General features: G+C 40.3%; 1 protein-coding gene across 1 annotated transcript; it reads right to left on the bottom strand.

Annotated features, from left to right (window-relative positions):
- Positions 1–20,893: 20,893 nt before the first annotated feature.
- GALNTL5 (polypeptide N-acetylgalactosaminyltransferase like 5) lies at positions 20,894–100,591 on the bottom strand. The gene is made up of 10 exons (XM_023548054.2): positions 100,292–100,591; positions 98,447–98,449; positions 98,225–98,265; positions 83,666–83,781; positions 59,301–59,467; positions 57,671–57,793; positions 53,204–53,453; positions 42,580–42,697; positions 34,939–35,088; positions 20,894–21,049 (listed from the first exon to the last, which is right to left on the bottom strand). Exons 1-10 carry the CDS (start codon positions 100,503–100,505, stop codon positions 20,894–20,896), a joined length of 1,338 nt encoding a protein of 445 aa, XP_023403822.1. The 5' UTR covers positions 100,506–100,591.
- Between the last annotated feature and the right edge of the window lie 16,442 nt (positions 100,592–117,033).

The raw sequence follows: 117,033 nt of genomic DNA, 5'->3' as shown, positions 1-117,033 counted from the left end.
TTATAAAGAAAGAGTGCTAAGAAGGTTTATTTAACATGATATAAATTACATGGAACATGTTAAATCAAGAGAAGTGCCTGATTCTCTTTGGGTTAAAATGTATATGTTAGTATTTCCTCTTCTGTTTTTGCCTAATATTAGGCAGCAAATGATTGCTAACTTGGTTGGAACTTTATTTTTTGAATCTAGCATCATTAAAGGCCAGTAGTTTGATTGGAGAATTCACATCATTTACCTACGAAGTTATTTTTGTTACTCTTCAGGTATTTAGAGATAATCTTGGTATGTTCTTGGTATATCCTGACCGTATGGTATTGTGTCTTGGGATTATTATATGTTATATCTGAGGTTCTTTAAAAATATTGTTAATGGTTATTATTGGAAATATTTTTACCTAAAGTTTTTTTGACTGATTTTATTTGGCCTTTGCTATGTGCTTGTGATTAATTTCTATCAGGCCTTTCACTATGAAGAGTTATGTTTATAAATTGGTCACGGCCATATTAAGTTTTGTCATCTGCAGATAAGTGTTTACTTTGCTGACTTCCTGAAAACATTTGACCAGAATGTCTCAACAAAAAGAATGGACTATACTGGACTTATGAAAGAGCCTGTGACTAGACTCAGTCAAGATTTCCAGAACTCTTATGCAGATGCTGGTGGGTTCACAGACTGAGGTCCATCCAGAGTCATTTGGAACAGAAATTGACTACATAAGGCTGAGTAAACAAAACGATACTATGGGTTTTATGTAAGAATATTGCTGATGTTTCAAAAGGTCTTTCTTTCTGGAAATAAGAAATGCTTCAAAGTTCTACTCTCTAGATATAAGAAACCATATTCTTCTTTTCTCCTAAATTATCTAACTAGTGGGTTTAGATATTGTAACTCTTGAATTAGACATTCCTGTTGACAAACGTAAAGTTATAAATATCATAACCAGAAAAGTGTCTGAAATTTGAGCTATGATTTTGCATATTGGAATAGCATTAGATTTCCTATTAGTTCTCTCAAGGACTAGTTTGTGCCTCAGGAGATAAATGTTGCTGTGTTTATATTAATACACAATCTTAGGCTTGGCAGAATGTAGTTGTTGCTGAAGCACGTGAAGGGCAGTTACTGATGCTGTTTATGGAGGAACAGACACCTCATGATGTTTGTTTCCTTGGTTCAAAGACCTTAAGGCCATGGCGTCATTGGTTGTTTCAGACAAATGGCCTAACATTAATGTTTCTATTCTACCTCCTGATTTACTATATGGTGCCTGAGATCTTAAAACCAGATACTGTTGATCAAAGATTCTGTAACAAGGTCATGAACCAAAGGAGGGAACCAGGACAGAGTTGTATGTAATTCTCTTAGAATCCAGATTTCTGGCTTTCATAGAGGTTGGAGCAACCCACACAGGCTATCGCCTTTGACTGTCCTTTTGAACCTTGAGCTATGAAGAAAAACTGGTTCCTGAAGCCACTTTGAGGCAAACTGTTGTCCAGATAAACTAACAAGACCATTTTGCTCTGGGAGTTATGCTTTTTTAAAGAATTCAATCTGTTTTGAGAAACTGACTCCAAAGATCAGTAAATAGAGATATATTTAGGGTAAATTAGTAATAGGTTTAATCAGTCTTCAGATGTTGTATGAAATACCTGTCTAATGTTTACAGAAAATTATATATCTTAAAGGAACCATGCCCTTAGAGGAGATGGCCTCATGGCTCAGACTCCATTTTGTCTTAGGTTCCACTTTGGCTTCTGAGTAAGTGACCCGTGACTGTTAGTAGGTAAACCAAGGAGGGGCAGCTTGCCTTCAGGGGGAACACTTAGTATATTTTAGACGGATTAACTGGAGACCTCCAACAGGAGAAATCCATCCTGTATTATCTGGCTAATCGTGTATTCTTTAATGGAAACCTGTTTGTCGCATGTAAATTTTTCTACGCCTTCTGTTTCCTCTAGATAAACTTTGTGCACTTTATGGATATATGTTTTTGTGTGGTAGATCCAACTATACTAGTTTAGACGATTCCCTCCAACTGATAGTGAATTTATGTGGGCAATCTCTCGTTTAGATTCGTAGCGAATGTGTGAACAATGCACTTTGGGAACTTTAGGATTATCTTTAGATATTCATAGTAAATACTAGAAAGGTAAGGTTAAATTTGTTACCCATCGTAAAACGAGAGTCAGGAGAAAGCCCATTAGTCCAACACTCAGGGTGTGATTGGTAACTTTAATTCCTATTTATGGTATGGTTGAATTAGGGAAATCTTTGAGAAATTTATCAATCGCTGTGGGAGTAGAGGCACAACCCAGGTTCGTGTGCCATTTTCAGTCAAAGAAAAGTTAGGGAGTGTGTCAAAAGACCCCGAGAGGTTTAAGAATGAGTTCATGAAATGCAGCTTAAATTTTAATTTGACCTGGGGAGATGTAACGGTCATTTTAACTCACTGTGGTAGTACAGATGAGAAGACTAGGATCCTGCCTAAGGCTAGAGAACAGGCAGATGATGCTAACCGCCCACAACCAACACATGTTATTTTCAGACCAGGAGGGAAAACAACTCCTGATGCGGAGCAGAATTGGAGTTACAATGGGGATGGTAAAGAAAGAGCCAGACATTTAGTCGTATGTGTCATAGGCAGGATTCAGAAGTGTGTAGCTGGGCCTGTTAATTATAATGGGGTGAAAAAAATTACCCAGACAGCAGAGGAGAACCCAGCAGTCTTTCTCACCAGGCTGACCAAGGCTTTTAGGAAATATACTAACACTGACCCTGAGAGCCCGGAAGGAAAGACTTTGCTAACTGTACATTTATTACCCAGTCTGGAGCAGATGCTAGAAGAAAGCTGCAAAAAATAGAGGCAGGACCCCAGACTCTACTCTCACGATTGGTTGAGGAAGCCTTTAAGGTCTTTGGCAACAGGGACCTGGCAGCGGAGGATAAAATGAAGAAAAAGGCCCGATTGTTGGCAGTAGCACTTCAGGGCCCACCTCGAGATAACCCTGCAGGATCCTGAAGACCACGACCTCCATGAGAATTTCCTCATTGGCCAGTGAGTATGGACCCTGACCAATGTGAGTATTGCAAAAAGAGAGGCCATTGGAAGGCAGAGTGTCCTGAGCATCCTAAAATAGGGTGCCCAGTTGACTTCGCCCGGAGGCCAGTCCAGGCAGCCCCACAGCACCTGAAATCCCTCTCAGAGGGGGAGGAAGAGTGGCCTTATTGATGAGGCCCAGAAGTCTGCTCAGTTCCTGGCCAGAAGACCATCACTATTTCCACAGCAGAGCCTTGGGTTACTCTCGATGTGCGAGGTAAGGAGACTGAATTTTTGCTTGACACAAAAACTGCTTTCTCTGTTTTAACCCAGAATTCGGGCCCACTCTCCAGTCGTAACTGTACAGTTGTTGGGGCTGACGGAAAGCCTAAGGTAAGGAATTTTACTTTTCCCCTTTCCTGTGAAGTGGGCCTGAGAATGTAAAGAAAAAACAGTACGAAATTAAAAAACGAAAGAGGGGGAGGCCAGATATTTGGTGGGCAGTGCAAGAAACACTCCCCTCTGTTACTTGGTTTCTACCCTTTTTAGGCCCTCCTCCTAGATACCCCAGAGTTAAACTTATAAGTGTGCCAAACTTTGAACTCTGCCGCCCTTTTATGCAGTTGTCAGCCAAACTGGTGTTATTGAGGCAAGAGCTTTACCACCAGGAACATCAGCCCAAAAAGCTGAGCTAACTGCCCTGGTGCGTGCCCTGAGGAAGAGGAAGGGGTTTTTCTTATGATGAGACAGGATGGATGAAGAATGATGGGGGAGTATTATATGTGCCCGAATATTTATTATGGAAAATAGTAAAAGCCTTTCATGATGCCATACACTATGGCAGGGATGCCCTCCTAGGACTATTGTCTAAACGTATAAAAGGAAAGGGACTACACAAAGTAGTTAAAAAAATTACCAATAGTTGTGAGATCTGTCTGAGGAACAACCCACAAAGCCACCCTATACCCCCACCTCTGGTTAGACCTGTCCAACATTGGGGTATGTACCCAGGGGAGGGTTGGCAAATAAATTTCACTGTTATGCCATCCAAGCAAAGACTAAAATACCTGTTAGTGTTTATAGATACCTTTATTAGATGAACAGAAGCCTTTCCCACTAGAAGTGGGAAAATTCCTGTTAAAAGAAATAATTCCTGGATTTGGACTACCATGGTCTTTACAATCTGACGATGGCCCAGCATTCATAGCAGGAATAACCCAGCCTACTCTAAAAAAGGACATTGGCAAAGCTGTGCCAAGAAACTCAAGAAACTTGAATTAAATTATTACCCATAGCCCTCATGAGAATTAGGACTGCCACTAGGGGAGATTTAATGCTCAGTCCCTGTAAAATGCTGTATGGAAGGCCTTAAGAGAATATGGTAACGATGTGCCCACCCCCCCCTCCCCAGACTGGTTCATTTGAGCCTGGAACCAAGCCCGCACTTTTCTTGATCTTGCCTTGCACCCTGTGTTATGTCCACTCCTACTCAGGGCACCAGCGGAGCCTTGCACCAGAAAACGCGGGTACCAGTGGCACTTCTAACCATGGGGGTAGCCACTGTAGTTTCTGGAGCCTTGACCGGAGGAATAGTCCAACATGGTCCTCAATAACTATTGAGTCCTGGACCATATTCTGGCTGAAGAAGGAGGGATATGCACAGTAGTAAATACCCTTTGGTGCTTCTATATTAATATCTCAAGGGAAGTAGAACTTCGAGCTCAGGAATTGCTGGCTCAAGCAAATTGGTATCGAGATAACCAAGCTAAGTTAGCTTTAACTATATGGGAACAAGTAAAACAACACCTCCCATCAACAGCTTGGTTTCTCCCCTTCCTGGGGCTCTTAGTAGCAATCCTTTCACTAACATGACATGGTAGAGACCAGGATGGGATCTTCAGACCCAGGAGAGGCCTCTGGCAAGTTTTCATTCTGCGATATCTCTTAAATCTACCCCCTGAGAAATGTCACAGCTACAAGTGCCTGAGAGTAATCCTAGAGATGAGAGGGGGAAGGCCTCTGACTGTACCAGTTGCCAATGGGCAGAGAATAGAAGTAGGAAAAGACATTCATGGAGAAAGGCAGATCTTATGTGTGCAGGCAACATGTTTGCTGAGCTTTTGATAAAGTTTGTATCTGCCAGATTACAGTAATTTCAGGCCAAGCTCCTGGTCATGCCCCAAGAAGTGGGCCCGATAGTGCACACTAGCTTAGATCAGGCAGCGAGGGACTTCTACTGAGTTAGGCAGGAATAACACTGCAGTCGAGCATGAAGAAGTTACGGAAGCAGAGACCTCCATCTACATACCCATAAAGATTTATGGGTTTGAGGTCTCTCAAGGGGGAGTAAGACAGGGAACAGAGAGACCCCAAATCTGCAAACAAAGTAACAGGAAATGGGCCAGGGCACAGAGACAAAGCCATTCTCTAGAACAATGGGGCAGGATATCAGAAAATAGCCCACAAACTTCTTTAAAGTTGACTTTCAGAAGCAGCTGGATAAAACCAGCCCCAGGGACATACACAGAACATCCACCTGTGACCGTTGTGTGACCTTCCACCAGGGGCAGTGAGGGGCTGTAGCCACAGCTGGGGAATTGAACTTGGGGAGTGAGAGACTGCACAGGTGCGACACCCCATGGTAAGTCCTGCTGCAATTCCCAGAGGCCTCCGGGACAGGAGCCATCTTAAAGCCATCTTAGAAAGCTGCTCTGTGTGCACCTTAGTTAACCTATCCCCACCCAAAATGGGCTACTTGCCGGAAAACCCTGCCTATGCCTATGAATAAACCAACTTTTCCTGCCCCAACACTTCTAAAAACCCGGGCAAGTCCTTTGTTTCTGTGAAACAAGGGTAAGCATAGCTTAGGCCGTCCTTTTCCCCACTTGCAAGCCTCTTCAATAAAACTTTGCTCATATGGAAAACTCTTCGTGCCTTACCTGTTCATTCTTGACCAGTGAGAGGCAAGAACCTTATTTGATTCTGGTAACAGTTTGAGTCCTCCAAGAGGCACCTCAGAAGAAAGGCCTGGCGATGTATTTCCAAAAAACCTCAGTTGTTGGAAACCCTATGGAACACAGTTCCACTCTGACACACGTGGCAAGTGGTACTGATATAAACAAATAAGGAACGCTGAAACGAATTTACAAATAGTTGCAAAATGAGTAAACGGTTGTGTTCCACAGGACACAACTAATTTGCATTTTATGAACAAAATCATCTGCACTATTAATTAGTTTTGTACAAGTTAAAAAGGAGTCCTGGTGGCACAATGTTAACGCTCAGCTGCTGACCGAAATGTTGGTGGTTCAGAGCCACCAAGCCACTCCTTGGGAGAAAAGACCTGTTGATCTGCTCCCGTAAAGATTTCCACCTGGGAAGCCCTGTGGGGCGGTTCTACTGTGTCCTACAGGGTTGCTATGAATTTGAATACACTCAGTAGCACACAACAACAGAATTGTGAAACAGCTCAAAGACAATGATACAGAGCTAAACAAGAAGGACACCCTAGAGAGGGCACTCAGCAATTTTTTTTTGATCATTTCAGAGTATTCTAAAAATTTCCCTGACATAATCAATAAACTGTATTTTACACGTAATTGGTTTTGCTTTAATGTTGTGATTATTTTTGACATACCTCTTTTTGCAAAACTGACCTCACTGGTTGTTCTGTGTGAAGGGAGACAAAAGATTCAGGTCACATCACAGATACTTTCCTCTGTCTTCTCTGAATAAATCCTGCATTTCCACACAGGCTGCTTGTTCCCTCCCCACGCCCACGTTTCCAATACAGATTGAGGTTATTGTTAGCTTGTCATTTCTGTTACACACACACACACACACACACACACACACACACACACACACACACTTTATTTTTTAGAACAGTTTTAGGTTAACAGAAAGTACAGAGCATTCCCAAATTGCAGTTTCCCGTAGTAACATCTTGCACTGCTATGGTACCTTTGTAACAATTGACAAACCAATATCGAAACATTATTCTTTTTGTGTTGTTCAGTCATATGGGTTTGACATGTAAAATGGCACGTATCCACCATTACAGTATCATGCAGAATGGTTCCACTGCCCTTAAGGTGCCTGAGGCTCTATCTGTTCATCACTTCCCCTCCCCCTAAACTTCTAAGAACCACTGTCTTTTCACTGTCTTTGTAGTTGTGCTTTTCCCGAATGTTATAGAGGTGGAATCGTACAATATATGAAAATTTTTCTGGCTGGCTCTTTTAGCAAAATGTATTTAAGGTTCTTTTTCATACCTTGAGGAGTCCTAGTGGCGCGGTAGTTAAAGTCCTTGACTGCTAACCAAAACATTGATGGTTTGAACACACCAGTTGCTCCAAGGGAGAAAGATGTGGCAGTCTGCTTCAGTAAAGATTACAGCCTTGGTGACCTTATGTCCTATAGGGTCGCTATGAGTTGAAATCAACTCGATGGCAATGGGGTTTGGTTTTGGCTTTCATACCTTGATAACTTTTTAAAAGATTTTTATTACTGAATAATACTTCATTGTATGGGTGTACTACAATTTGTTTATCCATTTACCTATTGAAAGACATCTTGGCTACTTCCAAATTTGGGCTATAATAAATAAATGTAGAATATAATAAATAAATATTCACATGCCAGTTTTTGTTTTCAACTCTTCCGGGTAAATATATAGGAGCGTGATTGCTGAGTTGTATGGTAAACCTGTGTTTAGCTTCGTAAGAAACCACCAGACTGTCTTCCAAAGTGGCTGTACAATTTTGTATTTCCACCAGTAATTGAATGAGAGTTCTGTTGCTCCACGTCCTCGCCAACACTTGCTGTTTTTGGTGTTCCAGATTGTCACCAGTTTGATAAGTATGTAGATGTGTCTCATTGCTGTTCTAATTTTGCAATTCCCTAAATGACACATGATGTAAAGCATTTTTTAGTATGTTCATTTGTCGTTTGTATATCTTCCTTGGTAAGGTGTCTGTTTATATCTTTTGCCCATTTTTTACATATATGTGATTGTGTGTGTTTCATTCTTTTTGTGGTAAAAATGTACACAACAAAACACATCAGTTCAGCAATTTCTACATGTATAATTCAGTGACATTAATTAGATTTTCCAAGTTGTGCAATCATTTTCACTATCCTTTTCCAAATTATTCTACCGCCATTAACATAAACTCAGTGCTCCCTAAGCAAAGCTCCTCCTTTCCCCTCCATCCCACCCCTAGTAACCACTAATACTTTTTGGTTTCTACATATTTGCTCAGAGACCTGGTGGCACAGTGGTTAAGAGCTCAGCTGCTAACGAAAATGTCAGCAGTTTGAATCCACCAGCCGCTTCTTGGAAACTCTGTGGGCAATCCTACTCTGTCCTGTAGAGTTGCTATGAGTCAGAATTGACTCGACAGCAACGGGTTTCGTTTTTTTTTTTTTTTAATGTATTTACTTATTTCTTTTAATCGACATTTATAGTATTTGTCCTTTTGCGATTGACTAATTTTGCTCAATGTAATATTTTCAAGGTTCATTCATGTTGTGGCATGTATGAGGATTTCATTTCTCTTTATAGCCAAGTAATTGCATGTATATACCACATTTTGTTTATCCATTCATCTGTTGACGGACGTTTTGGTTGTTTCGACCTTTTGGCTATTGTGAATACGGATATAATGAACACTGGAGTACACGTGTCTGTTTGTGTCACCGCGTACGGATATAATGAACACTGGAGTACATGTGTCTGTTTGTGTCACCGCTTTCAGATCTTTTGGGTGTATAACTAAGAGCAGAATATCTGGGTCACATGGTAGCCACATGGTAGTTCTGTTTTTTTTTTTTTTTTTTCGAGGAACTGCCAGTTTTCCACACAAGGGTTCCTGTTTCTCTACAACCTCAACAATACCTATTGTTTTGTTTTTCTAGCATTGCCATTCTAATGAGGGTGAGAGATGGTATCTAACTGTGGCTTTGATTTGCATCTCCCTGAGGAGCCCTGGGAGCCTCGGTGGCCTAGTGGTTAAGAGCTCAGCTGCTAACCAAGAGGTTGGCAGTTCAAATCTACCACCTGCTCCTTGGAAACCCTATGGGCAGTTCTACTCTGTCCTATAGGGTCGCTATGAGTTGGAACTGACTCAATGGCACCTAACAACAACAACAAGGGGCCCTGGGAAGCACTGGTAGTGCAGTGGGTAAGAGTTCGGCTGCTAACCAAAAGGTCAGCAGTTCAAATCCACCAGCTTCTTCTTGGAAACCCTATGGGACAGTTCTACTATGTCCTATAGGGTTGCAATGAGTCAGAATTGACTAGAGGGCAACGGGTTTTTAAGGAGCCCTGGTGGCACAGCGGTTAAGTGCTTGGCTGCTAACTCAAAGGCTGGTGGCCCATATCCATCACCCTCTCCGTGGAAGAAAGACGTGATAGCCTGCTTCTGTAAAGATTACAGCCTTGGGAACCCTATGGGGCAGTTCTACTCTGTCCTATAGGGTCGCTATCAGTTGGAATCGACTGAATGGCAACGGGCTTAGATGACTAAGATACCTCCCTTAATCAATGTGGTTTTTCTGTCAATGTAATCTGAAACTCAGTACTCCATAAGCAATAACTTCCTCCCACCCCTGGTAATCACTAATAAACTTAGGTCCCTTATACGTTTGCCCGTTCTTGTCTTTTTATGTAAGAAAGGTCATGCAATATTTCTCCTTTTGTGATTGACTTATTTCACAGCATAATGTCTTCAAGCTCCACCCATGTTGTAGCATGTATCAAGACTCCATTTATTTTATTGGCTAAGTAGTATTCCGTTGTATATACACACCACATTTTCTTTACCCATTCATCTTTTGATGGGTGGGCATTTAGGTTTGTTTCTGCCTTTTGGCTATCTTGAATAGTGCTGCAACGAACATTGGTATTCGTTGCCTTAATTTTCATTTCTTTAATGGCTAGGGTGGTAGAACATTTTTTTGTGTGCTTATTTGTCATCCGTAGTTAAGAGCTACGGCTGCTAACCAAGAGGTTGGCAGTTCGAATCCACCAGGTGCTCCTTGGGAACTCTATGGGGCAGTTCTACTCTGTCCTGTAGGGTCGCTATGAGTCGGAATTGACTGGATGGCCATGGGTTTGATTTTTTGGTTTTGGTTGCAGTGAAATGCCTTCTCACATCTTTTCCTCATTTTCTAATTATTTATTTATACTGTTGAGTCTTGAGAGTTCTTTATGTGTTCTAGATACATGTTTTTTGTCAGATATATAGCTTGCAAAGATTTTCTTTCAGTCTGTAGCTTGTCTTTTTATCCTCTTAACAGGGTCTTTCAGATAGCAAAACCTTTTTATTTTGATGAAGTCTTCAAAAAGCCTTAGGTCCTGAAATTTTCTCGTATGTTATCTTCTAAGAGTTTTCTAGTTTTATGTTTTACATTTAAACCTATGATCCATTTTGAGTTAATTTTTGTGAAAGGGGTGAGGTTTAGGTCAAAGTTCTTTTTTTTTTTTTTTTTTGCTTATAGATATCCAATTGCTCTAGAATTATTTGTTGAAAAAACTATCCTTCCTCCACTGAATTGATTTTACACCATTGGTAAAAATCAGTTGGCTACACTTGTGTGGAGTTATTTCTGGGTTTTCTATTTTATTCCACAGGTATATGTTCTATCCCTTTGCCAATACCACAGTCTTCATTGCTGTAGCTATATAACAAGTCTTGACTTATCCCACGTTTTCTTCTTTTTAAAAAAAAAATTGTTTTAGCTCTTCTAGTCCCTTTACCTTTCATATACAGTTAAAAATTATCCTGTCCATATCAACAAAAAATCTTGCTGGGATTTTGATAGGAATTGTGTTAGTTCTGCATATCAATTTGGGAGAAATGAATGTTTACTGCATTGTCTTCCAATCAATAAACATGCTATGTCTGTTTATTTAGATCATCGATTTCTTTTTTCAGCATCTTTAGTTTTTACTATACAAGTCCCATACATGGCTTGTTAGGTATGTTGTTATCTGCCATCAAGTTGATTTTCAACTCATAGCAACCGCATGTGACAGAAGAGAACTGCGCTTTCTAGGCAGTAATCTTTATGGAAGAAGATTGCCAGGTCCTTCTCCCACAGAGCCAATGGATGGGTTTGAATGACCAGTCTTTCGATTAGCAGCCAAATGCTTCAGCACTGTGCCACCAGGGCTCCTTGTTAGGTATATATCAAGGTATTTCTTTCTCTCTCTCTCTCTTTTTTTTTTTTGATTGATATAAATTGTATTATTGTTATGGGTTGAATTGTGTCCCCCCAAAATTGTGTGTCAACTTGGCTAGCCTATGATTCCCAGTATTGTGTGGTTGTCCACCATTTTGTGAACTCATCTGACTATTTGACGTGTTGTAAATCCTGTCTCCATGGTGTTAATGAGGCAGGATTAGAGGCAGTTATGTTAATGAGGCAGGACTCAGTCTACAAGATTACATTGTATCTTGAGTTAATCTCTTATGAGATACAAAAAGAGAGAATCGAGCAGAGAGGAGAGGGACCTCATACCACTAAGAAAGAAGAGCCAGGAGCTGAGTGGTTCCTGAGCTGAGAAGCTCCTAGACCAGAGGAAGACTGATGACAAGGTCTTTCCCCCAGAGCTGGCAGAAAGAGAAAGCTTTCCTGTGGAGCTGGCACCCTGAATTTGAACTTCTAGCTTCCTAAAGCGTGAGAGAATAAATTTCTCTTTGTTAAAGCCATCTACTTGTAGTATTTTTGTTAGAGCAGCAGTAGATAAATAAGACAATCATACTGTAAATTTCTGGTTCCATGTGTTCATTTCTACTACATAGAAGTACAATTAATTTTTGTATGTTGATCTTGTATCCTGTGACCTTGCTGAATTAATTTATTACTTCTAGTTTTGTTTTGTAGTTATCTTGGGATATACTACATAGACAATCAAGTCATTTGCAAATAGGTAAAGTTTTATTTCTTCTTATCTTATCTGTATGTCTTTAATTCTCTTGCCTTATTGTCCTGTGTAAAACTTCCAGTCCTATGTTGAATAGCAGTGGTGAGAGTGGATATATTTTCTTATTTCTAGTCTTAGCAGGAAAGCATTCAGTCTTTCAATAACAAAAACAAAACCCAGTCTTTCAATATTAAGTATAATTTTAGCTCTAAGAGGACTTTGTAGGTGTCTTTTATCAAGTTGAGGAAGCTCTCCCTCTTTACTATTTTTATGATGTATGTATATACATACGTGTGTATACACACACACACACACACACACCCATTCCTCACTTATCAACATGGTTAGATTCCAAAGATTAGGTCATTAGGTGAAAATTGGCATATGCAAAATTGGCGTTAAAATGCAGAGCCCACCACGGTGCGGCACCCTGCGCTCCAGCAGGTCATTAAGCCCTGGTGTAAAGTGGCGTTCTGCTCAGGAGAGACCTGCAACTGGGCTGAGCTACAGGCCTCCAGCCAGCTGTCCCAGGACCCCACCTTAACATCCTACATCATCCTGCACACCTTCAGCCAACCGCCCAAACTGCAGAATGCAAATTCATGTCTTGTGACCAGGACTGGCAAACATTTCTAGAGGGCCGTGGACACTGGCAAGGGCAGCACCACCCCCAGCTAGAAGAAGGCAGCCCTGAATGCAGGCGGGGCCCTTGCCTTCATCAGTCTGGGCCTGGCTGTGCACAAGGTGTCTTCACCATCAACTGCCAGCGCAAGTACTTCCTGGATATGATCCTGCTGTGCTTGATCCCCCAGTCGGCCACGTGGAAATAGTGGAGAGCTGCCACCCTCCTCCCTCTCCCTGCACAGCAGCCTCTGCCAAGAAGGGTCGTGCTGACCTGTTCTCCGCCTAGTAGATGCCACTTCTGAGTGTGGACCTTGGACAAGCAACCCGAGACACTGTAGAGCCTGCTCAGAGTCTCAGCATTCATTACTGCCAGGTGTACATTGTTAATGCACAAAATAGTTGGACAGTAGATTTTTTTCCGTTGTTGTAAATGTGAGATGTCGAATAATAAGATAGTTGGTAAGTGAAGAGTACCAAAATCTGTTGCTGTCGAATGGATTCTGACTCACAGCGACCCTATAGGCAGAGTAAAACTGCCTCGTAGGGTTTCCAATGAGTGGCTGGTGGATTTGAACTGCTGACCTTTTGGTTAGCAGACAAGCTCTTAACCACTGTGCCGCCAGGGCTCTAGTACGGAGCAGGTGTGTGTGTGTGTGTGTGTGTGTGTGTATAAATGTGTGTTGGATTTGTCAAATGCTTTTTCTGCATCAATTGATATGATCGTGTGATTTTTCTTCTTTAGCCTGCTAATATGGTGAGCATTGATTGAACCAGCCTTTCATCCCCGGACTAAGCTCCATTTGGTCATGTGTAAACTTCAGTTTTTTTTTTTTTTAAACTTCATTTTATATTTTGATGAATTCTATTACCTAATATTTTTAAAAGAATTTTTGCATCTGTATTCACGAGGGATGTTGCTCTATAATTTTTTGTTTTTGTACTCTTTTTCTAAAATTTATGTGGAAAGGCAAAGGAACTGGAACATCTGAAACAATTCTGAAAAAGGGTTGTGAGATATAAAATAGCTTAAAGATAATGAAAAGCAGAGATAACCTGGAAGGACCCTCGGCAGTTTTTTTTTTTTTTTTTTGGCCTTATAGTATTTACTAGTTTTCCTGGCGCAGTCTATTTTTACATGTGATTCCAAAACGCATTGCCATCAAGTCGATTCCAACCCATAGCAACCTTATAGGACAGGGTAGAACCACCCCGTAGGGTTTCCAAGGCTGTAACCTTCACAGAAGCAGATTGTCACATCTTCGACCATAGAGCAGCTGGTGGGTTTGAACTGCTGACCTTTTGGTTCGCAACTGAGTGTTTAACCACTGAACCACTGGGGCTTTTTTATATGTGATTAATTAAACTTTTTAATTTAATTTTTATTGTTGTTAAAAATGTATACAGCAAAACACACTAATTCAAGAATTGCTACATGTACAATTCAGTGACATTGATTTCATTCTTCAAATTGTACAGCCATTCTCAGCCTCCCTTTCTTTTTCCTCCCCCATCTGCATAAACTCATTGCTCCCTAAGCTTTCTATCTAACCATCTAAGTTACTGTTGTCAATTTGATCCCAGGTAACTAGTTCTTTAAAAGAGCACAATGCTCAAGGCAGACGTTCTTTACTAATTAAGCTAAATTGTTGAATGGTTTAAAGAAGACCTAAGGAGATATTTTTGGTTGAATACTTCATATTTAAGGATTGTACGTGATTGATTTCTTTTTAATAGAAATAATCCCAGTCTATAATTTTTATAAATAAAACGCTGTGATAAGGCCTATCGTCTCACTCCCCAAAGACATCTACTTTGAGTTCTTTTAGCTGTTTCTTCTGATATTTATCTCCATATTTCTAAATATCACACTTGTATTTTGTCTTGAATTTCTATTTTAGAACATCTCTTGACTTCCTTCTAAAGAAGAGTATTTTAGCTCTCTCTTCTCACTCACCCCCTCCCCTACACACACACATCCACACCACACACTCACATGCATACCAAAAAAAAAAAAAAAAAAACCCATTGCCATCAATTCAATTCCGACTCATAACAACCCTATAGGACAGAATAGAACTGCCCCATAGGGTTTCCAAGGAATGCCTGGTAGATTTGAACTGCTGACTTTTTGGTTAGCAGCCATAGCTCTTAACCACTATACCACCAGGGTTTCCCACACACACATACACATACCCTATTCCCTTTCCTTCTGATATTATTATAACACAATTTTTTGGTTAAATCAGTAGTGTGTATATGATTACAGACATATTGTTTTCAAATGAACTGTATAGTATACTTTATTCATAGCCCTCTGTGTTACTTTTTTTTTTTAGTTAGCAAGTGCCTCATTTTGGGGGTTTATTTTACATACCTATAACTAATTTATCCCCAAACTCTTTGATGTAACTCTAGAATCCCACTCCATACAAGCAAATACATCCTGGTCATCTATTAATTATACCCTGAAGATGTCCTCCCTCTGAACTTTCTGTCTGGAAGCCCCAGTCAATAAAAGACTTTTAAGAATAGCATTATATTAGAATATCATTTTGTGGGGGAGGGGGGTGGGATAGAAATACAAGCTCAAAGGAGTGATATAAAATTCCTTATTATTAAATAAGAGCTTTTTTGTCTTAGCTTTGAGTTCCTCCAAAAGCAGATCCTGAGACAAGGATTGGCTATCATGCAGAGACTGAGACAGGGAAGGGAGGAAGCCAATAAAGAGTGTTGATGAATGAGCCTTTGAGGTGCAATCCTGCTGGGGACCCCTGGAATACTGTCTCTGGCAGCAGTGAGGAAGCTGGGGTGCTTAGCAACTCTCCCTCACTAGATGAGGAAGGTGCCTGGGGCATTAGCTCCCTGGTACTTCCAGCCTACACTCTGATTCCTGGCAGAACACACTCGTGACCATAGAACACCCTCTGACAGAGGGAGACACACACAGGAAGCTTTTAACACACCAGAAAACATCAGGAGGTCATGTCCAGGATGGGTGGAGGGGAATCTGCTATGAGCTTGTCTGTGTAATTTTAAGGGGTGATACCAAAAAATAAACCAACCCCCTTGCTGTCCAACCGATTCTGACTCACAGCGACCTTATATGACAGGGTAGAACTGCCCCACAGGGTTTCCAAGGCTGTAAATCTTATGGAAATAGACTGTCACACCTTTCTCCCGCAAAGTGGCTGGTAGGTTTGAACCACCAACTTTTTGGTTAGCAGCTGAGTGCTTTAACCACTGTGCCACCAGGGCTCCTTTAAGGGGTGATAAACCAAACCAAACCTGTTGCTGTCTAGTGGATTCTGACTCATAGCGATCCCATAGGACATAGTAAAACTGCCCTGTAGGGTTTCCAAGGAGCAGCTGGTGGATTCGAACTGCCGACCTTTTGGTTAGCAGCCGAGCTCTTAACCGCTATCAAATCACTGCGGTATTTAGATTCTGTTATTTAGAGGAGCCCTGGTGGTACAGTGGTTATAGAGCTCAGCTGCTAATCAAAAGGTCAGTGGTTTGAATCCACCAACTGTTCCTTGAAAACCCTACAGGGTAGTCCTACTTCGTCCTGTAGGGTCACTATGAGTCAGACTTGACCACCACAGGGTTTTTTTTTTTTTTTTAACTTATATAGAGTGATGTAACTTTTAGAAAAAAATAGTAAGTACAATATACCAGAAATGACATCCTTCCAACTACCTGAATTTATAATGAAAAAAGTTAAATATGAACTTAAACATGTATAAAGGGACACAAAGTTTTTGTTTTGTTTTCTCAGGCAAAAGGCTTTGAAGACTAGCCCTTGCTACTCAAAATGTGGTCCACGTTAAGCAACAGCATCACGGCCTGGGAGCCTGTTAGAAATGCTGAATCTTAGGCCCCATCCCAGACCAACTTAATCAAAACCTGCATTTTCCCAAGATCCCCAGGTGATTGTATACAAATTAAAGTTTGAAAGCACTGCTCCAGGGTAGGATGTGTGCGTGAGTTTCCGGTGCTCCACATTCTTACCAACCCTTGGTAGTGTCAGATGTTTAAATACGTGCGAATCTGATGGATACGAAACATCTGTTTGTAGATGTTATTTTAAATGAGTTTATACTATTCCAGCAAATTAATGTATGATGCTTACTTACCCCTTATTCTAATATTGAGGATTTGGGTTGTTGTTGTTGTTAGGTGACATCAAGTCGGTTCCGACTCATAGTGACCCTATGCACAACAGAACGAAACACTGCCCGGTCCTGAGCCATCCTTACAATCGTTGTTATGCTTGAGCTCATTGTTGCAGCCACTGTGTCAGTCCACCTTGTCGAGGTTCTTCCTCTTTTCTGCTGACCCTGTACTCTGCCAAGCATGATGTCCTTCTCCAGGGACTGATCCCTCCTGACAACACGTCCAAAGTATGTAAGATATGGTCTCACCATCCTCACCTCTAAGGGGCATTCTGGTTGTACTTCTTCTAAGACAGATTTGTTCGTTCTTTTGGCACTCAATGGTATATTCAATATTCTCCACCAACACCACAATTCAAAGGTGTCAATTCTTCTTCGGTCTTCCCTATTCATTGTCCAGCTTTCACATGCATATGATGTGTTTGAAAATACCATGGCTTGGGTCAGATGCACCTTAGTCTTCAGGGTGACATCTTTGCTCTTCAGCACTTTGAAGAGGTTCTTTGCAGCAGATTTACCCAACGCAGTGCGTCTTTTGATTTCTTGACTGCTGCTTCCATGGCTGTTGATTGTGGATCCAAGTAAAATGAAATCCTTGACAACTTCAATCTTTTCTCAGTTTATCATGATGTTGCTCACTGGTCCAGTTGTGAGGATTTTTGTTTTCTTTCTGTTGAGGTGCAATGCAATCCATACTGAAGGCTGTGGTCTTTGATCTTCATTAGTAAGTGCTTCAAGTCCTCTTCACTTTCAGCAAGGATTTGGATAGTTTCAGTTTTTTTTTTAGTATTATAAAGAATGCGCTAAAATGTTCATTCCAGGGCATCATTGTGGTTAAACACAGGTCTTTGAGGCTGACCGATTAGGCTAATATATGAGATGTGTTATTGTTTGACCCTGGATACAGTTGCCAGATGAAATACAGAATGACCTACAATTTGAATTTCAGTAATCAATAAATTTTTTTTTTTTTTACTATAAATATGTCAGTGCAATATTTGGGATATACTTATAGTAAAATATTATTCATTGTTCAGATGAAATTCAGATTTAACTGAGTGTCCTGTATTTTTACGTGCTAAATCTGGCAACCCTAACCCTGGGCACATTCTAACCTTAGTTTTCTCATGGATGAAATGGGGATCATGATAGGACCTACGTCCTAAAGCTGCTGTGAGGATTCGTTGAGTTCACCCATGCAGAGAACTTACCATACATAGCAAGAGCTCAATGAGCGTTAGCTTTTGTAAATGATTACTTCATACTGGTGTGTCTTAGGACACATTCCTAGAAGTGTGCTTTGGTTACAGAACTCTGAGCTTAATTTAAGGGCTTGTTTGAACACTCGATTATACCCAGAACTGTGTTTTGTGAAAAGCCTTGAGCAGATACTTCTCAACTCAATCCAGAATACAAATTAAATTTTAAAAATTTCCATGTGAAAACAAAAAATTGCCACCCACGGGCAAGTATGAATTTCCTTTCAATCATATCAGATACTTGGATTTTGATTCTGATTTGTTTTCTCTTCCAGGGCCAACTGAATTAACAGTCAAGCAAACATTATCTAAGGGAATGGATAAACCATTTCTAAGATGTATCTATGTTATCTCGTATCTGAACTAAATTACATTCCAAAACTAGGGCTCAATATTAGGCCCATGGTTTTGAGGAACAGAGAACAATTCTGTCTTTTCCCCTTTTGGCAAATCTGACATTTGTAACTCCAACCTTTATGCTGACTGAAAAACAAACACCTCAAATTTCAAAACTAGAAAAAAGCTGTTACTTCAAGAACTCAAGAATAAACTATAAATACTCTATTTATACTGTTGTGATTCTTTTTGCCTTCAGCTGCAGAATTCCTGTTTTGTAATTTATATTAGTTTTAGTAGATTCATGGGTTTATTACAACCAATTTACAGAAAGTTACAAAACTTTCTGGAAGCAGGTAGGGCATAAATAATATATGGGCCAAGAATACGATCAGAATGTGACACTTGTTTTGTGTTGCCAGACTGACTTTTTAAAGGCTCAGTACAATTACCCATGTCTTCCTAGAAATATATTTTTATATAAAAAAATATATATATTCTGACTCATAGCAACCCTATAGGACAGAGCAGAACTGCCCCATAGAGTTTCCAAAGAGCACCTGACAGATTTGAACTGCCGCCCTCTTGATTAGCAGCCATAGCACTTAACCACTACACCACCAGGGTTTCCTCAGTATTCTGCTAAACAGAAAGGTATAAAGAGGTTCTACACTGGGTCTTTTTTATTTGCATTGTGTATATTATCTCAAAGGTCACAAGCTCTATGAAGGGAGAGATGTTTGCCTGTTCCATTCATGGTCCATTGCCAGCACTGAGAAGAGGACCTGGCTTGGAGTCAATGATGAAATGAGCAGAACAGATGAGTCAGGTCTCCTTCCCTGCTGTGAAAAGTAGCTTCTCTTTTCTCCAGCATAGACTGTGTTTAGTGATCATATCTGACGTTCCCCCATCCTTTTTTGCCCTGTTCAATGTGTTTGTTCCCTAACCTTGCCTTTCTCATTATTGTCTTCGCAAATTAAATATTTCACTGTCCTAGCCACCCTCATGAGGGTGAACTCGGCAGCGATCCTTCTAACCCCAAGAAAGTACTTTAGACACCTGGGGTTATGCACACAGGAGAGGTATGGCATCCTAGCTGCCTCTTCCCTGGCCCCTACTCTACAGTTATCAGTGTCATTTAAAGCATAGGCTAACCACAGGACACACAACCCAGGAAATGTCAGGAGCAGCTGCGGGCTAGAGCCCCAGGAGGGCCAGACACGAAAAAGGCCAAATCAGTAGCAAGGAAGAAAGGATGTTTTCAAGTGACAGCAGGGTCGACAGGAACAAACTGGGTGGTCTAAAAATAAAAACTATACCCTCCAGACTTACTGGAGCCTAATGACTGAAAGATTAAAAGACTGCCCCAAACTCTTAAGGAAATAACATACTCATAGATAATCAAAACCAAAAATTAAACCCACTGCTGTCATGTGAATTCGGACTCATAGTGACCCTGTAGGACAGATTAGAACTGCCCCATAGGGTTTCCAACACCATAAACAGAAGCAGACTACCACATCTTTCTCCTGCAGAGCAGTTGGTGGGTTTAAACTGGCAACTTTTTTGGTTAGCAGCTGAGTGTTTAACCCCTGCCTACTAGGGCTCTTCTGATCATAGGTAACCAAACCAAAAACCCATTGCCATCAAGTCAATTCTGTTTTATAGCGACCCTATGGGACAGAGTAGAGCTGCCCCATAGGGTTTCCAAAGGAGTGCCTGGTGGATTTGAACCGCCAACCTCTTGGTTAGCAGCCATAGCTCTTATTTCTATGCCACCAGTGTTTCCAATCATAGATAACAGACCTGTGTTATTGCCTAAAGTGACAGTTTCTCAGGTCATCCTTGTGATTGTTGATAAGAGACCAACTGCCCACATTATGACCACATGTTACTTGAACATCCTTTACCCTTGTTTTTACTGTACAAACCCTTGACTTTTTTCCTGTCAGTGGAGCACCATTCCACTGTGCCTTAATGTCTGAAGTTGACCGGCATCAGAAATTCAGGAGCCAACCAAGCAAGGCATCAATGCCAGGATCTACACCTTGGCCGGAAAGGAGCTTGGTACAACCTAGCCAAGGTCTGCGTGTGTTAACCAAGCTCTCTTTAGACGTTCTTACTAAGATGAGTAACCCATGTCAGAGTGGCCTAGATGGAGGAGAAATTGAGTTGGCAGAGGCTCCAAAAACAGAGCAGTCCCTGTACTCCACCAGAATCAAGGAAGTTTGGCAAATAATTGGAGACTATTATACACCTTAACCCAATCAATTTTATGGTAGAGTCTTAACCTGTGTGACAATTTACAATTCCACTGTTCAAGGTCTTGTCACCCCAGAAATGTAGTGGCAGTGAAAATCTACCATTATGGGGTGGGAAGGTGGAATTGGGAGACACTCCTTGCAGACCACGCTTGGCTGTATTTCTTCTTGCATTTCACGTGGTTTCATGATGTTCCAAACTTGTACTCTTACACCTCTGTGTTGAGGAGTAGGGATTTTTAACCCTTTGCTAATGAAAATGATTTGCTTTTACTTCATATGATATCCATAGATGCCTCCAGCTCTGGGAAGACAGTATCCAAATACCACTGGAATGACTTGCAGCCCAATCGTTTCCTTAATTCAACACGCTCACTAATGTTTCCATAGTTCATTGATTTCAGACCAGGTCCTTGTAAAAAAAACTGCTCCTAAATGGAAATGAAGAGTCATCTCATTACACCAAAAAAAAAAAAAAAACAACCAAAAAACTTTGGTGATCAAATCGTGATACCTAAACTAACAGTGTATATTTTAATCATCTGAATGTAAAAAGCCCTTCAATTTCCCATGTGGGGATTCAGAGCAGAGGCGCACTGCTGAACCTCGGATTCTGTCACACAGCACACACATTGTCTGCTGTAGTGGCCCCCTGATGACAGGGGAAGCCTGCTGGAATCTACAAAAAACTGGGTCCTGCTTCTCAGGAACCCAAGAGTGACAGCCACGTATCGTAGTGCCCCATTTCTCCTACCCTTTTGACAAAGACTCAAGGATGAACCCGGTCCCTATCAATACTTCCATCCTTACAGAGGGTGGAATGATGTGGTAGTTAAGGCAGAATGTGGACTCTGGAAGGAGATGCCTGGGTTCAAATTCTGGCTCTGCCTTTTATTAACTGTGTGACCTCGGGTGAGTTACTTGACCACCACTCATGAGATTGCTGCAAGGACAGAATACTTGAATATGTGCAAAGCCCTTGGGAGAGTAAGGGCTGGATCTAGTAAGTGTCACATGAGTGCTGGCCATTATTGTGACCACAGCTGGTTTGCTTTTTATGTTCTCCGATGTAAGAAATTTCTAAGGATGAATGTCTAATGGGTTTCATCTGCCCCATACTAAAAGAGGTGTCCTAAGAAGACTGAGCCTCCTTGAAAGCAGGACCTTGTATTTTCACCAGTGATTCCCAGTCCAGACATATAGTACAGTAATATGGTGAACGAAAGAGTGAGCTTGGCTGTCCAGATTCGTACATTAGGGGTATGCCATGTTGGGCTCTCACCAGGGATCCTTGAGCCCTGTAGGCTTTTGCCATCATATTCTGCCATCCCTAGTTCCCCATGGCGATTAGTGCAGAAGATGGGCCTGAAGGCAGGGGAGGAGGATTATTATCTTGGAGAGAGTAAAGGCAGCATCACCCTTTCTGAAGCCCTTGTCTTGTCATTCATTACATTTTCCAGTGTGGAGTGTCATACAACCGACTGATTTAATGCCTAACACAACATGCTTTTTAAGTTAACGGAGCTTTTTGGGACAACATCCTTTATAAAATTCAGTAAACACTGCAGTAACAGCTGTGTCCATTCAACTAAATCCATAGCCAGAGTTTACAGAGGAAAAAAAAAATTCAACAAAAATGTTAATAAGCTCAAGATCTCTCATAATTAAGAAAATGCAATTTTAAACAATGGGATATTTTTAGACCTATCAGATTAGAAGAAATATGAAGTGTAATTATATCCAGTGTTGGACACGTTGTGGGGGAACAGGCATATGCAACTGATGACAGAGTAGATAAATGCAAGATTCTTGAAGGACAGTTTGGATATTATCCATCATTATGTAAAATACACTAACTAGTGGCACAGCAAGTCTGCTTCTTGAAATTTATTCCAAAGATATATTTGCATAAATGCACAAAAAGATATGTGTAAAGGATGTTCATCTCAGAATTATTAAGAAATAACAAAAACCTGGAATGATCAGAATGACTATCAGCAGGGAACTATTCATCAATGGGATCAATTTTGGTAATTCCACACTGTCTTTGTCTGGGTTCTCCAGAGAAACAAAACCAGTGAAATTTATATATATAGACACACACACACATATATATAAAGGTAGAGAGAGATTTATATCAAGCTAATGGCTCACATGGTTGTCCATGTGTCAGACTGGAGGCTTTTCCTAACTCATGTAGCTGCAAGGGCTGATGAACCCAAGATCAGCAGGTCAGATGGAAGGCCTCTGGATCACAGGCTATGGAGGCCAACGAATCCCAAGATCGGCAGGTAAACTGCTAGCTCAAGTCCCAAGTACTGGAGGTGAGGAGCCAGATGCAGGATCCAGTGTGAGCAAAAGCCAGGGAGCTATGTCAGAAAGTCCACATATATTGGATGCAGGCCACACCCCCAAAGGAAACTCCCTTTTAACTGATTGGCTGCTCATAGCAGATCTCATCATGGAGGTGATTACATTATATCAGATGTCTTTGTGGTGATCACATCATTAGATAGCTGCCAAACTACATCGTAACTGCCAAACCACCGAGAATCATGGCCAAGCCAAGTTGACACAGAGCCTTAAGCATCACGGTTCACCTCTTGAAAACTTGGCACTTGTACACATGTCATGGAACCACACACAATCTCTAAATAAAGACAATTATAAAGTCATACTTGCACCTAACATGATACAACTAACACAGGTACACCTGAAAATGCACTAGCCCTGTTTACATCTTATAAATGAAGAAAACAAAAATATTTGACAAACACATACCAGGAAGAAATACTCATAATAATTACAGTCTTCATTTCTGCAACTGGTCACGTGGTCATAACTGGTGTTTAGAACTACCTTCTTCCACCACCCATTCAGTATTCCCTTTACCCTCAGCAAGCACCTCAGATGGTTGTGGTCCTTTACCTGGTTGCATGACCAAAACCTTCATTTCTGAAGTGTCTGGGCCATTAGTAGTGATGTTGGAATTGGGTTGCAGTGGTTTTACATTGACTTTAATCACAAGGCATGGTAATACTAAGAGATATCCTAAGGAATCTTCTGTATTCCAGACGTACTCCTCTTTACCTCCATTATATAACACCAATCCAGTTTCCACTTGGTAATCAGGATCAGGAAACCCTGGTGGTGTAGTGGTTAATTTTAAGCATTATGGCTGCTAACCAAAAGGTCAGCAATTCAAATCCACCAGGCACTCCTTGGAAACTCTATAGGGCAGTTCTACTCTGTCCTATAGGGTCGCTATGAGTTGGAGTCGACTTGATGGCAATGGGTTTTTACTTAGGATCAATCACACCAGCCAATATGGTAACTCCTTTCTTTGTTGATCCAGAAGCATGAGGAGCCCAAAGTGGCTAGATGGCATTCTTAACTTACAGTTCAATGGAATCCATGTTGTGTCTCCTGGTGGGAACATTCTTCCCTTTGGAACTAAGACCTCTAGACCTGCAGAGCATAGGGTTGTGGGGAGAGGAAGCAAAAGTTTTGCAAGTGGGTCAAAAGGGGTAATGGTAAGTGGTGTCACTCCCATTTGCAGCCCTTGATTCCTGGACATATGAATCCTAGCTAAGGGAGAAACAGTACCATATATTGGACACTGGTTCAGAGCATATACAGCGTTCTGGAGAACATGGCCCCAACCCTGCAAGGTATTGCCTCCTAGCTGGCACTGTAATTGTGTCTTTAGAAGGCCATTCCATCGTTCTGTTAAGCCAGCTGTTTCAGGATGATGGGGAACATGGTAAGACCAGTGAATTCCATGAGCATGGTCCTATTGCCACACTTCATTTGCTATGAAGTGAATCCCGTGATCCTAGGTGATGCTGAGTGGGATACATGACAGTGGATAAGGCATTCTGGTAGTTTTGGCAGAAGCATTGCATGCAGGAAAGGCAAATATGTGTCCAGAGTAAGTGTCTATTCCAGTAAGACTAAGCGGTTGCCCTTTTCATGATGGAAGCAGTCCAGTGTAATCAACCTGCCACCAAATTGCTGGCTGATCACCTCAAGGAATGGTGCCATATCCAGGATTCAGTGTTAGTCTCCACTGCTGGTAAATTGGGCACTCGGCAGTGGCGGTATCCAAGTTGGCCTTGGTGAGTGAAAATCACTCACAAAGCCCATGTATAACTTCCGTTCTTACCACCATGACCACTTTGTTCATGATCCCATTGGGCAATGATGGGAGTGGCTGAGGAAAAACGATGACTGGTTCCACAGAACGTCATCCCATCTACTTGATTGTTAAAATCCTCCCCTGCCGAAGTCACCCTTTGGTGCGCATTCACATGAAACACAAGTATCTTCACTTCTTTGGCCCATTCAGAGAGATCTGTCCACATACCTCTTCCCCATACTTCCTTGTCACAAATTTTCCAATCATGTTCTGTCCAATTCCCCGGCCATCCAGCCAAACTATTGGCCAGAGCCCATGAATTGCACATCTGGCCATTTCTCCTTCCAGGCAAAGTGAATAACCAGGTGCACTGCTCAAAGCTCTGCCCATTGGGAGGATTTCCCTTCATCACTGTCCTTTAGGAAGGTCTCAGAAACGGGATATAGTGCTGCCACTGTCCAATTTCTAGTGGTACCTGCATATCACACAGAATCAACTGTAAACCAGGCACCAGTTTTATCTTCCTCAGTCAACTGATCATTAGGAACAACCATGAGACCATAGGTGCAGACTGAGAGAGGGCAGATAATGTGACAGGAGTGGAGACCATGGGCATTTGGGTCGCTTCTTCATGCAAATTGCTTGTGCCTTTAGGTCCTGCTTGGGCCCAACTTTGTATATACCAGTGCCATTTGATAATGGGATACTGCTGTGCATGTCTGACTTTATGACTCTGTGGGTCAAACAACGCCCAGTTCATATGTGCAGCTCAGGCTGCATAGTGACTTTGTGGCCCATGGTGAAGTGTTCAGTCTCTAGTAAGGCCCAGTAACAAGCCAAAAGCTGTTTCTCAAAAGGAGAGTAGTTATCTGCAGAGGATGGCAGGGCTTTGCTCCAAAATCCCAAGGGTCTGCACTGTGGTTGACCAATAGGGGTCTGTCAAAGACTCCACACAGCATCTCTATCTGCCACTGACACTTCAAGCAACATTGGATCAGCCAGATTGTATGGCCTAAGTGGCAGAGTGGCTTGCACAGTAGCCTGAACCTGTTGCAGAGCCTTCTCTTGTTCTGGGCCACACTTAAAACTAGCAGATTTTTGAGTCACTTGATAAATAGGCCAGAGTAGCACAGGAAACCCTGGTGGTGTAGTGGTTAAGTGCTACAACTGCTAACCAAAAGGTTGGCAGTTCAAATCCACTAGGCACTCCTTGAAAACTCTATGGGGCAGGTCTACTTCGTCATATAGGGTCACCAAATGAGGGATATGTTCCCTCCAAAACCCAAACAGGCTCAGCAGGTGTTGTGCCTCCTTTTATGTGTTGGAGACTGAAGCAATAACTTATTCTTTTTGAAGGAATATCTTGACATGCCCCACACCACTGGTCCCCTAGAAATTTCACCAAGATGGAAGGTGCCTGAATTTTTATCAGATTAATTTCCCACCCTCTAGCACACAAATATTTTACCTTAAGTTCAAAGTCATTGACACTTCTTCCCTACTAAGTCCAATCAGCATAATGTCATCAATGTAGTGGATCAGTGTGATATCTTGTGGAAGGGAAAGGCAATCAAGCTTCTTGTGGACTTAATTATGACATAGGGCTGGAAAGTTGATATACCTCTGAGGTAAGATGCTGCAAGTGTATTTCTGGCCTTGCCAGCTGGAGGCAAACTACTTCTGACGGTCCTTTAAAACAGGTATGGAAAAAAGCCCTGGCCCGGATGGCTTTACTGCACAGTTCCACCAAACTTTCAGAGAAGAGTTAACATGACTACTACTAAAGGTATTTCAGAGCATAGAAAAGAATGGAATACTCCCAGACTCATTCTATGAAGCCAGCATATCCCTGATACCAAAACCAGGTACAGACACCACACAAAAAAGAAAATTACAGACCTATATCCCTCATGAGCACAGATGCAAAAATCCTCAACAAAATTCTAGCCAATAGAATTCAACAACATATCAAAATAATTCACCACGACCAAGTGGGATTCATATCAGGTATGCAGGAATGGTTCAAAATTAGAAAGACAATTAATGTAATTATATAAATAAAACAAAAGACAAGAACCACATGATCCTATCAACCGATGCAGAAAAGGCATTTGACAAAGTTCAAAACCCATTCATGATAAAAACTCTCAGCAAAATAGGAATAGAAGAAAAATTCCTCAACATAATAAAGGGCATTTATACAAAGCCAACAGCCAACATCATCCTAAATGGAGAGAGTCTGAAAGCATTCCCCTTGAGATCAGGAACCAGACAAGGATTCCCGTACCGCCATTCTTACTCAACATTGTGCTGGAGGTCCTAGTCAGAACTATTAGGCTAGATAAAGAAATAAAGGGCATCCAGATTGGTAAGGAAGAAGTAAATTATCTCTATTTGCAGATGACATGATCTTATACACAGAAAACCCTAAAGAATCCTCAAGAAAACCACTGAAACTAATAGCGCAGCAGAGTATTGGCATACAAGATAAACATACAAAAATCAGTTGTATTCTTCTACACCAACAAAAATAACACTGAAGAGGAAATCACCAAATCAATACCATTAACATAGCCCCCAAGAAGATAAAATACTTAGGAATAAATCTTAGCAGAGATGTAAAAGACCTATACAAAGAAAACTACAAAACACTTCTATAAGAAACCAAAAGAGACCTACATAAGTGGAAAACATACTTTGCTCATGGATAGGAAGACTTAACATGGTAAAAATGTCTATCCTACCAAAAGCGATCTATAGATACAATGCAAATTTCAATGACATTTTTCAATGAGATGGAGAAACAAATCATCAACTTCACGTGGAATGGGAAGGGACCCCCGATAAGTAAAGCATTACTGCCAAGGTAGTCAAAACAGGCCTGGTACTGGTACAACAGATACATAGACCAATGGAACAAAATTGAGAATCCAGACATAAATCCATCCACATATGAGCAGCTGATATTTGACAAAGGCGCAAAGCCAGTTAAGTGCAGAAAATACAGTTTCTTTAACAAATGGTGCTGGCATAACTGGATGTCCATTTGCAAAAAAATGAAACAAGACCCATACCTCACACCATGCACAAAAACTAACTCAAAATGGATCGAAGACCTAAATATAAGATCTGAAATGATAAAGATCATGGAAGAAAAAATAGGGACAATGCTAGGAGCCCTAATACATGGAATAAAGAGTATACAAAACATTACTAACAATGCAGAAGAGAAACTACATAACTGGGAGCTCCTAGAAGTCGAACACCTATGCTCATCCAAAGACTTTACCAAAAGAGTAAAAAGATTACCTACAGACTGGGAAAAAGTTTTTAGCTATGACATTTCCAATCAGCATCTGATCTCTAAAATCTACACAATACTGCAAAAACTCACCTACAAAAAGACAAATAACCCAATTAAAAAATGGGCAAAGGATATGAACAGGCACTTCACTAAAGAAGACATTCAGGTAGCTAACAGATACATGAGGAAATGCTCACGATCATTAACCATTTAAAAAAAAAAAAAAACCCCAAAATCAAACCCATTGCTGTCAAGTTGATTCCAACTCATAGCGACCCTATAGAACAGAGTAGAACTGCCCCATAGAGATTCCAAGGAGCGCCTGGTGGATTTGAACTGCCGACATTTTGGTTAGCAGCCGTAGCACTTAACCACTATGCCACCGGTGTTCCCAATTAGAGAAATGCAAATCAAAACTACAATGAGATTCCATTTCACTCTAAAACGGCTGGCATTAATCCGAAAAACACAATAAATGTTGGAGAGGTTGTGGAGAGACTGGAACACTTATACACTGCTGGTGGGAATGTAAGATGGTAAAACCACTTTGGAAATTGATTTGGCGCTTCCTTAAAAAACTAGAAATAGAACTACCATAGGATCCAGCAACCCCACTCCTTGGAATAGATCCTAGAGAAATAAGAGCCTTTACACAAACAGATATATGCACACCCATGTTCATTGGAGCACTGTTTACAATAGCAAAAAGATGGAAGCAACCAAGATGCCCATCAATGGATGAATAGATAAATAAATTATGATATATTCATACAATGAAATACTACCCATTGATGAAGAACAATAATGAATCCATGAAGGATTTCATAACATGGAGGAATCTGGAAGGCATTACGCTGAGTGAAATTAGTCAGTTGCAAAAGGACAAATATTGTATAAGACCACTATTATAAGAACTCAAGAAATAGTTTAAACAGAGAAGAAAATATTCTTTGATGGTCACAAGAGTGGGGAGGGAAGGAGGAAGGGAGAGGGGTTTTCACTAATTGGATAGTACGTAAGAACTATTTTAGGTGAAGGGAAAGACAACACACAATACAGGAGAGGTCAGCACAACTGGACTAAACCAGAAGAAAAGAAGTTTCCTGAATAAACTGAATGCTTTGAATGCCAGCACAGCAGAGGCGCGGGTTTGGGGACCATGGGTTCAGGGGACATCTAGGTCAATTGGAATAATAAAATCTATTAAGAAAACATCCTGTATCCCACTTTGGAGAGTGGCATTTGGGGACTTAAACACTAGCAAGCGGCCATCTAAGATGCATCAATGGGTCTCAACCCACCCGGAGCAAAGGAGAATGAAGAACACCAAAGATAAAGGGTAATTATGGGCCCAAGAGACAGAAAGGGCCGCATAAACCAGAGGCTACATCAGCCTGAGACCTGAAGAACTAGATGGTGCCAGGCTACAACCAATGACTGCCCTGACAGGGAACACAACAGAGAACCCCTGAGGGAGCAGGAGAGCAGTGGGATGCATACTCCAAATTCTCTTAAAAAGACCAGACTTAATGGTCTGACAGAGACTAGAAAGATCCCTGAGCTTATGGTCACCAGAGCGAGCTTCTGTTAGCCCAAGACAGGGACCATGCCCAAAGCCAACTCTTCAGACAGGGATTGGATGCAACTATTTAACGTTTTTTTTTTATGAGATAGAAAATGATACTGGTGAAGAGTGAGCTTCTTGGAAGAAATAGACACATGAGACTATGTGAGCATCTCCTGCCTGGAGGGGAGATGAGAGGGCAGATGGGGCCAGAAGCTGGCTTAATCCACACGAAAAGAGAGAGTGGAGGGAAGGAGTGTGCTGTCTCATTAGGGGGAGAGCTACTAGGAGTATATAAAAAAAAGATGTATATAAATTTTTGTATGAGAGACTGACTTGATTTGTAAACCTTCACTTTAAGCACAATAATAATAAAAAAAAAAGGTATGGCATTAACCAGATCAATAACTGCATACTGGGTACCAGGAGAAGTGTTAGTTTGCTCAAGCAATGAAACCACATCTTGAACAGCAGCTATAATTGGAATTGCCACCTGATTAAGTTTATGATAATCTGCTGTCATTCTCCAAGATCAATTTGTTTTATACACAGCCTAAATAGGTGAGTTGAATGGGGGATGTAGTGGGAACCACCATCCCTCTGTCCTTCAAGTCCTTGCTGGTGGCAATAATTTCTGCAATCCCTCCAGGAATGTGGTATTGCTTTTGGTTTACTACTTTCCTGGGTAGGGGCAGTTCTAATGGCTTCCGTTTGGCTTTTCCTACCATAACAGCTTTTACTCCACTTATCAAGAATCCAATGTGGGGGTTCTGCCAGTTGTTGAGTATATCTATTCCAATTATGCATTCTGGAATGGGGAAATTACTGCAGGATGGGTTCAGGGACAACTGGACCCACTGTGAGCTGAACCTGAGCTAAGACTCCATTAATAACCTGACCTCCACACTCCCAGCTCTGACTATTGGACCATAGTGACATTTTGGGTCTCCTGGAATTAGTGTCAGTTCAGAACCAGTATCCACCAATCCCCAAAAAGTCTGATTATTTCCTTTTCCCCAGTGAACAGTCACTCCCATAAAAGGTTTTAGATCTCTTTGGGGAAGGCTGGGAGAATGATTCATAGCATAAATTTTTGGGAGTGTAGGGGGTCTTTCCTCAAGGAGTCCTGGCCTCCTCTTTATTCAAGGCATTGTGGGTCTGTAAACTGGCTCAAGTCTGGGTATTGATTGAGGGGCTCTGACTCTCTTTTCTGGTGGTTCAAGTTAGACTGCTGTTCACTTGACCTAGAATTCTCCCACTTGTACAGACTAAGTAAATATTTTAGATGATTTCCCATCTATTTCACTCCTAGGGATACCATGACTGAGTAGCCAATGCCATAAGTTCATAGGAGCCAGACTATTCTGATTGTAGCCTTGACTTACCATATGGTAACAATGCCCAGCTTGTCTTTGTCAATTTTGTGGCACCACTTGTCCCCTACCACCATGGGAGTCCAATCAGCCCCATTGTGGCTAGGCATCTTAATTCAGTTTGAGAAGTTTCCACCGTCAAATCTGACTTACATAAAATAGCAATCACAGCAGTCCTGGAGGATGCTGGGGCTCCTTCACAAATTTGTTCCTCACCATTGTAGTAAATGGTGTGTCATCTGGGCACTCCTTGCTTGGGTCTAGCCTGATAAATCTACTCTAACATGCCAATTTCCATAAACCTTTGGATTCTGTCTTCTACAGTATACCAAGGCAGGTCTGGTACTTAATTTGATTTAGTGTAGGCCACCGCGTAATGCATGGCTCAGCAAACCAACCAAATAAACCATTAGCTCCTTCCCTAACCTCTTAAGCTGGAATATTGAATGGAGAATTTGTGCTCAACCGGCCCATGTTAATAAACTCGGACTGATCCAACTTTATGTACCTTGCACTATTATCCCACACCCTATTAGCCATTCTCACACATATGCCCCAGGTTTCTGTCTATACGTATTAGAAAAACAAGAGTTTTTTGGCATGTAGCGTACCGCCTCTTGGGTCATGCTTTGTACTTCACCTTTTGGGGGTTGCTGGGACTTAAGTCTAGTTATATGTCTAGAATAAAAAATGGGTGGTGAGGATGTGTTCTGAGAATATTCAGCAACTTCTTCCACGGCATGTGCTTCTGGCGATGCCACAGGTAATGACTCAGATGTCTCCCCAGGGGGTGACTCAAAGGCTTTTCAGACACAGCTGAGTTAATATCGTCAGATGGGGGTGGAGGGGCTAATGGTTTTACTGAGGAAAGTGGCTTAGCAGACGAAGATGGAGTAATCTCTTCGGAAGGGAGTGAGAGGGCTAGTTTTGTTGGCAGGAGTGATTCTACAAAATTTCAGGACTCAGTGTCCCCAGCTTCCTGATTATATGCCTATATGTCCCCAGCGAATGTTTCAGGATCTCATTTCTTTCCAATCAGTGTTCTCACTTTAACTTCAGACACCATTCGAGGTTGGGAATTCAATTGGTGGTGTAATTCAGCCACTCTTGTGATAAGACTTTGGGTTTGGTTTTTGGCAAAATCAGCTGCAACTACAAAAAATAAGACTTTCTTTCAAGGCATAAGTGGTAACTTTGGGGTCATTTATGCTGTGCTTGAGCTGTGACTCTGAAGCCCTGAGCTCGTCTCTTTCTTTCACCACTTTGTCTAGCCAAAGGAGGACCAACCAACTAGCTTCCTTATACTTCTCATTCTGACAAAATTGTGTAAAAGTATCAAATATGCGATTACCCAGAACCTCACCTCTCACCAATACTCAATCTATTGGTGGTGATATTTTGTGTATTTCTACTGCCACCTCACACCATGGATTAGCATTACCCTCTTTACTACTGGAAGCAGAGTCATCAACATCTTTAAGACTAGGCACACTTGAGAACCAATTTAGAAAGCTCATCCTTAGAATTTTGTTTCTGTAGAACCACTCTCAGTACCAAATGTCTTAGGCTGGGTTCTCTACAGAAACAAAACTGGCAAGTGTGTGTGCGTGTGTGTGTATATATCATGGAAATGGTTCACACGGTTGTAGAGACTGGAAAATCCCAAGTCTGTGTGTCAGGCTGGAGGCTTCTCCTGACTCATGTGGCTGCAGGGACTGAGAAACCCAAGATCATCAGGTCAGATGGTATACCTCTGGCTCACAGGCTGTAGAGTGTGGCAAATCCCAAGACTGGCAGGTAAGATGGCAGGCTGCTGGCTCACAGACTGCAGAGGCTGACGAGTCCAAAGATTAGTAGGTAAGAGGGCAGGCTGCTGGCTCTCAGGCTGCAGAGGCTGACAAATCCCAAGATCAGCATGTAAGCTGCTAGCTCAACTCCCAAGAACTGGAGGTGATGAGCCAGATGCAGGGTCCAGTGTGAGCAAAAACCAGGGAGCTATGCCAGAAAGTCCACATGTGTTGAATGCAGGCCACACCCCCAAGAAAACTCCCTTTCAAGTGATTGGCTGCTCATAGCAGATCTCATCATGAAGGTGATTACGTTATATCAGAACTCTATGGAGGTGATTACATCATTAATAGTTACATTTCAACTGCCAAACTACTGAGAATCATGGACTTGCCAAGTTGACACACAGCCTTAATCATCACACACACAAAGAAACTACTTAAAGAATGACACATTTTTAAAAATTCTGATTTGAAAGACATGCAAAATAGAATAAAAGAAAAAAATTACAGAAGAAAATATTGTATAATTCTAGTTATGTCAAAGAAAAGGAAATATTCTTGTGTGTGTGTGTTTTAACAAGAAACTAGACAGTGATTACTCTGAGAGGGAAAAAATGGGCTTAGAAAACTTACTTTTCACTCTATACTCTTCACTACTGTAAGACTTTTAAAAATGAACATATTTTACTTTTTTAAAAAGAAAGTTTTTTTTTTAAATCAGGAAATATAATAAACATACAAAAAGTGCATAAAATATAATCTTGCAACTTAATGAGCTGTTGAAAAATCAGCCCCAGTGTAACCCCAACTAGGTCAAGGACTAGAATATGACCAGCGTCCCAGAAACCTGCTGCCTTCCCCTTCCTGATCTCAACCCTCTCCCTTTCTTTTTAAACACTATCCTGGCTATGTATGTATTTCTTTTTCTTTCTAGTTTTGATATCTAATTGCAGATGAAATTCTTTAATCTCACCCATTTTTTAAAACTATGGAAATGGAATAATACAGTATATATTCTATTGTGTTTGGCTACTTTCACTCTCCAATACCTCTTTAAGATTTACCCATGTTGTTGTTGTATCTATATCTACAGTTGGTTAATTTCATTGCTGTACAGAATTCTTAAATGTGTCATCTTACTGTTAATGAGCACTTGGGTTGTATTCAGTTTTGGCTAGCACAAACAATACTGTTTATAAGCATTCTTGTTCGTGTGTTCTGGTGTACAAAAGTGTGCGTTTCTGTGGTGTTTGCACAGAGTGGAATTGCTGGATCCTGGGGGATTCAGATTTTTCACTTTACTGGATGCTGTCAATCTGTTTTTCAAAGTGTGTTTGTGATGATTAACACTCCCACCGGCAATGTAGGAGAGTTCCCTTTGCTTGCCAAGTGGTTGTGCAAGAAATATCTCACTGAGGTTTTAATTCACATTTCCAGGTTACTAAAGAAATGGAGTAGTATTACTTTTATAACTCAAAAACCTAAATTAAAAAGATATAAGAGCAAGACCAGGATGTACAGTATCACAGAGAGATCCTTACACATTTCTGCCCATTTATCTGAAAGACCTTGTTGGAGTTCCTGTCCTTATTTGTGTGTGCATGACTTTTGGATGGACTACTTTCAAATTAAAATGGAGCTGAGATGACATGTTCTTTATATGTGCACTCTTTTAAGTCCTGAAAAGGCTTAAACCTTGGGGGAAATGCACAAATGGGAAGGCATAGCTTTGATATAGAAATCTCTGACTTTTGGTAGAAAAGAGATAGTGAAGGAATAGACTCTAAAAAATTACACTTGGGGACAGGGGCGGGGAGAAGGCTGATGGCTTCTGAGGGGCGATTCCAAGAGGAAAAAATATATATACAGCACACTTGCTTCCCTGCAATCAACTTCTAGTGTGGTGGCCTTACTTCTGAGAAATTTGAGTTTCCCTGGTAATAAAAATAAAAACGGAGGTGCAAGTTTAGCAGCTTAGAATTCACTGAGCATAGGGTCTAAGGTTGGGTGGATGTGGGATTGAAGGGATGATGTTAATTTAAGGAAAACAAAGAACAAAAATAGGATCTGAGAAAGCAAATGAAGGTGTCTTCAGAACACTGACTGCGTGTATGCTCACTCATTTTACCAAACCAAGGACGTATTCCTCACCTTATATTCATCCAGCCAAACGTGCACCAGTCTTAGATTGTTGTATCTCAGGGATTGCATAAATCTAAAATTATTTTGGATGTGTTGCTTACTGATATGTCCTACTCGAGAGCAAGGGATTATAAAGAGCTGGCCTCCACACATCCAGATCTAGATATAAGAAAGACAAACAAAAAACATTTATGTCAGACACAACTGCTGAATTTTTATTTTTTACAAACAATATTAAAAAAAAATTAATATTAGCTAACATTTATTTAGTTTATTTCATTTAACCCTCACAGCAACCTATAATGTAGGTACTGTGATTATCCTCATTTTACAGATGAGAAGAGTACTGCATAGATTGGTTAAGAAACTTGCCCAATGTCACATGGCTGTCAAGTGCAGAGAGCAAGATTCAAACTCAGGAAATCTGGCTCCAGAATCATAGCTCTGAAAACGAGGTGATCCTGCCTCCCTCATAAATGACCAATTCTGGTGCTGATGTTTGCGAAGAGTGGCAAGACTTGTTCTTAAAATATCCTGAAAGTAACATTTTCTGTAGTAATTAAGTATTGCTGGATGTAAGCAAGTAACAATAGAAATGCTGATCATGGCTGAATTCAATTATTTATTTTTGGTTTTTGTACTTAAAATACCTTATAATACATATTTTTAACAACTTTTTTTTTTTTACTCCACAAATGTAAAACAGGGTGATTGAATAATTGGCAAATACTGGAAAGCACACGGAAGAAAATAAAAATCACTTCTAGTCCCAACATTCTGAGTTAGTTGATATTAATCCAGGTATATATGAACACACACACAACATTAGGATAAACTTGCTTTTTTATTTGATGTTATACGAAATTATTTTAAAAGTAGTATTTGTTGGGACATTTTGATAGTTCCCAATTTTTATTATTGGAAGTAATGCCACAAAGAATGTGCTTGTAATATAAATATTTTGTGCAGAATTTATACATCTTATGTTATCCTTCCCCCATGTGTCTGTCAATTTGTCATATTATGGGGGCTTGCGTGTTGCTGTGATGGTGGAAGCTATGCCACTGATACTACCGGGGTCACCCATTGCGGACAGGTTTCAGCTGAGTTTCCAGACTAAGACAGACTAGGAAGAAGGACCCAGCAGTCTACTTCTGAAAAGTATTAGCCAGTAAAAACCTTATGAATAGCAGCTGAACATTGTCTGATATAGTTCTGGAAGATGAACCCCTCAGGTTGGAAGGCACGCAAAAGATGATTGGGGAAGAGCTGCCTCCTCAAAGTAGAGTCAACCTTAATGTTGCGGATGGAGTCAAGTTTTGGAACCTTCATTTGCTGATGTGGCACGACTCAAAATGAGAGGAAACAGTTGTAAACATCCATTAATAATCAGAACCTGGAATGTATGAAGTATGAATCTAGGAAAATTGGAAGTTGTCAAAAATGAAATGGAATGCATAAAGATCAATATCCTAGGCAGTAGTGAGCTGAATGGACTGGTATTGGCCATTTTGAATCTGACAATCATATGGCCTACTATGCCAGGAATGACAACTTGAAAAAGAACGGTGTTGCATTCATTGTCAAAAAGAACGTTTCAAGATCTATCCTGAAGTACAAGGCTGTCAGTGATGGGATAACATCCATATGCCTACAAGGAAAACCAGTTAATATGACTATTATTCAAATTTATGCATCAAGCACTAAGGCCAAAGATGAAGAAATTGAAGATTTTTATCAACTTCTAAAGCCTGCAATTGATTGAATCAAGATGCATTGATAATTACTGGAGATTGGAATGTGAAAAGTTGGAAACAAAGAAGAATTGGTAGTTGGAAAATATGGCCTTGGTGATAGAAATGATGCCGGGGATCACATGATAAAATTTTGTAAGACCAACGACGTTTTCATTGCAAATATCTTTTTTCACCAACATAAATGGTGACTATACACGTTGACCTCATCAGATGGAACACACAGGCATCCAACTGACTGCATAGGTGGGAAGAGACGATGGAAAAGCTCAATATCATCAGTCAGAACAAAGCCAGGGGCTGAATGCAGAACAGACCATCAATTGCTCATATGCAAGTTCAAGCTGAAACTGAAGAAAATTAGAACAAGTCCACGAGAGCCAAAGTACGACCATGAGTATATCCCACTTGAATTCAGAGACCATCTCAAGAATAGATTTGATACATTGAACACTAATGACTGAAGACCAGAGGAGTTGTGGAATGACATCAAGGACATCATATATGAAGAAAACAAGAGATCATTAAAAAGATCGGAGGGAAAGAAAAGACCAAAATGGATGCCAAAAGAGACTCTGAAACTTCTCTTGAATGTCAAGTAGCTAAAGCGAAAGGAAGAAATGATGAAGTAAAAGAACTGAACAGAAGATTTCAAAGGGCAGCTCGAGAAGACAAAGTGAAGTATTATAATGACATGTGCAAAGACCTGAAGACGGAAAATCAAAAGGGAAGAACACACTCGGTGCTTCTTAAGCGGAAAGAACGGAAGAAAAAATTCAAGCCTTGAGTTGCGATATTGAAGGATTCTATGAGGAAAATATTAAACGACTCAGGAAGCATCAAAAAAAGATGGAAGGAATACACAGAGTCATTATACCAAAAAGAATTAGTCGATGTTCAACCATTTTAAGAGGTGGCATATGATCAGGAACTGATGGTACTGAAGGAAGAAGTTCAAGGTGCACTGACAGCATTGGCGAAAAACAAGGCTCCAGGAATTGACAGAATACCAAATGAGATGTTTCAACAAACGGATACAGTGCTGGAAGTACTCACTTGTCTATGCCAAACTTGGAACACAGCTATGTGGCCAACCTACTGGAAGAGATTCCCAAGAAAAGTGATCTCACCAAATGCAGAAATTATCGAACAATGTCATTAATATCATGAAAAAAAAAAATTTTTTTTTTTTTAATTTTGCTTAAGATCATTCAAAAGCAGCTGCAGCAGTATATCAACCGGAAACTGCTGAAATACAAGCTGGATTCAGAAGAGGATGCGGAACCAGGGATATCATTGCTGATGTCAGATAGATCCTGGCTGAAAGCAGAGAGTACCAGCAGAAAGATGTTTACCTGTGTTTTATTGACTGTGTAAAGGCATTTGACTGTGTGGATCATAACAAATTATGGATAACATTGAGAAGAATGTGAATTCTGGAGCACTTAATTGCGCTCATGAGGAACCTGTACATAGATCAAGAGACAGTTGTTCAGACAGAACAAGGGAATACTGCATGGTTTAAAGTCAGGGAAGGTGTGTGTCAGGGTTGTATCCTTTCACTGTACCTATTCAATCTGTATGCTGAGCAAATAATCCGAGAAGCTGGACTATATGAAGAAGAATGGGGCATCAGGATTGGAGGAAGGCTCATTAATAAGCTGCCTTACGCAGATGACACAACCTTGCTTGCTGAAAATGCAGAGGACCTGAAGCACTTACTGATGAAGATCAAAGACCACAGCCTTCAATATGAATTACACCTCAACATAAAGAAACCAAAAATCCTCACAACTGGACCAATAAGCAACATCATGATAAATGGAGAAAAGATTGAAGTTGTCAAGGATTTCATTTTACTTGGATCCACAACCAACAGCCATGAAAAAAATCAAAAGAAGCATTGCATTGGGCAAATCTGCTGCAAAAGACCTCTTTAAAGTGTTGAAAAGCAAAGATGTCACCTTGAAGACTAAGGTGCACCTGACTCAAGCCATGGTGTTTTCAATCGCCTCCTACGCACGTGAAAGCTAGACAATGAATAAGGGAGTCTGAAGAAGAATTGATGCCTTCGAATTATGGTGTTGGCGAAGAATATTGAATATACTATGGACTGCCAGAAGAACAAACAAATGTGTCCTGCAAGAAGTACAGCTGAAATGCTCATTAGAAGCAAGGATGGCGAGACGTCATCTCACATACTTTGGACATGTTATCAGGAGGGATCAGTCCCTGGAGAAGGACATCATGCTTGGTCAGTGAAAAAGAGGAAGACCCTCAATGAGATGGATTGACACAGTGGCTTCAACAATGAATGAGCTTAAGCATAACAATGATTGTGAGGATGGTGCAAGCCTGGGCAATGTTTTGTTCTGTTGTACATGGGGTCACTACGAGTTGGAACCTACTGGATGGCAGCTAACAACAACAATATGTTATCTTTGCCATGACTTTTTTGTTTATTTTAATTCAGTAGTTCTCCTGTGGTCCCCACCAACAGTATCAGCATCACCTGGAAACTTGTATCGGCATCACCTGGAAACTTGTTAGAAATACAAATTCTTGGGCCCCACCCCAGACTCAATGAATCAGAAACTGAGATTGAGGCCCAGAAATCTGTGTTTCAGTACATTCTGTGGGTGATTCTGATGCATACTAAACTTGAGAACCACTGTTTCAATTGAGCAAGAGCATATATTCCTGTTTTATAGGTATTTTCCTAGGAAAGTATAAAAAATAAGCAAACGAATAAAGATAACCCAAAAAACAAACCAGTGTTTGTCAACTCTGGCTCATGTGTGTCAGAGTAGAACTGTGCTCCATACAGTTTTCAATGGCTAATTTTTTGGAAGTACATCAGCAAACCTTTCTTCTGAGGCACCTCTGGGTGGACTCGAACCTCCAATTTTTTGGTTAGCAGCGGAGCACGTTAATTCTTTGCACCACCCAGGACTTCTAGGTAAATATACTGTTTCCTTAATCATTTAAGGAACAGTAACAGGAAATTAAGATCTTCACTGAATATGGTGAAAAATATCACTTCTGTTTTCTGGTAAGTCAATCAGAAGGGGTTATGCTAAAGAGGTGCACACACATGGATTTAAGAAGTTTTACTCTTCTTATTTCCAATAAAGAGAGATAAAGCTACTTTGAAAAGTACTTGGATCTAGCACCCAGGAGCCACAGTCCATTGGATCTACCCTCTGGCCCACAACGATAATGTCTAACAAAATTATGATGCTCGATAATCTCACGGCAATTCTCTGCCACATGGCAGTGCTTCAGTCAGAGTGGTGTTCGGTAGTGGTGGTTGTTATTGTGATTATTATTATGGCAATCAACCTACCCTGGGCTACCGTTGCTATCTGGTGGCCAGCATTCCAAACTTTCTCAATCAAAATTGCTTCCCTTCCACATAACCCCTTTTTCCTAATCGACTGTATGTTGTGTATCAACATGATTTGCCCTTTCCAGGGTTTCATGCTCACAGTTCAGTTGTATTACCTCACGTGAGCTATTTCTTAAATGAAAGTATATACCCGTAACGCCCTCTTTCTTCTAGTTCTTTCAACTCTTTATCTAGGGGAATGGAAGTAGGGGGTGGGAGGTGAGAGTGGATGACCTTAATCGTTGCCGATAAGTATAAAATATAATTTTAGTGATTAATTTGTATGAAGAAATAAGAAACCTAATGATTGGTGCAGCCAACCTCTAGCATTCTTTAGAAATGCACAAAAAATACGCCCACAAAATGTTTAGAAAAACCTCCGCTAGGTTCCTTCTCTAAAATTTATGGCATAGTAGAATAAGCCTTAATATTCTTTATTATCTTCCGAATATGAGCTTAGAGGAAAACATATTGCTCTAGATATTGCTATATTCGTAAGTATTTGAAACATTAAAGGGGTCTGTGCTTAAAAGAACTTACAAAAAGGAACAAAGAAGAAAGGTAAAGGGAGATAAAATAAAATCCAAAACAGAAAAATTGGAAAAAGAAAACAAAAAGCAAAGTAAACCTTATCATACAAGTTAATATATGCAACTCAAAGCAGAGTAATAATGTCTGCTATTTATTAATCGTCTTCCTATAAATTATCTCTAATCTTTTAAACAAGCTTATATAATATGGACAATTTTTTCATCATTTTACATGTCAGGAAATGAAACTCAGAAGGAATATGAACTTAGTCATAGACTAAGCTGTTCTCTGTCGGAAGAAGAGACAGATCAGACAGAGATACTGAGACAAAAACTGTGAGGGGTAACTATGGAGATTTCACAGCCCAGATTTTTAAGCACAGTTCAAAGTGATTGTTAGAAAAATTTATTGGAATTTGGTTTAAAAAAATTATGTGTAATAGCCATATGATAACCATATGAATAGTACTCTGGGCTTTTTTTTTTTTTTTTTTGCGTGTGTGTGTCTCTTCAGCTATATCTACTTCTACTCCTTACACTAATTATTTCATTAAATCCTCACAAAATTCTGAGAATGGCATTTATGTTGATTCCTATTTAATAGATGAGGAAACTGAGAACTAGAAAAATTAATGATTCGATCACATAGCAAGTTAAGTGGTCATAGAGCTGGGACTCACTCTTAGGTGTTCTAATATCTGAGGATTTTTTGAGTTAAATTAAATTTTATTATTGAGATATAGTTCACATTCCATACAATTCGCTACTTTAAAGTGTGCAACTGGGTATTTTTCAGCATATCTCTAAGACTGCGCAACCATCACCGCTATTTAATCCCAGAACATTTTCATCACTCCGTGAAGAAATCCCCTACCCATTAGCAGTCACTCCTCTTTCCCTTCCCCCGACCCCTGGCAACCACTAGTTTACTTCCTTTCTCTATGGATTTGCTTAGTCCAGATATTTCATCTGAATGGAATCATATAACATGTGGCCTTCCATGTCCGACTTCTTTTGCTTAGAGTAGTATTTTCAAGAGGAGTCCCTGGGTGGTACAAACAGTTAATACCCTCAGATGCTAACCAAAAGGTTGGTGGTTTGAGTCCACCCAAAGGCACTTCAGAAGAAAGGCCTGGCAATCTACTTCTGAAAAATCAGCCATTGAAAACTCTCTGGAGCACAGTTCTACTCTAATACACGTGGGGTCACCATGAGCCAGACTCAACTTGACAGCAACTGGGACTGGTAATGTTTTCAAGGTTTATCCATGTCTCAGCATTAATCTTTGGAATGTACAGGTAGAAGGCAACTTAACGCAAAACAAAACCAAACGCATTGCTGTTGAGTAGATTCTGACTCACAGCAACCCTACAGGATAGAGCAGAACTTCCCCATAGGGCTTCCAAGACTGTAAATCTTTACAGAAGCAGACTGCCACAACTTCCTCCCGCAGAGTGGCTGGTGAGTTTGAACCCTGAACCTTGTGGTTAGCAGCCTAGCTCTTAAAAACTGTACCACTAGGGGTCCTGGGAGGCAACTTAGGCACATTCTAATCTGAGTCCCCTCATTTTACAGATGGATAAATTGAGACCTAAGATAGTCCGTATATTTAGTGGTATCCAAGTCACCTGACCCTCAATCCTGTGTTATTTCCACTATATTACAACTACCAAGGTAATCAGTATGATAAAAAAAAAAAAAAAAGAGATTCTACACAAGGATTCAAAGTATTAAATTAATTTGATATGTTATACATTAGAGATAACAAGACATATGGTAAGAAAATCTAATATTTTATTAAATGTTTTCAATTTGTGCAAAGAGCACTGTAAATTCCTTATTGTACTCGACACCAGAATGGTACTAGATGCTGATGTGGGAAAACTGGGCATAATTACCACATTGTATTATATGACTTAAAGTCAGATTTCACTCTCTATATACAAAGGTAACAATTTAAAAATAAATTCTGAATTACCCTTAGTGAAAGTTCCAAATTCTCTCCTCCCCAAAGATACATGCCCTTGTCATACTGTCCAATTTCATTAAAATACTTCCTCTGTATAGCAAAAATCCCTCCAGCCATGGCAGGTGACCTAGAAAGGAAACATAAATGCTAAACCAATCCCACAGAGATCGTCATTATGGGCTTTTCTTCAAAATTATATTGAATATTAATAATAACTTAAGTTAAAAAGCAATCATATTAATTTATATCAAACTTGCTATCTTAATATGCATTTAAGTACGTAAAATTACCAAATTAAAACTGTAACTACCTAAAAGAATGCAATGAATTTTAGTTAGATTATCACCAAATTGCATAAGCAATATACTCTAAATGTTGTCTTAGTAAAAGGAAAAATTGATATTTAGAATGTAGGTTTCCCATAGGAGTAATGATTAAATTGGATAGTGAAGTTTAGAGCTCTCCGTATCTAAGGGCAGTGAGTATAATATTCACTTTTATGAAAACCATAATGTCACAAAAGCATCTTATTTTGTCCACTAATTCCAATAATATCAAACTCTTTAAGCAGTTTGGAATAATTACATGTTCATTCATTCATTTGCTCATTTGTTTTTTAAAAAAGTATTGGGCACCTATGATGTTAGAGATAAATTTGTGAATCAACAGGCAAAGACCACAGCTCATGTAGGGGCAAAGATAAAAGTAGGGAGACCAGTTAGAGGTTATTGCGGTGGTCTGAGAGAAAGATGATGGAATCTTGTATAAGGGTGGTAGCAATGAAGGTAGTGGGTTGAGGTCAAATTCTTGGTATATTTTGAAGATGGAGCCATCAGATTTACTTATGGGTGGGGTGTGAGTTGTGAGAGGAAGACACAAGTCAGGGCAGACTCCAATGTTCTTGGCCTGAGCACCTGGAAGATGGAGTTGCCATCCACTGAGGCGGGGAAGGCTGTGGGTGCAGCAGAAATTGGTGGGAAGGTTCAGCTTTGGACACATTGCATTTGAGATGTCTATTAAGCATTCAAATGAAGATGCCAAGTAGCCAGGTGAATACATGAGTCTGGAGTTCTGAGTGAGGTCTGATTGGAAGTCATCAATGTAAGATGGATAAGCATGACCGTGTGACTGAGTAGAGACAGAAAGAGGGCCAAGGACTGAGCCGTGGGCATGTCAACATTAAGAGGTTGGGGAGGAGAGGGGGAACCAGCAAAGGACTGAGAAGGAGCAACCAGTGAGGTAGGAGGCTGACCAGGAGATCGTGGTATCAAAGAGAAGGAAGTGATAAGCAGCGTCAAACATTGCTGACTGGTTAACAAGTTTGGGTGGGATTTGGAGTGGGTGAAGCCTGATTAAAGTGAGTTCAAGAGAGCTGGAGTTAGGGGTGCAGACCTCTTCCTTGGGGTCCTCGATGACAGGGACCAAAAACCAAACCAAACCCACTGCTGTCCAGTTGATACCAACTCAGAGCAACTCTCATAATGTTTCCAAGGCTGTAATCTTTACAAAAGCAGACTGCTACATCTCTCTCCTGTGGAGCAGGTGGTGGGTTTGAATTGCCAACCTTTCGACTATCAGTTGAGTGCTTAACCACTGTGCAACCAGGGCTTCTTTGATGACGGAGAAGTGAGGTCAAAATAAGGTTTGTTTTAACCAGGAGCAATAACTGCGTGTCTGTATTCTGATAGGAAAGATCCCATAGAGAGGAGAAACTGGCTGTCCTAGAGAAAACTCTAGATTCTTGTTAAAACAAAAACAAAGAGATTTATTGAAAAGCAAGATACCACTTGGATGTATTCCACAGACTGAAACTATGGGTCCAAAATGGTGAAGCGGTGAACACATATTTAAGGGGTTAGAACAAAGAGCTTAAGGCATATTATTTGATTGGAAGTTACAAATTTACATCATCATAAGGCAGGTTTACTGGGAGCGGGGGCTTGAAGGGGATTGGTTAAAGCATGTGTTCCTTTAAAATTGGTTATAGCCTGATAATTGCAGGGACTCGTGGCAAGGAGGGGCTGTGGTGGGGCTTTTACAGGACATTTCTTAGAAACAGCTTCGTTTAAACGAAATCTTTTGTAAGTAGTTGCCTGGGAGATTTAGATAAGTATTAGCGCGAAGGCTTTTTTCCTGAGATGCTGTTTCTACATTTTTATCATGGAAGGAATATTTCTTGAGGCTATTTGGCAGGATGGGTCTTGATAGGCCCTGGGAAACAGTTTATTGAAGCTCTCCCAGCCTAACTACAGAGAAAACAATGAGAAAACAAACAAACAAATGAAAAAACATTTTCTTAGTTACACTTAGTTACAGGCCTTAAAAAGTAAATCAGGGATTAGCCTATATCAAAAGAAAGGCAAGACAGAGTAGGGCCTCCAACCCTGAAGTAGTCATTTTAACTTTAGTCAAGTGCCTCAGTTTACTTGCTCTTACTCATGATGAAGCAGTTGAGGGCAGACTTACTGAAGCAAAGCTCTTGTGGGGTAAAGGGGGTGGGATCTGAAGCACAGTTATAGAGTACACAATCTGGTGCACTGTGTGGTGCGGAGGTTGTAGCAGAGATTTTCGAAGTTCTCCTGTGGTTGTTTCAGTTTCCTCCCCTATCACAGCACCATGTTAAAGTCATGTTTTCACCTGCCTGTCCTCCCCACTATACATATTTGAGGGCAGTGGTCATGCTTTCCATCCTCACTGTGAGGAGCACGTCCTTCAGACAAGCCAGGCGGCCATGATTGTCTCTGTTCCTGTCCTGCTGGCATCTTTAGGCCTCAGAACAAGCCACCACCCCCACTGAGACCTGATATATAAAAAAGACACAGTTCTGGGCTAACCACCTCCTCTCCTCAAGAAGTCAGGGAGTGTGGTGTGATGGATCACTTTTGTGTGGCCTTTCTCACCATGCTTTTGTAACTCCCACCAAGGTGATTGGGTGGGACTGTGCAGATAGGATAATTGTAGCCTACCAAGGAGGTGGGCTGTCCCTCTGGTTTTGAAATGAGCCTTCCCAGAGGTGGGAAAGAGAAGATTCCATCACCACCAGGGAAGAATAGCCAAGAGCCAGCATGTCACCTGAACCTGGGATCTTTGCGCTGAAAAGCTCCTGGAACCAGGACACTGAGAGAGAGAGAGTGAGCTGTAACCATGAAGGTGGTGAGAAGTGGTGGCAGCAGAGACCTGGCAGCGGGAGATTGTGCAGTGGGCTTCCCAGTCCATGGAGAGAGAAAGCTGAGCGTCTTTGGGCAGAGGCCTATGGCCAGGGATAGGCGTGCCTGTGATCACAGCTGGGAAGAGGCTGTCCTGATGGAAGAACTGTATCCTTGACTGATCCTGAGCCTGAATTGTAACCTGTTATTTCCCTAATAAGCCCCATAATCATGAATATGGTCTGTGAGTTCTGTGTGGCCATCACACAAAGTGGAGTAAGAAAGGAGGAGTTGTCATCTATGCCCAGACAGCTTTTGAGGGGGCACTGCTCATGATGGAACTTTTCCTGTTGTATGCTATATGATTCTTGTAAGTGATAACAGCTACTTTCCACATGCTAATGTCTGTTCAGGCCCTGATCAGAAGGATGTGATGTTTATGGAGCAATCCATATCAGTTATTGGTGCCCTTTTTCTAATGGCCTCCTGACTAGGTAGAAACTGGGTACAACCTCTGAGCACCACACAGATTTGGAGCATTGTCCCACGCTCAGCACACTGCCTGGCCAAATAGGCACTCGATAAATACTTGTTAAATTTACAAATTAAGTAATTTCACAAAATAGTTTTTAAGACTTAGGTCCCATGGAAAATGGGGTAAGAATATTTGCTGCTCAAAGAATTTATCAACCAGGAATGGGTTACCCAATAAGCAGGGTACACAAGGGTTTACATCAAGCAAGGTACACACAGGCTTATATGTGCTTACTTACTAATATGTAGTGCACAATTTCACCCGTTTTTCACCACAGCAAAGATGTGGTAATTTCACCCATTTTTCCCCACAGCAAAGATGTGGTAATTTCACCCGTTTTTCACCACAGCAAAGATGTGGTGGCATCCATGTGATGTTTCACAACAGATTAGGAAATAAACACAAGTAAGCCTGTACATACCTTGCTTACTGGTTAATCCGCCCCTGAGTTACACCTTCCTCTCAAGAAAGCTTTTACCCTAAAATCTTGAAATCACTGAGAAATGTGTGTGTGTCAATGAATGAATGTGTGGTGTATGTGTTAATGGTGTGTGTGGGGTGTGTGTGTGGTGTGTGGGTACATAGTATGTGTATATGTGTGTGTTGTGTCTGTGTGTGTGCAATGTGGTGTGTGGGGGATTGTGTGTGGTGCTTATACGTGTGCATGGTGTGGTTTGTGGTGATGTATGTATGTGTGTGGGTTGTGTGTGGTGTGTATGTGTGTGGTGTGTGTATGCATATGTATATAGTGTGTGTGTATGATGTGTGTGAGCTGTGTGGGGTGTGTGCATATAGTGTGTGTGTATGATGTGTGTGAGCTGTGTGGGGTGTGTGTGTGTGTGAGGTGTATATGTGTGTCGTGTGTATGTGATGTGTGTGTCTCAGTGTCTCAGAGCCTCAGTGGGAGAAATGCTGGGGAGTGGTCTGAGACAGTAGAGCAAGAGTGAAAAAGGGCCTTGATATGTACTTGGAAAAAGGCCCATTACTTTGACTGGTAATGGTCACCCCTGCCTGTCAAGGGGAGCTGTGGGAAGCTGCTAGTTATCATTAGTATAAGCACAGGCCATGGCTTTGCTTCTGTGTTCTAAGTTTTCCAAAATTCATTCCACCTACCTTTTTTTTTTATCATTAGAAATACTCTAAGTAAAAGAAAAAAAATGTATCTTCAGATATGAATGCTGTTCCCATCATGACTAAAATCCAAAATTTATTTTTTCTCTTAACCCTTTAAAAAGAACTTTTTTTTTAATGCTTACTACAGAAACTTTGAAAGTGTAGAAAACTATGAGGAAGACAGTATAAATTACCCAGAATCCCACCACATATTGTTAAATTTTGTGTTTTAATATAAAATATACCAATTTGTACATTACTGGGTGTTTGTACATTACATGCACGCAGATATTGTGTGATTTTATGTATACATATATTCACACAATTGATATCATACAGACATTTTTTTATGTATATATATATTCACACAATTGATATCATTTTATGGCCTGTTTTTCTTTTAACATATTGTAATACTTTCCCTTTATCGTTTGTATTCACAAACTTTTAATGAGTACATAAATATATCTTCTTTTTAAAACCATTCCAATGTTTTTGTTAGGTTAGATGCCAGCTCAAGTCCCAAGAACCAGAGATCAGATACAGAGCCAGCTACAGGAATCCAGAGTGAGCAGAAGCCAGGGAGCTATGCCAGAAAGTCCACATATATTGGATGCAGGTCACACCCCCAGGGAAACTCCCTTTGGCTGCTCATAGTAGATCTCATCATGGAGGTGATTACATTATATCAGTTGTCATTATGGAGATGATCACATCATTACATAGCTGACAAACTACATCATAACTGCCAAACCACATAGAATCATGGCCCAGCCAAGGTGACACACAACCTTAACCATCACAGATGCCATCCAGTCAGTTCTGACTCACAGTGACCCTATGTACAACAAACGAAACACTGCCTGGTCCTGTGCCATCCTCACAATTGTTGCTATGCTTGAGCCCATCAATCCATCTGTTTGAGGGTCTTCTTTTTCCCTGATCCTCTACCTTACCAAGCATGATGTCCTTCTCTAGGGACTGGTCCCTCCTGATAACATGTGCAAAGTGTGTGAGACAAAGTCTCACCATCCTCACTTCTAAGGAGCATTTTGGCTTTACTTCTTCCAAGACAGATTTATTTGTTCTTCTGGCAGTCCATGGTATATTCAATATTTTTTTCCAACACCGTAATTCAAAAGCATCAATTCTTCTTCCATCTTCCATATTCATTGTTTCAGCTTTCAAAAGCATATGAGGTGATTGAAAATACCATGGCTTGGGTCAGGTGCACCTTAGTTCTCAATGTGACATCTTTGCTTTTTAACACTTCAGTGAGGTCTTTTAAAGCAGATTTACCCAGTGCAATACCTCATTTGATTTCTTGACTGCTGCTTCCATGGCTGTTGATTGTGGATCCAAGTAAAATGAAATCCTTGACTACTTCAATATTTTCTCCATTTATCATGATGTTGCTTATTGGTCCAGTTGTGAGAATTTTTGTTTTCTTTGTGTTGAGGTATAATCCATTACTGAAGGCTGTGGTCTTTGATCTTCATCACTGAGCGTTTCAAGTCCTCTTCACTTTTAGCAAGCAAAGTTGTGTCATCTGCACACGGCAGGTTAATGAGTCTTCCTCTAATCCTCATGCCATTCTAATAGTATTGAACGTTTGTGTTGTTTACTAATATAAATGCTGGTATAATATACATCTCTGTATGTATTTCTGATTTATTCCTCAGGGATAAATTCCAAAAAAAGGAATTATTGCGTCAAAGAATAAGAACATTTATAAGATTCTTCATTTATATTTCCAAATTGTTTTAAAAAAGGCATATGCCAATTTAAAAAGGAGCCCTAGTGGTACAGTGGTTAAGTTCTTGGTTGCTAATGGAAAGGTTGGCAGTTTGAATCCATCCGCAGCTCTGTGGCAGAAAGAAGTGGTGGTCTGCTTCCATAAAAATTACTGCCTTGAAAACCCCAGAGGGTAGTTCTGCCCTGTCCTATAGGGTCACTATGAGTCAGATTCAACTCAATGAAACAGGTTTTTGGTATACCAATTTATATATGCACTAAAAGGGTGTTAGAATCCCATAAAGTTTTTTGTTTGTCAAATAACTATTAGGGATACAATTTCCCTAATGAATGTGTTAGCTTTATGTTCGAATAAGATACAGATGGGGAAATATTTTGTATGGAAATGTTACGCAAATTACAAATCACTTTTTTGTAAATGGGCTACTACAGTTGCTTCTTAGTAAATTTGTTTTAAATTATCCTAAGATGAACTAAAATATTGATGCTTAATTTTTTATTTTTGGACAAATCAAGATTTTATATATTAAATTTTATTGCAATACAATATGCATTCTTTTTTGTCCTGAAGTCTATAAGATTAACAATAGCTACCGTTTATATTGATCACTCGCTCTGTGTCAGGCCTTAAACTATGTGTTTTATAAGTGTGATCTCATTTAATCTTCTCAATAAGCCTAAGAGATGAGTGTTATTATCACCATTTTACAGATGAGGATACTGAAGTTTAGAGAGGTAACTGGCCTAACGGAGGGATGTTTAACACACAACTCCAGTGATGTTAGTCACCTGGCATGTGGATGATGCCTCCTAGAGATGTGCAGTGCCCAGCCTACACAACTGTACATGGCAGCCCTACACATCTAATATGCAATGGAGTTTCTACTACAAACCAGGCCTTCCTGAATGGAGCCTTTAAAGTGATATACTGCCTCTCAAAGTAATGAATGAATGCATACAGCGTTGTGTAAGGTACAAGGAAACCAAAGAGTTATAGAACATCTCTACACGTGAAGAATGACAAATCAAGTGAGTGCGTGTTGAGTACTAAGTGATTCTATGACAATAACAGACCTCAGATGTTCAGGATTAGGGGCAAGTACCAGAGATGTTGTTTACCAGAGATGGTTAGGAATGATGTTATGAAAGATTTACAATTAGTGGTAGGCCTTCTAGAAAATGTAGGCTTGACAAAAGTACAGAAGAGGAGCGAGGGCATTCCAAACAAAGGCAACAGTGTGAGAGAACAGTGAGATGTCAGCACGCGAATGTGCACACACCATAGGGCTGGAGCATAGGTGAGCGCAGAGAGAGGTGAGGTAGGCAGTGGAGGCTGCATGAAGGAGTCTGTATGTCACCCTAAAGGCAATGGAAATCCTTTCCAAATAAGACTAATTGGTGACATGTGCAAAGTGAGGTTTTAAGAAAATTAACAACAGAGAGAATGAGTTGGGAGAGGGGAACCTGCAGGCTGGGATGTCACTTATGGTGTGGCAAGGCAGGCCTGGTCTATGAGGGTGGGCAGAGGAATGGACAGCTGTGATGTGGGAGTCATCACAAAGGATGGTCTCCTGGGGCTGGTTATACGTTGCAATAGAGTAGGCAGTGGGAGATTTCGGGTATTGCCACACAACACAATATCCCATTGGTGATTGTAGGATAAAGTACTAAGTAATTTCCCAATAACTCCTCCCAATTCTTAGATCATCTTTATTTCACCTTTGAGTTAGGAGACAAGGCTGCTTGCCAAGAGTAAGAGAGTCAGGGAGGGGGCAGATATCAGTATTATGAGAAGCAGTAAAGATCTAGAATCGCCACTTTGGTGAATGAGCACAGGAACTCACTAGGGATGAATAAAAGGTTTGCAGAGCAGCACGAGGTCAGAGATCACAAACAAGTGTGAGTTTTAGTACACATCTCTAAGTGTTTTGACAAAATGTACCAGCTCTGATGATATATGCACAAAAAAGAGATGGTAAATGTGATGGTTAATGTTATCTGTCAACTTTGCTAGGCTGTGATTCCCAGTATTGTGTAATTGTCTTCCATTTTGTGATCTGATGTAATTGTCCTCCATTTCCTGGTACTGTGTAATTTTGTGTTGTAAGTCCTAAACGTCTATATGTTGAGAATGGATTGGTGTGGGGTGTATCTTAATAAAGGGCATGACTCAAGTCACAGCCTTAAAGTCACACCTTTAAATCACACCCTTACTCAAGTCACCACTTTGCTCCAGTAAGGACAGTTTCCTTGAGGGTGTGGCCTTACCCAATATATATGAATGCTCTGGCAAATCTCTCTCTTACTCCGGATCTTGCATCTGGCTCATCATCACCTGACCTTGGGACTTGAGCTAGCAGCCTGCTGTCTCACCTGCTGATTTGGGATTTGCCAGGTTCTGAAGCCCTGTGAGCCAGCAGCCTGCTGTCTGACCTGATCCAACAGCTTCTGCAGCCCCATGGGCCAGCAGCCCTGTCATCTGATCTGCTGATTTGAGTTTGTTAGCCCTGGCAACTGCGTGAGTCAGAAGAAGCCTGATGCCTGATCCACAGACTTGGGACTTGCCAGCCTCCACAACTCTGAGCCATTTTCTTGAAATAAATCTCTCTCTATATATACATACTTTCATACATACACACATATATATGCTTCACTGGTTTTTGTTCTTTAGACAAGCCAGGCTAATGCAGTGGAATTGGCTCAGGGTTGGGAATTTGCAGAGATCTTGCGGCAGAGGTGTGGCAGGTAAAGGTATTGGCAAGAGAAGAAGTGAATTTATAGGTCAGAATATCTAGGCTACACAAGAAGAAAGAAAGCCACAAGGGACAAAACGAGAAATTGAAGGACTGGAGGTCTTGATGACGTCAAAGGTGTAGCAGAGCAGGAACAAGCTAAGAAGATTCCAGGTTGTGGACAAAGAAAGGACTGGATATCTAGTAATCGAGATGACGAAAGGTCCAGGATAAGTAGGAATAATAACAGCTAACCATTCTAATTTAGCTAACATTTATGTAACACTTATTATGTCATCTGTGACATGTCTTATGTCACTTAATGCTCATAATAACCCTGTGATATAAGTATTGCTGTTCTCCAGATTGTGCAGATGAGGAAACTAAGGGGCAGAGAGGTTGAGTAACTTTGTACAAGATCATACAGCTCTAGCTCAATTAGAATAGAGGTGAAGATCAAGGACTTACTAGGTGTTGTTGTTGCTGCTGTTAGTTGTCCATGAGTTAGTTCCGACTCATGGTGACCCCATGTGTGTCGGATTAGAACTGCTCCATACGGTTTTCATGACTGTGACCTTTTGGAAGCAGTTCTCCAGCCTGTCTTCCAAGACGCCTCTGGGTAGGTTCAACCAGCCAACCTTCCAGCTGGTAGTCAAGTGCTTAACCATTGATGCCACCCAGGGACTTCTTCTAGGCAATAATGGTGGAACGTTTACCCATGCGACTTTGGAAGCATCAAGGTCAATAGCAAGAGAAGAGGGAAATTATGAGCCTGGTATCAAGTTAACGTATGTGGGGAGTGACCTGGAGGGAGTCTCTATTTCAGTAGCCTCATAAATGGAGTTAAAAGTTTCAATATTCAAATTTTGAGCAAAGAACAGGGAATTAAAAACAAACTCAACTGTTTTCTCATTTAGACATACGTTTTCCAAGATTAAGACTCTATAAAATTGCAGGCTGCAAGCACTTGGATAAATATTTTATGGGTGAACTTGGCACAGATGTCTGCTTTTCCTGGGATGTGCACAGTGCTGACATTTTGTTCAATAATTCACAGACACACTGGTTTCCAAGAACAAAGTCTACATTCTGAAGACGGACGCTTGTGAAATGAGAGCAATGCAAACCATTGTGGTATTCTGACGTGGTCTAAGATGTTCACTGTCAATTGTTCATACAGAAACTTAACACCTAACAAATTCTGTTACTCAAGAATTTGAGAAACAAAATAAATAAAACATTTCTATTCATCAAACCAAAGAAATAAAAACAGTAATCTCTGAAAACTTCATTTTTTTTACCAGGTCCCAAATACATACATGCTATTGCCCTGTAAACAGCAGAAATCTCACCTGATTGGTCCGGTGGGTCCCTCTGGTCCCTCCATTTCATAGGAAAGAACATTATCCCATTTAAATTGTAGCTTCCAGTTGAAAGCTCCCCTTACAACAGGAGAGGGTGTGTATTCCAGGGTCGTATCATTAATGACATCGATCAAAGGGCAAACCACCACTTTGGGGTCTTTGGAGATAGCAAATAGCAAGGGCTCCAGCCACACTCTATTCACCTCACAGTGGCTATCCAGGAACACCAGAACATCCCCTGGGGAGGCAGCAACAGTCTAGTGTTAGGCCATATGGATGAAGTTTATGACCACTCAAGTAAAAGTTCAGTGCGGTGAACACTGGTTGAGCATTTACTATGTGCTTGGCTCATAGTGTGATTTTAGTTTCATTGGGAGGAAAGAAATACATTGTTATGTACCAGGAAATGGGGTATCATGTGCCATAGATGTTCAGAGGAGGCAGGGTGAGCTGGGCTAGACAGTGGTTTGGGGATGATTCCAAAGAAGCATGTGGAACTGAATAGGCTTAAATTAAAAAAAGAAGAAAAAATCATTTTAGCTTGGCCTTGATCAATCAGCTTAATTTAGCAAATCCTTACTGAGAGGACACCTTGTTAGACATTGAGTTTGGTGCTTAGGATGAAAAGGTGCATAACATTAATTTCACTCTTGAAGTTCAGCTGTAATGAGGGTCTACTCTACTTAGAAGGAGCCCTGGTGGCACAGCGGCTAAAGTGCTTGGCTGATAACCAAAAGATTGGTAGTTCAAACCTGGCAGCTGTTCTCCAGGAGAAAGATGTGGCAGCCTGCTTCCGTAAAGATTTACAGCCTTGGAAACCCTATGGGAGCAGTTCTACTCTGTGCTATAGGGTCGCTATGAGTCAGAATCAACTCTATAGCAGTGGGTCTGGTTTGGTTTTTTGGTACTCTGCTTAGTGAACATGGGAAAACTGGCATGGCTAAAGTAAAGAACATGTATTGTCTTGCTCATTAGAAGGACTCAGATTGGAAGAGGCCTCAACACTCAGGTAGAAGAGTTTAGGCTTTTTCTTGTAGTCAACATAAAATAATTAGGAAAGTATGGAAAAACAACCCATGTTTAGAGTGGAAGACTTAATATTATTAAAATGACAATAATTCCCAAACCGATCGGCAGATTCAGTATAATCCCTATCAAAATCTCAGCTGGCCTTTTTGCAGAAATTGACAGGGTGATCCAAAGATTCATATGGAAATGAAAGAGACCCAAATGTGCCAAAACAATCCTGAAAAAGAAAAAAAAAGATGGAGGACTTTCTGATTTCGAAACTGACTACAAAACTACGGTAATCAAAACTGTAGTGATCAAAACAGTCTGGTACTGGTATAAGGACAGACATACAGAACAATGGAATAGAATTGAGAATCTGGAAATAAACATTTACCTTTATGGTCGATTGATTTTTGACAAGGATACCAAGACAACTCAATGGGGAAAAGAATAATTTTTCCAACGAATGGTGCTGAGACAGCTGGATATCCACATGCAAGATAATGACGTTAGACCCCTTACACCTCACACCACACACAAACATTTAACTCAAAATGGATCATGGATATAAATGTAAGAGCTCAAACTATAAAATTCATAGAAGAAAGCATAGGCATAAATCTTCATGAACTTAGGTTTGGCAATGATTTCTTGGATATGACACCAAAAGTAAAAATGACAAAGGAAAAAAATAGATACATTAGACTTCATCAAAATTAAAAACTTCTGTGCTACAAATGATACCATTTAGAAGGCGAAAGTCATCCACAGACTCACACATCCTGATAAGGCACATGCACCTAGAACATATAAAGAACTCTTAGCACTCAAAATAAGAAGACAACCCAATTGAAAAAGGAGTGAAGAAAAAAAAAATGGGCAAAGAACTTCAATAGACATTTCTCCAGAGAAGATATACGAAGGGCCAATAAATACATGCAAAGATGCTCAGCATCATTAGTCCTTAAACAAGAAAACGCAAATCAAAACTACAATGAGATACCACTTCATGCCCACAAGTACAGCTATAATAAAAAAGACAGACAATAGCAAAGCAAGGTTGTGGACAAATTGGTACCCTGGTGCATTGCTAGTGGGAACGTAAAATGGTGCAGCAAATTTGGAAAACTGTTTTGTAGTTCCTCTAAAGTTAAACACAGAGTTACCGTATGGTCCAGCGATTCCACTACTAGGTACCCAAGAGAAGTGAATACTTAATGTTCACACAAAATCTTTTACACAAATGTTTATATAAACATTATTCCTTAAAGCAGAAAAGTGGAAACAACCCAAAGGTCCTTCAACCGATGAATGCATTAAAAAAAACTCATACAATGGATTATCGTTCAGCAATAAAAAGGAATAAAGTACTGACGCATGCTACAACATGGAAGAACTTTGAAAATATTATGCTAAATGAAAGAAGCCAGACACAAAAAACTACATATTGTACGATACCATTTAATGAAATGTCCAGAATAGGCAAAAAGGCCCCTTGGTGGTTCAAATGGTTTGCACTCAACTACTAACTTAAGGGTTGGCAGTTCAAATCCACCCAGCAGTACCACAGAAGAAAGACCTGGCAATCTGCTTCCTTAAAGGTTACTATCAAGAAAACCCTATGGAACAGTTCTACTCTGTAACATGTAAGGTTGTCACGAGTCAGAATCGACTCAACTGCAATGGGTATTTTTAGGGAGACAAAAAGTAGCTTAGTGAGTATTTAGGGCTTGGGTGGTGGAATGGGGAATAACTGCCAATGGATATGGTTTGTGTGTGTGTGTGTGTGTGTGTGCGATGAAATGTTCTAAAATTAGATTGTAGTAATGGTTATACATCCCTGTGAATGTACCAAAATCATTGAATTATATACTTTAAATGGGTAAATTGTATGTTGTAAGTTATATATCAATAAAACTGTTAAAATATCATTACGAAAGAATCACATTGAAAAGAAAGAGTACATCTTCCACGTCTTGCTATAAAATACAACTATTTTTCTATGCAATTCACAACAGAATTTTAAGTCATTAAAAATGATATAATCCCTCAGTTCAAATGACTGATTTCTTATTTATCCAAGATATTCTCTCCCTCTATAAACAAATGTGTGTACTTGTTCTACCAATATCTTGAACAAGCAGGACTCACGGCAAAAACAACTTTACTTTTTTCTTCCACTGTTCCTTTAAGGCCATCCAAGAAGGACTACCCTTGGATGCAAACCAGAACAGTCCCCAGGACTTTTCTGGTTACTCTGGGTTAACTGGAAGCCTTATAGTCACTCTAATTTGAAAACACAGTCTCAGTTCAGAAATTAGAATTTCCATCCTGTTGTAATCAATGTTCCCCGACTTGATGCAGAACTACTCATTGTCCCTTCTCCCACAACTAGGTTGAGTTATGGGAAGGTCATTTGCTTCTGAATTAAAGTTAGCATGATCGTCTTCTTATCACTGCCTTACTTTTCTCCTTCCCCAGCTTGCTATCTGTGATGTCTGATCTCACTAAGGGTCAAAGTAGGGTGAGAGAGGAGAAGTGAAGGGGGCAGGAAAGTTCTTACTCAACTGGAATTATGGAAAGAATGCTTGGTGCTCTCTGAGCTGACTCCTCTTGAGGTATGACTGTTATGGTTATTTTGAGGATCCCTCTTCCCATCCTGTTAGTCTTCTTATCTGCTGCTTCCATGATCTGGGCAAACACATTCTATTCTGGTGGTCCTGAGTCGCTCCTCAGCTCCTTAGAGTCCTGTGTTCTACCCTACTTCTCTGCGGAGACCTGTCCATCACATTAGCCCAACTGCGCCTTTCTCAGAGCCGTACAGCAATCTGAAGCCCTTTCAATTCAAACCTCATTCCTTCCCTCTCTCTCTTCACAAATGTCAGGTCTGAAGCTCCCTCATATCTCATTTCTTCTCTGTCTTCCCTTTATGCTTCACCTCAATTTCCCCTAATAAACGTTATCTTCTCATTCTGTCTTGGCATCTGCTTCCCAGAAGCCCTGAACTGACACCCCACCTTTGCTTTAGAACTCTCCATCGAATAGACCAAAGCTTCTGCAGAAGCTGCGTTCCAACCCACTTTCTCCTTGTCCAGCTTGCTTTCCTCATCCCTTTACAAGTGTTGTTTCCAAGAGCACTCCCCAATGAGCCTCCCGTATGCAGCACTCCACCTCAGACTTTGCACCCTGGGGAACTTATCCTGTGACGGGATAATGCGATGGCCCCTGGAAAAGAATATCTTCCATTTGAAACAACAAATTGGTGTCTCAAAGCAGAGTAGTTTGAGTCAAAAGAAGATTAAACACTCAAATGGCCGAAATGCATTTCCACTTTTCTGAGTGAGCCAGCAGAGACACAGAGGCTCTCGTGTGGATTCCCACGTGCCTGGGCAGGAAGACCCTGGACACAGACTCTGGGCCACGTTCTGAGTGAGATGCTCATACCTGAAGCGCGAGATGCTCCAATCAGCCTTGCTCGGATCAGCCCCTCTCTCTTCTTGTTTCTTATCAATTTAATCTTTCCCCGAAAAACTTCCAGGTGATAGTCTAATTTTTCTTTCAAATCATCTGGAAAAATATTCAACACTTGGTAATTAGTAAACAATTACCTCAGAAATTAAAACAGTTTGTCACAATTATGATTAATCCCTAAAAACCATGTTGCTTCACAGGAGTTCTAACTTTAGAAGAAAGTTTTATCCTGTGGAAGGAGAAGGAGAAAAAAAAAAGTGATTCATCATCTAAGTCAGCTGGAAATGTTCTTCTGTATTCCTAGTCAGATACCTCTATTTTAATACATTGCAATTTTGATGGACGTTTTACCGGGAAAAGCCTGAGTTAGGAAGCTTTGGAGCAATCTGGATTTCCTTCTAACTGTGCTGGTTGCCTTATAATCAACACGCTTCTAACTCTGCAGTGACTCTCACGTAGGTTGTCGTACCACCCTGAGTCTCAGTGTCCTCATCTATGAGGAATAATATTCATTACATTAATTAAAGGATTATATGAGAGGGGGAAATCTATTACCTACCACAGAGCCTGGTCCCTAGTAGCCTCTCAATATTTGAAAGAGAGTATGATAATGACGACTCCCTGGATGGTGCAAACAGTGCTCACCAAAAGGTTGGAGGTTTGAGTCCACACAGAGAGGTGCCTCAGAAGAAAGGCCTGGTGATCTATTTCTGAAAAATCAGCCATTGGAGCAGTTCTGCAGGGACACACGTGGGGTCACCATGAGTCAGAATCTGCTGGATGGCAGCTGGTTGCTGGTTTATGATGATAATAGAGGAGGCTGGGGCCAGGTGAGATGTCTCCTTTTCCTCCTACTGTTTCTCACCTTTTTCCTTCCCAGCCCATAGTGGGTGAGATTTACATTGGATTAGGTAGGCTTTTAGGTTTGAAACCTCTCCAATATTTACACTGTTGTTGCCATGGGAAAATGGGCCCTACAGCATGTGGTAAATGGGGACAGCAGACTCCAAAGATGGCATCGCTGATTTGAGCACTAACCAATGGTCCAATTGAAATTCAGGCCTTGATGGAAATACTTTAAACCTTCTTTCTGGTAAAGTACGTGGATTGTGTCACTCCCCTGCATTAAGTCCTTTAATAGCTCTTCATCTTCTCTAGATAAAATTCAAATAATGCTCTTTCTGAGCACGTTCCTTTTTATGTTTCCGGTTTTATCCACTCTGCTCCTCCCTACACGCCAGCCTTACCCAATATCCCAAACTCACCATGTTCCCTCTCACTCCTGGGCTTTTACAATGCTAGTTCCTCTGTCTAAAACACCTTTTCCTTCTCTTCACCTGGATAACTCCAGCTCATCCTTCAGACTTCAGTTTAAATGTCACTTCTTTCTGATAGCCCCTTGGAAGCACTAACCACACCATTAGACTGAGCACCTTAAGCACAGGGCCCAGTTCTTACATATTCTCCCATGCACTGATAGCACCTAGCAGAGTGCCTGGCTCAATTTTCACCCCCATAATTCTTTGAATAAAAAACTCAGGCATCGTAAGGGATGAAACTGCCTTCAAGGTAGATTAGATAGGTTATTAGTGTTTTATCTTACCAAATTCACTCATGTCATCTACCAAAATAATTTCTTCCAGGATGTAGTGTGGGGTGAGATTCATGACACTTGACACTGTCCGAAACAAGGCATTAAATTCTTCATTATGGAAGCAAATAATAACACTGGCAGTAGGTAGATATTTTGGATAATGTTTTTCAAGACACCTGCAGGCATAAATAATAGGAAGAAAATGATTCATTTAAAAGCCTTGGATGTTTTGAGGTCTAATTCAATTACCTTTTCTTATTTTCATTTTTTTTCTGTCTTTATTACTTCAATTGATTATGATAACAAGGTGAAATATATTTAAAAATACAAAAAAACATCAAAATGTCTTTAACTTCTTATGATGTTCTAATATTTTCTAATATTAATGCCAGTAATAATTGCCCTTCCCTGAGACTCCGTTTTGACCATCTTAGTTATATTTTAAACATAGCCTAAGAACAAATTTTATCTATATTTTGGTTTCTAGTAGAAAATGAATTAATAAAATTATTCACACTGAAACGTTTGCATTAACTTTATTGTACTATCTTCAAAGAAAATACGACATGCTCTGTTCTTCTTTGCTGCAGCAAAGAAATGGAGTGAGAAGGCGGAGCCAAGGTGGTGCTATAGGCAGAAGCACCATGCTGTCCCTCTGCAGCAAAGACCTGAAAGCTAAGTAAAACAGAAACAAACATCAGTTCTGGAACCCTAAACACCAAATGAAGGAAGAACTCGATCAAGTACTGAATGGAATAAGAAACTGACAGAAATATGCGTCAGAATCGACTTGACTGCAACAGGGTTTTTTTTTTTTTTTTGAGAACAGAGAAAGAGGAGAGTGATGCACTGGAGGTCCCCTACCAGCTAACATAGCATAGATACACCATCTTGGACTACAGCTAGTAAGGACTGCTGACAGGGAGTACAGGAAGGCAATTTCACAGAGCTACCAACAGGAGACAGAGCACCTGATCCGTGCTGCCTCCACCGCTGCCATACCACCTGGTGAGAGAGACATCAGCTTGCCACCACCCCAATTCCACCCCACCCCCAACGGCTAGCTACCCTACCACCATATTTTTAAACAAATTAGTATTTATCTATTTAATTTTGTTTGTTGGCTGGCTGGTTTCTTCTCTCTTTCTCACCTCTTTTCTCTCCTTTCTCCCACCCACATAGCCCCGTGGGTTGACCACACCCCTTCTAGGCAGGCTGAGCCACACCACTGGGCTAGAGACCCACTGGCACATGGCCTCACTGAGTCTGCCCCACCCTCACCCATGAAATCTTACCTCACTGCCATTTTATTTACTTTCTTTTTGCTTTTGTTTCTCTCAATTCTTTCACCCACACCCTTAGCTCCCCACATCACATTCTGTCGTTTCCCTCCTGCCTATCTGCACCATGCACTGAATGTCATGCCCCCAAGTGGCACTGATGTGGTCCCCTGAACCCCACCCTGAACTGTCCCCTGGCTCCACCCCTTTGGCCCCAGTTCATGCCACAAACTACCCAGCCCCACCCTTCTACTCCTGCTGGACCCTCCCTGCTGAACCATAGCTGAGTGACTGGCCTTGCCCACTTGGACAAGGTAGTGAGAAGTATCATGCCTACAGGTGAACAAGCAACAAAACACACTCAGCCCACCTGCCCAGACATAACCAAATAAAACAAAAAAGCAGGACAAAACAATCAAATCTACAATCAATAAATGAAGAAAATAATTCCTGAATGTCCTGGAGACAGCAGACAGTACCAAAATATATAAAATGATAGAAGAGAATGACTCTAGAAAACAACCAAAATAAAACACCAGATGACTTTCTGGTAGAAGAAAAGGCACTGAAACTACCTGACAGGGAATTCAGAACTCTAATATTCAGGGTTCTCCAACAGATGAAGGAAAATGCCAACCAAAATAAGGAAAAAATAGACAAAATCATGGAAAACACAAAGCAAAGAAGAAATCAGGAAAATAATAAGGAACAAAATGTCAAAATAAACAACTAGAAATCATACAAAAACAGCAATTAGAAATCCAAAAGATAAACAACAAGATATAAGAAATGGACACTGCAGTAGGTTTTAGGAGTAAATTTGAAACAATGAAAGGCAGGATTAGTGAAATTGAAGACAAATCACTGGATACCACTTTGTTTGAGAAAAAAATCAGAGAAAAGAATGAAGAAAAATGAAGAAACCCTGAGAATCATACAAGATACAAGCAAATGCAAAAATTTGCATGTGATCAGAGTTCAAGAACAGGGGGAGAAAATGGAAAACACAGAGAGGATTATTGAAGATTTGCTTACAGAAAACTTGCCTAAATCATGAAAGAGGAAAAGCCAACCATCCAAGAAACTCAGTGAATCCTATACAGGATAGACCCCAAAAGATAAGCACCAAGACATATCATAATCACATTCACTAAAATCAAAGACAAAGAAAGAATGCTGAGAGCAGCTCAGGAAAAATGAAAAGTCACATAAAAAAGGGGACACAATAAGACTATGATTACTCAGCAGGAATCATGCAAGCAAGAAGGCAATGGGGTGACATATATAAAATCTTGAAAGAAAAAAACCTGCCAACTAAGAGTAATATATCCTGCAAAACTCTTGCTCAAATATGGTGGTGAAATCAGGACATTCCCAGATAAACAGAAATTAAGGGACTATGTAAAAACCAAACCAAACTTACAAAAATTATTAAAAAGAGTCCTTTGGTTAGAGAACCAATAACACCAGAAAAGAACACAGGGCAGGATCAACCATATATCAACCTAGATAATGAACTTGCAAAGATAAAACAAAAATAAAAAATTTACAAGCACCAGAGCATAAAAGAGGGAATAAATGGTGTAGGTATAGAACTTCCAAATGGAGAGGCAGTCAGGGCTATATCAAGTAATAAGAAAAAAATAAAATAAAATAAGAGACTGGTTTAAACTCAGGAAAATAGGGATAAATTTCAATGCAAACACAAAGAAAGTTAACAAACCTACTTACCAAAATAAAGAAGTAAAACAAAGTCTCAGTAAACAGAAAACCTACAAAAATGAAAAACAACAACAACAACAAAAATCCACAAACAAAAGGAATTCAGCCCAGAAGAGTAAGAGGAACAAAAAAAATGTCAGCACCACACACACACACAAAAAAGCACTATGTAAGATAAGGTAGATAACTGGGATCGTCTGAAAATTAAACACTTATGCTCATCGAAAGACTTCATCAAGAGTGTAAAAAGAGAACCTACAGACTTGGAAAAAAAATTTGGCTATGACAAATCTGAGAAAGGTCTAATCTCTAAAATCTATAGGAAAACTGAACACCTCTACAACAAAAAGACAAATAATCCAACTAAAAAATGGGCAAAATATAGGAACAGACACTTCACCAAAGAAGACATTCAGGCGGCTAACAGACACGTGAGGAAATGTTCACAATCACTAACCATTAGAGAAATGCACATCAAAACTACAGTGAGATATCATCTCACCCCAACATTACTGGCATGAATTAAAAAAAACAAAACAACAACAAAAAAAAAGCAAAATAAATGTTGGAGAGGCTGCAGGGAGAATGGAACTCTTATGCCCTGCTGGTAGGAGCAAAACAGTACAACCTTTTTGGAGAATTATATGGCGCTTCCTTAAAAACCTGGAAAAAGAAATACCATGTGATCCAGCAATCCCACTCCTAGGAATATATCCTAGATAAATAAGTGCCCTCACACAAATAGACATATGCACACTCATGTTCATTGCAGCATTATTCACAATAGCAAAAAGATGGAAACAAATTAAGTGTTCATCAATAGATGAATGGATAAACTATGGTACATATAAACAATGGAATACTCCTCAACAATAAAGAATAATGACGAATCTGAGAAACATCTCACAACATGGATGAATCTGGAGGGCATTATGCTGAGTGAAATTAGTCAATCACAAAAGGACAATTATTGTGTGAGATCACTACTACAAAAACTCAAGAAAAGGTTTACACATAGAAAAAAACAATCTTTGGTGAATATGAAGGAGGGCAGTTGGGGTGGGGAGGAAATCACTAACTAAACAATAGATAGGTGGTAACTCTGGTGAAGGGTAAGGCAGTTGGACAATACTAGGGAGGTCAGAACAACTTGATCAAGGCGAGGTCAAGGCAGCTTCATAGACTCATCGAAACTCCCTGAGGGGTGGAATTACTGGGCAGAGGGCTGGGGACTATGGCCTGAGGGGACATCTAGCTCAATGGGCATAACATAGTTTATGAAGAAAATGTTCTACATCCTACTTTGGTGAGTAGCATCTGGGGTCTTAAAGGCTTGTGAGCAGCCATCTAAGATACTCCACTGGTCCCACCCCGTCTGGAGCTAGGGAGAATGAAGAAAATAATAACACAAGAGAAAGATTAGCCCAAAGGATTAATGGACCACAACTACCACAGCCTCCACCAGACCGAATCCAGCACAACTAGATGGTGCCCAGCTACCACCACCAACTGCTCTGAGAGGAATTACAATAAAGGGTCCCAGACAGAGCTGGAGAAAAATGTAGTACAAAATTCTAACTCATAAAAAAAAAAAAAAAAAAAGACCAGACTTACTGGTCTGACAGAGACTGGAGAAACCCTGAGAGTATGGTCTCTGGACACCCTTTTAACTCAGTACTGAAGTCACTCCTGAGGTTCACCCTTCAGCCAAGGATTAGAGATACCATAAAACAAGACGAGACTAAATGGGCACACTGGCTCAGGGGCAAGGTTGAGAAGGCAGGGGGAACAGGAAAGCTGGTAACAGGGAACCCAAAGTCAAGAAGGGGAGAGCATTGACATGTCATGGGGTTGGCAATCAATGTTACAAAACAATATGTGTATTAACTGTTTAATGAGAAACCATTTTGTTCTGTAAACCTTTGTCTAAAGTACACTAAAAAAAAAAAAAAAATGTAGTGAATATGATGTTGTTGAATATCTTCCAGGTATTTGGCAAAACATTTTATTATTTGTTCATATAAGAGGAAAATAGAAGCTGAATTCTAGTAATGTTAGTTATTGACTGTTAATGATTGTTTGGATTGCTATATTATTTGTTAGAAAATTTTTGGTTGTAAGAGATAGAAACCCACTGGAGTTTAAGTAAAGGTTAGAAGGTATGTTGTAAAGTGACCCAGTTATATTGTCAGAGGCCCCCTTGTCAGGACAACGGCTGGTGCCTCAGAGCACGAATGAACTCGAAGGTTGGAAGGCGTCTGCACTCTCTTTCCCCTGGGCTCTTCTCTTTACATCTGGGAATGATAGTAATAATGACAACACTAATGACATCAACCTACCTCACAGGGTTGTGAAGATTCAGTGAAGTTAATACATGTGAGATGCTCGAATCAGTGCCTGGGATATAGTAAGTGCTCTACATGTCATAATCGTAATTAGCATTTTCTCTCTGTAGCCTGTCTTTGTTCCACTTCTTTGACAGACTGTGCCTGACATCAGCATATTTTATAATCCAGCACCTCAGAAAAAGCTGGTAGGACTTTCTCTTTCTCAAAATAAAAAATTTACAAGACAAGATTCACTGTCCAAGCTTGGCTCAGGTACCCAGCTGGGCTAATCAGCTGTGGCCAGAAAATGGGGTCCAAATATAAAATAACTGTTCCTACTGTGACCATGTGAAAGGGAACGGGATGGAAAACACCAGGAAAGGAGGTTTCAGGCAGACAATTCCCTCTGTATCCACAACAGTGCCTTCAGGATGAAGTCCTGCCATCCTTGCTTCTAATGAGCACGCTGGCTGTGCTTCTTCTAAGACAGATTTGTTCATTTTTCTAGAAGTCCATGGTGTATTCAATATTCTTTACCAACACCATAATTCAGACACAGAAATTCTTCTTCAGTCTTCCTTATTCATTGTCCAGCTTTCACATGCATATGAGGGGATTGAAAATGCCATGGCTTGGGTCAGGTGCACCTTAGTTCTCAAAGTGACATCTTTGCTTTTTAACATTTTAAAGAGATCTTTGCAGCAGATTTGCCCAAAGCTATGTGTCATTTGATTTCTTGACTGCTGCTTCCATGGGCATTGATTGCGGATCCAAGTAAATGAAATCCTTTACAGCTTCAAAATTTTCTCCATTTATCATGATGTTGCATATTGGTCCAGTTGTGAAAATTTTTGCTTTTTTTTTATGTTGAGATGTAATCCACACTGAAGGCTGTGGTCTTTAACCTTTGTCAGTAAGTGCTTCAAGTCTTCACTTTCAGCAAACAAGGTTGTGTCATATGCATATGGTAGGTTGTTAATGAGTCTCCCTCCAATCCTGATGCCACTTTCTTCTTCATATAGTCCAGCGTCTTGGATTATTTGCTCCGCATACAGATCGAACAAGAGTAGTGAAAGGATACAACCCTGACGCATACCTTTCCTGACTTTAAACCATGCAGTATCCCCTTGTTCTGTTCAAAAGACTGCCCTGATCTATGTACAGTATCCTCTTGAGCACAATTAAGTGTTCTGGAATTCCCATTCTTCACAATGTTATCCATAATTTGTTATGATCCACACAGCTGAATGCCTTTGCGTAGTCAATACAACACAGATAAACATCTTTCTGGTATTCTCTGCTTTCAGTCATGAGCCATCTGACATCAGCAATGATATCCCTGGTTCTGAATCCTGCTTAAATTTCTGGCAGTTCCCTGTAGAGGCACTGCTGATGATCTTTGCCAAATTTTACTCGTGTGTGATATTAATGATATTGCTTGATAATTCCCGTATTCTGGTGAATTACCTTTCTTTGGAATGGGTACAAATATGGATTTCTTCCATTCAGTTGGCCAGGTCTTCCAGATTTCTTGGCATAAGTGAGAGAGTGCTTCCAGCACTGCATCCATTTGTTGAAACATCTCAGTTTGTATTCTGTCAATTCCTGGAGCCTTGTTTATCGCCAATGTCTTCAGTGCAGCTTGGACTTCTTCCTTCAGTACCATCAGTTCTTGATCATATGCTCCCTCCTGAAATGGTTGAATGTCGACCAATTCTTTTTGGTACAGTGACTCTGTGTATTCCTTCCATCTTCTTTTGATGCTTCCTGTGTTGTTTAGTATTTTGCCCATAGAATCCTTCAGTACTGCAACTTGAGGCTTGAATTTTTTTCTTCAGTTCTTGCAGCTTGAGAAATGCTGAGCGTGTTCCTCCCTTTTAATTTTCTATCTCCAGATCTTTACACATTTCATTATAATACTTTGTCTTCTTAAGCTGCCCTTCGAATCTTCTGTTAAGCTCTTTTCTTCATCACTTCTCCCATTCATTCAAGAGCAAGTTTTATAGTCTTTTCTGACACCCATTCGGTCTTTTCTTTCTTTCCTGTGTTTTTAATGACCTCTTACTTTCTTCATGTATGATGTCCTTGAAGTCATTCCACAACTTGTCTGGTCTTTGGTCATTAGTGTTCAATGTGTCAAATCTATTCATGAGATAGTCTATACATTCAGGTGGGATATACTCAAGGTTGTACTTTGGCTCTCGTGGACTTGTTCTAATTTTCTTCAGCTTCAACTTGAACGTACATACAAGCAATTGATGGTCTTTTCTGCCTTAACCCCTGGCCTTGTTCTGACTGATGGTATTGAGCTTTTCTATCATCTCTTTCCACAGATGTAGTCAATTTGATTCCTGTGTATTCCATCTGACTAAGTCCATCCACATGTATAGTCACTGTTTATGTTGTTGTAAAAAGGTATTTGCAATGAAAAAGTCGTTGGTCTTGCAAAATTTGATCATGCTATTTCTGGCGTCGTTTTTATCACCAAGACTATATTTTCCAACTACCAATCCTTCTTCATTTCCAGCTTTCACATTCCAATTGCCAGGAATTATCAATGCATCTTGACTGCATGTTTGATCAATCTCAGACTGCAGAAGAAGGTAAAATTCAATTTCTTCATTTTTGGCCTTAAAGGTTGGTGTGCAAATTTGAATAATAGTGGTATTAACTGGACAACCTTGTAGGCATATGGATATTATCCTCTCACTGACAGACTTGTTCTTCAGGATAGATCTTGAAATATTCTTTTTGACGATGAACGTGATACCATTCCTCTTCAATTTGTCATTCTCAGTATAATAGACCATATGATCGTCTGATTCAAAATGGTCAGTGCCAATCCATTTCAACTCACTAATGCCTAGGATATCGATCTTTATGTGCTTCATTTCATTTTTGATGACTTCCAATTTTCCTAGGTTCATACCTCATACATTCCACATCTGATTATTAATGGATGTTTGCAGCTGTTTCTTCTCATTTTGAGTAGCGTCACAAGGCAAATGAAGGTCCCAAAAGCTTGACTCAACCCATGTCATTAAGGTCGACTCTTCCTCAGTCCTCTTTTGAGTGCCTTCCAACCTGAGGGGCTCATCTCCCAGCACTATATCAGAAATGCTCCATTGCTGTTCCTAAGTTTTTTGCTGGCCAATTTTTTTTTTTTTTAGAAGTAAATTGCCTAGTCCCTCTTCCTAGTCTGGAAGGTCAGCTGAAACCTGTCCACCAAGGGTGACCCTGCTATTTGAAATACCAGAGGCAAATCTTGCAGTAACACACCAACACGCAAGCCACCACAGTATGACAAACTTGACAGATTTAAAGAGCAGTACACTGTAACTCAGATCAGTTTATCTCAGGAATGTAAGGGTTGCTCTAATTTCAAGGAAGAAAACCATATGACCATGCTAAGTCAGTCCTGAGAAATTATTTAATAAAACATATCAGCCACTCTTGATTAAAGTAAAACTCCAAAATAAACCCATTCCAAATTGGTGCATCTTTGGCCGGTCAGCACACACGCCAAAAGTAAACTTTGCTACCAACATAGCAAATTCAAGCACTCTGGCATTCATGTGATACACTCGTTAGAAAGGCTGTTTTTAGAGAAAGAAATGGAAAATGGATGTTAATAAAAATAAATAAGGGGGAAAACTTCAAGTAAAGAAATAGAAAGTAATTTCCTTAACGTGATAAAAAGCGTTTATCAGAAGTCAAGAGCATACATTAAAACATTAAATATTAAAAGAATAATTCTCAACTCATTCTATGAGGTCAGCATTACTGTAATAAGAAAACCAGACAAAGACATTAAAGAAAAATACAGATGTAAATCCTTTATGAACGTTGCTGCAAAATTCTCAACAAACTTTCGGCAAATCAAATCTGACAATACCTAAAAAGGATACTACATCATGACCAAGCGCGGTATATTCCAGGTTGGTTTAATATTAGAAAATCAATGGAGTTCATAATCTTTAGAAAACAGAGAAGAAAAACCATATGATCATCTGAATATACACAGAAAAGCATTTGATGAATTGTCCAATTCGTCTAGGTTTTCAAATTTGTTGGAGTTCAGGTTTTCATAGTAATCTGTTGTTACAACAGGTAATGTCTCCGGTTTCATTTCTTAAATTGGTGATTTGCCTCTTTTTGTTTTTTTCTTTTGTCAGTCTAGCCAGTGGTTCATCTATTTTACTGATCTTTTCAAAATACCAACTTCTGATTTTGTTGATTGTTCTTCTGTTTTGTTTCTGCCCTGATCATTATTATTTTGTATTCTTGTTTTTTTTGGTAGCTTTAGGATTCTTTTCTATTTGTTTAAGTTATTGATTTTGGATCTTTCTTCTTTAATGTAGGCATTTCTCACTATGAATTTCCCTCTGGGTGTTGCTTTTACTGTGTCCCAAAGGTTTTGATATGTTCTGTTTTCATTTTTATCTGATTCTAAGACTTTTTAAATTTCACTTCTGATTTCTTCTATGACCCAATAATTTCTTAGTAGCGTATTATATAGTTTCCTTGTATTTATTTTTTCCCTTATTTTTCCTGTTGTTGATGTCTAGCTTCATACTATTATGGTCAGGTCCAAAGGGCACACTCTGCTTCTGACACTGTTTTCTTGGTGTTAGGAGTTCCCCGTCTCTCTGCTTGCTTCTCTCTTTTATATCCCAAAAGAGATTGGCTTGAGTGTAAATTAATCTTGTAGACTGAGTTTACATAACTGCTGCTGATTCCATGTCATCAACATCATAGAGATAAGATTTACAACACATAGGGGAATAACATCAGATAATGAAATGGTGAGTGATCATACAATACTGGGAATCATGACCTAGCCAAGTTGACAGATATTTTTGGGGGGCACAATTCAATCATTGACAGTGCATATATATAAATGTTATGTATTCTTGCTGAGTTGACCCTTTTATTATGATCGTCATGTCCTTCTTTATCTCTTTCAACAGATTTTTAATTAAAGTCTATTTTATATGATACCAATGTGGCCACCCCTGCTCTTTTTCGTTTTTGGTTGCATGGAATATTTTTTTCCATCCTTTTATTTTCAGTCTGTTTGTGTCCTTATGTCTAACGTGTGTTTCCTATAGGTAGCAAAAGGATGTATCATACTTATTTGTCCATTGTTCCACTCTCTGCCCTTTGCATGAGAAGTTTAAACCATTCATTAAGATTATTACTGAAAAACAAAGCATCTACCTCATTCATTTTGCTATTTGTTTTTTGTATTTCCTATCTTCTTTGTCTTTTTATTCTCATTTGCCTTATATTATTTGTGTTTGGCTGCTTTCTTGTGATGAGCCTTTTTGATTTCTTCCCTTTTTTCTTCTATTTTTTCTAGGTGATTTCTTAGTGGCTACCACACATGTTACATTACACAACTTGAGTTTGCAACATTTGACATATGAACAACATGTAACATAAAACATTAACATATTAACTCTATTTCTGATTCGTTTCTCCTTCCACCATTTCTGTCGGTGAGTCTCCATTAACATCATTGTACATCCTATATTCGGTAGGTTTACTTTGTTGTTATTTCTTGAGAACTCAGTGTTGTATTGCTCGCGGGATTAAATTATTGAGTTTATTCCCAGAAAATATCATATACTTGGTCCTTATGATTGCCCATGTTGTTGCACTTTTTAGAGATCTTTCTTATTTTTCCTTCCATGTGTATATTCAAGTACTCGTTTAATGTTATTGCTTTCCATTTGGAGACCTCCCTTGAGCAATACTTGCAGAGTTGGTCTGGTAGTGACAAATTCCTAGAGCTTCTGTTTTTTTGGGAATGGCTTGATTTCCCTTTCATTTTAAAAAAAATTATTTACTTTGTTGTTGTTGTTGAGAACATACAGAGCAAAACATACACCAATTTAACCGTTTCTACATGTACCTTTTAGGGACATTGATTACGTTCTGCAAGTTGTGCAACCATTCTCACCCTCCTTTTTTTGAGTTGTTCCTCCTCCATAAACATAAATTCACAGCCCCCTAAGGTTCCTATATAATCTTTCAAGTTGCTGTTTTCAGTTTGATCCCATATATGGTTCTTAAAGAACATAATGCTCAAGGTAGACATTTTTACCGGTTAAGCTAAACTATTGTTTGGTTTTAAGAAGACTTCAGGGAATATTTTTGGTTTAAGGTTTAAAGATTATCTCAAGGCAATAGCTTCAGGGGTTCATCTACCCTTCATGGCTCCAGAAAATCTGGAGTCCATGATAATTGGAAATTCTGTTCTACGTTTTCTCCCTTTTGATCAGGATTCTTCTATAGAACCTTTAATCCAAATGTTCAGGAATGGTAGCCGGGCACCACTCAGTTCTTCTGGTCTCATGGCAAAGGAGGCAGTTGTCCACGGAAGCAATTAGCCACACATTCCACATCCTCCTTCTGTCCCTTATGCTCATTCTTCCTCTGTTGCTGTAGGCGAATAGAGACCAACTGTGCTTTGGATGATGGCTTGCAAGCTTTTAAGATCCCAGGCACTATGCAGTGAACTAGGAGGTAGAACAGGAGCAGTAAGCAGTTTATTAGGCCAATTAACTGGAATGTCTCATGAAACCATGACCCTAAACCTCCAAATTAAGAAACCAAATCCCATGAGAATTTTGGCTGTACATAAGGAACCTTAGCAGCTACTCTTTGTTGTTGTTGTTGTAAGTATGTCTACCACACAACTTTTGTCAATTAAACTTTTTATAGGTTTGCAACTTATTGACAGCAACTACAATAATAGGCTGTGCAACCCTACCCTTAATCAATGTGATATTTCCATCACCATTGACCCCCCTTTCCCACCTTCCTCTAGCTTCTGGTAGCTACTAATAAACTTTTGTCTTAATATAGTTTCCTTTTTTTTGTCTTTTTATATAAGCGAGGCCATACAATATCCTTCCTTTTGTGATTTACTTCACTCAGCATAATGTCTTCAAGCTCCACCCATATTGTGGCATGTATCAAGACTTCGTTCCTTCTACTAGTTGAGTAGCATTCCATTATATGTATGTACCATGTTTTGTTTACCCATTCATCTGTTGATGGGCACATAGGTTGCTGCCACATTATGGCTATAGTGAATAGTGCCGCAATGAACACTGGTGTATAAGTCTCCGAGTCTCTGCTTTCAAGTCTTTTGGGTATATTCCTAAGAGTGGAATTGCTAGGTTATATGGCAGTTCTATTTTTAGTATTTTGAGAAACCACTACACTGTTTTCAACAATGACTGTACCATTTTGCATTCTCACCAGCAATGAATAAGTGTTTCAATTTCCCTACATTCTTGTTATTTTCAGTTTTTAAAAAAATCTTAGCCGTCCTTAACTGTCAAGTCGATTCCAACTCATAGCGACCCTATAAAAAAACCCTATAGGACAGGGTAAAACCGCCTCATAGGGTTCCAAGGAGCAGCTGGTAGATTCGAACTACTAACATTTTGGTAAGCAGCCGAGCTCTTAACCACTGTGCCACCAGGGCTTTTAGCCATCCTAGGGGTGTGAAATGGTGTCTCATTGTGGTTTTGTTTTGCATCTTTCTGCTGGCTAATGATGCTGAGTATCTCTTCATGTGTTTTTGGCCATTTGAATGTTATCTTTGGGGAAATGTCTATTCAAGTCCTTTTGCTCATTTTATGATTGGGCTATTTGTCTTTTTGTTGTTGTCAAAGTTTTATATATGTTTTGGTTATTAGATTCTTGTTGGGTATGTCGTTTCTGAACCTATTCTCCCAGTCAATAGCTTGTCTTTTCACTTTTTTGTTAAAGTCTTTTGATGAACAAAAGTTTTTCATTTTTATGAGGTCCCATTCATTTTGTCTCTTGCTCTTTGTGGTTTTGTTATTATACTAGATAACCCAGTGTTAAAAGCTAGGCCTGACAGGGTTGCCCCTGCTTTTTCTTCTAAGAATTTTATGGTTTTAGTTTGCACACTTAGGTCCTTAATACACTTTGAGTTTGTTTTTGTGTACGGTGTGAGGCATGGATCTTGTTTCATTTTTCTGCATGTGGAAATTCAATTTTCCCAACACCATTTATTGAAGAAACCTTTCTTTCCTCATTGAATGGACTTAACACCCTTGTCAAAAATCAATTGACTGTAGATGTATGGGTTTATTTCTGGACTTTCAATTCTATTCCATTGGTCTATGTGTCTATTGTTATACCAGTACCAGGCTGTTTTGATTACTGTAGCTGTATAGTATGTTTTAAAATCAGAAAGTGTGAGTCCTCCTATTTGTTCTTCTCTTTCAACATTGTTTTAGCTATTTGGGGCTTCTTGCCATTCCATATAAGTTTGAGGATTGGTTTTTCTACTCTACTTCTGTAAGAAGGCTGATGGAATTTTGATCGGGAGTCTATAGAGTGCTTTGGGTTGTATTGACATCTTAACAATATTAAGTCTTCCAATCCATGAATATGGAAGATCTTTCCATTTACTTCAGTCTTCTTTAATCTCTTTCAGCAGCATTTTATAGTTTTCATTGTATAAGTCCTTCACATCCCTGGTTAGACTTAGTCCTAGGTATTTAATTCTCTTAGATGCTATTGTAAATGGCATCGGTTCCCTAATTTCCCTTTCAGATTTCTCACTGCTGGGGTACAGAAACCCAACTGATTTTTGTCTGTTGACCTTGTATCCTGCAAATTTGCTAAATTCTTCTGTTAGCTCTAGAAGTTTTCTTGTGGACTTTTTGAGATTTTTCTATATATAAGATCATACCATCTGCAAATGGAGATAATTTTACTTCTTTCCCATTCTGGATACCTTTTGTTTCTTTTTCTTGTCTTATTCTCTGGCTCGGAGCTCTAATACAATATTGGACAGAAGCGGTGAGAGAGGGCACCTTTGTATTGTTCCTGATTTCAGGCAGAAAATTGTCAGTCTTTCTTCATTAAGTATAATGTTGGCTGTTGGCTTTTTATATATGTCCTGAATCATACTGAGAAATTTCCCTTCTGTCATGGGGGAAATTATGTCCCCCCGCAAAACGTGTGCATCAACTTGGTTAGGCCATGTGTTGTTGTCCTCCATTTTGTGATTTTAATTTTATGTTAAGAGGATTAGGGTGGGATTGTAACATCACCCTTACTCACGTCACCTCCCTGATCCAATGTAAAGGGAGTTTCCCTGCACCACCCTTTATCTCTCAAGAGATAAAAGAGAAGCAAGCAGAGGTCTGGGGACTTCATACCACCAAGAAGTAGCACCAGGAGCAGAGCACATCCTTCGGACCTGGGGTCCCTGTGCCTGAGAAGCTCCTTGACCAGGGGAAGATTGAGGACAAAGACCTTCCTCCAGAGCTGACCAAGAGAGAAAGCCTTCCCCTGGAGCCGATATCCTGAATTTGGACTCTTAGCCTACTTTCTGCGAGGAAATAAATTTCTCTTTGTTAAAGCTATCCACTTGTGGTATTTCTGTTATAGCAGTACTAGATGACTAAGACACCTTCTATTTCAGTCTTCTAGGATTTTCATCAAGAAGATGTTGGATTTTATCAAATGCTTTTTCTACATCCATAGACATGATCATGTGGTTCTTTTCCTTTGTTCTATTGATATGATGTGCTATGTCAATTGATTTTCTAATGTTGAAACATCCCTGCATTTCTTGAATAAATTCCACTTGGTCATGGTGTATGACTCTTAATATGTTGTTGGATTCTGTTTGCTAGTATTTTGTTGAGAATTTTTGCATCTATATTCATAAGAAATATTGGGCTGTAGCTCTCTTTTCTTGTGGTGTCTTTGGTTTTGGTATCAGGGTTATGTTTTCTTCATAGTGCCCCTTGGGTTTTTTGTGTGTGTGAGTGTGTCTGTGCTTTAAGTGAAAATTTACAAATCAAGTCAGTCTCTCATACAAAAATTTATATACACCTTGCTATATACTCCTAGTTGCTCTCCCCCTACTGAGACAGCACACTCCTTCACGCCACCCTCTATTTTCATGTCCATTTGACCAGCTTCTGGTGCCCCTTGTTTTTGAACGACAATTTTGCTGGGTAAGAATTCTAGGTTGGCGATTTTCTTTGAGTATTTTATGTATGTTGCTCCATTGTTTCCTGGACACTAGAGTTTCTGGGGAGAAATTGGCACTGATTCTTAGAAAGAACGTTATACGTTTACATTATACGTTATGTGTTATAACATTATATGTGTATGTTACAGGGTATTTTTCTCTTTCTACTTTCAGAATTCTCTCCTTGTCTTTGGTTTTCAGGAATTTTATTAGAATGTGGTGCATAGTTCATCTTTTTATGTTTCTTCTATTTGGCGTTTGTGTAGCTTTCTGTATTTGCAGGCTCGGTTCTCTGTGCTGGTCTGGGAAATTCTCTCTGATTATCTCTTGGAAAACTCTGTGCATTTACTATTGTCTCTGGAATTCCAATAATTCTAATGTTAAAGTTCTTAAGTGAGTCCCATATTTCCATTTGGCTTTGTTCATTTTCTTTTGTTCTTTTCTTTTGTTTCTCTTGAGACTTGATAACTTCAAGTTACTCCATCTTCTAGTTCACTCATTCTGTCTTCTCTCTGTTCAACTCTATTGTTGAGTGTTCTTGTTGCATTTTCTAATTCAGCTACTTTATTCTTCAGTTCCAGCAATTCTGTTTTTTTTTAATTAATGTTTTCTATTTCCTTATTGAGTTTCTCATTTCATTCAGTTTGTTTCCTTATCTCCATTAGTTTGTTTTCTGTGTGCTTTTTGCTTTCTTTGAATGAATTTATTACCTTTGTCTGGAAGTTTTCTATTTTTTACATTAACCTGGTCTCCATAGGAGAAATTTCCTGTTCATGTTTTCCTTTTGATTGGTCCTTCTTCTCTTGTGAGCTTGTATTCTACTATTTTTTGTTGAACTTGGGACTTTGATATCTTTTTAAAAAATATTTTAAATTCTAATCTTTCTGATTTTAAAGAGAATTATACTTGTTAGATTTAGCTTTGCTATCTTCTCCTAAGAACCACTAGAGGGCACACTTGTCCTTAGGTTTTTTCCATCATTAGGTCACTTCTGTGTAAGATTTTATGGGGGTGCTTAAGTCTCTGGGTGCTTATTCTCCCTGTGGTGGCTGACTTTGCTGATGTGTTAGCTCCCTCTGTCCTCTGAGGTTTTGGCTGTGGTCCTGAGTGCACATCTGGGATTGGTTTCCTTAACCCCCTCATGTGGAGTTTGGGAAGACTTAGCCTCTGCAGCTCAATGCTCATAAGCAGGGGTTTTTCTCTGGCCACAGACACAGATGTTAAGTGATGGGGCTCAGCTTTCCTGAGGTAAAGGTGGGGGGCACTTCCTGTGTTCCCCTCAAGTGCACCCTGTACAGGCTCTCCCACAGTGTCCCACTGTGGGCAGGGAGTCCATTGTTTCCTTCTCTGTTGCCTCTCTGAAGTATTTTTCTCATTCTGGTTGAAGGTTGTTGTGCAATTTTTCAGTCTGTCTAGGTCCTAGAGCCCACCCACCTCTGGTCTTGGAGAGATTCAACAGCACTCACTCACAGTACCCTGGTCTTCTTTTGCCCCCTTCCAAGTGTGTGGCCCAGGAACTCCCACAGCAAATATGTGTCACCTTAAAAATCGGACTATAGCTTCCTCAGTTTAGCTCCCATCCTATGTTCTTTGTTTGTGGTATTGCTAGTCCCTGTCCCAAAATGGCCACAATAAGCTGAATCTTCTGGGTGGAAGCAGCTAGGATCTCCCAGCTTCTGTGCCACCTGCTCTTCTCTCCCCTGTTTCTTGACTCACTTCGGCTCTCCAACACTTCAGCTGCCTTCCAGAGTTCTGAGGTCTCAGTCTGTGCTTGTTTTTATTCATTTTAAGTGGGTTAGTTGCTGGGAAATAAACGAGAGCAACCACCTACTCTATCATCTTCCTCCACCTCCCAACATCTATTTTCAATGAGAAAATTCTTCAGCATACCAGGAATAGAAAGTAATTCTTCAATCTGATAAAGGGCATCTATGAAAAACCTACAGATAACATGATACTCAATGGTGAAAGACTGGGTGTTTTCCCCAAAAAACAAGGACAAGGGAAATATATCTACTCTTGCCGTTTCTATTTATCATTGTCTTGGAAGTTTTAGCCAGTGCAATAAGTCATGAAAAAATAATACAAGTATCCAGGTTAGAAAGGAAGAAGTGAAAATGTTTTTATTCCCAGATGACATGCCCATCCACATAGAAAATACAATAGAATGTTAAAAAGAAAAAACAAACAAACGAACAAAAAGCAACTAGAACTAACTAATAAGTGAGGTTAGGATACAAACTGAGAATCTTTTGAGTTTAGGATCTTGTTACAGAATACAAGATTAATACACAACTTTCAATTATATTTTTATGCACTATATTTATGTAAAAATACTATTTACAATGGCATATATATATATAAAATATTTAGAGATAAATCTAAAAACGGGTTTTAATGCCTGTACACTGAAGCCTATAAACTATTGCTGAGAGACATTTAAGAAAACCCAAATAAAAAGAGAGATATACCTGTTTGTGGTGCAATGAATTGCTTTAATATGGCTCTTTTAGCATGGTCTCATAGCTCCCACAAAATGTTTGAATGGGACTATGCAAAAAAGGTGCTTGTGGCCCACCAAGGGGATTGGACGTTTTTGTTAATACAAACAAGGTGTATGGAACACTTGTGAGGGTGGAACTATGCAAACAAGGTACATGGAGCCCTTGTAGGGGATTGGTCAGTTTTGCCCTCCTACTTGGCTTAAACACAGCCAGTTTCAGAGGTTGGGAGGGACCCCACTACCAGAGGAGCCAAGAGAAGAGTGCATCCTTTGGACCTGGGGTTCCTGCACTGAGAATCTCGTAGACCCAGGAGCGGACAGAGCTATAACACTGAAGATGGCATGCAATGGTGGTGGCAGGGGACCAGCAAGCTTAGGCTCACCTGTCCACAGAGCAAGAGAGGTGAGTGCCTTTGGACAGGAGGCTTCCTGGCAGAGTGGGGTGCTTTTGGGCACTTATTGGCAGAGCTCAAGAGCTTTGTAACACTTTCCTGAGCAGGGCAGAGGCCAGGCCGAGAGTGAAGGATGAGGGTTGAGGGCCAAGAGCAAGGGATGAGGGCCAAGAAAGAGGCCTGCCTCCAGGCATAACCAACAAAAAGCTGTCCTGATCAAAGAATTGTATCCTGCGTCATTCCTATTAATTCCAAGTTGATCCTGTTCCTGAACTATAACCTGTTACTTCTATAATAAACTTCATAATTGTATGTATGGTCTGTGAGTTCTGTGTGGCCACTGCAACGAATTTCAAACCCAGCAGAAAAGTAGAGTGCCATGGGAGGGAAGGCTGGTGTCAGAATTGGTAAAAGGGTTGGAGGGTGGAGTTATGTCTGACCTCTATCTCGTAGAGATCAGCTTTGGGCTAAGGCTGATCTTGATTTTTTCTCCTCCTCCTGAAGTTAATTGAGGTCTGAAGCCATGTCATTTTTACACTTGCTCCTGGGTCAATTCTCCTTAAATTGGACTCAATGTAGTTGCAATGAAAATCACAGCAGGCTTTTTTGTAAAAATTTACTGATGATTCTAAAATTCATACAGAAATGCAAAGAATCTTCAAAAGGACCAAAAAAAAAGTTGGAAGACTAACACTGTCTGATTCCCAGGCTTATTATAAAGCTACAGTAATCAAGATAGTAATCAAGATAGTACTCTTCTCCAAATAGACAAATCAATAAAACAGATTAGAAAGTCCAGAAATAGGCCCCACGTATATGGAAAAATGATTTTTTTTTTTTTAACAAAGGTGTAAAGGCAATCCAATCTTTAAGAGATAGTTTTTTCAATAAACAGTGCTGGAATAACTAAATATCCACATACAAAAAGATGAATTCACGGCCTTATCTCATACCATACACAAAAATTAACTCAAAATGGATCGTAGACCTAAATGAAGGAGGCAAAACTATAAAACTTCTAGAAGGGAATATAGGACAAATATTTGTGATCTTAGGTTAGGCAAAAGCAAAGTGAAAAATACATTATAAAAAATAAAATGAAAAAATTGGACTTCATCAAAATAAAAAATTTCTACTCACAAAAGGCACTGTTTAAAGAATGAAAAAACAAGTTACAGACTAGGAAAAAAATTGCAAATCGTATATCTGATAAAGGTCTTATAACCAGAATATATAAAGAACTCTCAAAACTCAATAATAAGAAAACAAATAATCCAATTAAAAATGATAATCATAATATTTGAACATCAACAAAGAAGATATACAGGTGGCAAGAAAATGACATGAGGTCATTAGTTATCAGGACAATACAAATGAAAACCACAATGAGACACCCACTACATACCTGTTAAAACGGCTGAAATTAAACGATTGACCATACTAAGTGGCGAAGCATGTGTGGAGGAATTGGAATGTAAAATGGTACAACTATCACTTCAGAAAATGGCAATTTCCTAAAAAGTTAGATATGCATCATAAGATCTAACCATTCCACTTCTAAGTATTTACCCAAGAGAAAAAAGAGCATCTACCCATACAAAACTTGATTATGAATGCTTATACCAGCTTTATTTGCAGTAGACAAAACCTGGAAGCAACCCAAATGTAAACAATTTTTTAGTATATCCATACAATGGAGTACGACTCAGCAATAGAAGGAATGAACTCATACAACATGACTGACTCTGGAAATAATTATACTAAGTAAATTACATTTATATAAAATTCTACAAAATGAAAACTAACCTATGATAACAAATTCTATGACTGAGAAATCTCATTCTAGAAATCTTTTCTTCATAAATACTAGCATGAGTTTATATAAACATATGTGCAAGGGTGTTTGTTATATCATTTTTGTAAAGGCAAAAAATTGGAAACAACTTGGATTTTTTAAAATAGGGAAATTTTACATTTGCACAATGAATAATTGCTCTCAATTGTTAAAATTAAAGAGGCAAATATTATGTACAATGCTTTGAAAAAATCTCCATAGTATATTGCTAAGTTTAAAAAGCATACATTGTAGAACAATATGAAAAGTGAATCCCACCAGCAGTGTGTAAGTGTTCCAGTCTCTCCACAACCTCTCCAATGTTTCTTATTTTGGATTAATGCCAGCCTTGTTGGAGTGAGATGGAATCTCATTGTAGTTTTGATTTGCATTTCTCTAATGGCTAATGATCTTGAGCATTTCCTCATGCATTTGTTAGCAGCATGAATGTCTTCTTTAGTGAAGTGCCTGTTCATATCCTTTGCCCATTTTTTAATTCTGTTATTTGTCTTTTTGTAGTTGAGTTTTTGCAGCATTATGTAGATTTCAGAGATTAGGCGCTGATCAGAAATATCATAGCTAAAAACTTTTCCCAGTCTGTATGTAGTCTTTTTACTCTTTGGGTGAAAACTTCGCATGAGCATAGGTGTTTGATTTTTAGGAGATCCCAGTTATCTGGTTTCTCTTCTACAGTTTTAGTAATGTTTTATATACTGTTTATGCCATGTATTAGGGCTCCTAGCATTGTCCCTATTTTTTCTTCCATGATCTTTATCATTTTAGATTTTATATTTAGGTCTTTGATCCATTTTGAGTTCATTTTTGTGCATGGTGTGAGGTATGGGTCTTGTTTCATTTTTCTTCAGATGGATATCCAGTTAATCCAGCACCATTTGTTAAAAAGACTGTCTTTTCCCTAGTTAACTGACTTTGGGGCTTTGTCAAATATCAGCTACTCATATGTGGATGAATTTATTTCTGGATTCTCAATTCTGCTCCATTGGTCTATATATCTGTTCTTATACCAGTACGAGGCTGTTTTGATTACTGTGGCAGTATAATAGGTTCTAAAATCAGGTAGAGTGAGGCCTCGCACTTTGTTCTTCTTTTTCAGTAATGCTTTACTTATCTGGGGCCTCTTTCCCTCCCATATGAAGTTGGTGATTTGTTTCTCCATCTCATTAAAAAATGCCACTGGAATTTGGATCGGAATTGCGTTGTATCTATACATGGTTTTTGGTAGAATAGACATTTCTACAATGTTAAGTCTTCCTATCTATAAGCAAGTATGTTTTTCCACTTATGTAGGTCCCTTTTGGTTTCTTGCAATAGTGTGTTATAATTTGCTTTGTATAGGTCTTTTACATCTCTGGTAAGATTTATTCCTAAGTATTTTATCTTCTTGGGGGCTACTGTTAATGGTATTGATTCGTTGATTTCCTCCTCGATGTTCTTTTTGTTGGTGTAGAGGAATCCAACTGATTTTTGTATGTTTATCTTGTATCCTGATTCTCTGTTGAACTCTTCTATTAGTTTCAGTAGCTTCCTTGAGGGTTCTTTAGGGTTTTTTGTGTATAAGATCATATCATCTGCAAATAGAGATACTTTTACTTCTTCCTTACCAATCTGGATGCCCTTTATTTCTTTCTCTAGCCTAATTGCTCTGGCTAGGACCTCCAGCACGATGTTGAATAACAGTGGTGATAAAGGGCATCCTTGTCTGGTTCCCATTCTCAAGGGGAACGCTTTCAGAATCTCTCCTTTTAGGATGATGTTGGCTGTTGGCTTTGTCTAAATGCCCTTTATTATGTTGAGAAATTTTCCTTCTATTCCTATTTTGCTGAGAGTTTTTATCATGAATGGGTGTCGAACATTGTCAAATGCCTTTTATGCATCAACTGATAATATCCTGTGGCTCTTGCCTTTTATTTTATTTATGTGGTAAAATGTGGTAGATTACATTGTTTTTCTAATGTTGAACCATTGCTGCATACCCAGTATGAATCCCACTTGGTTGTCCTCCATTTTGTGATTATAATTTTATGTTGAGAGGATTAGGGTGGGATTGTAACACCACCCTTGCTCAGGTCACCTCCCTGATCCAAGGTAAAGGGAGTTGCCTTGGGGCATAGCCTGCGCCACCTGTTATCTATCAGGAGATGAAAGGAAAGTAAAGCAAGCAGAGAGATGAGGGTCTCGTACCACCAAGAAAAAAGCACCAGGAGCACAGCACATCTTTTAGACCTGTGGTTCCTGGGCAGAAAAGCTCCTGGTCCAGGGGAAGACTGATGAGAAAGACCTCCCTCCAGAGATGACAGAGAAAGAAAGTCTTCCCCTGGAGCCGACGCCCGAATTTGGACTTGTAACCTACTAGACTTCGAGAAAACAAATTTATCTTTGTTAAAGCCATCCACTTGTGGTATTTCTGTTATAGCCGTACTAGATAACTAAGACAGTGGGTATGTATGGTGTTAACACTTAGGTCATCCAGGTAAAGGCTATACAAGAATTATTTGAAATGCTTTTGCAGCAATTTAGTAAGCCAGAAAATAATTCAAAATTGAAAAGTTGAGAAATAAAAACTAAATTAAAAGACCAGTATTAATAGAATCTACTCTTTAAAAGATCCGTATCAAGTATTTCTACTCTTTAAAAGATCCATATCAAGTATTTCTTTAGCTTAGTGAAAATAATCATGTAAAGCTCAATAACTACAGTAATGTCTTAAAATCTGCTTGGACTCAATTTCCTAACAGTTATGTCTTAAAATCTGCTTGGACTCAATTTCCTAGCAGTTGAAATGTACTTTGCACAGAATTAAATTCCCCATAGCATAAGTTAATATTTTGAATACTAAAACTGCCCAGTTTGCCTCACTCTGTAGTCCCTGCACATTTTCCACTTTTCTTAACAAATGATCATGTGATCGGAGGAGGGAATAAAGGGAACTACGTTATTTTAGAAGATGAGGTTTAAAGGAAAAAAATGGTGTCATGGAGAGAAAGCCATAACTTCTAGGCATTTGAAATTATCAGCCTTCCTTTGTGGTAGTTAAACTTTCGATTAAGAAAAAAATTGTCCTGTAATTAACTTCATACTGTGTTCTGTGGTTTGTATAAATTTAATTTTTTTTTTCTTTTTTGTGAGCTAGAGAGATTGTGTCATTCATTATGTGCAAACACTACATCTCTTGAGTGAGCCATAAGATAAGTGATATTTAACTATCTAGGAGCTTTTTTGATTCTTATATGTGTGGTTTCAAATATTTGTGTTTCACTCTGCCAAGGCACCATGGGCCCACTTTCTTTTGTTTCCTGGTACCTGCTCTTTGTCACTGTATTACTGGAAGCTGCCTATTTTCCTAAACTTCCTTGGAAACTCTATGGGTCAGTTCTACTCTGTCCTATAGGGTCGCTATGAGTCGGAATCCACTCGACGACACTATGTTTTTATTTGTTATTACAGGGTTGGAAACCCTGGTAGGGTAGTGGTTAAGAGGGCTGGTAACCAAAAGTTTGGCAGTTCCAATCCACCAAGTGCTCCTTGAAAACCGTATGGGGCAGTTCTACTCTGTCTTATAGGGTTGCTGAGTCCGAATCGACTCTGCAGCAAGGGGTTGGGTTTGGTTTTGTTTATTATAGGGTTGCTATGAGTCAGAATCCACTCCATGGTAACGGATTTTTTTTTTTTTTTAACAACCTCTTCGGAAACCCTGGTGGCATATTGGTTAAGTGTTACCGCTGCTAACCAAAAAGGTCGGCAGTTCCAATCCACCAGGCGCTCCTTGGAAACTCTATGGGGCTGTTCTACCCTGTCCTATAGGGTCGCTATAAGCCGGAATCCACTTGAAGGCACAGGTTTGCTTCGATTATCAACCTCTTTGGCTGGAAAATCATCAGAAAATGTTAAAAAGACATTAACACAAAACAACAGAAGGGACGATGAAAAACGGCAAACTTTAAAGAAAATAAGAGGTAGGTATAAAAAAAATAAAATATATATATATATATTTTTATCTGAAGTGTTCCTGGTGAAAAGTCCTTCCTGATGATTTAAAAAAGATCTTGTGGGTGACTCGATGCTTAGAACCTCTAGAACGCATCCTGTGCCAATGGGAAAGATACTGTCTACACTGTAAGCTCTACAATCTTCAAGTAGGGTCCTGAGATCATCTGATTTCAAATCCTAAAAACAGGAATCTCTGGCACTACAATTCCGATAGGCTAAAATTAAAATCTGGCAGGTAATGACTTATACAGTCAGTAGGAGGAACTTACATTTTATTCCTGGTGTCTGGCACCTCTCTCTCCTTGCCCAAGCTTCTGCTGATAATGATATTGAATCCATATTGCAAAAGTCCATGAGCAAGTTCTGGGTCCGAATAGAAAACATTCTCACCTGCAAAAAAAAGTAATTAGAGTTGCAAAGGCTTACCACCATCACATTGATACAGGACAATAAGTATAGCTACTCGCTGAATTCACTCCTTTTATAATGAATCTGAGTTATTTTCTTGGAACTAAATATGAACAGCTAGCTCTTCTTTCATTCTCTCCAGGGAAAGAAGGAGGGAGAAGGAGAGCTGAAACCCCTCTCCCAAATTTCCATTAGAGGGACTAAAACAAGACAACATAGAAAAATCCAGCAAATCAGTCGCAACAATAAATCAAGTCAGAGGAAATTCCCCAGTCAAAGATTAGAAACTCCTGGGTGGGAACAAAATTAAAATGTGATCTTAAAAGATAAACAAGTCGAACTAAAATGGCTAAAAGTGAAAAGAGTGGCCAAAGAATACAGGAATCAAAATACCACTTAATAAGCATAGAATTCACTGGGAGGAGCATTACAGAAAGTCACTGTATACTGATGAGGTGTAATTACAACAAAGATGTCGCAGTAATAAGCTTGTATCCATTAAGTAATACTGCAACAAAACACTTAAGGAAAAACTGTTAGGACTATCAATACATACTGCCACAAGAAACAATAACAGAAGATTTTAAGAGCAACTTCTGAAAAGTTAGAAGGAATTTGTATAATGTAATGATTTTTTTTTTAGTGGTTATTTACTGTAATTTGTCTTCTAAAGAATAAACTTTCTTTTTTAATGCCCAAGTTGTGTTTTCCAAAACTGATATACAGGCTATAAAGGGAGCTTATAGCCTTTCTCCCAGGTTCTCCTTCTTAGAGCCAAACAATCCTGGATATAACACAACAAGCCAGCACTGGAAGTCTCTGAAAGATGGAACTGAGCAATGACACAGTGTCGAGTTCCCCGGGTTTCTTTGTTGCCTCTAAATCCCAGACAAGACATGTAGAAGCCTCCAACAGGCACTGATAAAATCTCCAGGAAAAGCCTGTTCTCCCTAGCAAAATACATAAATAAAATAATAAGAATAATTGAGTCACAGAGTTAGAATCCACCTGAATCCTGACTCGATGGCAACTAATTCTCCTTAGCAAAGGGACTGGGAAAAGGGTGGCCTAAAAACAGAAAAAGGAACCCTGATGGTGCGGTGGTTAATTGCTTGGCTGCTGATAACTCATTGGTTCAAATCCACTAGTGACCGTAGGAGAGAAGACCTGGATGTCTGCTCCAGTAAAGATTACAGCCAAGGAAACCCTATGAGGCAGTTCCACTGTCAGATATGGTCACTATGAGTCGGAATCCACTCTGCGGCACACAACAGAAAACCTTTAAGTAACATCTGCTCTATTCCAGCCGTACACCGATGGAGAAAGCACGCTGCCCCCTGCAGTTCTTTCACTGTACCCCTTTTAATTCAAGGAAGCAGATGTGTGAGGCTCCAATTTCCCCACTTAGTGGTGTCAGTGGGGCAGAGCAGGAACCTAATATTCCATCCCCCACCTGGCAGAAGCAGGCTATACCTTGATTCTCCCACCAAGGTAGTGTCAGATAGTGTCAATGGTGTGCTGAGCCTCCAACCACACCCACCAACGACAAGATTAACAAGGTGGTATGATATGGGGCTGGTCAGTACTCTACTTTCCCTCTACCCCTGGTGTCAGCAGGGTCCAGTAGGGATATCCACCCATCGGCAACGAGACTGAAGGAGGCAGCCTGAAGCAGGATCTAGTGGAAGCTGAGCCTCCATCTCCACCTGGCATCAACGAGAGAGAACCAGGTATTGTGAGGAGGGATGGTCAATACTGTGCTTCATTCCTTCTCTCCCCAGTATCAGTAGGGCCAGCAGGGAGCCAAACTCAGAGACAACTAGCTGGTGCCCCGTTTCACTGGGAAGGTCTTAGTGGGCCAAAGGAGGAGCTGAACTTCCATTTCACCTGTCCGCAATGAGGAATAGTGTGACTGCACCACGGTTGCCAGGCTGGTGCCAGTGGGGCCCAGCAGGAAGCTGAAAATATACACACACCTGGCCCTTATGCTACTCTGTCACAGGGGGACAGCCTGATAAAAAAAGAAACTTGAATAGCACCCAGAGTCTCATAATATCCAAAACATCCAGGATACAATAAAAAGCCACTTACACCAAAAACCAGGAAAATCTCAAACTGAATGAAAAAAGACAATCCACAGACACTGCCTTAGCCATCTAGTGCTGCTTTAACAGAAATACTGCAAGTGGATGGCTTTAACAGAAGTTTATTCTCTCACAGTCTGAATTCAGGGCACCAGCTCCAGGGGAAAGCTTTCTCTCGCCTTTGGTTCTGAAGGAAGGTCCTTGTCTCAATCTTCCCCTTGCCTAGGAGCTTCTCAGCCCAGAAACCTCTAGTCCAAGGGACGAGCTCTGCTCTCGGCAGTGCTTTCTTGGTGGTATGAGGTCCCCATGTCTCTCTGCTAGCTTTGCTCTTATATCTCAAAAGAGATTAATTTAAAACACAACCTAATCTTGTAGATTGAGTCCTGCCTCATTAACATAGCTGCATCTAATCCTGCCTCTTTAACATCATAGAGGTAGGATTTATAACACATAGGAAAATCACATCAGGTGACAAAACGGTGGGCAATCACACAATACTGGTAATCATGGCCTAGCCAAGTTGAGAAATGTTTTTGGGAGACATAATTCAATCCATGACAGACACTACCACTAAAACGAATCAGATGTTGAAATTATCTGAGTTATCTAGTGCTGCTGTAATAGAAATACCACAAGTAGATGGCTTTAACAAAGAGAAATTTAGTCTCTCGCAGTCTAGGAGGCTAGAAGTCTGGAATCGGGGTGCTGGCTCCAGGGGAAGGCTTTCCGTTGGCTCTAAAGGAAGGCCCTTGTCATCAATCTTCCCCTGATCTAGGAGCTTCTCCCCACAGGAACCCTGAATCCAAAGGACTTGCTCTGCTCCTGGCACTACTTCCTTGGTGGTATGAGATCCCTATGTCTCTCTGCTCACTTCTGTCTTTTATATCTCAAAAGAGATTGATTTAAGACACAACCTAATCTTGAGATTGAGCCCTGCCTTATTAACATAACTGCCTCTAATTCTGTCTCATTAACATCATAAAACCAAAAACCAAAACCCATTGCTGTTGAGTTGATTCCAACTCATAGCCACCCTAGAGGACAGTAGTAGAACTGTCCCATAAGTTTCCAAGGAGCACCTGGTGGATGTCAACTCGACGTTTTGGTTAGCAGCCGTAGCTCTTAACCAGTATGCCACCAGGGTTTCCTATTAAGAGGTAGGATAGGAAAATCACATCAGATGACAAAATGGTGAACAAGCACGTGATACTGGGAATCATGGCATAGCCAATTTGACAGATATTTTGGGGGGACATATTTCAGTCCATGACAATTATATAGGCACATAAAATGGAACTTATAGAACCACGACAACAACAACAGAAAAAAAAATTAATAATTTAAAAACTTGCTGGATGAGCTCAATAGTAGAGTGGAAGTGAGAGGATAAGATTAATGAACTTGAGGACAGATCAACAGAATTTACCCAATTGAAATGACGGAGAGGAAATGGACTGAAAAAATAATAAACAGAGTCTCAGGGACTTGTGGAATAACAATTTGTATTGTCAAAGTCCCAGAAGGAGAGGAGAGAGAGTGGAAATGAAAAAGTACTAAAAAAATGGTTGAAAACTTCCTAAATTTGGTGAAAGATGGAAATCTACAGATTGAAGAGGCTGTGCAAACCCTCAAATCAGATAAACTAAAGAAATTCACATAAAGACACATTGTAATTAAACTTCTGAAAACAAAAGACAAAAAAAAAAAAACAAACTCTTGAAGGTAACCAGAAAGAAATGACACCTTCGATATGGGGGAACTTCCATTTGAATGACAATGGATTTCTCATCTGAAATCATGGAGGTGAGAAGGAGGCAGCTCAACATTTTCAATGTTTCAAGAACATTTCAAGAACTGTCAATCACAAATTCTACATCCAGCAAAAAAATCTTTCAGGAATGAGGAGAAAAATAAAGACTTTCAGATGAAGGAAAACTAAGAGTACTTGTGACTAGAAAATCTACCCTTAAAGAACAGCAAAAGAAAGTTGTCTGAAAAAAAGAAATTGATAAGAGAAGAAGGCTTGGAAATCCAGAAAAAAAGAATAAGGATAAATACAATAGACTATTTTTGTTATTGGAGCCCTGGTGGCGTAGCGGTGAAGCACTTGGATGCTAATCAAAAAGTCGGCTGTTTGAACCCACCAGCCACTCCACTTGAGAAAGATGTAGCAATTTGCTTCCATTAAGATTTATCGCCTCGGAAGTCCTATGGGCAGCTCTACTCTGTCCTATAGGATCGCTATGAGTTGGAATTGACTCGGTGGCAATGGAGGTATCCTTTGTACATGGAACATTGTCTGAAATAGTGCTGGAAGATGAGCCCCTTAGGTTGGAAGGCAGTACACAACAGCTGCAGCAATGGACTCAAACATACCAGTGATCATGAGCATGGAGCTGGACCAAGCAGTGCTCTGTTCTGTTATATATAAGGTCGCCATGAGTAGGAGCCAACCTGATGATAACAGCACCCTTCTCGTGACTTTCTTAAATCGTATTTGATGGTTGAAGCAAAAATTATAACATCATCTGATGTAGTGTTCAATGTTATAGAGAAATACTCAAAACAACAACAAAGACAACTATATTTTAAAAGTAGGGAGGCTAAGGGAATCCCTGGGTGGTGCAAACAGTTGATAGGCTTGACTGCTAACCAAAAGGTTGGAGGTTCAAGTCCACCTAGAGGTGCCTTGTAAGAGCCAAAGTGAGCTGTGATAGTTGGAGTAATAAGAATGCTGGCAATCATAAACCAAAATAATAATAATAAACCAAACCTGTTGCTGTCAAGTAGATTTCAACTCATAGTGACCCTACAGGACAGAGTAGAACTGTCCCATAGAGTTTCCAAAGAGCAGCTGGGGGATTAGAACTGCCGACCTCATGGTTAGCAGCTGAGCTCTTAACTACTGTGCCACAAGGGCTCCAAGCCAACCCAAAAAGGTAAGATCAAAGCCTCAGGAATAGGAGAAATAGATATCTGTTCCCCAAACTACTCAGATCTGCAATTATTTGTTGAGTGGCTGTTATAAATAAGCACTGTCCTTGGCTCTGGGGTGCAAAGATGACTAAGATATATTCTGCCCTCTGTAACTTTTGATAAAGTAGGAGAAAGGGACACATCTGTAGATAACATCAATGCGGCGTGGAACCCATGTTGATATAGGTGTGCGCAGTGTGCTGCAGGGGCACATGTGAGGGCCCCTAGACCTGTCTCATGGGGTGGTTGGAGGAGTGGAGGTTTCAGCTGAGTGACAGTCATCTAGACAAATAAGGGAATGCTGCTGGACAGAAGAAACAAACAGCAAGAGCAAAGGTGCAGAAAGGACAAGGAAAAACATGCCGCGCGCTCCCAGCCATAAGCTGATGCAGTGAAGGAGCGGAGGGAGGTAAAGCTGAAGCCAGATCCCTTGGGGCCGAGCGAGAGAGCCATTCTGGAATGGATCCCAGAAAGCCTACATTAGACTCCTGTAGGCCAAAGGGACTCCCAGGAGGACTGTGTACCAGAAAGAGACATGGTCAAATTTGCAGTACAGGTCCATTCTCTATGGGTCAGCACAGAGCAGGAATTTGATGGGAACAAGCCTGAAGATAGAGCAGTAAGCCCAGAAGGCTACCTCAGAGGTGAAGGAGGTGTGATGCCTGAGGTGGAGCTGGGCGTAGAGGCCAAAGAGAGAAGGGCAAGAAGCCAGCACAGGAAGACACTGAACTCACTAAGGAGGATGGAAAGGAGAATGTAAGGGCCCTCAGACCTGAGAGGAGGCACTTATATGGATTTATAATCTCAGTTATTTCCTGAGACAAAGACTCAGAAACCAAGACTTTCTGTTTTTGTTTACATCTATTTTTAATGCACACTTTTGGCCTGAAAACAGTTTCTTTGGTTCTGACAACTTGCTGATAATTTTTTTGGAAGATATATTCTGGCCTCCAAATTCCAAACTCTTTTATTCAAAAGATCGGTTTTCCATTTGCTTTTTAAAATGACATAGCAAAATGACATCATGAGACATTAATCTTTGTTCATTCTATTTTACATTCTCTTGAAAATTATTTTACTCATGTTTAGTTGGAACCATGTATTGCCTGGAAGGGAATCAAATTTGGTAAATCAGGGAAGAAAAGAAAAAGAAATCAATGTTCAACTATTTACTTACATAACCAAGCTGTCAAGTATGAAAAGGGAAGCAAAGCAGAGTTTATCCTCTAAAGTGCTAGAAAAAGAGGAGGACCTCCCTTGCCAGGTGGATCCCCAGAGGCAAGGAGGAAAGGAGCTGGCCTCCTCTTAACCTTAGAATTTTAGGACCAGAAGTGGTTTTAAATGGCATTTCGTGCAACTGCTCATCCAATTCCTGAATCTCTACTCAAAGCAAAATATAGTAAAACTTGGATGGATTACTCAAAAGACTGAGAGAATTCTTGTTAGTTAAACTTTCTGCTTGAGGATTAGAGAACTCTATTAGTTTTCAGTTTTATTATTGAAAAATCTTTCTAAAATATACCCTTTCTACCTTAATAAATATAGCTTATTGACTATTTAATGATTTTAATTCAATTATTGTCTTTGATAACTATGCTTAGTGATGAAAATACAAAAACAAAATACACATTGTGCCTCATGGCAACCCTGTGTGTTTCAGCGTTTTCAATGGCTGTGACCCGTCAGGAGTAGATTGTCAGGCCTTTCTTCCAAGTTGCTTTTGGGTGGATCCTAACCACCAACCTTTTCAGTTAGTAGTCAAGTGCTTAACCCAGGGTTGGGTGAGTTATAAAATAAGTGATGAGGAATTAAAAAATAAATAATATATGAGCTCTACCTTTTAAAGAATTATAAATTAGGTGGAGTATGAAGACTTAGACATATGAAACAGAGGACAAGAACTCTAAAATGTACAACGTTAGGAGAAACTTAAAAACAATAATAACCTAGTTCAACCCATTGGAGTTCAGTGGTAGAATTCTTGCCTTCCATTGAGAAGACCAGGTTTGATTCTCAGCCGATGCACCTCAAGTGAAGCCATGGCCCATCTGTCTGTGGAGGCTTGTGTTGCTATGATGCTGAGCAAGCTTCAGCGGAGCTCCCAGTCAAAGATGGACTGGAAAGAAATGGCTGGTGACCTAACTCTGAAAGTCAGCCAATGAAAACCCTATGGATCACAATGGTCTGTTGTGCATGGGGTCTACATGAGTTGGGGGCCCATTTGATGGCAGCTAACAATGACTTTTTTAACAATGACTACAACAAGTTCAAGTGGTTTGTGTACAACTGATAAAGTTATAGGTGGTGACAAAAAAGTAAAACAGTTCATGTCAGAGATATCAATCTGAGCAGAAAGAGTCATAGCTGCACTATGTGGGAGAAAGGACACAAGCTCCAGTCCAGTCCCTCGGTGAGTAGCAGCTCCTTTAGTCACAACCTGCTAGGTGCCAGGCACTGCCCTGGCTGTGGGATGCATCAGGAACCAGAACCAAGGTCCCTGTCCTCCTTTGTAAATATGCCCAGATTGCAAATTAAAATAGGAGACACCATTGTTTTTATCACCCATTATGGTGGAAAAGATTTTAAAGACTGACAACACCCAGACTTGGCAAGGGTCAAGGACACCAGCATACTTCCTCATTATTGGTGACACAGGGAGAGCAATTTAGTATATTCTATTAAAAAAATGTGTGCATTCCCCCGAAGACAGGAACAAGATGCCCTTTATCACTACTCCTATTTAACACTGTGCTGGAAGTCCTAGCTAGAGCAATAAGGGGAGAAAAAGAAGTAAAAGTCACCTAAATTTTTTATTATTAAATTGGTAAGGAAAAAGTAAAACTATCCCTATTAGCTGATGATATGATACTATAGAGAACCCAAAAGACTCCACAAGAAAACTACTGGAACTAATAGAAAGATTCAACAGAGTAGCAGGATACAAGACAAACATACAAAAATCATTTGGATTCCTATACACCAATAAACATGCAGAGTCCCTATACCAAAAAGATTGGTTGACGTTCAGCCATTTCAGAAGGTAGCATATGATCAAGAATTGACGCTACTGAAGGAAGAAGTCCAAGCTGCTCTGAAGGCATTGGCAAAAAACTAGGCTCTGGGAACTGACGGAATACCAACCGAGACGTTTCAACAGATGCAGTGCTGGATGCTCTCACTTGTCTATGCCAAGAAATTTGGAAGACAGTACCTCACCAATCGAATGGAAGAGATCCATATTTGTACCCTTTCCAAAGAAAGGTGATTCAACAGAATGCAGAAATTATTGAATGATATCATTAATATCACATGCAAGTAAAATGTTCCTGAGGATCATTCAAAAATAACAGTGAACTGCCAGAAATTGAAGCTGGATTCAGAAGAGGACATGGAACAAGGGATACCATTGTGGATGCCAGATGGATCATGGCTGAAAGAACAGAATACCAGAAAGATGTTTACCTGTGCTTTACTGACTATGCAAAGGCATTTGACTGTGTGGATCATAACAAATTACGGATAATGTTGCAAAGAATGGAAATTCCAGACCACTTAATTATGCTCATGAGGAACCTGTACTTAGACCAACAGACACTCATTCGAACAGAACAAGGGGATAATGCATCACTTAAAGTTAAGAAAGATGTGCATCACAGTTGTGCCCTTTTACCATACTTACTCAATCTGTATGCTGAAAAAGTAATTCAAGGAGCTGGACTATATGAAGAGGAATGTGGCATCAGGATTGGTGGAAGATTCATCAACTGCCATATGCAGATGACACAACCTTGCTTGCTGAAAGTGAAGAGAACTTGAAGCACTTACTGATGAAGATCAAAGACTACAGCATTCAGTATGGATTACGCCTCAACATAAAGAAAACTAAAATCTTCACAACAGGACCAATAAGCAACATCATGATAAAAGGAGAAAATATTGAAGTTGTAAAGGATTGCATTTTACTTGGATCCACAATCAATGCCCATTGAAGCAGCAGTCAGGAAATCAAACGATGCGTTGTATCAGGCAAATCTGCTGTAAAAGACCTCATTAAAGTGTTAAAAAGAAAAGATACCACTTCAAGGACTAAGGGGGGCCTGACCCAAGCCATGGTGTTTTCAATCTCCACATAAGCATGCGAAAGTTGGACAATGAATAAGGAAGACCGAAGAAGAATTGATGCCTTTGAATTATGGTGTTGGTGAAGAATATAGACTATACCATGCACTGCCAGAAGAACAAACAAATCTGTCTTGGAAGAAGTACTGCTAGAATGCTCATTAGAAGGAAGGATGGTGAGACTTTGTCTCACATATTTTGAACATATTATCAGGAAGGACCAGTTCCTGAGAATGACATCATGCTTGGTAAAGTAGGTCAGCAAAAAAAGGAAGACTCTTAATGAGATGGATTGACACAGTGGCAGTAACAATGGGCTCAAGCACAAGAACGATCGTGAGGATGGCACAGGACCATGCAGTGTTTTGTTCTATTGTACATAGGCTGTTATGAGTTGTAACCAATTTGACAGCACCTAACGACAATAAAGAGAACTACAAAAAGAAAATCAGGAAAGCAATACTATTTATAATAATAATAGCACCTAAAAAAATAAAATACTTAGGAATAAATCAAATCAGGGATATAAAAGACCTATACAAAGAAAACTACAAAACACTACTACAAGAAACCAAGAGAGAACTACATAAATAGAAAAAACATACCATGCTTGTGAATAGATAGACCCAACATTGTGAAAATGTCAATTCTACCCAAAGCAATCTACAAATACAATGCAATCCCGATCCAAATACCAACAGCATTCTTTAAAGAGATGGAAAAAACTAATCATTAACTTTATATGGAAAGGAAAGAGGCCCCAGGTAAGTAAAGCATTACTGAAGAAGAAGAGCAAAGTAGGTAGCCTCTCGCTGCCTGACTTCAGAACCTACTATACAGCTACGGTAGTCAAAACAGCCTGGTACTGGTACAGCAACAGACACACTGACCAGTGGGACAGAATCAAGAGCCCAGATGTAAATTCATCCAGCTACAGGCACCTGATTTTTGATAAAGGTCCAAAGTCCATCAAACGGGGAAAAGAGAGTCTTTTCAACAAATGTTGCTGGCAAAACTGGACATCCACCTGTAAAAAAATGAAACAGGACCCATACTTCACACCATACACAAAAACTAACTCAAAATGGATCAAAGACCTAAATATAAAACCAAAAACTCTAAAGATCATGGAATAAAAAATAAGGTCATTGGTAGAGGCCCTAATACAGGGCATGAACAGGATATAAACCATAACGAACAATGCGCAAACACCAGAAGATAAGCTAGACCACTGGGATCTTCTAAAATCTGAACATTTATGCTCATCAAAAGAGAACCTACACAATGGGAAAAAATTTTTAACTTTGACATATTTGGCAAAGGTCTAATCTCTAAAAGCTGTAGGGAAGTCCAACACCTCTACAACAAAAAGGCAAATAATCCAACTAAAAAATGGGCAAAGGATAGGAACAGACACTTCACCAAAGAAGACATTCAGGTGACTAACAGATACATGAGGGAATGCTTGTGATCATTAGCCATTAAAGAAATGCAAATAAAAATTACGATGAGATACCATTCCATCTTGACTTAGGTAGCACTAAAAAACAAACAAACAAAAAAACAGAAACTAACAAATATGGGAGAGGCTGCGGGGAGATTGGTACTCTTATGCACTGCTGGTGGGAATGCAAAATGGTACACCCTTTCTGGAGAATGGTGCTTCCTTAAAAAGCTAGACATAGAAATACCATACGATTCAGCAATCCCACTCCTAGGAATATATCCTAGGGAAATAAGAGATGTCACACCAATGGACATATGCACACCTTTGTTCATTGCAGCATTATTCAGAATAGCAAAAAGATGGAAACAACCTATGTGCTCATCAAGAGAAGAATTGATAAACTATGGTATATACATACAGTGAAATACTATGCAATGATAAAGGGCAATAATGAATCTGTGAAACTTCCCACAACATGGATGAATTTGAAAGGCATTATGCTGAGTGAAATAACTTAATCACAGAAGGACAGATACTATATGAGACTACTGTTATAAAAACTCATGAAAAGGTTTACATACAGGAAGATATAATCTTTGACGGTTAGTAGGGAAAAGAAGGAAGGAAACTCTCGTGGTGTAGTGGTTAAGAGCTACGTCTACTAACCAAAAGGTCAGCAGTTCAAATTCACCAGGTGCTCTTTGGAAACTCTATAGGGCAGATATACTCTGTCCTATAGGGTCGCTATGAGTCAGAATTGGCTCGATGGCAATGAGTTTGGTTTTGGTTTTAAGGAAGGGAGGGTTGGGGAGGGAAAAACACTAACTAGACAATAGATAAGTGTAATTTTGGTGAAGGGTAAGACAGTACACAGTCCTGGGGAAGTCAGTACAACTTGACCATGGCAAAATCAGAAAATTCATAGTACATTCAAACTCCCTCCAGGACCGAGTTACTGGGCCGAGGCCTTGAGACTGTGGTCTTGGGGGATATCTAGCTCAACTGGCATAACATAGTTTATAAAGAAAATGTTCTGCATTCTACTTTGGTGAGTAGTGTCAGAGGTCTTAAAAGCTTGTGAGAGGCCATCTAAGATATATCTACTGGTTCCACCCTGTCTGGAGCAAGGGAAAGTGAAGAAAACCACAAACACAAGGGGAAGATTAGTTCATAGGAATAATGGACCGCAACTACCACAGCCTCCACCAGACTGAATCCAGCACAACTAGATGGTGCCTGGCTGCCACCACCAACTGCTCTGACAGGGATTACAATAGAGAGTCTTGGACAGAGCTGGAGAAAAATATAGAACAAAATTCAAACTCACACACACACACACACAAACCCCAGGCTTACTGGTCTGACAGAGACTGGAGAAATCCTGAGAGCACGGCCCCTGGACACTGTTTTAACTCAATACTGAAGTCACTCCTAAGGTTCAACCTTCAGCCAAAGATTATAGACAGGCCTATAAAAGAAACTAACACACATAGCTCAACCATGTATATGAGTCTAAATGGGCACACCAGCCCAGGGGCGAGGATGAGAAGGTAGGAGGGGACAAGAAGGCTGGATGAACGGAAATGGGGAACCCAAGGTTGAGAAGGTGTGAGTGCTGACATGTCATGAGGTTGATAACCAATGTCACAAAACAATTCGTGTATTGTTTAATGAAAAACTAATTTGGTCTATAAATTTTCACCTAAAATGCAATAAAAAAAGTGTGCAGTCTACGTAAAATTAGCATTATATGTACTTTTAAATATATATATGTGTGTGTATTTTTTTTTAATGTGCATGAACTATCAGGAACTTCACAGCATCAGTTTGTAAGTGTAAAGAAGTTGGAATCAACTTAAATGTCCATCAACTGGAAATGGTTACATAAAATCTGATTCATTCATACAACTGGAAATGGTTAAATAAAATCTGATTCATTCATACTATACAACCGCTAAAGAATCAGGTAGATTGGCGAGCGTATAGCTAAAAAGATTACCATAATGCATTGTTAAAATGAAAAGTAAATTTCATGTAAGAATCACAGGGACAAATTGGTATACACCAAAATATTGAGCATTTTCCTCTTTCAGATGAGCTCTAGGAAGGCAGAGAGGAAGGAATTTTTCTTATATATGTTGAAGACACACACACACACACACACACACACACATACACACACACACATCCACTCCTCACTTATCTACAAGGTTAGGTTCCAAAGACAAGGACTACATCATTACATAACTGCCAAATTAGATCATTACCAAACTGCCAAATTGCAACATTACGGAACTGCTAAATTACATCATTACATAACCGTTAAACCACTGAGAATCATGACCCAGCTAAGATGACACATAACCTTAACCATCACAGCCAGCATTACTCTCGCCTTGCACCTCAGCATTTGTTACTGCCAGGCATACGTTATTAACGTGCAAAATAGTTGGATAGTAGATTTTTTACTATTGTCATAAATGCAAAATGTTGGATAATGAGATAGTGAAGAGTAGGTGTATAGCTTGGAGACATTGTGAGTTCGATTCCAGACCACAGCAATAAAGTGAGTATCACAATAAAGTGAGTCACATGAATTTTTTGGTTTTCTAGTGCATATAAAAGTGCAATAACATCGTGTCTAAAAACACATATAACATATCTTAATTAAAAAATACTTTACTGCTAAAAAAATGCTAACCATCATTTGAGCCTTCACTTTTCTTGCTCATGGAGGGTCTTGCCTCAATGTTGATTGCTACTGACTGGTCAGGGTGGTGGCTGCTGAGGACAGGTGGCTGTGACAATTTCTTAATATAAGGCAACAGTGAAGTTTGCCTCATTGATTAACTCTTCCTTTCAGAAAAGATTTCCCTGTAGCATGGGATGCTGTTTGATAACATTTTACCCATAGTAGAACTTCTTTCAAAACTGGAGTCAATTCTCTCAAACCCTGCCACTGCTTTATCAACTAAGTTTATGAAATATTCTAAATTCTTTGTTGTCATTTCAACAACGTTCACAACATCTTCATCAGGAGTAGATTCCATTTCAAGAAACCACTTTCTTTGCTCATCCATAAGAAGCAACTCCTCACGCGTTTTATCATGAGATTTATCATGAGAGTGCAGCAATTCAGTCACATCTTCAGGCTCCACTTCTAATTCTAGTTCTCTTGCTGTTTCCACCACATCTGTAGTTACCTCCTCCACTCAAGTCTTGAACCCCTCAAAGTCATCCATGTGGGTAGTAACCAACTTTTTCCAAACGCCGGTTAATGTTGGTATTTTGACCTCCTCCCATGAATCATGAATGTTCTTAATGGTATCTAGAACGGTATCTAGAATCTTTGCCAGAAGGTTTTCAATTTACTGTACCCAGATCCATCAGAGGAATCACTATCTACGGTAGCTATACTTTACAAAATGTATTTCTTAAATAATAAGACTTGAAAGTCAAAGTTACTCCTTGATCCATGGGATGCAGAATGGATGTTGTGTCAGCAGGCATGAAAACATTATAATCTCCTTGTACATCTCCATCAGAGCTCTTGGGTGACCAGGTGCACTGTCACTGAGCAGTAATATTTTGAAAGCAGTCTTTTTTTCTGAGCAGCAGTCCTCAACAATGGGCTTAAAATATTCAGTAAACCATGTTGTAAACAGATGTGCTGTTATCCAGGCTTTGTTCTTCCATTTACAGAGCACAGACAGAGTAGACATAGCATTATTCTTAAGGGCCCTAGGATTTTCAGAATGGTAAATGAGCATTGGCTTCAACTTAAAGTCACCAGCTACATTAGTCCCTAACAAGGCAGTCAGCCTGTCCTTTGAAGCTTTGATGCCAGGCATTGACTTCTCCTCTGTAGCTATGAAAGTCCTAGATGGTATCTTCTTCCAGTGCAAGGCTGTTGCATCTACACTGAAAATTTGTTGTTCAGTGTAGCCACCTTCATCAATTATCTTAGCTAGATCTTCTGGTTGGGAGAAGGTGGCCAACCAATTCTGGGTGGTGACTCCCTCTGGGGTTAGAAGGAGGGGGAAGGAGTAGGGGTGAGTTTTTTGCTATAAGTAATTTCTTTAAAAAAAAAAAAAAAGCTATCTGATATGAATAGAGCAATAAAAAAAAATATAGAGCAAACTACGTTAAAAACTGTCAGATTTGTTTGGTGAGTACATGTGTACCTTTTTATTGTTTTGTGCACATATATATTATGTATATTTTAAATATTTCATAATTGAATTATTAAACTGCTCTAATAAGGGTATTCTTTTGTTTTCTTTTCTTTTTAATTTTATTGTGCTTTAAGTGAAATTTTACTCCACAAATTAGTTTCTCATTCAAAAATTTATACACAGATTGTTTTATGTCTTTGGTTGCAATCTCCAAAATGTGCCAGCACTCTCTCCCTTTCTCTTTACACCCCAGGTTTCCTGTGTCCATTTGTCCGGTTTTCCTGTTCCTTTCTTCTTTCTTGTCTTTGCTTTTGGACAGGTGTTGCCCATTTGGTCTCATATACTTGGTTGAAATAAGAAGCACATTCCTTGCATGCTATTGTTTTGTTTTATAGGCCTATCTAATCTTTGGCCAAAAGGTGGAGTCCAGGAGTGGCTTCGGTTCTGAGTTAGCAGGGTGTCCAGTGGCCATAGTCTCAAGGGTTCCTCCAGTCTCTGTCAGACCAGTAAATCTGGCCTTTCTTTTGTGAATTTGAATTTTGTTCCACATCTTTCTCCCACTGTGTCTGGGACCCTTTATTGTGACCCCTGTCAGAGAGGATATTCTTTTACATTTCTGTGGTGCAGTGAATTACTTAATATGGCCCTTCTAGCCATAGTCTTTGTAACTCCCACCAAATGACTGGGTGGGGCTATGTAAATGAGGTGCTTGTGGCTCACCAAGGGGATTAGATAGCTTGCTAACAATGTAAATAAGGTGTATGACACTCTTGTGGGGTGGGACCATGCAAATAAGAGGTATGGAAGCCTAACTAGGGGATTGGTCAGTTTTGCCATCCTGCCAGCTTAAAATGAGCCATCCTAGAGGCAGACAGGACCTGACTTTCATCAAGAAGAAAATAGACCCAGGAGACAGAGAGAGAACTGTAATACCAGAGACAGTACAAGATGGCAAGAAGCAGCGGTAGAGAAGCAGCAGCAGCAGAACCAGGAGACTGTGCGAGATGGCTCCGTGGGCTTCTCGGCCCCCAGAGCAAGGAGGCTGCAGCAGGTGTGCTGACCCACGACGCAAGAGAGCCGAGTACGTGCGGGTGGGAGACACTGGTGGAGTGGGGTGCCTCCAGGCATTTACTGGTGGAGCTGAAGAGCTAAGCGACACTTGCTCTAACAGGGTGGAGGCCTGGCAGAGGGGCCGAGGGGCTGAGAGGATGAGGGCCAGAGAGACTTACCCACGGGCACAGTTGAGAAGAGGCTGTTCTGATGGAAGGACTATATCCTGAGTATATCCTGATACTGAATTGTAACCCATTAACTTCCCTAATAAACCCCATAGTTTTAAGTATAATTTGTGAGTTCTATGCAGCCACTGCGATGAATTATTGAACGCAGCAGAGAAGTAGAGAGTGCTGTGGGAGGGACAGATGGTGTAAGAATTGGTAAAACAGTTGGAGGGTGGAGGTGTGTCTGGCCTCTGCCTCATAGGAATCAGGCTTAGGCTGTGGATTTTGATTCTCCTTCCCCCCTTGTGAAGCTAGAGGAGGTCAGATGTCTCACCATACTATTTTTACAACTTCAGTACATTAAATTTGTGCTGTATTTCCCCCTCAAAATAGCTAACAAAAAAACAAAAATACTTACGGAATGTAAAAGATGGTTTCTGTTCTTCATATTCAGTTTCTTCAGGGCTCTCAGCTCTTACGTGGGGCTTTGGTATTTGCTCTGAGCCATTGTTATCTTGCTGATGCACATTTGTTTCAAGCGACCAAATTGATTCAGGCTCCTGAATTTTCTTCTGCTGGTCATTCCCATAATTATTGCGAAAACAAATAAATAACAGAGCTGTCCAGATCCCAAATATAATGGTCCCATAGAATAAATATTGAATTATGACATTTGTCATTGTAAACCCAGCATTTTTCAAGGTCCGTTTTTCAATTTCCTGAATCAGAAGGATATAAGAGAAACTATATTAGATATTTCAATGTAGGTCATCTACTTGAATTCAATTTTCAATGTTTTAAAAACAGAGTCATTTTGGTATTAGTCTTTATTCTATACTTTGACCACATAAAGTGTATCATTTTTTCTATTAATTAGCAAAATGTCTTAGAACTTATCGTCATGGATTGAATTGTCTGTCAACTTGGTTACGTCATGATTCCCTTGTATGAATGTATGATTCTCTACCATTTTATCTTCTGATGTGATTTCCCTGTATGTTGTAAATTCTATCACTATGATGTAATAAGATGGATTAGTGGCAATTATATTGATGAGGTCTACGAGATCAGTAGTGTCTTAAGCCAATCTCTTGAGATATAAAAGAGAGAAGTGAGCAGAGAGACACCACCAAGAAAGCAGTGCCGGGAGCAGAACATGTCCTTTGGACCTGAGGTTCCTCTGCTGAGATGCTCCTAGATCAAGGGAAGACTGATGACAAGGACCTTTCTGCAGAGCTGACAGATAGAACCTACCCCTGGAGCCGGCACCCTGAATTCGGACTTTTAGCCTACTGGACTGTGAGAGAATAAACTTCTCTTTGTTGAAGCCACCCACTTGTGGTATTTCTGTTACAGCAGCACTAGATGACTAAGACACTTATATTCATAAGATTACTCAACATCAAAATGTATAACATGCTTATAAATCATATAGTACTATTTAAAGTCATTGGCTCACACTCTGAGTGTACAGCTAAGGGAATAACGTGAAAAAAGGCTCATCCCTGACTCATGCCCAATTCTTCTTGTAATGACAGCATAGGTCTCTATTAAAAAATCTGATATGACACCAAGCCGGTGGTTAAAATTTAAAAGCATATCATGTGTTGGGGAGAAAGTGGACAATGAGAACTCTGGCCCACTGACAGTGGAGTTGAAAACTGGTACAAGTATTTTGGCAATATTTAGTTAACATGAAGATATACATACATATTGTATGCCGAAGCAATTCCATCACTAGCAATATGCCCTGAAGGGACTCTCATACGCATTAGATTATTCCATATGTATAAGGGGACGTGTACAAGATTGCTTACTGAGGGAAAGTTTGTAATAGTGGAAAACTAGACAAATCCTAAATTTCCCTCAACAGGAGAAGTGGGAAGGTGAGGTTATTCATTCAACAATGGAAATGAACCAACTGGAGCTAAGTGTATCTATATTGGAAAATCTTAAAAGTGTTTTTGAGCAAAAAGGAACAAGGGTATGCTGCTACTTACATACATTTGCAAAACATGAAAAATAATGCAATTGTTTATGGATAGCTGCATAGGCAGCCAAAGCATAACAAATCAGACATGTGAGTGATCAACACAGAGTGAGCGTGATGATCATTTCCATGAGAAAGGGTGTTGGGGAGAAGCATACAGAGCTCTACTGTATCTGCGATGTTTATTTTTTCAAAAGCTCTCAAGGAAATAGGGCAAAATGGTGAGATTCGATAAGCTCAATGATGTGTACACAGTATTCGTTATATTTTCTCTATATTCCCCTTATGTTCGAAGTATTTCATAATTTATTAGAAAAGAAATTTAAAAAAAGGAATGAAAAAGAAAGCCTTGAGAGGCTGCCTTTAGAGATGATAGATTGAATGTGAGCATGTGTCTCCTCTTGATTCCATTCTGAATAAAAACCAACCTGGAAAGCCTCAGGGGCAGAGAGGGGGAGAGGGGACATCAGTAGGTGCAAGGTTTCAACAAATACCTAAAAGACGGAAAGCCATTGGAAGTGTGGTAACTAGCTAGGAAGGGCAGGGGAAGCCACTGGCAAGAGTGTGCCGTGAGAGGGATTTGAAGTAGAATGGAGGCTAGCCAACTCTGGAGAATTGCAGGGCTTGGTGGCAGCATGCCAGGTGAGGCAAGGAGAGGCTTTTGAAGAGTCCAGCCGGAGGCTGGCTGGCGATTTCTTCTCTGGAGAAATGGAGATGTCGAGGTTCAGCTTGGCTGAACGCAGCAGGTCATTTCAAACAGTGGAACGTGGAATGTTAGCCTCGCTCAGCCCCTCTCCTGCCTCCCACACAGGACTGTGGCAACCAGGTTGCTGTAACCGAGGTGGGAGATGGCAGAATTATTCTATAATGAGAAGACAGGCCTTATAGAGAAAAGGCTTCCACATCCTGGAATGTGAGTTCTTCAGACAGCAGCTGAGCCCATCCAATCACCCTGAGGACAACACGCCTCTGCACAGCTCCACCCTGACACCCAGACAGCCCACCAACAGTTTCAGCAGTAGCCTTGGAATTGACCTCGACTCATGGCAACGCCATGTGTACCAGAGTAGAACCATGCTCCATAGCGTTTTCAGTGGCTGATTTTTTGGGGGGAGATTGCCGGGTTTTCCTCTGAAACACCTCTGGGTGAACTCAAGCCTCCAACCTTCAGTTTAGCTGCCAAGCCCGTTAACTATTTGCACCACCCAGGAACAACCAGCTGTTTAGTCTCACTTTTAAACTGCAATGGAAAGCCAAGGATTGATTGAGACATTTGAGGAAAGTTTCCAAAAAAGAAGAAAATACAGATAGAACCAGAAAAGGGAAACAAGCAAATGAGAACTTTTAAAAAATCAAAACAGTAATTTTGATTGCTCAGAGAGGATACTGCCTGCCTTCATAAAACAAGAAAAGTCAGCTTTGGGAAAAAAAATAAAAAGAACAAATGAGGCTGTTGGAAATTTAAAACAAGATTGCTAAAGTTTAAAAAATCATTAGGAGATTAGAAATATGAAAGTAATATTCTGAAAAGCACACACACCCCAAAAAAATGATAGAGATGGTAAGATATAAGGAAAAAATGTGAGACTTGGTATATCAAGCTGGGAGGTATAACAACCAACTAATAATGAAAGTGCCAAAAAGAGATCAGAGAGAAATGTATGTTATCAAATAAAGAATACAAAAAAATTTCCAAAACTGAAAAGCCCGCAGAACGCCTGACACAATGAACAAGAAAAGCTCCTAAAAGCTTGGGGTCAGGGAAGCAGGTGCCACATAAAAGGAGAACCAGAATGATATCAAATTCTCAACAGCAACACTGGATGTTAGAAGACTATGCCTTAAAAATTCTAAGGTAAAATTCTACTCATTCTGGAACTCTCTACTCAGCTGACAATGTAGAATTTTACCTGAGCCCTGTGAAACTGGGAAACAGATGGGGTGAAGGAAATCCTCCTACTCTTCGCATTCCAAAAATGGCTCACTGCAAAGACCCACCCTCCCCAATATAAGCTAAGACTCACGGACGCCCCCTTGTTTGCCTGTGACAAGGCCAAATTCCAAGTCTTCACCTCATAAATGTTAGCTGAACTGCTCAGCCCCACTGATCAGTTGGAACAAAATGCTTGTTAACCAGACTCTGGTTAAGATTCTCTCCTTCCCCAGGTCCCTCAACTTCGGCCCACTTGGCCTGAGGCAGCACACAGCCCTCCTTAAGGTCCCTCCTGGAGAATCGGCCTGCCTCAGTGTAAAACATTCTCGGATCCACTGTCTGACGACACCACTGTTCATCCCTCTTCCCCACACCCGGTTCTTCCTGGCCTTGCCCACTCCTTTCTCTGTAAAAAAGAAAAACCCTTTAGCTTAACTCTTGAGACACTTGCTAATCTTACAGTCAGAGGGTTCTCCCTATGGCAATAGTCTCCCCTCCCCCTATTGCGATAGACCTTTTCCCGCCTTTATAATAATCCTTTTGGATAAAGCCTCTCTTTACTAAGTCCAAATTATGATTACTTTTTAACACTGCCAAAAATTAATCCAGGTTGAGAGTGGAATAAAAATACTTTTAGAAGTGTTAAGAACTTAGAAAAAATTTCTAAGAAAAAAACATTTTTTGGGAAACTATATGTTTTTTATATGTGGATTGTCAATACCAATAAAACAAAGAGTAAATAAAGAAGACATAGGACCTGGGAAAGTGGCTCTAACCAGGAGAGGCAAAGAGAAGTCTCAGCTGTCAGTTGTGCTGCAGGCCTGGAGTGCAGCAAGACCCTATGGGAGTAGAAACTGGGAGTTCTGGGTGGGCCACCCATACCCCCTAAAACGGAGGTGGATCAAAGGAATATCTGATTTGATGGATTACTCATGATGGGGACATGTAGGTAGATGACATGTCTGATGGTGAAAATTAAGGAACAATATTTGTAGAGCAAGAAGGACACAAACAGGGATTACCATTTTAACCAAAAAAAAGCACACGGGTTTATTGGGAAAACAACGTAGAAAAAATGGAGGTCATGTAAGAAAAATGAAGTTGATGTATTAAATAAATCAAGAAGTAGAAGTCTAGGAATATTATTTAAAATATGAAAATAACTGTCATAAGAAACATTAAAGGATCAAAGTGGTTGCTTTTAGGGAGCTGAACTGGGGGGTTAGGGTGGTAATTGGGTGGAGACTGGATGATTTTCTATATAAGATTGTTTTTATTTTTTCTACGTATTCATTACTTTGAAAAAAATTTTAAAGGGAGACCTCGCCTACATGCTTCCTGATCTTGATCCTGAGTTGTACCCTGTTGATCCTGATCCCAAGTTGTACCCTGCTGCTTCCTTAATAAACCACTTAATTGTAAGTACAGTCTGTGAGTTCTGTGTGGCCATTGCAATGGATAACTGAACCCAGAAGAGAAGTAGTGAGGGCCATGGGATGGGCAGCTGGTATCAGAATTGGTAAAAAGGTTGAAGGATGGAAGTATGCCTGACCTGACCTCTTGGGAATCAGCTTTGTGCTGATTCTGGTCATTGTCCCCCATGAAGTTAGACAGGTTCTGACCCTGCTATTACCATTCTACAAACCTAGTGAGTGACCAAAACACTTCTGTGGCATCAAATCACCAGAACAGGCCCTTGCTCCCCACAAGCCCCGAAAGTGACCTGAACATACCTGGATAAAATGTCTTGTGCAGTAGGGGATGTGCTCTGCCACTCAGATCCTCCCTTTGGGGCTGAGACACCCATCCCCCAACTGCTGGAAGTATTGGCTGCTGACTGTCCACAGCTGAGTACCTTCTCAAGAGTCACCGTTGGTGGAAGCAAACTGTTTCACCCAGGTTACTCCCCTCCGTGGAGAAACTTGAATTCAAAGACTGGTCAATGGGCCCAGCCCCCTTGTCTCAACCCTAAAGAACCATCCACAACTGCATCACGGTCCAACTTCTTTCTCTGCTTGACTCTGCTTCCCTCACTTCCTTGCAGGTATTGTTCCCAGATGTGCTCCTTAGTACATTTCTGCAGGCAAATCTCGGTCTCAAAGTTTGATTCCTGGGGAACTCCACCAACAGTTGGTACTGGGAGCCCCTGACATAGGATTGAGAGCTCAGTCACCCTCTGTGGAGTGTCGATAGCCCTGGTGGGCTATAGCTGGATACCTGCTAAAATCTCACTGAGTGTGGACTGGGATGGAATACTGGTGGAAAGGAATGCTCTGGTTGGTGCAATTGAGAGATAGAGGAGTAGTAACTATAAATACTATGGAGTTAAATAACTATTGTCGAGTGCTATTGTTGCATTTGAGAAAGGCAGTGAGAGCCTGAGGGTGATTAATCACCAATTTAAGGTGAAATACCAGAATCAGAGGGCCTCCTTAGTAGCACATAAAGGAACTCTCATCTCCCACAACCAACAGAAAAAGCCGAGAACCATTACAGGACTGATTATAAGGCCCAGGGAAGGTTGAGTTCTCAATCTTGGCTAGTCTAGCCAGGGAAGGAGTGAGACTCTGAGGCTTGGATGGGGCCATCTGAGTGGAAATGCACTGGAGAACCTTGAAACCCCTAGAGCCTTGGGAACCCTCTGGGCCTACAGAAATGGCCTACTCCTCCTTATTGCAGGCCAGCTCTCCACCTTTGCTTGAAGGCAATACAGAGGCCTCTGATTTTCAAGGCAACACATGGCCTCTCTCAAGATCTACCTCCAATCTCCTCCTGGCTATCAGATTAATAACTACGGTCGCACATTACCTGGTGGAAAAGAGTTAGGCCTGCCTAGAGAAGAAAGAGAATATATACCCCAAGGGAGCTGAAGAACCCAGCCATCATGTGCCATCAGGAGCTGGGTATATATGGGAATGAGTCCTGAAAGTACTGGATCAAGGGTGGTGGAGGTGTGGGAGGTGAAATATAAAAGTTGGATCAGGCAGAGTTTATTAACATAGGAAATTTCTCCACAAGAAAAGTTCACTGAATGAATAACACTTTAGAAATGAAATATTTGATTGTGAAAGAAAAAGTATCAATGGTATAAGGTATAAAAATAACTTCTAATTAGGAAAACTGAGTTGATTAAAATAACTGAATAGAGAATGAAGCTGCTTTAATTCATATCAGCATCATATCTTTCTATTAAATGTCTAAATTTTGAGAGATTCTATTTTAACTTTCTTCAAAAACTAAAAACCAGTTAAGAGGAGAATAGGTGAGAGAAGGCAGCCAATTTTAATGCACAAAATATATACATGTATTTATATGATAGAACTATTACTGAAAAATAAAATCTATATTCATTAAAAGGATTCTACTGTATTGAGAAAACGGGAAATTTTGAACATGTGGACACTTCTTATTTTATTAATAACTTTTCTTATATTACATTTTCTTAAAGCAGCCCCTATTGCTGTCAAGTGGATTCCCTCTCATAGCAACTCTATAGGGCAGAGTAGAACTGCCCTGTAGAGTTTCCAAGGAGCACCTGGTGGATTCGAACTGCCGGCCTTTTGGTTAGCAGCAGTAGCACTCAACCACTAAGCCACCAGTGTTTCCTCTTAAAGCAGAGCTCACACTAATTTTCTGGAATATGTTCCCCTCCCCCCAACTTCCTATCCCAGCCCCACATATACTCCTGAAAATGTAGAAAAACTCTCTTACCAAGAGACAGATCTAGGGGGTCTGTGATGGGCTTTTCAACTTTGTCTCTTCAGAAGGAAATCAAGTTTCACTCAAATACACTGAATTCACATACTAGAAACATGATACAGAATTAATTTGTAAAGCATATTTCAATGATGATTTGTATGTACAGTAAGTTCAATTTTAAGTGCATTCAGGAAACCTGAGAGTTAATTAAAAACATCTTTTTAAGAAGAAAAGAATGTGTAACTATGGCCCCTTCAAAAAAAAAAAAAAAAAACCCTAAATGTGGATTTAATCATCTGAGTTGTTTTAAAATGTGAGTCTTCAGGGAAAATATGACTATGCTTTAATGTCACAACTAATTTTTCTGTGAAAACATCAGTATTTTTTAACTACTACCTTTCCTTGGACAATCTTAATACTGATTTTCATATAAGATCTATGACTTTTTTTAAGATAAAGAATACGTTAACCTAGTATAAATTTCAAGAGGCACAAAGGGATATATAAGGAAAATTGATCCTGTTTTTCAAGTACTAAAGTCATTAAGGATATCTACTCCTCCTCAAGGGTGGTGTAACCCAGCGTGGGGACTTCTCACCACTCCCCCTTAAAAAAAAAAAAAAAAGCAAATCTTCTTAATCCCCATTCTCGGAGCCAGCAAGACGTCCAAGCAAGATTCAGTGATTACGTCAGAGGTGGAAGGAGCTTCCCCAACGTCTTTGTCCACCTTCTACCCTACAGAGCTCACTCGCCTACCGTTGAGATGGCTGCCCTGTAATAGATGGATTTGCCAAGCAGAGTCTTAAGCAAAGTTAGGCCGGGACTCTCTTGAATGAGCTGGGAGATGTCACTTCTTCCGGAATGACTCACTTTGGAGGCCTGGGTTCCAAGCCAGTGCTGACTGTGCCAGCAGCCTGCCTAGTGGTGGTACTTAACTGGCCTTAGGCTGCTTGCCTCACAAAGCCTGGTGACATCACACAGGGCCTCAGTCCCAGAGGCCTCTGCCTGGAAGCTTCAGCCAGCAGCTGAATCATGGACTTCTCAAGTTCAGAATGTCCTTCGAGAATGTCTTACAATAAAGACCTCATTCCTCAGCTGAGGAAATAGGGAAAGCCTCTTATTACGCGAGGTCAAAATCCAAGTGAATCTCTCCTCTAGGATAGGCTTGATTTTTAGTTCTTTAAAGTAAACTAAAAACAAAAACAAGCAAACAACAACAAAAGCAAACTCTTAAAACAGCTCAAGACTCTTAAAGATGAGCCAAAGAGTTACTTGGCTGCCTTTTTCATGCTTAATTCTATGATTTGGTATCAGCAGATATTAGTATACTGGTTCAGCTCAAAGCTTGTGAAATGTCTGCTTTATCAGACATGTTAATGTCTGAAGAGATCTGAACCTCCTCCTTGAGAAGGTTGTCTCGGTGTTTTGCCTGCAATGAGATCTGTGCTTCAAAGTATATGAACGGCAGGGGTGAGTTGATAAACCCTCCAGGAGCAGCTGTAATGGGCGGTTAGGACCTTCAAGTTTAACTCTCAAGCCTCATTTAGACAAGCTCAATGAGACAGTCCTTCTTTCTCCTTTATTAACAAAGTTAAAAAGCAAGCATTTGCTCATAACAGTCCCAAACTGGAAATAACCAATATGTCCATTGTGGCATAGTCTTATAATGGAACGCAAAATGGCAAAGAAAAAGACTGAACTACAGCTACACGCAACAGCATGGGTGACTCTCTTAGACACACTATTGAACGAAAGAAGCCAGACACAAGGGTATATCATTCTATTCACGTGAAGCTCAAGAAGGGGCAAAACTAAACTAGAGTGGCCATGTCAGGGCAGGGGCTACCTTGGGGTGGCAGGTGGCAGTGACTGAGAGGAGGAGGAAGGAACCTTACGGAGTGCTCATCATGGTTTCTATCTCCTGGGTCTGGTTAAGGCATCATGGAGCCTGTGCTTATAAAACTTCATTGAACATCTGTTCACTTAAGGTATGGGCACTTCATTGTATGTAGGTGATGCCCTCAATAAAATTAAGGAGAAAGAAGTGAGTCAGGACAACTTTTGGACAAAGATCTATCATAGAAGTTTTGTAAATATTACATATCCTGTTTGTTGTAATAAAGTAAAATCTTTCTGAAAAAAAGGGACACATAGACTTAGTCAAGGACAATAGTAGAATTTATTATTGAGATATAATTCACATACCATATGTATGTATAAATCATATTTATTATTATACATATATTTATTATATATCATAAAAATATACATATATTTATATAAACAAATATAGAGAGAGAGAGAGTTATTTTCAGGAAGTGGCTCATGCAGTTGCAGCAGCTGGCAAGTCCCAAATCCATGGGTCAGACGTCAGGGTGGAGGCTTCTCTCGACTCACGTGGTTGCAGGGGCTGGTGAACCCCAAGTCGGCAGGTCAGATGGCATGCTGCTGGCTCATGGGCCTGCAGAAGCTAGGGAATCCCAAAATCTTTAGGTCAGACAGCAGGCTGTTGGCTCAAATCCCAAGAACCGGAGGTCAGAGGACGAGGCAGGACCCGGAGAGGGCGAGTTTTGCCAGAACATCCATCGATATTGAATGCGGGCCACGCCTGCAAGGAAACTGCCTTTCAACCACTTGGCTGCCCAGATCAGGTCACGAAACGGAGAATGATCACGTGATATCTACCAAACCACTGAGAATCAAGTTGACACCTAACCTTAACCATCACACGAGGATACTTTGAGCCTAGAAAGGGAAATTTGACTATAGAAGTTCAATTACCTTGTGAAAGAACTTTGTTAGTCTTTCTCATGATGTCTCTCTCGTGGATGGGTTCCCTTGAACCCTCTGATTTCCCTGAGTGATATAATCAAGCAACTAACACTTCTAAAGCACCAACTAAATGCAAAGCATAATAAACGCACTATAAAGAATACACACTTATTAAACACCATCTGTACTCTGAAGGGACTGACAATTTATTTGGAGGAGATGTTGTTAGCTGTAGTTGAGTCAACCCTGACTCATGACAACCTTATACAACAGAAGAAATGTTGCCTAGTCCCACGTCATCCTCTCAATTGCCAGCATGTTTGAGTCCATTTTTGCAGCTATTGTGCCAATTCATCTCACCAAAGGTTTCTCTTTCCCTCATTGGCCCTTACTTCACCAAACACGATGTCCTTCTCCAGTTATTGGTCCTTCCTGATGAGGTGTCCAAATCAAGCGAATCAATGTTCTGACGTGATCCATAAGGTTTTAAGTGACTAATTTTTAGAAGTAGGTTGCCAAGACTTTCTTCCTAGTCTGTCTTAGTCTGGAAACTCTGCTGAAACCTACCCACCATGGCTCACCCTGAAGGTATTTGAAATACTGCTGGCACAGCTTCCAGCATCATAGCAATGCACAAGCCACCACAGTAGGACAAACTGATAGATAGGTGGTGGTTGGAGGAGACAAACATATGTAATTAAAACTAAGTGCATTGATGCATACTTACCAATATTATACTTGGAGTAAGGAGACCTGGTGGTGCAGTGGTTAAAGCAATCGGCTGTTAACCGAGAGGTCAGCAGCTCTGCAGGAGAAAGATGTAACAGTCTGCTTCTGTAGAGATTTACAGCCTTGGAAACCCCACGGGAAGGCTCTGAGTTGGAATTGATTCCACAGCAGTGGGTTTGGTTTTTTGGGGGTTATATCTCTAGTGGTCCAGACATCAAGGCCATAAAGAGAAAAAGAGAGACTATGTAGCTGGAGTGGTAAAGGGATACCTTCTCTGAAAACTTGGACTTGAGATAGACCATGATGGGTGTGGTGTTAGGTAAAGAGTGAAAGGTGTTCTAACCAGAGGAAGGATCTAGCATAAGTCTATATTTAATTTTTTAATGATTTAATTTAAACTGCTTATTTGAATAAAGAATATTCAAAATTCAAAATACAGGTACACAGTGAAAAGTCTCCCTCCCACTCCATCTTCTGGATGCACCATTCCACTCCTTAGAGGCACACGATGGTGCTGTTTCTTTCCAAAACTACTCCATGCACATGAAAATAAATATACATATATTTACATATATATTGATGTGTATTTGCGTACATTTGAAAGAATATGTACAATCTGTTTAGGCTGCAGCACATGTTTTTGTAACACAATTAGGGGAACGATGGTGGTGTGACGTGGCAGCAGCTTAGGTGCCCATGTGATTATTTTCCCAGGACTATAAGAATATTGGAGCCCTGGTGTACAGTGGTTAAGAGCTCGGCTGCTACACAAAAGGCTGGCAGTTCGAATCCACCAGGGGCTCCTTGGAAATCCTATGGGGCAGTTCTATTCTGTCCTGTAGAGTCACTATGAGTTGGAATTGACTCCATGGCAATTGATTTGTTTTTTTTGTTTTTATAAGACTATTGAATACACTGTGGACTGCCAGAAAAACAAACAAGTCCGTCTTGAGAAAAGTAGCCAGAATGCTTCTTAAAAGTGGGGCTGGCAATACTTTGTCTTGCTTACTTTGGACATATCATCAGAAAAGATCAATCACTGGAAAAAGGACATTGCGTTTGGTAAAGAAGAGGGTCAGCAAAACAAGTGAGACCGTTCATGAGATGGACTGACACAGTAGCCACAATAGACCGAAACATGTGAGGACGCCCCCAAACCGCGCAGTGTTTTCTTCTGTGTTGCACGCGATTGCCTTGAGTCAGAGCCTACGCAGCAACAACAACCAACTGCAGCAACGTTTCATTCCACAAAGTGACAGCAACTGAACACAAAGTTCACGACTGAGCTATCACCAGTAGTTGGCGATCACACACTGTACATGATGCCCATTTTTCTCTCCTTTCTCTTGGGTCAGCTTGTCATATTGTACGGTTCACCCTCATCTTTGTACATTTCGTCCTTGTCTTCAGCAGCCTTAACTCTTCGTTACAGCGTTTTCCATCAAGCTGCTTTCACCTTATTTTTAAAAGTAAAGACCTTTTCATAATTTTAATTGTAAGGAATTTTTAACACGTCCTTAGCCCTGGTGGAGCCATGGTTAAGAGATATGGCTGCTTACCAAAAGGCAGTTTGAATCCACCAGCCGTTCCTTGCAAACCCTGTGGGGCAGTTCTTCTCTGTCCTTTAGTGTCACTATGAATTGGAATCAACTCCACCACAATGGGTTTGTTTGTTTGCTTTTGTATCTCTTTAAGATTGAGTGTTCTCCACAAAGTTGCGTAGATTTTCAGTGATGTAGCCTAACCTTGATGTTCTCAGAAGCCATTTACTTTTAGCGTGTGATGCTGAGGGATACATTTTTCATTAACGTGTATCTATTTTGGCAGAAATATTTGCACTGCCCTCAGATTTTAGATAAATGATAGCATACCGTACACATTCCTCTGAACTTTGCCTCTTTTTGAACAACACTCCCAAAACCAAAACCTGTGCCTGGAGTCTATTCTCGCTCACAGCGACGCTGTAGGACAGAGCAGAACTGCCCCACAGGGTTTCCAAGGCTGTAATCTTTACAGAAGCTGCCTGCTACATCTTCCTCCCACGGAGTAGCTTCTAGGTTCAAACCACTGACCTCTTGGTTAGCAACTGAGCTCTTAACCACTGCACCACCAGGGCCCATAAACAGCCTCTTTACCCCTTTTTGCAGCTGCAGAGTGCAAGTACAGAGAGAGAGAGAGTGCAATCCGGATCTCTGATTGGATTCTGCTTCTCTGCCGTGACTTTCTAGTCAGCTCCCTAAGGACTAAGCCAGTATTCCACCTGGATTTTGTCTACAGAGTGAATTCTCTGAGACCCATAGAATATATAGAACAATTTTTTAAAAATAAGTTCATATGCAGCTTTTTTTAAGGAACAGAACCCTGTTTAACATGAGTTGGTCCTGAAGAACCTGAAACCTCCTGCCACTCACCTCTCTCGCTGTTGCACAGAATTTCTTCAGAGTCCAGGCAGCAGGTACACCTGGATTTAATCCAGACACACCACCCAGGTCAGGAGGCTGCGAGGACAGCACCGAGCAGCCTGGGACCTAGAGATTCCTGAGCAGCCAACTTAAATGTCAGCTCCCATATCCCTGTCTCAGCATATTAATTAGAACTCTTCCAACCACAAGTAGCTTAAGAAAAATGTTACTCACTGGTCACATACTAAAATGGCTGAGGGTCAATCTGGCTCCAGACACAGCTGAATTCAGGACTCAAGCGATACCAGCAGGAGGGGTTCTTCCCACCTCTCGGCTCTGACTTCCATGGTTGTCTTCATTCTCAAGCTCCTGTGTGGGTCCTTGGCAGCTCGGAGCAGACCTCTCGTAAACAACTGGGCTGATACACCTCTGGCTTTACATCCTCTGAGGTTCAAGTTCAGTGAAAAAAACTAAGAGCTTTTTCTGGTAGCAAAACCCAGAAGCCCTAAGATGCGCTCGGATGTGACCAACTGGAGCCTTGGTCTGAGGGAGACGACCACTGTTTAGTCTCAGTTTGGGTCATCTTATCTCCCTCCCCTCCCACCCCCCAGTGAGCCCAGAGCCTAAGACTAAGGAAAAGGGGGATCCCCAAAGGGATATCCAGGATTGCTCCTAAGGAAATGGAAAATGATGCTGGGATCCTCTGCTTGTGAGATTCAATAGTAACACTTGCCTACTGATTCTCAAAAAAATGTTTCCCCACCCCAATAATTTTAAACAAGGAATGGTAGGGTAGCTTGAGAAAGTCCCCTGAACTCCAGACTATCCAGCTGCCTTCTTAACATCTCTACTTTATCTCTGATGAGTTGCTCAAATTTCACATACCACGTGTTGAACTTCTGCTTTCCCCATTAAATCTGTTCTTTCCACAGTCTTTGACATCTCAGTAATTGACAAGACTTTGAGACAAAAACTTGGCAGCCACCCTTCTCTCCTCTTTTCTTCATATGCTCCATATACATTCTGTTGGGAAATCTTGTAAACTATGCTTCTTTCTTAGGCCAGAATGTCCATATGTATTGGAAACAGGCCACATCCCCAAAGAAACTCCCCTTACAAGTGATTGGCTAAGCACATCAGATCATATCATGAAGATGATTACATTATATCACAAGATGGGGATAACTACATCATTACATTACTGCCAAGTCACATCACTGCATAACTGCTAAATTACATCATTACATAACTGCCAAGCCACTGAAAATCATGGCCCAGCCAAGTTGACACACAACCTTAACCATCACAGTCCACCCCTTGTCAACTTGGCATCTGCACACATCTCCTCAAACCATATACAATCTCTAAATAAAGACAATTACAAAGTCATTCTTATACCTGTCATGATACAACCAACATGTGTACAACCGAAAATGCAGTAGCCCCGCTTACATCCTACATTCTATAAGTGAAGAGAATAAAAATATTTGATGCAAACCCACAAGGAAAAAATACTTATAACAATTACAGTCCTCATTTCTGCAACTGGTCACGTTGTCATAATTGGTATTTAGAATTACCTTCTTCCACCACCCATTCTGTATTCCCTTTACCTTCAGCAAGCACCCCAGTTGGTTGTGGTTCTTTGCCTGCCACGGTGACCCAAACCTTCATTCTTGAAGGGTCTGGGCCATTAGTAGTCAGGTAAGAATTGGGTTGCTGTAGTTTTCCATTGACTTTAATCAGAAGGCATGGTAGTACTGAGAAATGCCCTAAGGGATCTCTTCTATTCCAGACATACTCTTTTTACCTCGATTATCTAACATCAATCTGATTTCCCCTTGGTAATCAGAGTCAGTCACACCAGCTAATATGATAACTTCTTTCTTTGCTTGTTGATCCAGAGACATGGGGGGCATTCTTAACTTCCAGTTCAATGGAATCCATGTTGTGTCTCCAGGTGGGAGCATCCCTCCGTTTGAAACTAAGACCTCTAGAACTGCAAAGGATAGAATCATGGAGATAGGAGGCGAAAGTTTTATGAATGGGTTACTAGGGGTAATAGAGAGTGGTGCTACTCTCATCTCCACCCCTTGATTCCTGGAACTGTGAATCCTGGCTACGGAAGAAACAGAACCATATATTGGATGCTGGTTTAGTGCATATAGAGTCTCCTAAAGAACATTACCCCAATCTAGCAAAGTGTAGCCACCTAGCTGGTGCTGTACTTGTGTCTTTAGAAGGCCATTCCATCATTCTATCAAGCTAGCTGCTTCAGGATGATGGGGAACATGGTAAGACCAGTGAATTCCATGAGCATGGGCATATTGCCACAGTTCATTTGCTTGTGAAGTGCATCCCTTGATCCTAGGTGATGTGGTGTAGGATAACATGATGATGGATAAGGCATTCTGTAAGTCCATGGATGGTAGTTTTGATAGAAGTATTGAGTACAGGGAAGGCAAATTTATACCCAGAGTAAGTGCCTATTCCAATAAGAACAAAATGCTGCCCTGTCCATGATGGAAGTGGTCCAATATAATCAACCTGCCACTAGGTTGCTGACTGATCACCTCGAGGAATGGTGCCTTATCGGAAACTCAGTGTTGGCCTTTGCTGCTGGCAAATTGGGCACTCAGCAGTGGCTGTAGCCAAATCGACATTGGTGAGTGGAAGTCCATGTTGCTGAGCCCATGCATAATCTCCATCCTTGTCACCATAGGCACTGTGTTCATGAGTCCATTGAGCAGTGATGGGAGTGGCTGGGGAGATAGGATGACTGGTTTGCACAGAATGTGTCATCCTACCCACTTGATTGTTAAGATCTTCCTCTGCTGAGGTCACCCTTTGGTGAGCATTCACATAAGACACTAATACCTTCACTTCTTTGGCCCATTCAGAGAGGTCTCTCTACATACCTCTTCCCCATACCACCTTTTTGCCCATTTTTCAATCATGTTCCTTCCAAGTCCCTGACCATGCAGCCAAATCATTGGCCACAGCCCATGAATCAGTATACAATCTCAAATTTGGCCATTTCTCCTTCCAGGCAAAGTGAACAACCAGGTGCACTACTCGAAGTTCTGCCGCTTGGGAAGATTTTCCTTCACCACTGTCCTTCAGGGAGATCTCAGGAATGGGCTATAGTGCTGCCACTGTCCAATTTCGAGTGGTGTTTGCATATTGCATGAGTTTTTTGTTCCTCAGTCAGCTGATAATAAAGAATTCTCCATGAGACTGTAGTATTGACTAGGAGAGGGCATGTAATGTGAAAGGAATGGAGACACTTCCTCATGCAACTTACTTGTGCCTTCAAGTCCTACTCAGGTCTGATCTTGTATATACCACTTCCATTTAATGATGGAGTGCTGCTGTGCATGTCTGGCTTTATGTCTCTCTGGTCAGGCAACACCTAGTTCAAGATGGGCAGCTCAGGCTGATGGTGATGTTGTGGCCCATGGTTAAGTGCTGAGTCTCTACTAAGGCCCAGTAACAAGCAAAAAGCTGTTTCTCAAAAGGACAGTAGTTATCTTCAGAGAATGACAGGCCTTTGCTTCAAAATCCTAAGAGTCTGTCTGCACTGTGATTTACTAATAGGGGCCTGTCAAAGACTCCGAACAGCATCTCTATCTGCCACGGACACTTTAAGCACCACTAGATCAGCTGGATCATATAAACCTAGT

This window comes from Loxodonta africana, chromosome 22, assembly GCF_030014295.1.
Source record: "Loxodonta africana isolate mLoxAfr1 chromosome 22, mLoxAfr1.hap2, whole genome shotgun sequence".
In the NCBI taxonomy this organism is placed as follows: domain Eukaryota; kingdom Metazoa; phylum Chordata; class Mammalia; order Proboscidea; family Elephantidae; genus Loxodonta; species Loxodonta africana.
Note: the sequence above shows the minus strand (reverse complement) of the source record. Positions and strands in the feature narration are given on the sequence as shown.

What these genes read in the sequence shown, in the direction of transcription:
- GALNTL5 (XM_023548054.2), bottom strand. Translation starts at nt 100,505, where the DNA reads ATGACAAATGTCATAATTCAATATTTATTCTATGGGACCATTATATTT. An exon ending in CCAGACACCAGGAATAAAAT is followed by an intron (nt 59,468 to 83,665) that starts GTAAGTTCCTCC and finishes TTATGCCTGCAG; the next exon opens with GTGTCTTGAAAAACATTATC. An exon ending in TTTGGCTGGATGAATATAAG is followed by an intron (nt 21,050 to 34,938) that starts GTGAGGAATACG and finishes ATTTCCATTTAG; the next exon opens with GAGCAGTTTTTTTTACAAGG.